The sequence below is a fragment of the Peromyscus eremicus genome, chromosome 19, assembly GCF_949786415.1.
Source record: "Peromyscus eremicus chromosome 19, PerEre_H2_v1, whole genome shotgun sequence".
NCBI lineage: Eukaryota > Metazoa > Chordata > Mammalia > Rodentia > Cricetidae > Peromyscus > Peromyscus eremicus.
The window spans coordinates 21,035,651-21,171,730 of NC_081435.1; the positions used below are offsets into that span (position 1 = coordinate 21,035,651).

Genomic DNA, 136,080 nt, shown 5'->3' on the forward strand with positions numbered 1-136,080 from the left:
ACCTTGCCCTCTCGATAGGGGACTGCACAGATTGGAGTCCCTTAGTGCCCCAGGAGGCAGTTGGTGCCTAGAAGTGTCTCAGAGACCTAAGTCTGACTGTTTTTCCTGCCTGGGGCAGCAGTGGGAACTCCAAGGAAGTGCGCGCTCGCGCGCACGGACTCTCTCGGTTTTACTTTCCTACCACATCCCTTAAAAGTGTCTCGGGATGTGGGTGGCGGAAGGCATGGGTGGGGGAGGGCAGATGAGGTGGGAGGGAGGGTGAATGGGGGTGGGGTGGGGTGCGAACTCGTGCATGTTTATTATAACTTCATTCCCTTTAAAAGGAAAAGTATGCCCGGAATCCGGGAGGTGGCAACGGAGTCCGGGTTGGCGAGGACGTGACCGACCCACTCAAGTTGGGTGTCTCTAGTGTCAGTCTCTAGTGGTTCCAGGGTTGACGCTAGCACCGGCATCCCCCTGTGCCCCTTGAGACTGTCCCCTGCACCCTTCATCCCGGCTGCCGGCGGGGCGGAGCCGCCCTGGCGGATTGGGTGTGTTCCTCCCTCAGCCCGACCGTGAGTCCTCTGTCGGGGACACAGCCAGTGGACTGCGGAGCGGTGCTAGGCTGCTGGGCGCGTGGCCACCATGACGGGAAGGTAAACAGATGCTTAGGTTATGGGTGGAGAGTGACATGGGCCGGGACGGATGCGGGACTGCGGGGTCGTGGCAGGAAGTCCGCCACTGCTCCCAGGCTGCAACCCCTCTGGGACTGAGAGTCGGGCAGGGGGTCCTACTCTCTTCCTCGAGGGTGTGTGTGGGCAAGGGCAGGTGTAGTTCTACCGCCATTGATCCCCTTGGGGTGACCCAGACCGGGGACTTGTCCAAGGTCAAGATCGAAACCTTAAAATGTGGCTGAGAGCCATGGACTTTCCTGGCAACCCTCTGTGTGATCCTGGGTGATAGTCACTGGGTGATAGCCTGCCATTGCCTCCTCTGTGAAACAGGGCGGTAAACGGTGTGTAGGACCTGTGGGGGAACTGCCTCTAAACCCTAAGTGTAGAGGCTCCGGGAGGGGCAGGGAGTATCCCTCCAGTTGGCCCCTGGGCAAGGTTCTGAGGTCCCTTCCTACCATTTCACAGATGAGGTAATTCAGGTTCCAGAGGTTCGGGAGGTGGGTCACATGTCCACAGGAGTCCAGCCAGTGTTGGCTTCTGCAGTTACTTCTGGAATATGGCTGGGTACAAGTGTGTGGTTCAAAGCTGGGCTGGAAAGGCACAGCCAAGAGCTGGCAGGGGTGCTTTTCCTGCACGATGCCTCTGCTACACTGGGGCTCCTGGGGAGCCTTTCCCTTTTGCAACCTTTGGTAAAGGGTCCTGGGAGTCAGGGCAACAGCCAGCAGTGTGAGCTCGTGGCCTGAAGATCCCTTGAGGCACAGGACAGTCTTCTGCCTCAGGGACACACTGCTGCTGACGGCTGAAGCTGTGGCTGGGAGTCCTCGGGTAGCCCTGGATTCAGAAACACTGTGTATCCTGTCATGGAGTAAGACCAGTTCTGCCCTCCTGCTTCCCAATGCTTCCTCCCCAGCCTCAGCTCTGGGTACTCCCCCAGCGTGAAGACTGCTGCTTTATGTGGTGCAGCACAAGGACCTGTCCCACCCCAGGAAGGTGGTAAAGGTCTTCCCACAGACTGCTGTGGTCACTTCTGTGTGCCCCTCAGCTTGTCCCCTACTCCCGGTTTCCTGGCAGAAATCCTTACCATTTTCTTTCCTCTCCATGCTCAGCCCTCAGTTTTGAAAGAAAAGCAGGGAGAGAGTCAGGCACCCAACTATATCTTAAGCTGGAAGTGGGATCCCGAATAGAGACATGAGGCACCTGTTAAGCCTGGATTCCTCAGCCCTCTCTGGATTGGTCGGTCATGGGCAGCCAGCAAGAAGAAAACCTTCAGGAAGGTTTTTGGTGGTGGGAACAGAGATCAGGAGATCTGCTGGCCATGGGGTCACAGGGAACAGGGAGCTCCTTTCTGCTCTGGGTGCTATTGCTCATCCTAGAGAACAGAGAAACCCCTAGATGCGGGGATCTCAACAGCACAGGAAATGTTCACAGTGCCCCTCCTCAGTGATGCCCTCTTTGAACATTTCGGTGCCTCTCTTCAGTTCTTGCCTTCAAGCATTTCCCTGTTGGTGTGTTTTAAGTCGCTGTGAGATGACACTGTGTCCACCACAGTTCCAGGCTTGGCTTCCTTCCCTTGTACACACAGAGATCCTAGCCAGGCTTGTCTGGGAGGAACACACATCTGACTCAGACTTTGGAGTGGGTGAGTCTCTTCTTATCCTAAGAACTATGGGGGTTCTTTAGCTCCATGTCACGTGCTCTGTGTCCATTGCCTCAGTGAGGCGGGGCAGGTCTTCATGCTTGGATCCTGGAACCCCCGCCAGTCTTTGGAGCCAGACTGCAAGGATACCCCCTCTGCTCACACCCCTCAGGACCCTCCTTGCCACCTCTCCCCTGGGCAGTGGCAGGCAAGAGCAGAAGGAGGGCTGTGGGGAGCCACCAAAGGAGACCTGGAGTAGCATCCTTTGTAAATGCACCTGTTGGTGCTGTGCAGAGAGGGCTATAAGGAGACTGGGAAGCCAGCCTGGAGGCCATCAGCCAGGGAGGCTGAGGGGATGGAATTGGGAGGCAGGGTCAGGGCTTCCTGGAGGTGGAGTGGACAGGATGTTATCGGAGCTGTTTGAGCCAGGGCCTCGGCTCTGTCAGCCACCTCCTCACTGGGCCAATTACATAGACAAGTTATAATGAAAGGCAGAGGAAGGACAGTTATTCAGTGTGGTCACACTGGGAAGAGAAGCAGGGGTCCTGCCAACGCCTACGTTGTCTCCCACCCCAATCCATCTTCAGAGTCCTGACATGAAGTTCAGGTTTAAAAGAAGGCAAGAGGAATGCATGGATGAGAGGTCCTGGTCAGGGTGTGGTGCTGCCCACCGCTGCCCTGTCACAGTCTCAGCTCCAGTCTCTGCAGCAAGGTAGCCTGACAGCTGTCAGAATCATGTGACATCTCTTCCTGGGAACAAGCCCCTCTTCTGGCTCACCCCAGGCTTCAGCATCTTTCCTCCCCATGATGACAGTCCTGGAGCAACTCTGATTTCTTGGGGATCATTGTCTCCATAGTCAGATAGCCAAGCCAGGTGTGGTGTCACACACCTTTAATCCCAGAACTTGGGAGGCAGAGCCTGGGGCATCTCTGTGGGTTCGAGGCCAGCCTGGTCTACAGAGCTAGCTCTAAGATAGACACAAATGTCTCTTGAGCACATCTTCATCTCAGTGACGAGAACAGGTCACTAATGGCCTGCTCTGAGATGCACAGTAGGAAGCATTGGTGAAGGCCTATTTTTCAGCAGATCTGAGAGGAAGAAAGCGTGCTCTAGGTGGGGGCCAGTCTGAGGGGAGAACTGGAGAGGCCCAGGAAAGGGCTGGGCTAGGGAAAGAGGGCCGGAGCCCTGTGTATTGCTGAGGAAGAGAAGGCGCCATGGTGTGAGAATGACCCAACCAGCGGGTGGTGTCATGGCCTGGGGACTTCAACACCAGGTTCTGTGGTAGTCACAGCTGTGCTTCCCTGTTAGAATCTCTAAGCAAGCTCTCAAGAAAAGCCCAAGACCAAGCAAGTGATTTCTCTGGCTAAAATGATCATTTCTGAAGTGTGACGTATTGCTCTTCAAAGAACTGAAAGTAGTATTAATGAAGGATGTGTTCCTGTAAAGTCCTAAACTTCTGTCTAAACCATTCTTTCAGATGCTTTTAGAGATCTCCAAGACATGCCAGGGTTAGCATTACATAAACAAACCTTTTACAGAGGGTAGGCAGAATCTCTCAAGGCCCACCACCATCCACTCCAAGCAAGTACCAGTTGATCTTGGACAGCTAAAGGAATGCTTAAAAAGAAACATTAGTGAGCCCTCCCCCACAAGTCCCCCAAATTCTATTACATATCAATTATTTCTTCAAAAGAATGATGAGAACAAAGTTGATGTAACCAAATACTCAACAAGAAGCAACTTGAGGAAGGAGACATTTACTGTGGCTCACAGTTTGAGAAGATACAGTCCATCGTGGCCAGGAAGACATGGCAGCAGGAATGTGAGGCAGCTGGTTCAGCTGTGTGTGCATTCAGGAAACACAGTAGGGTGACTGCTGGTGCTCAGCTTAACCTTCTCTTTATGCAGCTCAGGACCCCAGAGGCCATTTGGTGGCTCTAGATGTTATTAATGCAACCGTCAATATCAACGATTACAGTTGTGTGTAGTGTAGTGTGTGTGTGGGAGACCCTACTCCATGAAACCCTCATAATCCACAGCCATTCTCCGTGAACTATCTATCTCACTGCTTCATCTCAATGTGCTGCTGCTTCCATGGGGTCACTGTGTGACTCCTCATCCCACCAGGTCTCACCCCTTTGCACTGTCTTGCTCAGCTCAGGTCCAAACTTTCATTGAGTGTATAGAATTCCCCAGTTCATGCAGTTCAAACACAGTATTCCCTCATTACCACAGTTTCCCGTACCGGGCCTTTATTAATGTCCCCATGTGCATGCTGAATCATGGATTCACCATTCTCTCTTAAAGCTCAAACAAGAATAGTTTCTATAGTTCCTATCATATTCTCCCCCTCCTCACTCTCTGATTCTCCCCAAGGGTTTTGTGTTTTTGGATCCTTGGAAGAGCTCTTTAGCATAGATATAATTTACACCCTTTGTCTTTAGTTCTGCAAGCTGTAAGAAGGATTAGCCAGCTACTTAATCTCATCCCCACAACTTCCCACTTTTCCAACAGAGGCTACTGAAGAGGACAGTGGCTGCATGTCTCTTCATCACTGAGATTCCTCCCTTACATGGGGCAAGCTTCCCCCCCCAAAGATCACATGACTCAGTCACATGCTTTATCACACACACACACACACACACACACACACACACACACACACACACAGAGGCCATGTAGCAACTACCACAGTCCGTTATGATTCTGTCCCTCACTTAGTACTTCCAGGGATCAAAGTCCATTTTCTGATTCATCAGCTGTTGGGGGGGGGCATCCCCATGTTTGCATGGCAGACTCCGTTTATCAAGGAGGCATACCACCCCATATCACGCAGAGGAAGATGGTTACCTTGGGATTTCCCCCCAGGGATGTTCAGCTTTCAGATGGTTTGGCTTGGGTTGCATGTTTTATTGCCCATTACAGGAAAGAGGTAGACTATCCTAAGGTAGGCAGAGAGAGAGGGGTTGCTTCTGCAGATGTGCCATTGGTCGTCTTCAGTTGCATTTATTTATACTTTCTGATCTTACCAGGACCACACACACACACACACACACACACACACACACACACACACACACGTGTACACACACAAATATTAAAGACAGGCTGGCCTCCTATTCAATATGTAGTTGAAAAATAACAACCTTGAATTTCTGATCCTCCTGCTTCTACCTCTGGAGTGCTGGGGTTACAGGTGTGCACCGTGACACTCATCTGTCTTTAAAATGGTACATTGTGGAGAGTCCTGGGTTCTAGCATTTTCTGTATGGGAGAGGCTGAGATACTTTGGAGGCATGAATTTAATGCTGACTACCAGGACTCTGTCCCTAAGCTTCTGCATATTTGCAGCCATCTACATCAGGAAGTGGGCATGTGGGCATTTGCAGCTTTTTGTCTCCTCTGGACTCAGCCTCTCAATGTCCTTTAAAAATATTTGCTGAATCAATCATTGTTGGGCAACTTTGGAGTTGGCCGCCCTTACAGTGATATTCTGGGCAGGGCTTGTTAATGAGTACCCCTCTGTCTCTGGGTTTGCTGATGTCTGTTCTTGGCACCTGAGAGCAGAAGGCTGGCCCTGGACTCAGTTGCCTGTTGACCCTTGGTTGTCAGGCGCAATGGCGAATGTTTCTTTAGGATGGCCTGGGAAGACGCTGCTTATGCTTTCTCCAGAAGGCTCACAGCGACATCCCAGAGTTCCCTGCTCTGCCTCTGCATTAGTGACTAGAGTGATAGCTGAGGCACCGGTGGCCATGGTTCCCATACTCCCCGGGGGTAGTCGTCTTTGGGTGACAAGTCACTGTGTCACCCTCTACAAGTAAAAATCACGAGGGTGTCTCTAAATGTTGACAGCATGGGCTTCTTTTTGGAATGCTTGGCTCTTTTGTGTGTGCACTCATGGGCAACTGAATATATGGGGTGAGTGTGCATGGAACATGGAATATGTATGCAGTCAGAGGACAACCTTTGATGTTATTCCTCAGGTACTTTTTTTTTTTTTTTTTTTTTTTTGAAGCAGGGTCTCTTATTTGCCTAGAAGTTCACCACATTATCCAGGATAGCTGGCCAGGGAGCTTCCAGAGCTCTACCTTGCTTTGCCTTGGGCATCTCCCATCCCATGTCACTCACCACTGTGGGATTCTAAGTGGTGAACCACTGTGCTCGACTTTTAAAGTTGGTTTTGGGGGTCTGAACTGAGGTCCTCACACTAGCAAAGCAAGTGCTCTACCCGCTGAGCCATTCTCAAGCATGGGCACTCAGCTTGTGGTTGGCCAAGATCCTAGGGGACGGGAGCCCAGGGTTTGGGTTCTGAAGTTGGCTTTCATGCTGCAAGCGCTCAGAGAAAGAAGCAAGGTGGCATGTGCACATGGTGGGGCCTGCAGCTGGTTTCTATTATTATTATTATTAATTATTTCTTCTTATTCATATTCTTCAACTTTTAGACAGGGTTTCATTCTGTGGCCCTGGCTGACCTGGGACAGTAGATGAAGCTGGCCTTGAACTCACAGAAAACCCGCCGTCTCAGCCTCCCGGGTGCTGGGATTAAAGGCGTGTGCTATCAGGTCATGCTTTGCAGTTTCTTAACCGTTCCAAGGGTTGGCTTGTACTCCGCGCTCCCCACCGCAATGCGCCCAGGAGCTCAGGCTCCCCCACTGTACAGGGACAGATAGAACCCAGCCCTGTTTGGGGACCTGCCCAGGCCCAGTGCCCTCCTCAGGCCCTGCTTTCTGGAAGCTGACCGCGCAGCGCAGCAGGAACAATACCCTTTCTATTCAGGTCGGACGGCTGCCCTTTAGCATCCAGCCAGTAACTCAGCTCCTGTCCCGCGGAGGAGGCTAGCATCACTATGCCTTACCAGGGGGAGGCAGCTAACGCCTCGCTAGGGCTAATGGTCAGGTGAGCTAGCTGGGTGGGGAAAATGTACCCTCAGCGCCCCACTCCGGCCAAGCAAGGCTTGCAAAGAGTTCGGGTAAATAGTGAGAGGCTGGGTGGGGTTGTAGACAACAATGGCCGGAAAAGCTTGTACTTGCCTGCAGTACTTGCTTCGGAAACCCCTCCTGGTCCTTCAGAGAGGCTGGCTAGCCAAGGCACAGGAACAGGGCTGGGCTGGAGACAGGGTGGGGGAGCAGGCGCCACTTGTTGGAGTTGATTTTGATGTAGTCTGAGATTCCGACGCTTGGGTAGGTTAAGGCACTGAAGCTAGGCACCAGAGACCCGTGCGTGGTCTCGTGGCATCCCTTCGGTGACTTTCAGATTGAGGTTATTTTATTTTGTGAGACCGAGTCTCATGTGTCCCAGGCTGGCCTTGGCTCACAATGTAGCCAAGGGTGATTTTGGACTTCTGATCTAGCTTCCATCTCCCAAGTAGTAGGATCACAGACTTGGTTTTTATGCCATGCTGAGGACTGAACCCAGGGCTTCAGGAACGTTAGAGGCACACTCCACCAACTGAACCACATCCTTGGCTACAGAATGGGTGATTTTAATGTCACCTTATAGATGCACAAACCTGGGCTCTAGCGGTCAAGGGCATCACTAACCCAAATATGGCCCATTCCAGCACACGTTAGATTCTAAAGCAGCAACTGCTTGATTCCCTAGAAACTTGACAAGGTAGGAGAAGGGAGATGGGGTTTAGGGTGTCCCCACAGTAGCTCAGAGGGTTAACCTGGGCTTAGGAGGGAAACTGGGAGTCCCTAAGGAGAGAGACCAGAGGACATGGCTCCTATACATGTTGCCCCAGGGCCACCTGGCTGGAACAGAACTGTAAAAAGCTAGAGAGAGAGAGAGAGAGAGCGCAATGGGGCAGTGGACATAGGGTCATTGGCATTAAGGACCAAGTGGCCCCAGAGGAGGTGGAGGAAGAAGTGTGGGGGAGGAGAGAGCCGGGGAGCCACAGTCACAGGTGGGCAGGGTGAGGACCTGGTAGCATGGGGAGGGAAAGATCTTCGGAGGCTGACGTCACTCAGGTTCTTCGGAACTTCCTGCCAGTGCCAGGGAAGTTTGACAGGGATTCTAAAGGACTGAGTCCCGAAAAAGGTGTTTGTGGGGCTGAAGAAATGACTCAGTTGATACAGTGCTTACTGTGCAAGCAGGAGCACCAAAGTTCAGATCCCCAGCACCCATCTTAAAAAAAAAAAAAAAAGCCGGCCTCTTGTCTGGGACCCCAGCACCAGGGAGGCAGAGACAAGCAGATCTCTGGAGCTCACTGGCCAGCCTAGCTGAACTGGTGAGGCCCAGGTCCAGTGAGGAGCCTGTCTAAAAAACAAGGTGGAGAAGGAAACATCTGACCTCACCCTCTGACCTCCACACCCACAGGAACACAAGCGTGCATGCTCGTGCGCACACACATCATCTTTGGCCGAGAACAGAGGCAGCGCTGGGGAGGCAGCGCTGACTCAGATGTTATCTGTGATCAGTGGTTATCTGCAAAGGGACTGCCGTATGCTGGTTCTTCTTCAGGGGCCCAGCACAGGCCGGCACAGGCCTAGGCAATCCCACTGCTCAGGGAGGGACCTGTGGTTCACCTGCACGTGGCCAGCTGGAATGGAGTCCTCCCAGGTCAGCTTTGGTTGTGTCTGGTATGAACTGTGGGGCCGGGGTACAGGTGACCAGGGAGCTGAGAGTGACCTCAGGGTGGAGATAACGAACAACATGACCAAGGCACAAGGAGGGATGTGGGCTCTGTAAAGAAACTTAGGCTCCAGCAAGATCCCAGGAATGTGCATACACATGTTTATGCAACGCCTGCTTTTGGCTTTCCTTGAACTTCTGGTTCGTACTTCATGCCAGTTCTCTGTTGTGACAGGTGTGGCATGCTTGAACTGTTCTTGATAAAAGGAAACCGAGCCGCTGGACCAAAGGGGCATGACTAAGGCTTCTAAAAAGGTGTTACCTCTGACAGGTTTTGGATGGATTTGGCGATTCGGATAGGAACACGCCCCCTTGGCCTTTCCCACTTCAATGCTCTCTTCTCCCTTCTGCTTTTCTTCTTTTTCCTTTTCAGACAGGGTCTCACGTAGTTCAGGTAGGTCCCCAATTTGCTATGTTACCGATGATGACCTTGATCCTCCTGCCTCCACTTCCTCGGTTCTGGGATTACAAGGGTGAGCCACCGTACCCAGTATTACGCAGACCTAAGGATCCAGTTCACGACTTTCTTGCACACAAGGCAAGCACTCTGCCAACTGAGCCACATCCTCAGCTCCTGGAATATGTTTGTGATGGTGAAAATGCATCCTGTGTACAGCTGTCCAAGGCAGCGTGTTAATTTTCCAGTGTCCACATGATGAGGAATAGGGCCGTCTTTGTGTCAAACCCTGTTTTTTGTGTGCAGCCCGGTGACCTCTGATGCTGATGTGGCCAGGGAGACAGGCCAAATCGTTCCAGAGCTGGCCGCGGCTGGTGGGAGGAAGCTTCCACTGGAGCTTAGACTGTGCCTGCTGCACAGGGAGCCTCTCTTTACCCCGAACCTGGCTTGTGCCTGAAATAGTGCAGACACTCAGCAAAGACCCAGCGGCAGAGGCAGGAAGTTGCTTGTGCGAAACACAGATTCTCCAGGTATTGTCTTTTATAGACAGTCGATGTTGGACTCATTGTACAGACGAGGGTACTAAAGTTCGCAGGACTTTGATGCATGGGCTAGGGATGTAGTGGGTAGAGTACTTTCCTAGCATACATGAAGCCCTGGGTTGATTGCCAGCACTCAGAAGGTAGAGACAGGAAGATCAGGTTTAAGATCTGGCTAAGACATTTGCCAAACCAGATGACCAGAGTTCAGTCCCTGGGTCCCACATGGTGGAAGGAGAGAACCAACTCCTGCCGGATGTCCTCTGAGCCTCATACATGGTGACAAGGTACAGGAACACACATGTGCACACACACACACATGTACACACACATACATATGTACACACACACACACACACACACACACACACACACACACCATAAATAAACAAATGGAAAAAAAGAAAAGAAAAGAAACCCTTTGCTTTAGACAGGGTCTCACTACATAACCCTGGATAGCCTGGAACTCGTTGTATAGACCAATTTGACCTAAACTCAGAGATCCACATGCCTCTGCTCCCCTCAAGTGCTGGGATTAAAAGGGGTGTGCCACTATGCCAAGTTCAAGAAGGACTTTTTAAAGAAGTCCCATCATCCTTCTTCCCAGGCCCCCTCACTCATGTGCAGGGATTGGAGAGGAGGAAGAAACTGTTTCGGATGGCCAGGCCTGTGTGACGCCCTGGGAAATAAGGGGACAGGAAGAGGTACGAGTCTAGTCCCAGGTGATCCTCAGCAGGCCTCCGCCGCTGTGCTTTAGTGTCTTTGGAGCAGAGGGAATCCCCCGTCTCATCCCAGACTGCCCTATAAGCTTAGGAATGTCTTGTGATAATTTAGTGTGTGTCATCTGTCCAGAGTATGAACGTTTGGAGCGCTGGGGGTGAAGGTTGAGGAAAGGGAGCAGGGTGGTACGCATGCTCAGTTCTGGGTTTGGTTCTCAGAAACGTGAAGTTCTGTGCTCTGAGGGTGGGGCCTGGCTGTCTCCTCAGAGGACAGAGGACAGGCTGCTCTCTGCCCTAGGGCTGACTGTGTGAAGGAAGGCATGGAATGTCCATCCATCTCTGACCCTCTGCCCTCTGGCAGGGAGTACAGGAGGCCACAGGCCTTCCCCAAACACCAGTTGGGGAGCTCTGAAAAGCACCCAGAGCTACAGTACAATGACAGTTCTCTTTATGCTGTCTGAGATCTGCTTAGCCCTGGACTGCGTGCAGATGTGCTATTACACCCTTAACCTTGGGTATTGGTCCTCACCTTCCACGTTGGGCACACCAGCCTAGCCGGCCTGCAAGCTCCTGGGAATTCTCCTGTCCCTGTCTCCCACCTCCCGACAGGAACTCGAGGACTGCGGACACTTGACATACTGTCTTGTCTTTTGCATGGATTCCGGGGATTCCAACTCGGGTCCTCAGAGTTGCGTAGCCATGTGGCAAGTGGCTTTACCCACTGCGCCGTCTCCCCAGATCTTCACCTTGTGTGTGTGTGTGTGTGTGTGTGTGTGTGTGTGTGTGTGTGTGTGAGAGAGAGAGAGAGAGAGAGAGAGAGAGAGAGAGAGAGAGAGAGAGAGAATGTCTGACATTTCCCTGGCTCTCACCCAGGTAGGCTAGCTTGGCAGGCCAGTGAGCTGCAGAGACATGCTTGTCTCTGCTTCCCTGGCACTGGGACTCTAAGTGGGTGTCAGTATGCTTGGCTTTGTGTGTGTGTGTGTGTGTGTGTGTGTGTGTGTGTGTGTGTGTGTGCATGTGTGTGTGTGTGTGGGGGGGGGACTCTGGATCTGGAACTCAGGTCTTCAGGCTTGTGTGGCAAACACTTCACTGACTGAACAGAGAAAGGCCTCTGCTTTCTTCCAGATTCAGCTTTAGATATGTCAGGCATCACGGTGGGGAGGTTATGGTGGAAAAGTCAGGTGTGAAGACATGGGCTTCTATCCCAGGACAGTGGGGAGGCACAGAGAGAGCCAGGTGTATCCTTGGTGCCTGCTAATCAGCCAGCCTAGCCTACCTGGTGAGTCCCATGTCAGTGAGTGATACCGCCACAAAAAAAAAAAAAAAAAAAAAGCGTGGATGGTGCCTGAGGAACAACAGCTGAGATCGCCCTCTGGCCTGCAGCCCTGCAGGTCTCCTCCCCCATACACATGTACGTACAAAATTTCATGTTTTAAGGACGTTTACAACTTTGTGCTGTGTTTGTCGCCGTTAAAGGTTGGATCCACCTGAATGCTTGAAGCAGGGACATGTCCCTGGGCAAACCCTGCAAGTCTGCTGCCCAGTGCTGACCTTCTTCTCCTTCTGTCCCCTCTAGCAACATGTCTGAATGCTTGGCCGATGCCATGTGCCAGCGCTGCCAGGCCCGGTTTGCCCCCACAGAGCGCATTGTCAACAGCAATGGGGAGCTGTACCATGAGCACTGCTTCGTGTGTGCGCAGTGCTTCCGGCCGTTCCCTGAGGGGCTCTTCTACGAGGTGAGGAGCCTCCGGGTAGAAGCCTGTTCTTGAGGAGTCCATGGCTGCTCTGTGACCTGGCCAAGCTCTGAGGTAGCAGAGCTGAGTGTCATGCATGGTGTTGGCCCATCCCTCACCCGGGAACTTCTGGAGTCAGACTCCCCTGGACAGGTTCCGGGCGGGTCCCTGAGTAGGAAGAACCCCACCATGGTGCTTGTTCCCCATTGGGTCAGATAGTAAATGCAATGGCTGGGTGATTCCAATATCTGGAGGGTGCTTTAGAAATAAGGATTCTCGTGGTTGGAGTTGGGTAACCAGGTGATGTTTGATGAGGCCGGAAGAGAAGGGACACACAGACACAGACACACAGACACAGACACAGACACACACACACACACACACACTCCTCGGCAGCAGAAGATCTTGGCAGAAGGCACAGCATAGGTACTGAAGTGGAAGCATGTGGGAAATTTGGGGAGAGGCTGGTGTGGTAGAAGTAGGAGTCTGGGGATGAGCCGGAGAGTGGCAGGCAGTAGACAGAGACTCGATCTTTCTATCTTAGTGGCTCTCCTTTGGGGTCTTGAGCTTCTTTTCTGTAAGAGATTGGAGTCACCTGGGTTTGGAACAGAGGAGTCACACCATTGCCCAACATGTGAAGAAGACCCCTCTGATTCGAGGCATGTGACATGCGCCTGTAACACCAGATCGTGGGGAGCTATGTAATGGGACTGTCTCAAAAACCAAGTGGAAGGCAGAGAGAGGCTCCGGGCATTGTGCCATACAGAGGCTGGGAGCCAGCTGGGAGAGAGGCTGGGGTACCAGGTGAGACCAGGAGCGGGGTCATTGAGGATGGAGATAGTTCAGATAAACGTTAAGGGCTCTGAAATGCCCACGCCAGCTCACAAGAGCAAGTAGTTAAGTCCTTTCTAAACACGGCTGTTGTTAAAAGTAACTCATGCACGGGGTGGCTGAGGAAATGCCTTCCTTGGTCATCAGAGTGCTCGACTCACATCGTGAGCTCTTGAGTTGAATCCTCTGAACCAATGTAAAAAACGGGGCACGCTAGCTTGTGCTGGAGTCCCACACTGGGAAAGTAGAGAGACAGGTGGATGCCTGAGGCTCACAGGCCAGTCAGTCAGTCTAGCCTGTTTGCTGAGCCTATCATAGGCTGGTGAGAGACCCTGTTCCCAAAAGCATGGGTGGGGTGCACCTACATATACATAAACACACACATAGTAAACCATATCAGTGTACAAGGGTATAGTACTTTATTAAAAAATGAAGATAACAAATACTTAAAATGTCCTACTTCCCTTTATTTCGTTAGACTTCCATGGCATTTACGTGTCTGAGATTATTTCTGCCTGTGTGGTAATAAAAAACGGCATGGTACCAGCTTGGCAGTGAGATTCACACCACAGCATCTGGCAGACCCAGAGTCAGGGCCTCTGTTGCCTCCCCCGCAGAGTTGGTTAGACACTGATGGCACTCCACTGGGCTGGAGTGGAGGGGGGACCAGAGCTCAGAGGGGGCTGTGCTCTCTTGGATTGACTGATGTGGGTATGTGGCCTGCATGTCAGATGAGGATCTCCTTTTGCTTTCCAGGCTCCTGAGAGATGCTGGCCGGCTGTAGAGGCAGCAGAGCATTGGGAAGAGCTCTGTGAGGGGCTTTAGACCAGAACCAAGCAATGCACACAGTGGGTGTTTGGGAGATATTGCTGCTGAGGGACTTCAAGCCTCTGCAGTTTCTCTGGCTCACTGGGAGAGCTGCATGTATAGTTTTAGGAGAAGGGAGTTATCCAGGATGACTTTGAACTTCTGGTCCCTCCGACTTGCATCTTTCAAGTGCTGGGATTACAGCCAGGCACCCCCATACCCTGTTCATGTAGTCCTGTAAACAGAAGCAAGGGCTTCCTGCATGGTATGCAAGCCCTCTACAAACTGAACTACATCATCAGTCCTTTTTTTTTTTAAAGAAAGTAAATTGTTAAGGGAGAGGAAGGCTGAGGCAAGCTTTGGTCACACTTGGAGACAATACATGACAGCCTCTGACCGCAACACTCGGGCGCTTTTCTTTGTCACCCCAATTCCTCAGGCCCTTCCTGTGTTCTCTTTCTTCCCTCTTCCCGCTATGGGCCTTCTATAGCCTCCGGGGACACTGACCTGGTCAGACACGGAGGACAAAGTGGCACATGTGACTCAGATTTGACCTGGTCTGCCCCAGCCCCAACTCCCACCTCAACTTGGCCTGTAGTCAGGATCCTCGGGTCCTCAACAGACAGCAGAATCTCGGACCCGCAGCATCTCTGTGAAACACTCACTTTGTACTCTGCTAAACTGCCTGGGCCAGTCCCTGCTCCAGCTAGCTTGAGAAGGCTCGCTTCTCTGGACCCCATTCCCTCACTGTGTATTAGGAGCAAAGGACTGTGGAGATGATGAATGACTTGCTTGTCTTTTGTCTGTGGCCCCATTTGTAGTTCGAGGGCCGGAAGTACTGCGAACATGACTTCCAAATGCTGTTTGCTCCATGCTGCGGATTCTGTGGTAAGAGCTGGTGACGCCACCTGGGAAGTGGGGACGGGGGCAAGTAGGAGACAGGCAGTACTGGCGCGCTGCTTAACCTGGGGACTTTTACTCACCACCTCATTCTATCTCTCTGAGTGAGCATTGCTCTTCAGGTCCCTAAAGGAGGGGTGCTCGGACAAGGCTAAACTGGGAGGAGCCCCAGGCTACACAGGACTTGGGAGGTGCCGAAGGGTGGGGCGTCCCCTGACTGACAACTGAGGTCTCTCCTCTTCTAGGTGAGTTTGTTATTGGACGCGTGATCAAGGCCATGAACACCAACTGGCATCCAGGCTGCTTCCGCTGTGAGCTGTGTGACGTGGAGCTGGCTGACCTGGGCTTTGTGAAGAACGCAGGCAGGTGAGGCAGCGGCAGTTGTGGGCAGAGAGGAGGGTCTCTTGCCCCCACTCCAAGAGCCATGGTCCAGCGAAGTACCAGGCACCTTCCAGGCTCTGCAGCGTCCTGTGCGGACCTGGCCGTGGACCTTGTTCTACCCCTACTAGATGGAGAACACAGTCCCCCAGGCATGGATAAAGATGGGGTAGAAGAGTGAGGACAGATGGGGCTTCCTCTGAGCAGGGGGCTCCTTTGGGGACAGCAGGCATGAGGGTCTTAAGTGGCTATGGATGGATGAGGAGTTTTAAGTTAACAAATCACTATTACCCCTGACACCCCACCTGCTGCTCCCACACCATGCTGACCCCAGCTGTCTGCCTTCCTCCCTGTATGCACATGGCTGGAGGATGTCGGACAGACAGAAGGTTCTTAACCAGGTTGCCCAGTTTACTCTAAATTCAGAACTGTAAACGTCATTGGTACTCTGGCAATTCCCCTTCCAAGAAGCCTTGTTCTTTCTCTTACCCCTGCCTCCCTCGCTGTGGGTTCTACACCTCCCCTGCAGCCATGACCTCATCTCCCACCTGCGTGGGGAAGCTTTGGGGGAGCTCCCAGCAACACCTTTGTGCCCCGAAGTCCTTCAGAGCATAGCGGTTGACCTTCTCTATACCTCAGGTCAAGCCTGGGTATCACCAGGTCCTCTCCTTGACCTCCAGTGGCCTCACAGCAGGGCCCTCCTGCCTAAACCGCCTCCCCTCCCAGTGAGACCTCTGTTCTGTGCTAGCTTCCTCCAGCCTCTCTCTGCACAGAGGTGTTCTTTGGGCCTGGGTCCATACCTACCCTTGAAGATGAAGTCTTGGGTCTCTCAACAGCACATCTGGACAATCCAGGGGACTCCTCCAGATCTCTCCTTTGCTCAATTCCCCTGCCTGTGTGGCATCTCCATTTGAGATTTCAACACAACAGATCCCAAACAGAGCTGCAAGTTTCTCCTCTTCTGACTCAAGTCTGCTTCCGCAACCCCTGTGCCAGAAAAGGCATTGCCGCCTTCCAGAGACCCTCCAGCTTCCCACAAGACTGTGCTTCCTGTCTGGGTACTTGGTTCTCTGTCAAAGCCCCTCTGTCTCAGCCTACAGTGATCTTGTCCCTTTGCTATGCCGCTGGAGGGGCACATGACCTCATACTGGTCCTGGCATCTGTAAGGGTGCCATGGTCTTGTGTTCAGCAGGCTGTCTTGGTGAGGGACCACGAGGGTGGACAGACCTGTACTGGTGAGAAGCAACACGGAGCATCAGGGGCATCAGTCCGGGCTGTGCTCTTTCTGAGATGAGCCCTGCACAGGCCGCTACCCCATGCTTTGGAAGACAAAATGTAATAGAAGAATAGAGGGTTTCTCTGTTGATGGGCAGGGTGTGGTTGGAGGGTTAAGTCTGAGAGCCCTTCGGACCTAGAATGGCACTTGAAACTCCATGATGCATGGCTTCAGGTCTGCCTGGGGCAGACATACCCCTGGGCCACCAAAACCACAATAAGGGAGACATTGCCCTACTTGGTCATTCTTGGGTGGAAGGGAAGAGAATTTCAGGGGAAGACATCATGTGTCATGTTGAATTAGCATAATAATTTCCTTTACCTTAAGGCTTGATTATGTTTAAGAGTAGTACAAACAGTTACAAAAAGGATACATTAGCATGGTCAACACATGCTGACAAGTTCAACAGTTCAAAGCCAGGCAGCCCAGGCTGGCAGAAGCCTCTTGGGAGGGAGTGGAAATGCCCCCCCTCTGGGTTTGAGTGAGCTGGAGACAGGTTCACACACCTGGCTCCCTGCCTGCAGCAGGCCTTAATGGCTGTCCATCTATGCCGTATGCCTGACCAGGCCACCTTCTACTGAGAAACTCCAGACGTTGTCAGGCTGGAGGCAGATGTGGGAACAGGGTTACAGCAGGGGAGCCCAGAGCTGTGTTTGCTGGACTCACTTGCAATCAGTCTGAAATGTACTCGTGTGTGGCTATCCTAGAGTCTGTGTCCCCCAAGCTCGGAACAAGATCATCTCCCAAGGCAGGCAAGGACTCTGTAGGATACGCGATATACCATGCACTTCAAAGGAAATATTAGACGCCCCTCTAGTCCCATTGAGATTTGTGCTGCTTCCTTTTCGGGGTCCTGGGCAGCTTGCTTTCTGGGTTATTCTGTCGGGCTTTGTTGCTGTGGGCATCTGCAGTATGAAGGAAGCTGGAAGTTTTGTGGGGAAGAAAGATCTCCATTGTTCCAGAAATGTCCCTGTGGCTCCCTTCCCTATTTAGTACCAGTGAAGTCACTGAGTGTCTGGGAGCTGTAAATAAGGCAGGCCAACCCAGTGCCTGTGGAAGGGTGGGCAGGGCATCCTGTAGTCAGCCCCCCGCTCTTGGTGGAGTTGCTCAGACTGGATGGTCTTGTAGTTAAGACCTTGGAGCAGGGCAAGAGCTGCTGACACGTTAGTTTATTTGCTCAGGAAGTGGTGAGGGAACATAGACTTCTTTAGCTGGCTCTGGTAGCGAGCGTGTGCCCCAGTGGAGAGCTGGTCCTCCTACAACAGTCTACAGCTGGCCTGGTGACAGGACCTCCTTGCTCAAGGCTCACAGCTCAAGGCTCACAGTTCAAGGCTCACAGCTCGGATCGGGCACTCAGGGAGCTCTCGTTGGTTTTTCCTTCAAAGCTGGGAGGTGGGCCTGCCAGCCGTTTGCTGCAGAGCAAGTTGCACAGGGCGTGGCGGAACTTCTCAGCCACGAAGAAGTACATGACAGGGTCCAGGGCCCCGTTGAGGCTGGTGAGACACGAGGTGATGCGGTTCCCTAGGGCCAGGGCACGCTGAGCAGAGCAGGACATCCCGCCACCACCGCCGCCGCCGCGGTAGTGAAGCACGTAGACTGAGCGGTGGATGTGGTAGGGCACAAAGCAGATGAGGAAGATGGCCAGAACCATAGCGATCATGCGGACGGCTTTGTTCTTGAGGTGCTTCTCTATGCGGGGGCCCTGGCGCAGGCTGCGAATGATCAGCAGGTAGCAGGTCACGGTGGTGATGAAAGGGAAGGTAAAAGCCACAGCCAGGGAGGCCAGGGCATGGTGGGAGGCCTTCTCCCGGTACAGCTGCAGGCAGACCACTGTGTGGTTGGTCTGCACGGTCTGTGGGCTCACTAGAAGCGGGGCCATAGCCACAGCCACCACCACCCACAGGAAGGCACAGGCCAGGTGGGCATAGAGAGGTCTTCGGAGCTTGAGGGACTTGACTGGGTGCACAATGGCCAGGAACCGGTCGGCGCTGATGCAGGTGAGGAAGTAGATGCTGGCATACATATTGAGGTAGAAGAGGAAGCCGGTGAGCCGGCATGGGATTTCCCCAAATGGCCAGTGATTCCCGGAGAAGTGATAAACCAGCCGGGTGGGCAGGACCAGGACACAGGACAAGTCGGCCACAGCCAGGTGCATCAGGAACACGTTGGCCGGGGTGCCTGACTTGTGGTCCCATATGAAAAGCCACAGGGCCAGAGAATTGCCCACAAAGGCTAGGATGAAATCCAGAAGGTAGAAGCAAGCGAAGAGCATGTTCTCTAGTGGGGTCTCCTGTCCACATTGCTCCGAGTAAGCCAGGGAGGCGTTGTCAGTCAGACTGGGTAGGGCTGTCTCCAGGCCATTCATGGTGTGGCTAAAAGCAGAACAGGGGAACAGAGCTGGAGGGCATACAGAACCAGTTGTGGGATTCCCAGGATGCACCCCAGGGTCAGAGGCAGGACCTCTGATGCCTTCATTGTCTCCTGTCACCAGCTTGAGAGGAACGGAGCTATTCTAAGCTTGTCATAGCTGCTGAGCTGCCGAGGGGGACTCCTGTGTCTGGGGGATTTTCTGCCTCCTTTGGAACTGGCTGAGCCTCAGGCATTTTGAACCTCAATCTCAGTCCAAATCCAACCGAGGCTTGGTTTTCCCTGTGAGTAGGAGGGCCTGGGGCAATTTCTGGAAGACCCAGAACCGGGAAGTTCCTTTCTGCACTGTGCCTATCCCTCAGCTTAGAGGGTGGATGAGTTAGTACTGGAGGGAGAGGGAATCCAGCTTGATTGTCTGGGCTTCTGAGGACAGGGAGAGCCCTTATTTTCTTTTCTAACCCCACCCCAAGGCAGGGGTAGCATTGTGGAAGGGGTCCCTTAAGCCTCACTCCCCATGGGTGAGTAAGTAGGGTCTGTTGCTAAGAGCCAGGTACTTGGTACCCATCACTCTGAGTCCCAGGACCTCCCTGACCTGCTGGCCTGGTCTGCAAGGAGCAATATGTCACAACTTTTTGTCCCACCGCCTGGCTCCTCCCGCACTTGCTAGCAGGGCTCCATCGGGGCTGCACTGGACATGCTTTCTGTCACGGGACCTGAGAAGCCCCGGATCTCTGGAGTTTTCCACACTTAGCGGGTCAACTCCATTTTGACCAGCTTTTCTGGGTGAGAGCTGGGTTTAGGAAACCTTTGCAGGACCTCAAACCAGCAGGGAGTCCCTTCCAAGCCGAAGTGTTCCACAGCCCAGGCTGGGGTATGAGGGAGTCCTGCATCTTCCAGGATCCAGTTTCACCTCTGGGAGCCTAGGTGACCCCGTGGCCAGAGCTGGGAGTGTGGCTCATCACATTACAAACACTGGAGTTGCCCATTGGCTTTTGTGGGGGCTTTGCCAGGACTGGCTACCTAACTTTAGGGGCTCAGAGTCAAATGAAAATGCATAACTCCTTGCTCAAAAAGTAAGCATTTGGGTTGGGGATGTAGCTTAGCTGGTAGAGTGCTTGCCCGGTGTGAAGGAGGCCCTGGGTTTGACTCCTAGCACATAAACTGGGTGTGGTAGCGAGTGTAATCCCAACACTTGGAAGCTGGGCAAGAGGTCAGGGTCATCCTCCGTTATATAGAGAGTTCAAGACCAGCCTAAGCCATGACTTTAAAACATAATAATAATTCTAAAATGTAAGAATTTCAGGATCATGGAAATGGTTGAACAGCTCAGGGCCCTGTGTGACTGCAGGGTGTCTCCACTGTCACCTCCGCCCAGTCTCCCTTCCTGCTCACTCCTGCCCCTTCCTGCCCACCCCTGCCCCTTACCTCTTGCAGATGACCCAGGAGGGCAAGGACGGGAGGCAGGCGAACGGTGATCCAGCCGTGGGTGGTGCTCCAGGTGGACTCCCTGTAGCCGTAGGAGGGAGACCTGACTATTTAAGGAGAGCAGGAGAACCCACAGCGCCTCCGAACCTGAAAAGCGGCTTCATTCCTGAGGGGTCCTTTGTGGGGTAGGCTGCTTTCCCAGCTGGATCTGCTTCCACGGAGCACGTACTGAATATTCCAGTGTGTCCTCAGATTGTGCACACCCCCATCCCCCAGCCAGGCCACAGAGCACCACAGAGGCCAAGTGTGTGACTGTCCTGGGAGCCTGGGAGTGGGCAAGGGCTGGGCCGAGTGGGGGTCTTGGGCTGGAATTGACAGACACAACAGGACATTTCAGAAGGGTATGGTTTTCTACTAGTAGGGGGGTAGGGAGGGGTCAGCTACCATGGCAACGGGCCAGGATCCCAAGCTTACTGGTGGGGGTGGGGGTGGGGGGGTGTTGTTATGCATGCCAGGGTTGGAGCTGAGGAGTCTTGGGCCAGATGAGAGGGGATTCTTTCAGACACTTGCTGTAGGGTCCTTGTGTCCTGTCCTGTATAATTAGGTCCCGTTTGGATGTGTGGAATAAATCATGGCCTTTATGTGGAGCCCTGCACAGCTGCAGATGCCTTATAAAGGGGGTGCTGTTTATGCTGCGGGGATGCAGCTCAGCCCAGCAGGCCTGGATTTTGCCTGGGAGGGCTTCTCGGCAGAGCACGGTCAGCAGGAGGGCCTCAGTGTCTCCCTGACCAAGGCTTGCTCCTTCTGGGGTGGCGCAAAGCTGGGATGCATTGGGCGTTGCCTGTGACTCATTGAAGTTCATCAAGGCTGATATCACTAATGGGGTAGCCATACAACACAGCTAAATCCGAATTCTTAGTTTCAAAAGACACTTCAGTTGAAGTGTTTGAAATTACGGTTGGGCATATAGCTCGGCCAGCACTCAGTGCTTGTCAAGTGTGAAGGCAAAGCCCTGGGTTCCATCCTCAATGCTGCAGAGACTGTGTGGTGGCTCACACCTGTGTTCCCTGCACTCGAGAAGCCGAGGCAGGAAGATGAGAGGTTCATGGTCATCTTCAGCTACATACTGAGTTTGAAGCCAGCCTGAGTTACATGAGATCCTGTCTCAAAAACAAACAAGCGAAACATTTACAATTATGTGTGCCTAACATCTGGAGAGGACCTTCTGCCCAATGGTATCTTTCGTCAGTCTGTCTTTTCACACAGCCCTGTGCAGCTGGGAATTTTGCCCCGTTTGACAGTTGAGGAAGCCAGAGTTCAGAGAAGTGAGGTCATTCACCCTGTGGTAAACTCTAGCAAGTGGCAGAGCCTGGCTCTCCACCCTAGCACATGTCACTGCAGAAGTAAGACTTTACGTGTATTTGGTCCTTTCTGTTGGCTTGAGGCATTTTGACATGAGAATTCTTTTGGTGGGGTTTTTCAAGACAAGGTTTTCCTGTGTAGCCCTGGCTGTCCTGGAACTTACTCTGTAGACCAGGCTGGCCTCAAACTCACAGAGATCGCTTGCCTCTGCTTCCCGAGTGCTGGGATTAAAGGACATGAGAATCCTTAGGGGTGTGTGTGTGTGTGTGTGTGTGTGTGTGTGCGCGCGCGCGCGCGCATTCATACATGTGTGTACATAAAGCAGGAAACCCAGCTGAGTGTCTAGGTGGTAACTTCATGAATCTCTAAAGCATCTTAGAGAGAACTGAAGTGGCACCTGAGGAGTTGGGGGAATAGCTCATCAAGTGTTTTCCACGGAAACAAGAAAACCTGAATTTGATTCCCAAAACCCATGTGAAAAAACCTTGGTGTGGTAGCACTTGCCTATAATCTCAGCACTGGGGAGGTGGAGACAGGGAGGTTGTCAGGGCTCTTTCGCCAGCTATGGTAGCCAGATTGGCAAGTTCTAAGCCGGGGGAGCCCATGTCACTGAAAACAAGGTGAAGGGCTGGAGAGATGGCTCAGTGGTTAAGAGCACTTGCTGCTCTTCCAGAGGATCTGGGTTTGTTCCTAGCACCTACGTTTGGGGTTTACAGCTGCTTATAACTCTGGTTCCAAGGTCTCCAACACCTTCTCCTGTCTTCCCTGGGCATGTGTACACATGACATACACTCACAAACATACATGAGTAAAAAATCAAAATAATTTTGAAACTAGTAAGAAAAATATATAGGCTGGGAAGACGGCTCAGTAGTTAAAAGCGCTTGCTGCCCTTGCAGAGGACCTGGGTGCTCACTCACACTGGCTAGACATGGAATTGGCTGCCCTGAGCAGAGCATTCTTGGACTCACATACTTTTTTCATTTTTCTGAGGCGAATCCTTAGATGCTATCCACGTTTTTGTTGTTGTTTTGTTTTTCTTTTCTCAACAGGGTGTCTCTGGGTAGCGTTGGCCCGCCTGGAACTCACTTTGTAGATCAGACTGACCTTGAACTTACGGAGATCTGCCTGCCTCTGTCTCCCTAGTGCTGGGATTAAAGGCATGCGCTACCACCGCTTGGCAATGCCCAGCTTTTAAAAATAACTTATTAGCCGGGCGGTGGTGGCGCGCGCCTTTAATCCCAGCACTCGGGAGGCAGAGGCAAGTGGATCTTTGTGAGTTCGAGGCTAGCCTGGTCTACAAAGTGAGTTCCAAGAAAGGCGCAAAGCTACACAGACAAACCCTGTCTCGAAAAACAAAACAAAACAAAAAAAATAACTTACTACGGTTATTTAGCTATGTGTGTGTGTGTGTGTGTGTGTGTGTGTGCCGTGGCATGTGGTAGAAGTCAGAGGACAACTCATAAGAGTTGGGTCTCTCCTTCTACATGTGGATCCTACAAATGTGGAACTCAGGTCATCAGGCTTGGTGGCAAGCACCTTTATCTGCTGAGCCATCTCAATGGCCCGTGTCCAATTTTTTAAAGTGTGGATTCTGGAATTTGAACTCAGGACTTTATGCTTGCAAAACCAAGCCCTTCATCAACTGAACTATCTCTTGCGCCCTTGGGTTTGGTGATTTTGACACAGTGTCTCATGGTGTAGACAAGGCTAGCTCAAACTCACTGTCCTCCCGCCTTTGATCTCTGGTGTGAGAGCCACCATATCTTGCTACAGCTTTGAAGCATAGTTCTTCTGTGTTGGATGAATGCTGTATTGATTCTAAGGAGGGACCGCCAAATTTAGAAGGGCGCCATGGGGAATCAGGCCATGATTGTGGCAGAGACACAGGCAGAGAGGAGGAGCTGGCTAGAGTGGGTGCCTGGGCCAGGCGCCTGTGTCCGTGGCTGTTGTGTAAATGTCTTGGGTGAGGTCAGATCACAGACGCCGGGGTGAAGATGGGCTCCAGGGATCACAGAAGTGAAGGCTTTAGCCACAGGCCACAGCCGCTGCCTGGGGTGGGGTAGGAGGAGCCCGGGTCACCTGTGCTTGGACACTGGCCCGGGTCAGCGTCAGCTTGCCTGTTGTCACAGAATTTTGTCCACGGCTACTTCTCAATGATGGGCATCCACGGTCCAGTAGAGGTACAGCCGGTAGCTTAGCAAGTAGCAACAGACACCTTGTTTGGGCCTCTAGCACCGGGCCAAGCTACAAAGACAAGACCTAACTAAGGGCAAGTAGAGAGTAACGCTCTGTGGCATAACTCCAGACAACACAGAGGTAGCAGAGGATCCCCCTGACTAGGGGCTTCTTGAGTCAATCTCTGTGGCAAGTCAGTGAAACAGGGTAACGGTGAGAGCTGGGGAAATGGTTCAGTTATGTTAGGCAAGCGTGAGAACTTGAGGTCTGATGCCTGGCGCCCATCTAAAAGCCTGGCATGGGAGCATGTGTCTATTGCCGTAGCACTGGGGAGATGGAGACAGGCAGATCCCTAGAGTACACTGGCTAATTTAGGCTAATTGGTGAGCTCCAGGTTCAGTGAGAAACCTGGTGTCAAAAAAATAAGGAGAATAATTGAAGATTGGCCTGAGATTGACCTCTGACCTGCACACATGTGCACATGCCTGCACATACATCTGCATGCACAGGTACACAATACACACAAATATGTATACACCACACACACACACACACACACACACACACACACACACACACACACACTGAAAGAGCTAATGGTCAGTTGGCTGAGGAGGCTAGTGACAGGTGGAGGATTGCCCCTGTGGATTTAGGAGCCTGGGAAGGAGGGCCAGGTCTTAGCAGGATTATGCTATTGGAGTGACCAGTGGAGAATGGGGATCAAGGAGCATTGGATGGGGGTTTTTGTGCATCTTTGCCTAGGGACCCTGAATCTAAATTCTTTGTCCCGTCAATGATGAGGAAACAGAACCTGGGTTGATTTCCTTCTCTGTTAAGACCACAGCTGTTGCTCAGGGCGAGGAGCAGAATCAGAAATGACTGAAGTCCTCACAAAAAGGACACTGTGATGACAGTGGCTGGGTTCAGGGGCTGCCATGTGACACAGTTTTACTTGTGTCTCTGGGGACAGAAAGCGCTTGTGAGCACTGGGGCCCTTCTTCATCCGGCAGACTCCAAAGGAGGGGATGAAGGAACCCTGTATGGATTCGGCCACCCTGCCATGCACTGTGGTATTCTAAGGCTCACAGTCACTGTAGCTTGCACTAAAAGACATGTGAAAAAGTAAAACATTTCGGTAAATGGCAGCTAAGTGTCTCTTCTGTATTATACAATGTGCTGGGCCCAGGAAACCTTGGAGAAGAAACATACTTCCCAAAGACAGGAAACACAGGCATTCTAGTGTGTGTGGTTTCCAGCATGTGGGTGCTGGGGTTCAAACTCAGGTCATTAGGTTTGGTGGCAAGTGCCTTTACCTACTGAGCCATCTTAACTGCCCCTGTCTTTTGCAGAGTGTGGGAGGGCATCCCTTTCAGAGTCCTCACCTGTGGCTTCCCGTGTCTTGTGACAGGAAAACTTTCTCAAACGTGGGCTCATTCACTTTTAATTACCCAGATGTCACTGAGGCCGCAAGCAGGGCTCTAGAATCCCTTTTCCAGGACATGGCTGTTCTGGGAGGAGGCAGAGGGAGGATTGTTCTCCCTGACACGGCTCTCATCTCCTACAGGCACCTCTGCCGGCCTTGCCACAGCCGGGAGAAGGCCAAGAGCCTGGGCAAATTCATCTGCCAACGGTGTCACCTAGCCATCGATGAACAGGCCCTCATGTTCAAGAACGATCCCTACCACCCGGACCATTTCAGCTGTTCCCACTGTGGGTAGGTGCCCAGTCCTGGCCCCGCGTGTGGCTGAGACAATCACGGCTGTCACAGAGCAGGGCTGCTGGGATTCCCACCCAGGACAGAGGCAAACAAGGTTGGCACAGAGGGCGCTTAGTGAGTGAGGTACAGAGCTTTCAGGGTAAAGGTGGGATCAGGTGGGAAATCCCTCTCTCTAGGGCTCTCTGTTCCCCTGGACTGCAGGACTCTGGTTGAGATGTAATAGAGGAAAGAGTGGCGTGTGTAAAGTTGGTACTGGTGTTGAAAGAGGGGAGGAAGAGGAGAGAGAGAAGCTGACAATCTCCTACAGTCCTCTAGTATCCCTTCTGTGCTTGCCCCAGACACCCAGTCTGATTTGCGGGGGTTGGGATGAGAAGAAACAGACCTTTCTCTCAAGAAGCTAGCTGGACAGTACACAGGCATTTTCTGCAGGCCTGGGCAGGGATTCTGTGCCCTGGGGCCTGTCTGGGGTGCACACAGGAAGTTTCCAGAGATCAGAGCAAGCTGGCTCAGCCAGAGCAGGGGCCTCAGGCACAGGACCCGGGACCAGGGGTCGCAGTGTTCCTGCAGAAGGTCAGGGCCTGCCCCTGAGGATACCCTGTGCTGTCTTCTAGGAAGGAGCTGACCTCCGAGGCCCGAGAGCTGAAGGGGGAGCTCTACTGCTTGCCTTGCCATGACAAGATGGGTGTCCCCATCTGTGGGGCCTGTCGCCGGCCAATTGAGGGCCGGGTGGTCAACGCACTGGGCAAGCAGTGGCATGTGGAGGTAAGCCTGTGAGCGGAACACAGATTCCTGTGAAGAAGTGGCCCGGTTAACGGTCTGTCTGAACCTCATCCCAGACCATGCCCTGGCTGGTCCCCTGTGAACACGTTTCTCTGAGGGCAACCTGTCCCTTGTTCTGGACAGGACCTCTATGGGAGCTAGGAGACTAGAGCCCACAGGCCATGGTCAGACATCCACACTCATCTGATCTCTTACCTCCCTTTGCAATCTGGAAGATCCTAGAGTCAGGCGTTAGGCACAGTCTGCCCAGAGCCACTTGTGGGGTGTGGATGAAAAGACCTGTTGGATGCACACCCCACACAGACAGGGAGCTGGTGGGCTCATGGGTCAGCTCTTGCCCCCTCCCTGAGCACTGTCACACTCTTATGAACAAACTTGGAAAGAAGGCTTGCTCCTCCTGTGGCCTGGCCATCTCTATGTCCATAAGCAGTGCTCGGGGGGCCTACTGAAAAAGGCTATGTATGGGATGTGCTGGCCTGTCTTTGGGTATGGTGTGTCCTCACACACTCAAAAGGACAGTAGGTGGTTCTTAGACTCTTTGGGCTTGTGTGTTTGTGTGTGTGTGTGTGTGTGTGTGTGTGTGTGTGTGTGTTTGTGTGTATCAGGGAGGGTGTGTGTGTATGGCACAGGAGGCACCTACCAATACCAGGGCAGCTCCACCTATGAGGGCACGTGGTCTGTTTGCCAAGCAGGATCCCAGTGACCCAGGATATCATTGTGATATGTTCAAGGACGACGAGGAGGCTGGCAGTGTAGCTCAGGTGGTAGAGTACTTGCATTATGTACACAAAGACCCGAGTTCAGTCCCCAGTCCTGTGTCAAGGCAGGCATGGTGGAGCATCGGAAGTTCAATGTCACCCTTGACTACACAATGGGTTTGAAAACATCCCGGGCTGCCTGAGACCTCGCCTTGAGAAAAGTAAAAACAGAAGGGTCAGTGGGTTCCTACAGCATCCATTACGGGTGCCGGTTCTTCTGCTGGGCTGTGAGAATCACCCCCTTCCCCTGTCCTCTGGGGTCCCTGGGGGCAGCTCTGGTGTTGCTCAGCCGCTCCTTCTTTCCTTCAGCACTTTGTCTGTGCCAAGTGCGAGAAGCCATTCCTGGGGCACAGGCACTATGAGAAGAAGGGCCTAGCCTACTGTGAGACCCACTATAACCAGGTACGGCCTGGGATGGATCCTGAAAAGACCCAGGGCTGGAGGGTGGTCGGGGGCCTCAGGACCCAGGGCTGGAGGGTGGTCGGGGGCCTCAGGACCCAGGGCTGGAGGGTGGTCGGGGGCCTCAGGACCCAGGGGCTGGAGGGTGGTCGGGGGCCTCAGGACCCAGGGCTGGAGGGTGGTCGGGGGCCTCAGGACCCAGGGCTGGAGGGTGGTCGGGGGCCTCAGGACCCAGGGCTGGAGGGTGGTCGGGGGCCTCAGGACCCAGGGCTGGAGGGTGGTCGGGGGCCTCAGGACCCAGGGCTGGAGGGTGGTCAGGGGCCTTAGAATACAGGGCTGGAGGGTTGTCGGGGGCCTCAGGACCTTGAGAGAGCAGGGGTAGGGCTGTGATCAGACATCTCCATGTCCCTGTTGGAGAAGGTCCTGGGAAAGGCTCTGGGCTCTGGGGGACAGTGTGTCCTCGCGTGCTGAAAAGCACAGCAAGATGCTTCCTAGGGTCTCTGGGCTTCTGGGTTTTCCTCTTACGTGAGTGGAGGTGCTGTAGGCACCCCAGAGTCCACTGTGTGCCCAGAAGTCAGGCTTGGGTCCTGGCTTAGAGTCTCGAAGCCCGTGTGTAAGACATGTGAACAACTGTCTGAATAGTGTCTTCATTTGATCGAATGCCGTTGTGGCCCCAGAGGCTGATGGGATGAGGTCCCACCCTGGCCCTCAGGCTTGCAGGAGGACTTCAGTAGGATGTATCGATGGGGAGCAATGTCTCAACCTGTGGCCCTTTCCGGGGAGTGCTTCTAGCGGGCTGGGCATCCTCAGAAAGGACTCAGGGGGTTGTTATGCTTGTGGGCAGCACTGATGGCCTGCTTTGTCCACAGCTCTTTGGGGATGTCTGCTACAACTGCAGTCACGTGATTGAGGGTGATGGTGAGGCCTCTGTTCCCAAACCCCTCCCTCCCTTGCTTTTCTCCAACCAGCCTGTTCTCCTGGTGGTGGGAGGGGCTGGTGGGGTGGTGGTGGGTGGGAGGGGTCGTGGGTTGGGGGATGGTGGTGGTGGCGGCGGTGGTGGTGGGTGGAGGGGAGGTTGTCCCACAGCTGCAGGTCCATCTGGCTCTGGTTTTGCACAGCTGGGCCTGCAGCTGGCTTGGGTGGGGCTTGCTAATCCCACATCTGGCCCCACAGTGGTGTCAGCCCTCGGCAAAGCCTGGTGCGTGAACTGCTTCTCCTGTTCCACCTGCAGCATGAAGCTCACTCTGAAGTGAGTAGTGGTGGGTGGGCACTTTGCAGCCCAGACTTTCCAGCCTGTTTTCCCTGAGCTTCCGGCGTCAGGCAAGCCCTGGGCCTGTGCGAGGCAGGGACAGGCCAGGCAGATGAGGGAGACCAGGGATCCCAGAGAGCGATGAAGGACACAGTTACACACTTACAAGAACCCTGGGCTTTGGAGGAGGACATTCTGGCTCAGGGAACAGTATATGTAAAGGCAAGCTGTCCGGTGTCTGGCTCTCTCCTGAAGACTAGAAGGGTATGGGGTGACTGGAACTGTGAGGTGAGGTGGGGCTCAAGCTTCCAAGAGCAGCAGAGAGCCATAGAGGGTTCTGGAGAGAAGCTTCTATGAGGGAAGGGAGTCTAGAGGTTCATCTCCTCTTCCCCAGTGCCCTTTGGCTAACATCTTACCCCGGGGCCTGGTTTCCTGGCTATGACAGGCTGGGCTGAGAGGGCAGAGGACTGGCAGCTGAGGGAATCTTGCTCTGCCTCTGGCTACTGTCTGGGGTCAGGGTGGGTAGGGCACAGATTGCTGGGGTTTTCTGTCTGCAGGAACAAGTTTGTGGAGTTCGATATGAAGCCTGTGTGTAAAAGGTGCTATGAAAAGTTCCCCCTGGAGCTGAAGAAGAGGCTGAAGAAGCTGTCTGATCTGACCTCACGCAAGGCCCAGCCCAAGTCTGTGGACATCAACTCCGTCTGAAGGTCCTCGGCCTCCACTCGCCTCCCTGTAGAACCTTTGCCCCCCCCCCCATTCCTGCTGGCCGCCTCCCCCTTCCGTTCCATCCCAGGCCCCTCCCTCTGGGATGTCACTCTTTCTGTCCCCAGTCTACCTTGGGTTACATAGTACTTTCTTCTATTGCTGAGACCTGGCCCAGCCTCATAGGCATTTCCTCCTGTACCCACAACCTCCAGGGACAGGAACCAACTGGGCTCAGGATTATCTGCCATTTGCTCGGCCCAAAGATCCCAGCCTGACACCGGTCCTTACCATTCTCCAGGGAGAGTTTCAGTCTCAGAGAGACCCTTGGGCTTGGCTGGGAAGCTGTCCCAGCCCTAGGGCCAGCACCATGCACATGGAGGCTTCTGGAGTGGGGGTGGGGCAGCCCTTCAGTTATTCAACCACATTATGTCCGTGTGTGCTCACACTGCATCAGCGAATCCAGCCACCTCTGGGATGAACCAGCTGGAGGGCTGAGATTCCCATTTCCTTCACTACTCAGGAGGAGACCCTGCAGAAAGCCTCTGGGTTGCCCACCAAAGCTGGGGTCCCACTTCCAGGGGGCACATTGCCAGCTCAGCCAGCTCAGACCTGCAAGGGATCATCACATACTTGCACAATGAAGGCTGATTTACACACTGGGAGTGCCTGTGTGATTTGTGGGAGGGATGGAGGAGGTGGTGTAGAACTGCCCCTGCTGGGGATGATCAACACTCAGAGACGACCCCCTCCCTCCTAGACAGGCAGACCAGAGAGTTTCAGGTTTCCCAGGTTGGCTGACACCAGGATTTATAAACGAAACCAGCCAGGACTCCTCAGGCACGGTGGCAGTGGCCGGCCATGTCAGCCAACTTGGTCAGTGTATGGTGGTGGTGGTGTGTCTTAGAGCCTGTCAGTTGGACAGGTCTCCAAAGCCCTGTGTACTGACATTGACATGTGTTTTCCACCTGACCTTCCTGGGAGCACAGCAGGCATCCTTGGTGACCCACAAGGAAGGAAAAAAACAAAACTGTGCAGAGGGCCCGGGAAGCAAGGTCTCCAAGGGACACCCTTTCCCCAGGCTGAGAACAAGAAAGAAGAGAGAGAGGTGGAGGGAGTGTGTGTGTGTGTGTGTGTGGAAGAAGGAGGAAACGAAGATGAAGTCATGCCTGGAGAGTATGGTTGTCATCTCGGGCGGGGGACCAGATCCCACATTTATTTACCCCAGGGACTCTTGAGGAGTGAGGGATGAGAGACTCAGGTAGAAATAAAGAGGGGAGAGAAACAGAGAGAAACACAGGATCCAGCCTCGAGTGGGCCTGGATCCTTATCAGCCGGCCCAGAACTTTATTCCAAAGGGCTTTTTATAACAATGCCAAAGAACCTCCCCCTAGCTAGGTACAGCCAAGTGTAGACCCTTCCAAACAGCTGGTACTCAGGCCTGTGATCAAATCATCCTCTCATGCAGTCCTGCTGGGTAAAGGCACTAGGAAGCCTAGATGGGCTCCAGAGCAGTGGTTTGGGAAGCCTTCTTGCCCAAGCTGGGACCTTTGCTTTATCTGGATTAGACCCTCTGGTGGGTAATCCACCCCCAGATTGGAGGCTGCCCGCCTGGCACCCACCCTTCCCCTCAGAGACACACACTCCCTCCTGTTAGGTGAATTTTTATTGTGAATTCAGGGGGGGCTGCCAATCACCTGCCGGGAGGCTTGAGACCTTCCTTGGCCTCTGCAGTGAACACCCGGGGAGGGGGTGGGGGTGGTGATCTGGTGTGCTGAGAAGGGGATGGAAGCCCGGCCTGGAGGGCTGTGTGCAGATGGGACCTGTTAGGGGTTGGCCAGGGCGGGGGCCCTGGAGCCTCGCTGCTTGTTCACCGCACTCATGAGCTGCTGGACGTACGAGGTCAGCAGGTCATCCATCTTGTAGCCCTAGACAGGACAGGGTGGGGTCAGAGGCTGTGGGTGCAGAGAGACGATTGGGGCAACGTGGTGGAACAGAAGGAAAGGGGGAATGCAAGCTCCCCCGTGCTGGGCTTTGCTTGCTCTGGTGGAGCTGAGTCCCACCCTCTCCCCAGAGGGAGCTGGGATGGTCCAGAGTCAGCTTAGTCTTTGGACGTGACTGCTGGCTGCCAGCCTTGGGGATGCATCTAACCTCCCCGCAGGCCTTGGCTGGCTTTGCCTGGTCCTGGGCAAGCACTCTCTCTTGGTGAGTAACTTCCACGTGGAGATGGGTCATGAGAACACACCAGCATCTCCGGGCGCTGTGTAGGGGTGGGGGTGGGGGTGGGGCCTGTGCTCACCAGAGAGGTCTCGCACAGCAGTCGGCTGCCCTGGCCCAGGCTGCCCAGGGCCATGTGGAAGTACGTGCTGCCGCTACTCCAGCTGGAGATCTTGGTGAAAGGGTAGGTGTTCAGCAGTTCCTGGGGACAGACAGACCATTGGCAGGAGGCCAGGCTTCAGGGGAGGGGCAGGCAGGAAGGCAGGCATCCCACCCCAGACTGGGTGACGGTGGTGTTGCCGGCACAGCCCCTGGTGCTCTACCTTGGTCTTGGGGTGGATGAGTAGCAACCCATGTCTATTGATGGCGATGAGGAGGATGTCTGGGTAGGAAGGCTCAGAGGTTTGCTGCGGAGGGAGAAGGCACAATGGTCGCAGACAAGCCTAGGGGGTCAGGGGACCACTTTCTATTCGTATGTGTGTTCATGTGTACACAGGGTGGGTATACGTGCGCATGTGCGTGGTCTGTGCACACGTGCGCCTGTGTGTGGAGGTCAGAGGTCAATCGTGGGTGTCATTCCTCAGGGTGCCATTGTTTTTTAAACAGGTATTTATTTGCGTGTGTCTGCATTGGCACATGCGTGAGTGGAGGTCAGTTGACAGTTGTGGGAGTCAGTTTCCTCTTTCCACCATGTGGGGTCCTAGGGATTGAACTCAGGTCATCAGACTTGGGTGTGACAATTGCCTTAACCCACAGAGCCATCTCACTGGCTGTTTGTATGTAAGTATGTATGTATATATGTATTGTGTGTGTGTGTGTTTGTATGTATATATTTTTGGGACAAGGTCTCTCACAGTCCTGGAGCTCATTGAGAAGGCTAGGCCGGCTGGCCAGCGAATCCTGGGGGTCCCCTTCTCCGTCCCCCCAGCACTAGGGTTACTAGCAGGCAGCAGCATGGCCAGCTTTGTTATTGTGTTTCGACACGAGTTCTGAGGATCAAACTCAGGTCCTTATGTTGGCAAGGCCAACACTTTGTCAACGGAGACATCTCCTCAGCTCCCGGGTAGCCACTTTTTAAATGCTCACTAGGGCTACAGTTAGAACACACACGCTCTGTCGTAAGCACTGAGGACTCCGCTGAATGGGGCCTGGACGGCAGCAGGGGCTGGGTGTGGATCGAGGCCTACCTTCACCTCAAAGAAGGAAGACCCAAAGGTCGGCCAGCGGTAGATCCACTTCAGGAAGTCCACCTTGGCCTCTGCCACTGTCTTGTGTTTGTGTTTGTCACATTCCAGAAGGAGGCTCTGATGGAAAAGAGGGTCACTGAGGACCTGGGCCGGCTGCCCTGACCAGGTGGGGCCCTCCATACAAGGGCATGGACACCCAGGGGCTCTGAGACTCAGGCCAAAGCAATGCCCACCTATCTGGAAATCCTGACAGGGCAGGGAAAGCCCAGGTGCAGGCAGCCCACGTCCCAAGCCAACCAGCCTGCCCAACCCAGTCAGACCCTGTCAAGGACCTTTTTCCACTCCTCTGAGGACATCAGTCGCGTGAGGGTCTGAGGCACCAGTTCCTTCAGGATCTTTGAGATACTAGCCAGTTGAGACCGGTCACTGCCAAACTGGACTCTATAGATGAGGCCTGCCAGGTGGATAACGTCTTCCCGGGAGCACTTGTGAAACCCTCGAAGGTACTTGGGTAGCTCCTGAGTGGCAGACACACTGGGTCTTAGGTGACAGGACCCTGGAGCGGGCAAAGGCTGAGGACCTCGGGGGAGAGTTTCTGGCCAGCAGAGAGACCTAAGTGAGGGCTCCCTGGCATTGTGCTGTGGTGGACATGGGCTTTGTCCACGTGATGTTGTCCTTCCAAGCTGCAAGCTGCAAGCTGGTGCGTCAAGTTCAGCCTTCTGCATGCTCTCCCTTCCCAGCTCACACTGTAGACCTTGTCCCCAGAGCTGCCGTGCTCCGTTGTCCCCAGAACAACTCAGGGTCTTGGCCTGGGCACCTCATTGCAAGTGCCTAGGGCAAGAGAGTTCCTCCCTGCCCCCTTCCTCTCCCATGTCTCAGGACAGATTTGGGATAGGATGGCAATGGCCCTTGTGACTTCAAGAGGGCCGCCTGATGGGTACCTGGTGGTAGTGGAGTATGGTGTCTGCGTTCACATCCTTCCCAGGGGTCACGTTGAGCCACAGTTTCCGCATGAACAACACCTGGTAGGGAAGTGTCATGGCGGCCCCTGGAAGAGGGGTGGCGGTGGGCACTGAGCCTATCCCAGCAGGCTCCAGAGACTCAGTCCTGAAGAGAACACTCCTAGCCTTCATGACTCTTGGCCTGGAAAGTCTGTGTCCTTCCTCTCCCTGGCTCCTGACTCATCTTCGTCAAGCAGTGTAGGGTTGCCTCCAGAAATGTCCCTGGGCCCCCACCCCCACCGCCATGAGGCGGGGCTCTGGGCTACCTCTCTCACCCTGCCGGGAGCTAGCCATTTGCATGTCTAGGGAACATGGGGGTGAGGGAGAGTAGATGGATGGGTCCGGAACCATGCCAGTGATTCAGCAAGCAGCCACCCCCTCCACAGAGAGATGCCCCTCACCTTCTTTCTGAGGCCTGTTCTTCTTCACCCAGTCAGATACCTGCCTCAGGCTGTCAAAAAAGAAGTCTCCCTCCTTCAGGCTGATGACCTGAGGGAAGAGGCAGAGGCAGGTATGGTGGCTTCTGGAGAGTATCCTCCGAGGAGACCCAGCGGAGCTGGGTCTAGAAACTCTGTGTTTTGGCTGGGTGGGCTAGGGGCTTCACTGGGGTTGGCCAGCAGGGGGTGGGACCGCAAGACTCCGCCCCCTTCATCCCCATAGCCCCAGCTGTGCTATGCTGTGCATGCACTGAAGAGCATGGCTAGCAGTGTTCTGGGCAGGCTGAGGTCTGCTGGTCACGGGAGGCCTCCTCAGGCAAGAGGATCCTGCTCTACTCCTTGGCCTACCAAGCTGCTCACCTTGTCTGTGATCTTGATGAAGAGACTGCAGCCATCCAAGGAGGCCAGCTGCAGCCGAGTGGCAATGCTCTCACACAGGTCTCGCACCCGGCTGTTGCTGCCCACCTCCATTGTCTGCACAGAGAAATAGCAGCTGAGGGCCAGGTCCCAGCCTGGGCAAGAAGGCTTCCCAAGCCACTGCTCTGGGGTATGTCCTCCTGTACGTGTGTGCGTGTGCGTGTGCGTGTGCGTGTGTGTTTGTGTGTGTGAGTGTGTTCGTGCGTGCATGTGCGTGTGTGTGCGTGTGCGCATATCCATGTTCATATGGGTATGTGCACATGTGGGTGTATGTGCATTTGTGTACACATGATTGTGAAGGCCAGGGGTGAACCTCAGGTGTCTTTTTTTTCTTCCTTCCTTCCTTCCTTCCTTCCTTCCTTCCTTCCTTCCTTCCTTCCTTCCTTCCTTCCTTTCTTCCTCCCTCCCTCCCTCCCTTCCTTCCTTTCTTTTGAGATGGGGTTTCTCTGTGTAGCCCTGGCTGTCCTGGAACCCACTCTGTAGACCAGGCTGGCCTTGAACTCAGATTCACCTGCCTCTGCCTCCAAGTGCTGGGATTAAAGGCGTGTGCCACCATACCTTTAAAGACACTCAAGTCACTCAGTGTCTTTCTTAATTGTTTTCCACATTTTTTTTTTTAAAGACAGGGTCTCTCACTGAATGTGGAACTCATCCATTTGGCTAAGGTGACTGGCCAGTAAGCTCCAGGGAGTCTCTACCTCCTGGTGCTATGGAGCCCAGCTTTTACTCAAGGTCAGGGATCTGAACCAGAGTCTCCCTGTTTGTGTGGCAAGCACTTCAATGACTGAACTGTCACCCTGGTCCTGCTTTTTGTTATCTATAAGCCTTGGGCTGGCCGTTGTCTGTCTGGAGAAGGACAGGCCCCAGAAAGCCACCCACATATCATACTGCTTGGTAACAACTCTTACTGTCTTGGGCCCAGGCTAGACCCGGGAGGTGGCCCTTTGGACCTGTACTGTGATCCTGTAGCCAGACTATGGGAACTTTCACTGTAGAGACTTAACTATACCCAAGTCACAGGTGCTCATGTGGCATGGGGGAGAGTGTGAGGGTGACCTTGGTCACATTCTACTTTGATACTTCTTTATCACAGCTGGGGCCCAGTGGTCACCTACCTCCTGCCTCTCCCTTCTGCCTCCTCAAGCCTCCAGGGCAAGCTCTGGGCCAAAGGCCCACGGCTATTGCTCACCATAGATGCCTCCAGGGGCCCACAAGCTCCAGGATTCAGCCTTGCTGCTCAGCCCTCTGGCTTTCCTTCCCTTTCCTCCTTGGCCTAGAATCTTAACTCATACCTTTGGAATAGTTCCCTCTTCTGATCTCACTGGTAGCCCCCGCCCACCTCCCATGGCACCTTAACTCAGTCCGCTGCTCCCCATGCTGGCTTGGAGTATGGAGGCAGGCATGCTGGCACATGTGTGGGTAGTGAGTGGGGGTGGGGTGAGGGGGTAGGGTGGGGGGAATGGGGGGTGGGGGGTGAGAAAGTCCCTTTGGAACCTAGAAATGGATCTATTTAAATGAACAAAGAGCATACTGGCATGGTGAGAATGTTTCCTGCAGCCTTCTGAGGCCTGAGGCTCACTGTATGCCAGCCTGGGCACTCACCTCACTGGTGTCATTGGGGAGGTAGACCTCATGGCATAGTTTGGACACATTCTGTTCAGCAGCCTTCACCTCTATGTGATGTGGGGGCTGCTTCCGAGGTCCCATCCTGAGGAGGACAGGCACAGTGACACTCCTTTCATTCCTGTATCCACCCCAACCACCAACCTACATCAAGGCATTCAGTCTGGTGCTGGATACAAGGACCCTCACTGACCAGTGCAGGGGGCCAGGTGGGTTCCTGCTCCTCAGACTTCCTAGGGTTTGTCTCTGCCCGGTGAGCTCTGCATGTGACCCTGGGATAAAGATGAGCCTAGTCCCACCTACCTTCAAGAAGGCTGGGGACACATGGGCTCCCTAGCAATACCAGGGACTGTTGGCTATGGTGTTATGGACAGGAGTGTTCTTGTGTTCACAGGTCAGGGGACTGAGCAGGGGGTGGGGACTCCAGCATGGCCCTTCAAAGGATGCTACTTCCTCCATGACTGCAGTTATGTGTGGCCACTCACACTCACTGTCAGCCCACATTCATCATGGTCAAGGCCAAGGCAGAGAAGGCAGGAGACTCCAAGGGACAGGGGAAAGTGTGGACACCCTGGCCTCATGTTTGAAATGAAGCACGGGCCAAGAAAGGTTGAGTTTGTCGCCAGGACATATCCACGGCGAGAGGAAGAGAGTCATCTTTATTGAGCAGCTACTAAGTGCCTGCATGAATATGCCAAATTCACTGTCACTCTAGGGATAATGGGGATTGGCAGAGCCCCATAGGAAGACCCTCTTGATGATAGTAGGGAGGAAGGAGATGGTACAGGGGTTAAGAGAGACAGGCCTTTGACCTCAGCCACCCTGAGCTAGACCAAGATGCCTCGGTCATGCTGGGACATCAGTTGACTCTTCTATGTTCTGAGTGGGCAGACGTGGGGAGCCGTGGGTAAGATGCCCATTGATCCTGATAGAAGCATCTCTGAGCACCCAGGCCTCCCCGGGACCCTCCTGAGCCTCCTGCCCCTTCCTCTACCTGGTCCCATCTTCCTGGCAGGGCACCTGAGGTCACACAGAGCCTGTGTTCTCCGGGTTGCAAGGCAGCAGGCCTACCTCAGAACCCTGTGGAGCCTGCGGCTGCAGTCGGGACCCAGAGGCTTCTTCCTCCGGGAGTCTATGAACTTCTGAGCGTGGGGCAGCAGCGTTTTGCCTGGCGGGAAGAGGCCCGTGAAGAGCCACAGCAGCTGCCAGGCTCGCTCTTCGCTGTACCTGTGGGGTAGCTCCCGTCAGGGGTAGGGCTCTGTGCTGTGCCCAGGCCAACCAGATACCTCAGAAGCAGAGATGGAACACTGGGCCTGTGGGTTTGGGCGCTTCCATGGGGAGGGGAGGGGGACACAGTACACACCAAGGCTACGTTACGCCAGCCTGCAGTCCAGCCGCCCAATGCAACAGGGCACTTTCATGCCCTGAGGACAAGACGGACACTACTGTCCACTTTACGGAAATGGGTTCAGAAAGGCCACAGCCTGCCCGGGTCACACAGAAAAAGGATGGCGGTGGGCAGGGTGCAGGGCAGGGCTATCCCTTCTTCGTCAACCATTATTAGATACTAACAGAGCCCACAGGGCCCTGGACCGCTCATGGCTGCTTTGGCGGCTGGGCATGGATCCAGACCTACGTGTGACTGTGTGCCCCTGGCAGAGGCCCAGTCCGGAGCCTAGGGCAGGAGGCTACACCTTGGCAGACCTGATGGAGTTGTGTGTCAACTGCTTCAGGATCTGGCAGTAGAGTTCATCCTGAAGGGCCGGGTCCTGCTGGGCTAACGAGAACATCTGATCTGTGAGCTCCAGGCTGTGCCATGACTGCCGGGAAGGGTAGTCGCCTGTGTACTTGAGAATGGGTGTGACTGTGAAGGAGAACAGTACCCTGGCCCACTGCTGCCCCGGGGCCCAGGCTCGACCCTGAACCAACCTGCTCACTGATCCCCTCAAGCACGTTCACACTGACCTCTGAAACAAGTCCCAAATTGACCTCTGGACCAGTGCACACTCTAAACTCTGATCCAGGCTCACATTGACCCCTGAATCACGCCCCTCACTGGCCCTTGACCCAGGCTCACACTGGCGCCCAAGCTGGGACCACTCCATACGGACGCTTTTCTCCAGGCCCTTTACGGAGCCTCAGAAATCCTTGCAGGGAGCCGAGTATTGGCTCTGCAAGGTGCTTTCTCACATGAGGCCTGACCCCTCACAGGTAGCTGTGGGTCTGGAAGGGACCCAGGCGGGTATGCCTGTAGGCTTGCCTGCAGCTAGGGTAGGCCGACGGGAAGGATATCAAGGAAGATCTGGCAGGCTGCATCCCGAAGTTTAGCTTTGTCGTGGACACATTTGAGCAGTGGCTGGCGCAGTGGCTCTGGGGAGTAGGCCCACAGGTGGCCTCGGCTGCGGGCCATAGGCATCGTGGCCCTGCTGATGGTCTCCTTGTCTGGGGTCCTGCCAGAGACAGAGCCGTCGTAAGGGCCTGTGCTGAGGCGTTCTCTGGCCCCTGTTTGGCCTCTCCTGGTGGCTGCTGCTGCCTTCCTTTCCTTGTACGTGTACCACGGCTGTGCACCCGCCACCCCAGCCTTTCGGCAGCCACTGGAGTGGGAAGAACGCACCTGAAGAACTGATAGGCGAACTCCTCCAGGGTGTATGGTGACTCTGTGGGCTGCTCCTCAGGCGGTGGCTCTGCAGCCCGCACCTCCTGGACTGCCAGCTTCCGTTTCTCTGGTGACATGGCCAGCAAGCTCTGCAGGGGGCAGGCCCGTGGTTACCCAGGAGCCACTGCCCACAAGGCTCTTCCCTCAGTGAGTTGCGTGCGGTCAGAACCCAGGGGCGATAGGCCTTCGCCGACTATGTGGCCAAGTGGATTGGACCCCTCTAAGACGTTCCTTTTCTTTAGCTAGATTAGCGTCAATAGCCGTGGAGTCTGGTTCACCCAGCTCTCAGGGTGTGGCCACTCTGGGCCTCACAACCCATGGCTCTCTTTCCCTAGGACATTTCTGCTCAGGGATTTAGGAGCTGCTGTGGATGGCAACCTTGAGTTGCAGGCCTATCTCTGCTTCCCAAAGGACAGCTCTTGGGGTTGGCACAGGGGTATCCTTGGGGCAGGGGATGATGTGGACACCCTGAGATGTGTCCCCAGGACATTTCCCTGGCAAGAGGAAGAGAACAACCTTCACTGAGCACCTACTAAGTGCCTGCATAAATATGTCAACTTGGCCATTACTCGGGGTTAAAGGGGATTGTTGGAACTGCGCTAATGCCCATGTGACCCTTCTGGATTTCTAAAAGGAAGATGGTGAGTGAGGTCCCAGGTTAAGCATCCCAGGAGCCTGCTCACAGTGCCCCAGCTGATCAGAGATGTACGTGTGACATACCAGCAGCTGGGCTGAGGGCTTGGTGACCGAGGGGATGATGTACAGGCAGGCCACGGGCACCAGCCCCGTCTTGCCTGTTCTGTCATTCTGGCCTGGGATCCAGTTCTCTGAGGCCAACAGTCCTTGTTTCTTGGTCAGGATCAGTAAGTCCCCTTTCTTGAAGGGCAGGAGGGTGGCATCATCTGCTGGTCCCGGTCACAGAGAGAGACAAGAATGCCACATTTGCTGAGAGATCTCCAAAGTCCCCAGACTACACTGGCATTTCAGAGATGGTATCCTTTGGCATATGGAGAAACTGAGGCACAGAACCATGGGTCCAAGGCCACTCTGAGGGGATGGTGTAGAAATGTCACCTGATTGCCTTGAGCAGGCAGGGCATGGGAATTCTCACTGCGGCCCCAGCCTAATAGACTTCTGGAGCCTGACTAGGAGGAGCTGGGTAGGGACTGGGCAGGAGGCAGAGCTCACAGCCGGTGGTTTACATGCCTGGACAGAGTGCTATGTGGCCTGAACTCTGAGCCCATGTGCAACTCTGTAAGCCTCTGATGCTATTTCCTAGATGACCATGAGGACTAATGGGGTAACAGGGCCACCCTCTCTGGCCCGATGTTCCTTACAGAGTTTAAGGGTTCCTACGGAGAGCCCTTTCATCTGATCTCCAGCCAGTTTGCCTACAGTGGAATCAGTTTCTATGGCTGAGGTCTTGGAGCCTAATGCTGGCCTATAGGTTCCAGCCTAGATTTCACTGGAGTAAGAGCTTTCGGGAAAGCTGTGTGGTGCTGGGTGAACGATCCCCTCTCTGAGCCTCTGGTCTGGTGTCTGTAAAATGGGATAATGGGATGGTTGTGGAGATGGTGTGTAAGTCCCTCCAGGCATGAGTTAACCTTGCTAATGATTGAAAGCATTGGCGGCCTTGGTGGGGTGTATGTGTAAGACCTCCTCCTTTATCCCCTTCAGATGGGGACCTTGCTGGCCCCATAATATGGATACTTATGTCTCTAAGCCTCGCTTTGGGTCTCGTGGATATGAGAAAGCCATCCTTCTCCACTAGCCCCATAAGCTGCCACCCCTTCCCTTTCCCAGTGGGCACCTGTGGCCTTCCTGTCCTGCAGGGCCATGGCGAACACAGACCTCTCCTTCAAGCCTCCCAGGAACAAGGCCACCAGCTCCGCAATGGCCACGCTGCTGGGGGAGACGAACTCATACTCTTCATGCAGTGTGGACAGGAGCAGTCTCTGCCCACCGGGGGCCTCCCTGAGGGCACAAAGCGTGCAGTGTGACCAGAAGCCTGCCCTGTTCTCTCTCATTTCACCCCCGGGCAGCCTTTGAGAAGGTGACAATTCCATTGCTACATATGGGGAAGCAAGGGACTCCTCAGGGTCCTTGAAAGAGCTTGGTCTGAGTCCAGGTTGGCCAGAGTCCCAGGCAGCACCTTAGGTGATGGACAAGTGACCAGCCGATCTCTGGGTCTCAGAGGCAGTGAGGTGTGCCACTCCCCTGCATGTATGGCTGCTCTGAGCAGGTGATGAGGAACATCACACAGATTGCTTGCTCTGGAACCTGGGACAGTTACCTTAGCCGGTATGCCTCAGTTTACTTCTCTATAGAATGGGTGAAATAGTTAATACCGATGGTCACCTCGTTAGCATCTAGACCACCTATGAGACAAATCTCTGGGTCTATCCAACAGGGTTTCTAGACTGGATTAACTGACGTGGGGAGACACTAAATGTGGGTGCAGCATTCCACAGGCTCAGATCCCAGACTGGTGGAAAGGAGACCGTGAGCTGAGCAGCAGTCATGTCTCTCTCTGCTTCCTGACTGTGGACACGACAGGACCAGCTGCCTGCCTTGCCTGCCACGATGGACTGTACCCTCAAACCATGAGTCAGAACAAAACTTTCTTTCCCTAAGTTGCCTATGCCAGGTAGTTTTGCATGGCAACAAGACAGTTCAGGAACACAACAAAGATGTTGTCCAGGAAGGTGCTGCGCAGTTGACCCCCCCCCCCCGGGGGGGGGAGCGGCGCTGTGTACCTGCTGTAGGCCATCTCTGCAGACTATGACTGAGGAGCTGTAGTGGAGCCTGGGGAGGCTTCCTAGATTGCTTGGAAGAACCCCTAGGAGTTGAGAACCCTACGAGAGGGGGGTCCCTAAGTTCTGTGGTTGCTATACTTGTCCCGCTACCGCAGCCCGGCTCCTGAGGACAACAAGATACCCCCTCTCCGTGTCTGTCCTCGAGTTCTATATACATCTAAACGAAGGACTCACATCATGAAGTAGCGGGCTTGAGGTTTACCTGTTGGCAACCAGACCCATGACCTCTGCGAAGGACAACTCCAGCAGCGTCCTCTCCTTCTGGTCCAGGAAGCACATCCCCTTCCAGTTAATGGCCAAAATCAGCTGTGTCTTGGGAAGGCGGGGGCCTGGCCAGAAGGTGACCCAGAGTGAAGGCCATGCCGGCCACCGGGAGCGGCTCCTTATCCTCCCCCATCCCGGCACACCAGAGGCTCTTACCAGAGAGCGTGGTGACTTCAAACAGCCGGGAGAAGAGCAGGGGCCACAGTAAACGGGCAACCTCCACTGTCTGCTCCCTCACCGCCAACGGCGTGGCTCTTGACTGGGTATACGGGGCCTGTATGGAGTGGAAAACCCCAGACCTCATCTCCATCACCCCGCCACACGGAAGGGCAGAGGACACCCTCCAGTGTTGGTCCTCGCCTTCCACCAAGTGGACACAAGGTCTCTTGTGGCTCGCCGTTGCGTGTGCCGGGCTGGCTGGCTCTCTCCCGGGTTCTGGAGACTCTCGGGTCCCTGCCTCCCATCTTCCTGCTGGTGTGTACTGGGATTGCACATGCTTGTGCTGCCTCATCCGGCTTTTCGTGGGTTTGGGGATCTGAACTCAGGTTGTCAGCCTTGTACAGCAAGCTCTTTATCCACGGAGCCATCCCCACCACCCCCTTCTTTTAAGCTGGCTATCTCAGCTGGTTCGTCAACGGCAACAGCAAACGGACAAACAGGCTTACTGTTGCTGAGGAGTGCCTGTGAAGACCGTCTTGCTGTGTGTCCCTGGGTCCTGGGCACCTCACTCTGGCTTCCTTCATATTTGGGAGCCTCTCACAGAGGCGTCTTTTCCTATCCTCCTTCTAGCTCCCTTCTTTATCTGGCTGGCCTTTTCCCTCCCTAACATGGCCCACCGTGCTGTGTTGGTAATGTCTCCAAGCTTTCTTTCCCTGTTGGACCAAATATCATTTCTTGTTTCTACTTTGAAACACTTATGTGCTGACTTTAGGCATGTTAATGGCCACACCATATATAAAGGGTGCTTTGGCCATTTACCCACATATACCAAATGCTTAAGATGTCTACACCAAAGATTTCCCATGTGCCCGATGAGGGGACATTGAAGGGCTTGGAGGTGAGCATGAAGGGAAGTAATGATGAGCCTTTGCCAGGGCCACAGAATTGTCACTATTCAGCAGCTGTGGAATCTCTAGCCCTGGAAGACAGGGCCAGCTAGGTGCTGTTGGGCAGAGAAACTTGAGGCTAAGAGGGAGGAGAGGTGACAGGAACCTGTGGTGCGATGTTAAGCTAAAGGAGACATTTGTCCCTTGAGTCAGGGTTGAGCCTGTTGAAGCTTCCTGAACCCTGGCGTGTGGGGAGACTCATGGTGGGAGGGATCCATCCATCTCCTCTCCTCTCAAAGAAAAGCTCAGGGCCAGAGTGCCCCGCCTGCCCCAGGCTGACCTTAGCGTGGGCAGCAGTGACCATGCTAGCCCACTTCTCCGGAGACTTGGTCCGGTACAGCTTGGAGGGAACACAGCTGGGCAGCAGCTCCCGAACGGCATCGCTCTTCACTGTGGCCCCAAGCTGCACGTAGCAGTGACGGGCCAGCAGCTCCACCAGCTCTTCTTCCTGTGTGCCAGGGACAACGGGAGCATCACGGGGGTGAGCAAGGGCCCAGAGGCCTCCACGTGAGGCTGCTCCTGCCTCAGCGCCGTGGGCTTAACCAGCCACTCAGACAAGGAAGGAAGCAGGACCGGCCACCTGTCCTAAGCCCTCCCCAACATTGCTGCTCTAAGTGGGCGTAGTCATCCCATGCCAAGAGAGCACAGTGGCTGCCCTTTGCAGGCAGATCTCTGGGATGGCTGTGGCCGCTGGGTCTCAAGACCAGCCTCCTGATGTGGTACAGTGTCTGCACCTGCTGCCTCCTCGCCACAGTGCACCCCATTGATGGAGCTCTTGGCATTTTATACCTTCCAGATGTGAACCCAAGGCTCCTCTTCTCCCTTCCCTTCCCCTCTCCTCCCCTCCCTTTTGTCCTCCTCCTCCTCTACACTTTCTTCTTCCTCTTCCCCCTCTTCTCCAGTTCCCCTCCCAGTTTAGAATAGATCTCGTATATCTCAGGCTGGCCTCGAACTCCCTATAACCTTGGATAACCTTGGACTTCTAATCCTCCTGCCTCCACCCCCCAGTTGCTGGGATTGCAGGTGTTCACAACCATGTTCCGTTTATGCACTGCGGGGGACCAAGCCCATGGCCTCGTTCAATCTACCAACGGAGTTATAGCTCCAGGTCTGAGGCCATGTTCCTGATCCCCAGGATCGAGCAGCTGCCGTGAGAGGCCAGGCAGCCTGGGGGCAGCCTGGGGCAGAGAGGGAGGCCTTCCCTGCCTGATGCTGTGGGTGCCAAGGATCCCAGATGTCCAAACAAACCTGCAGCCCACAGGAAGAGGACACAGGCCAGCCCTGGGGGGAGATGGCTGTACCCAGTACAGGTCCCACATCTGCACCCTTGTAACTACCTCCCCAACCCTCATCCCTCTGCCTCCGACCTGTCATAGTCTTTATTATTTCCATTGCCTCTGGGTCCCTCTGCTATGGAGCATCCTATGGCCACAGGCTAGGAATGGAGCTACTCCTCAGGGCTCCTCACCTTCTCAAAATTGTACTCGCCAGACCATACTCCACGGACAACTTGGCAGTAAATGAGCTCGGTGCTCACGGGGTCCTCCTGGGAGTCATGCCAGGGGGTGAAGAACTCCTTCCGGAAGTAGATGCGCCAGGGGGACTGGCGCTGGCTCTCTCCCCTCTCCTGGGCCAGTTGTTCACACTGGGCCACAGCGTCCATCACATGGTCACAGCCGCTTCCCAAGGACCAGAACTGAGGCCAGAATCGGGTTAAAGAGGGGTTAGCCGCTGGTATGTGCCCTGACCCACGGAGACATCTACCCTAACACCGTATGTGGAAGACAAGGACTGTGACACCTGTGTGGGCCAAGAAGCCACTTCTGAGTCCACTTGGACGCCAAAACTCCTTTCTTCCTCTTTTTGTACACACATGGATATATGTGTGTATCTGCATGCTTGTGGGGGTCATGGGTGGGTGGCAAGTCTTCCTTAATGCTCCCAGCTTAGTTTTTGAGATAGGCTCTCTCAATGAATCTAGAGCTCACTAATTCGGTTAGACTGGCTGACCATTGAGGCCCCAGGATCCTCTGGTCACCATTCCTGAAGTACTGCAGCAAAGTCCACCATGTTCAGATTATTTATGTTGTTCTGAGGGATTGAACTCAGATCCTCATGTTTACAGTCCATGCTTGCCCAACTGAACTGTCTCCCCAGCCCTCAAATGGTATCTTTATAAGGATCATGGTCTGGCCATTACTCCCCAAAATGACTCCTGAAGGAGGTAGAGTTGGACTCTCACAGGGAAGTGTTAGTGTTTCCTGAGTTTTGGGGGTGAAGGTTCATGTCTGACCCTGTCTGGGTAAAGGCGCAACTGCTGGCCTGTGAATATGCAGGCAGGAGGACTGGACATCTGGTGTGAGGCATTTCTGATGTGTGTATGCATGTGCATGTGTACAAATGAATGTCTGTGCACACGTATATGTATGTGCATGCTCATGAGTGTGTGTATGGTGGCTGAGGATGCAGCTTGGGCAGGTTAATAAGGTACAGACTCTAGCTTCAGGGTGCTCTGGCTCAGGTGTGTATGGGGAGGCATGTGTAGGCTAAGACTTCTAGTTGATACCTTGTCATATACAGCGACCTGGAGGGAGAAGCCCAGATGGTCCCTGAGGCCCTGTTTCTGAGCGATGTGCTGGCAGATTTCTCGGGAGGTGGAGGCAGAATCCACAGAGATAGTCAGGCTCCCTCCAGTTGCCAGGATGACCTGGATCGGGATGTGCTTCTTGGACTTGACAGCCTGAGGACAGACAGATGGCGCCTTGTAGTCCTGGGTCCCAGAACCACCAGGCTCTAGAGGCTCCCCATCCTTGAGCTTGCTTGTCCCTGTGGAGTCCCTCGGAATACCCAGAGGGACTGACTGAGACTTGGCATGGTGTCCAGGGATCTGTGTTGCCCACACATAGCAGGTGAGTCGTGGACTTTTGAAAGGCAGTCTCTGTCTAATTTGCCACACTCAGATGAAAACCCCCGGTGCTAAGGTTGACTCGGACAACAGTTGGAGTCATTGAGTCCTAAGCACAACACTGCGGATGTGAGTGGCTTCATGTTCACCAACAGTTCAGGGTTTATGGGAAGGAAGCCCTGTGGACTTAGGAATTGAAGAGAGAACATGAAAGAAATGTGGCCAGAGGAGACCTGTTGTCTCGATGTAGGCCAGTACAGGGCACTGGCGTGAGCCAGAGTGCTCCCTCTGTCCTGGTTGTCTGGAGTGACCCTTTCTGAGGACTCGCAGGTGTCTGAGAGGTGGTGCCAGCTCCCAACAAATAACAAGCTACAAAGGCAACGGACTCGCGGGACCATCGCCTTCTAGGAGCTAGAAGCAATCTGTGCTCTCTATACAGAGCATGGTAGCTGTATCTTCCCATCCAGGAAGGCAGGAGACAGGAACAAAACGGGAATGTGGACTGAGAGGTAGGGAGGGTGGCTTTGAAGCTCATGCCGTGCTAAGGACCAGGGATGGCCCAGAAGGTGCAGCAGAGGGGCCAATGGGATGGCTCAGCAAGTAAGGCACTTTTCAAAAGAGTGATGACCTGAGTTTAATTCCTGGTACCCACATGGTAGGGGAGAGATGACTCCAGCAAGTTGTTCTCTGACCTCTGTATGCAGCTATGTGCATGCATGCACGCACACACATGCACACACACACACAAATGAATAAATTTTTTTTTAAGAAGATGCCACAGAGAAGGTAGGAGCCAAAGGGCTGCACAGGGTGTCTTACCCTATACTGCCCATCTCCCATCCCTGCCAGCACCTACCTGCAGCTCCAGCCAGGTAGGAGGTTCTGCACGCACCCCATTGGCAAAGGTGCGTTGTAGACGCTCAGCACAGAAGGGACCATAACTGGCTGGCCCTTGACCAATGAAATTCAGCAGATACTGGTGGCGAGAAAATGGTGGGAAGAGGAAGACACTCAGAATAGAGGCGCCTTCTAATTTCTGCCCAAGTCAATTTGAAACTCTTCATTGCTAGAGGTGTAGCTTGGTTGATAGTGCTTGCCCAGCACAGATGAAGCCCTGGGTTCTAGTCACATCGAGATAGTCCCTAACTGTCCATCAGTAAGCTCAACACCTTGTGGGACAGGTAGGTCTGCCTCTACCTCCTGAGAGCTGGTACAGATGTACATCAGCATTTCTATTTTTAGGTGGTGCTAGGAATTGAACCCAGGGCTTCATGCATGCTTTGCAAGCATGCTACCAATTGAGTTACATCTCCAACTTAGTTTTCAAGAGTATTCCTGTGCCTGGGACCAGAGGCGCTGACCCTGCACTCCTGGATAGGAGCTTGAAGGAGCCAAGTAAAGCATCCTTTCAGATGTAGGCCTAGAATAGCATAGATATTGCTGCTCATTAGCTATGGCTTCTGGACTCGGTCCAGGGTTCAGGACTCAGGGTCTGTCCCTGCTGTAAACTGCCTCCCTCCCAATCCAGTCCCACCCCAGCCCAGCCTTCATCACCTTCATGAACCTCTCCGAGGGTGGGAAGCAGCCCAGACAGAGGCTGAGCAGAATCCAGCCCCGGGCCAGGCTGCTTGTTTTGTAGTTCTCAGAAAGCTGCTTGCAGATCTGGCAGTAGATTTCATCCCTGAAAGACACAGACCACAGGCTCCCAGAGGAGCACAAGGCGGTGCTCAGGCGCACCAGTGGAGGATCTCACCTTACCGGGTCTTAGCATAGCCTAGGACTGCGCCCATCACCTGGTGTCTTCCAGATGCCCCTCTTTCTGCTCCCCCTTCCTAGTCCATCAAGGCCTCGCCTTCAGTCTTCCTTCTAAGATATCCCCTCCCTTGGTTCTTTGCTCCCCCAACCCCCTCTGCCCAAGACCTACAAAGCAGCTCCTCCTTTGAATCTTGGCTCCCCATCCCCCTCTGCCCATGGCCTCCTTCTCTGCTGCTGTCCTTGGTCCCCTCTCCCTGGTTCATGTATAAGCCAGCCTGCTCCTTCCCCCAACCTCACAGTCACTGCAAATTACTTTTCTTCTCTGCCTTAAGATGCTGTCCCGTACCCTGGAGACTGCCACCTCCTCCAGCAGTGAGCAAAGAGGGGATATGGTGTCTACTTTTGCTTGTCAACTTGTTAGATTAAGAAATACCTAGGATAAAATCTCTCAATTTTTTTTTTAATGTAGGCACTTAGTGCTATGAGCTTGCCTCTTCTTTATGTCCCATAAGTATGGGTATGTTATATATTCGTTTAAATTTAACTCTAGCAAAGTTTTAGTTCCCTTCTTCATTTTTGTCTAGACTCAATTTTCATTTAGCAGTGAGTTGTTTAACTTTGATGAGTTTGTGTACTTTCTTTCATTTCTATTGTTGATTTTCAACATCTACACAGCTGGTAGTGGGCTTATATATAAAATGTATAAGGAACTAAAAAAATGGACATCAAGAAAAAAAACCCAATTAAAAATGGCATACAGATTTAAATAGAGAATTCTCATAAGAGGAAATACAAATGATCTAGAATAACTTAAAGAAATGTTCAACATCCTTATTTATCAGGAAAATGCAAATCAAAACTGCTTTGAGATTCCATCTCACACCAGTCGGAATGGCTAAGACCAATAAAACAAATGACAGCAGATGCTGGCGAGGATGTGAGGTAAGGGGGACACTCCTCCATCGCTGGTGGAAGTGCAAACTTGTACAGGCACAAGGGACATCAGTGTGGCATTTCCTCAGAAAGCTCAGAATAGATCTATTTCAAGACACAACTGTACCACTCTTGGGCATACACCCAAAGGATGCTCCATCCTACTACAGAGACACTTGCTCAACTATGTTCATCGCTGCTCTTTTCATAAAAGCCAGAAATCAGAAACAACCTAGATGTCCACCAACAGAAGAACAGATAAAGAAAATGAGGTACATTTAAATTGAGTATCACTTAGCTGTTAAAAAGAATTATCATGAAATTTGAAGGTAAATGGATAAAAGTAGAAAAAAATCATCCTGAGTAAGACAACCCAGACTCCTAATTCTTATAAAGCAAATTGCACACGCAGTATATATAATATAAACAAATATATTTAACATATATGTAGTGAAGAACTTTCCCATTTACAGGGTCCTGTACTAAAGCCTGTTCTAGGATGAATGCCCAGAGCCAGAATAATCCCAGCACCTGGGAGGCTGAGGCAGGAAAATCTTGAGTTCCAGGACAGCCTAGGCTGTGAGACACTGTCTCAAACAATAAAAGAAAACAACAAAAGAAAGTGAATGACTCTCCAGCCCATGACAAACCTGTCTTAAACTGTGTTTGATTATAGTTAATAAAAATAATTATGCTGTGGAAAAAAACTTTAAAAAACAGCTGCTACATTCTACAGGCATCCTAATTATAGAAACCAAGGTTTACAGGAGGAATCATACCAAAATTCAATCATGCTAAAAAATCTTTCAATAAACAAATTAGGCCAGACAGTGGTGGTGCACGCCTTTAATCCCAGCACTTGGGAGGCAGAGTCAGGCAGATCTCTGTGAGTTTGAGGCCAGCCTGGTCTACAGAGCGAGAACCAGGACAGGCACCCAAACTACACAGAGAAACCCTGTCTTGAAAAAACAAAACAAACAAACAAAGCCCTCTATACTAAACATCTCTCCAGCAAAAACAAAAACAAAAACAAAACTGACCAGTGGTTTTTTCCCCTTTCCCCTCTCATGCACGTGGATGTGTACATCTATGTGTGTGAGCTTGTAGACGTTTTCCTTGGTCGTTCCTCACATTACTTATTTATGTTTTGAGACAGGGTCTCTCAGCCTGGGACTCACTGACTTGGCTGGACTATTTGGCCAGCAAGTCAGAGATCCTCCTGTCCTCGCCTCCCCAGTACACAGATTACAAGCACACACTGCTTTCCCTGGCTTGCTTCCTCCCTCCCTCCCTCCCTCCCTCCCTCCCTCCCTCCCTCCCTCCCTCCCTCTCTCCCTCCCTCTCTCCCTCCCTCCCTCTCTCCCTCTCTCCCTTTCCCTGTCTCTGTTTCTCTGTCTCTCTCTCTTTCTTCCTTTTCCTTTTTTGACATGGGTTCTGAGGGATCAAACTCAGGTCATCATGCAGGTATGGCAAGCGCTTTACCAACTGAACCATCTCCGCAGCCCCTCATGGCTTTCTTTACAGGGCAAGCTAAGAGCCCTGGGTGTCTCTAACATCTGCTGTGCTGAGACCTAGCCTACAGGCCCAGGCCAGAGAGTAGGAGAGGAGCTGGTACCTCAAGGCAGATGATGAGGATGATGCCACCCGGGGCTAAGTGCCAGTGAAGTGGCCTGATAGCCTGAACAGAAGCGGGAGGAGAGACTGACCTGAGTCTGGGACGCATGATGGCATAACCCACAATGAAGTGCACCTTCTCCAGGTTAGACATGGGTCTGTCTGAGACAGGGACATCAGACTTGAATGCCTCTTCACCAGTGTTCAGTTTTCTGGCCACCTAGAAGCCCACAGACAGCTGTTAGCACAGCTGTGACCATCTCTATTTACCAAGGAGGAAACAGATGCATGGGATGGAAACAATGGCCTGGATCCCTGCACCAAGCTGACACTGAGCCAGGACAGACAGATCTAGCTGGGCTCATCCGGCCAGTGATCCATGAGGGCCACTTCAGCTTTATGAAGAGATATCATTGAGCCCTTGGTCCCAGCTGCTTATTCTCTGTGGGAGCAGACAAGGGACCAAGGGAGTGTTAGTGCTCATGTGGTTGACCCTGCAGCCACCAGGGCTAGAGCGTTTGCCTTTGACACTCAGCCACTTTCCGGGTCCATTTACAAAGCCAGTAGCACAGGTTGGGACAGAGGATGCACTTTACCACGATGGCATCACTATGGGAATTTGCTGCCCAAATTCGAGCTTGGTGTGAGATCGAGCTTGGGTTGAGGTCAACTCAGGGCCGGATACCAGTTCTGTCTGGAAAGCTGGTTTTGGATACATGAACTAAGAGTGAAACATTGAATTGGAGTATAGAGTATGGAAGAAAACTGAGATCTGACCCTGGGAAGCAAGTCCACTGTCTCTATGTCCATCTGTTAGAGCACAGAGTTGACAGCTAGACTGTCATCTGGATCCCTGCCTGGGAAGGCCATCTGCCTCCAATGGGATCTTCTGACATGCCTGTTCTGGCTATGCCCCTGCCTCACAAAGTGTGCGATTTCCAAGACTAGATACTACATCTCCCTTCTTGGCTCACTCGGCGTGAAGAAAAACCATGTTGTGAGGATGCTTAGATAGCTCAGGACAAGGACCATGTAGCCGGGACCAATGCACCATTCCATGATCTGGGGAGTGGACTCAGGTCAAGCCTACAGATTATTCCCGTGAAAGTTGACAGTTTGGCAGCATCTTTGAGAGAGACCCTGAGTCAGAACCAATTGTTCAAACCACTCCCGATTCTCAGAATAAACCAGTCTGCTCTGTCTTAAGCTCCTGTGCTTCAAGGTGACCGGTTACACAGCAGTCACTACCTAACACACTCTAGTGGAGCTCACACCTCCAGAGATCAGGAAGCCTCAGTGGCTCTGGGTTGTCCATGCAACCCGGGCTGCAGAGGCTTTTAGGCGCCTCTGTAGTTAGTCAGAACCCGGGACCTCATAGGTACCCATGCTGAGTCTCAGTGACCTGGTGTACAGAGCACTCTTGGACTTCCACAGTGGGCTCCTGCTGCTGCCACTGCTACTTAAGTAATTTCTTTTGGTTTTCGTTAGTTCATTGCATGAAACTGGAGGAGGCCTTGGCCAAAAGATGTTGTGAGTTATTTTTAAACTGTGTATGTAAATATGTGTATAGGCATTCCTGTGTGTGTTTGTGTGTGGGTGGGTGAGGGCATAGCTATACATGCACATGTGTATGAGTTTATACGGGGGTCAGAGGTCAATATCAGGGATATTTTTAATCACTTCTCCATATTATTTTTTATGTTTTTTATATGTATGTGCCCAAAGAGGCCAGAAGAAGGTATTGAATTCCATGGAGCTGGAATTAGTAGTTATAAGTAGTGGGTGCTGGGGGCCAAACTCAGGAAGAGCAATAAGTGCTCAAAACTGCTGAGTCATCTCTCTAGCCCCCCTCCACTTATCTTTTTAAGATGGGGTCTGCAGGGTGGTGGTATTGCATACCTTTAGTCCCAGCACTTGGGAGGCAGAGTCAGGCAGATCTCTGTGAGTTTAAGGCCAGCCTGGTCTACAGAGGGAGATCCAGGACAGGCACCAAAACTACACAGAGAAACCCTGTCTCGAAAAACAAAAAACAAAACAAAACAAAACAAAAGAAGCAATGAAAGACAGGGTCTTTCACCTAACCTGAAGCTCACTGACTTGGTTGGGCTGCCTGGCCAGTTAGATCCAGGAATCTTCTTGTCTTCTACCTTACCTTGCTAGTGCTAGGGCTACTGGCACATGTTGCCACACACAGCTTTTTTTAAAAAGCTTTTATTTTAATTATTTTTAATTACGTGTGTCTGTGGGTGGGTATGTACAGATGAATGAAGAGGCCCACAGAGGACAGAGGCATTGGGTCCCCTTGGAGCTGGAGTTACAGGGGCTTGTGTGCTCCTTGATATGGGTAACGGGAATGTGTGCTCTGGAAGAGCAGTATGTGCTCTTAACAGCTCAGCTGTCTATCCAGCTCCAGTCACAACCAGCTTCTTAGGAGATTGCTAGGGATCTTGAACTCAGGTTGTCACCTTGTTCAACAGCATGTTACCAGCCTAGCCATCTCCCCATCCCCCTGGGTTCCATCAGAGGGTGTGGTGGAGCGTGGATCAAGAGCTTATTCTTTGGGCTGGGGTGCAGATCAGCATGCACCAGGGGTGGGATTTAATTTTAGGCACAGAAAGGAATAAGAAAGGAACTTGCTCTCTGAATTAACAGAGTGGGTTTAAAGCCAGCTCCCACGTACCTGTTCACTGTGATTGATAAACATTATAACTGATACTTTCTGAGACTGGCATACCTGGGGATTAAATGAAGAAAAGTCACTGGCATCTAGTGGGCTATCATTCAATAGTGGCATCTGGTTTGTTTTGGTGTGTGTGTGTGTGTGTGTGTGTGTGTGTGTGTGTGTGTACAGCCAGTCCATGTGTGGAAGTCAGGGGCAGTCTCAGGCATCAGTCCTCTCCTTCCACCTTCTTTGAGACAAGGCCTCATCACCACTGTACACACCAGGCGGCATCAGGCTTCAGGAATTCGGACTGTTCCCCTTTCCTTAAAGAAGCGCTAAGCTCAGATGCTCAAGCTACTGCAGCTGGCTTGGCTGGGGGATTTGACACCGGTTTTCATGGCTAATGCTCTTAGCCACTGAGTCTTCACCACAGCCCTGCTCCCTTTCCTTCTCATCGTTCTCTGGCCTCCGATAGCCAAGGATGACCTTGAAATCCTAATCCTCCTGCCTCTGGGACTTGAGTGCTGGAATAACAAGTATGCCCTACCTTGTCTAGGGATCACGTTCAGGGCTTTGTTCATGCTAGGTAAACACTCTACCAACCGAGCCATATCCCCAGCCTCAAAAATCTGTTGTTCTTTTTAAGCGTTAATTTGAATTTGGTGGGAGTCAAAGCCAGTATTTGGAGTTCAGGAGACCCTCTCCACTCATGACTGAAAACTCCCAACAGTCGTGGTGCCATTTTTTTTTTTTTTATTTTTCGAGACAGGGTTTCTCTGTGCAGTTTTGCGCCTTTCCTGGAACTCGCTCTGTAGACCAGGCTGGCCTCGAACTCACAGAGATCTACCTGCCTCTGCCTCCAGAGTGCTGGGATTAAAGGCGTGCGCCACCACTGCCCGGCATCTTGGTGCCATTCTTGACTCGTGACTTCCTGGATGCAGTTTAAGTCTCAGGTACTGGGTCTATTAGATGATGCTTCCACCCAGCTTCCTCGGTCCTTCTCTGATGGACACCTACCTGCTGCTGCCCTCACCACGTACCTGTGCATATTCGGTGTGCTGTGGACCCTGAGTGCCCCTGTCCTTGCCCGGCCTGTCGCGGACCTGCTTCGTCACTGAGCTGCCACTCAGGCTGTTCCTGGCATAGAGCACTGGCTCCGGAAGGTCACCCATGAACCTCAGGATGATGGGCCATACAGCTAGAGCTGCCTGGAGAAGGAGACAGAAAGGCCTGGCTGATTCCAGCACTGGAAACCATGGTGACCTGGCTGGACTCTTCGCTTATTTCCTCTGAACCATAGCTCGGACTTTGGGCTCTGGGGTTGGGGAGCGGGGCTGGGCTACATAGAAACTACTGAACAGCTGGTACCAATTGGTCAGTGTCATTCTCATGGTAGAGCAGCGGGTATCGGAGGGGCTTCTGAATGTGGGTATGGCTGGCTGATTTCTGGAAGTAAGTCGCAGCGAACTTGGGGAAGGTGTATTCAGCCAGACCATCCACATCCTCCTCTGGCGTCTCCGTCATGGGTACTGTATCCAGATCAATCTCATGCAGTTTCTGGGTCTTTACTTCCAGATCCTGGGAGGGCCAAACAGGGAGGAAGGACATGGGCTAAGCTTTCAGTCAATGGAGTGCACACCCCAAGTCCCAGTTATCCCGAGAAGGGTCCTCCCATCCCTGCTTGGGCTCTCTTACCTCGAAGCGCGTTGGGGCTGGGCCCTCCTGACCTCCAATCATGGCTGGGAGGAAGCCGAACACTTTCTCCACCATCTCTGTGTCGGTGACAGTGTCGTAGATGGACTTACGCTTCCTGTCAGGGACGGCACCCTGACCCTTGGGCTCGTTAGCCAGAATGACCGGAGGTCCCTGTACATACCCCATAGAAAGAAGGTCACTGACAGGCAGGGCTGGCCTCTAGGGTGCAACTCTGCCTACCCTCACAGGGCAAAGCAACACAGAAGCCTAGTACCCCTCAACTTGCCATTATTTGCCTGAATCAAGATGTTTTCTCCTAGAAGAATAATTTTGTCTGTGTGCACGTGTGTGCATGAGTGTGGGGACCAAAGCTTGACATCAAGTGTCTTCCTCAGTTGCTCTCCATTATTATTATTTTTTTTTTTTTGAGACAGAATCTCCTATTGAGCCAAGAACTCACCAGTTTGGTGAGACCGACTGGCTCTCCAGTCCAGAGAGGCCCTTGTCTCTGCCTCTTCAGGACTGGAGTTGCAGGTGAATGTCACTGTGACTGGATTTTTTTCATGCATGTTGGGGATTCAAACTCAGGTTCTTACATCGGACACTTTACTGACGGAGCCATATACTCTGCCCAATAATAAAGTTTAACGTCTAGAATGAGTGGAGATCATTCCTCAGGGCTCTTCCTTTCTCAGTAATAATCGGGGAGGAGAGCTGTGGTCACTGGCTTGACCACTGAGGCACTCCACAAACTTCAGGGACCCAGACACCAGCTGCTAAGCCACCGCTCAGGCCTCCTCAGTCGCTTCTGTCAAGGGACCACAGGGGAGACCTTGGGACCTATACTAACGAGGAGGCCCAAGTGCTTTGCCACCACGGATGGTCTGAGGGTCTGTCCTCTCACGTGGCCTGCTTCTTGTCCTAGTAGTTTGTACAGTAGAACCCATGTGTGTCTGTGGAGACAAAGCCAGTGTTACCCGGTCCCTTTGCCTCATCTTATTTGACAAATGAACCAGGAAGTAAAGAATGAGGTCGATGAGATTGGTTCTCAGATACATCAGGGAAGTGGTACAATCCTGGAAGAGAGATTTTTTTAAATCCAGTGGTCTCTCTGTCTCTGTCTCTGTCTCTGTCTCTCTCTCTGTGGTATTTATGTTTGTGTATATGTGTGTGGAGGCCAGAGAACAACCATTGTGTTGTTCCTCAGGAGCTGTCAACATTGTAAGCTTTTTGTTTCGTTTTTGAGACAGGTTTTTTCATTGACCACTCACCTAGTCCGCTAGGCTGGAGGCCAGTGACTTCCAGGGATCTGCCTGTCTCCATATCCCCAGTGTTGGGATTAGAGGTGCATGCCACCATGTCTTGCTTTTCATGTGGATTCTGGGGATCCATATCAGGTCCTCAAGTTGGTGAGACAAGAACTGTACCAACTGAGCTCTCTCCCTATCTCCCCTTCTCACCCCCGAATACAGGAGAATAGTGATGTTAATCTGCTGTTTTCCCATCCTCTCAGTCTCCTACATGCTGGATGAATCCTGGAGCTTTCCTGCCTCCTGACAGTTTTCTCTTCTTTGTGGGACAGCGCCTCTCACAGCACATCTGGCCCAGATTTCCTGCACCTTTAAGGGGACTGATCATCCCTGATGAGAAATCGCCCCCAAGCCCATGAGAAGGGAATCTATTCTGCTGTCGTGTGTGTGTGTGTGTGTGTGTGTGTGTGTGTGTGTGTGTGTGTGTGTGTGTGCATGTTCATTTGTGTGGGTAGGGTGCAATTATATGAAGGTCAGAGGTCAATCCCAGATTATTCTTTAGGCACCATCCACCTTATTTTTTGACACACAGTCTTTTACTGGCCTGGAGTTTGCTGACTATGCTCGGCTGGCTGACTGTCAAGCCCCAGGAATGCAACTGTATCTCCACTGGAATTACAAACACATACCACCACACCTGCCCTTTCCACATGGGTTCTGAGGATCAATATGAGGGCCTCATACATGTGAGGGGTGAGGGTTAGTTTTAATTGTTTACTTGATACAATCTAGAATCCCCTTGGAAGGGCGTCTCAGTGAGAGACTGTCTACATTAGGTTGGTCTGTAGGCATGTCTAGGGGGGATTGTCTTGTTTACATTAATTGAAGTGGAAAGATCATCCATCATGGGTGGCACCACTCTGTGGGCAACTAATCCTGGATTACATGAGTAGAGCTAGGAGCTGAGCCTTAGCACCCACACACATTGACTTTCATTGCTCTCTGCCCTTGGCTGGTTGTATGATGGCTAGCTGCTTCAACTTCCTGCGACCTTGACTTCCCCAAATAAACCCTTTCTCCTTTAAATTGCTTTTGTGAGCGTATTTTATCATAGCAACAGGAAACATGGCAAGTAGTTTACTGTGGTGGTTCGAATGAAAAAGCCCCCATAGGCCCATAGGAAGTGGCACTGTTAGGAGGTGTGGTCTTGTTGGAGTAGGTGTGGCTTGTTGGAGGAAGTGTGTCACTGGGGGGCGGGCTTTGAGGTTTCAGAAGCTCAAGCCAGGCCTAGTGGCTCGCTGTCTCTTCCTGCTGCCTGCTAATGCAGATGTAGAACTTTCAGCTACCTCTCCAAAACCATCTCTGCCTGTGTGCCGCCATGCTTCCTGCTGTGAAGATAACAGACCAAACCTCTGAATTGTAAGCCATCCCCAATTAAATGTTTCCCTTTAGAAGAGTTGCCATGACCACGGTGTCTCTTCACAGCAATAGAAACCCCAGCTAAGACATTTACCAGCCGATCTCTCTTCCCAGACATTTTGCCCTATCTAAATTACAGCCGCAGCAGCATCTCCTACTTTGCTTCCTGGATTCTTGCTGTGTTTCTAGTAACTCGTGTAGATTTAAACATCTTTGCCTGAGAATGTTGGATATTCTAAAGTACTTCTCATAAGTACTCTTAATTGCTGCTCATCAGTTTCCCTATTGGCCGCGGCCAGCCCTCCCTCCCTCCCATTCATACCAAGTGACCACCTACAATGGATTTCTGTTGCCGGAAGTTCCGCCGGGCAGCCATGCCTCTGGCGTGTGCCTGAATGATCACCACGGCCCTCCTCTTGGCCTGGACCTGCTGTCGCACCAGGTAGCCCCTGCAACGGGCCTGCAGGTGCACCAGCTTCTGTCGCATGGTCTGGAACTGTCTCATCAGCAGGTGGCTCCGGGCAATGGCCTGTAGGCGCTTAAAGCCTACTAGGATCTGTGGGAGCAGGAGGTAGTTAGATTTACTGCAAGTGGCTTTCCTGAGAGATCTTCAATATAGTTTAGTCACCCGTTGTGGGTTTTTTTTTGTTTGTTTGTGTTTTTTTTGTTTGTTTTTGCACAGTGCTGGTGTTACCAGTATCCATACATGGCAATGTGCATGAGCCTAGTAATTACTTGTAAGTTGGAGCAGAGCCTATCAGTCAAATAAGCACTAAATAAGCACCTGGTGAATAGCGTATGTGATGGCTTATATTGACTGTGAACTTGGCAGGGTCTAGAATCACCTTGGAGACAAATCTCTGGGCTTGTCTGTGAAGAGTTTTCACGATAAGGTTAATTGAGGTACGCGGATCTACCCCTAAACATAGACAGCACCATCTCATGGGTCGGGTTTCTGCACTGGATAAAAAGGAGAAGCCTAGCTGAGCATAGGAACTCATTGCTCTCTCCTTCCTGACTGTGGAGGCAATGTAACTAGCAGTCTCAGATTTCTGCTGCCGTGATTGCCTTACCGTAATGGACCGTATCCTCTCGAACTGTGAGCCCAAATAAGCCCTTCCTTCTTTTGATAAAAGTTGCGTTTTAGCAGGCATGTTGTTGCTGCAGCAAGGAAAATGTCTAATGCTACGTAACTGGTAGACTGCCGTGGGCTTCACAGCAGCCAGCTGCGTTCACCGCATTGCTGGACAATGAACTCCTGTGTGGAGCCCACTCAGGTGGGGTGGGTATCGTTAAAATAGGAGAGTAAGAAATGGATGAACACCCAATCTATACCAGGTCACAGAGGTTCCTGGGTCTCCAGGATGAGCCTGTTGGCTGATTGAAAACAGACTCAGTGGTCCAGCATAAGGGTTTGAAAGTCACATAGACTTATAGAAGCCATATGTCGCCACTCCTGAGCAAATCTATCAAGCCCTCTGTGCTTTGGTTCCTTTACTTACAGAGGGATTAATATTAAATAAAACCATGCACTCAGTAGGTCCCCAAGTGACTCCTCCGTTCTTGTCAGCTGCCACTGTGTACTTTCTGAGCACGGAGTGCTGAAAGTCGGGGCCAGTTGCTAGTGTGACCCTCTTATGCTGCAATTACACCCACTGCCATGACAAGCACAAGGGGTCAAGTGAGGCCCAAGAGAGTGCAGTGATGGCCACTCTGATTCACGGAGAGCAGAGTCACTATCTGGGGTCTGTGGTGGGAAGAAAAAAGAGAAAGAAATGCTTGCAATGTGAGGTCCATCCTGCTGGTTATTCTATTAACTCCACGTTGGGAGAAGAAAAGCCATCAACCCAGTCCAGCACTGGGGGATGCCCAAAATTCTGGAGGAGAACATTTTGACCTCCTCCCAACACAGGGTTAGAGATCATGCAAAGAAAAAAATAGGTGAAGGGTTGGTGTCTGTCATTTAAAAATCTGTATTCTCAGCTGGGCGGTGGTGGCGCACGCCTTTAATCCCATGGGTCTTGGGAGGCAGAGGCAGGCGGATCTCTGTGAGTTTGAGAAATCCTGTCTCAAAAAACCAAAAAAAAAAAAAATCTGTATTCTCTATCAATTTCGCAATGGAACGCTTCCTGCCTGGGAGTTCTAATTCAGAGAAACAATAGTGAATGATTTGTCTTTCATGGGTCAGTTTTCTGCTGCCCCTGAAGGCCCATCTTCCCAAGCGCTCTCTCTCACCAGCTCGAAGTTCTTTCTTTGGCAGTGACCTCGCCACACCGCCTGGAGAGTCACAGCTGCCTGTCTCTGCCTCAGGAACTCCTTCCTAGAGGGAAAATGCAAATTAGCGGCATTAAATAACTCTTCTAGATCCTGCAAAGTGTTTAGGAGCCGAGGGATTGATCTGGAAACAAAAGTGGATAATAAAATATTAGGGAGGAAGGAATCTATACGACTCACGCTGGGAAGCCTTTGCAAGACCATGAGATGTAGATGTACATGCAGGTTAGAGTCATGAGGTTTAGTATTAACAACCCACATCTCCAGGCTGAGGACGTAGCTCCGTGGTCGAGCATTTGTCTAGTACAAGGCCTTAGGTTCAGTCCTCAGCATCACAAACAAAAAAACCTCAGATAAAACAAGCAAGAGCTAAAGCAAAACAAAAACTCCCCACACTTTTGAATGATGATAACCCAGTTTTTTTTTAAATAATCAAGAAATCTCTTCTCACCCCTTCGTATTCTACCAAGATCTATAAAGGAACAGAATCAATTGCCATGTTTTCCTTTTTTTCTTCTGTTTTCATGTGTATGTGTGCCTGTGTTTTTGCATGTGTGTAGGCACATGTGCTTGTGTGCACATGTATGTGTAGGAATGAGGATAGTATAAAAATTATCCTCAGTCAGTCTTCTGCCTTTCCATTCTTTGAGTCTCTCAACCAAACCCAGAGCTTGCTGATATGACTAATTTCACAGCCAGTTTGCACTGAAGATCCCATCTCACCTTCTAAAGCTGAAATTATAGGCAGGATGACACACTCATCTATCTGACGTTTACATTGTATCCTAGTTGGCTTCAACTGTCAGCTTGACACAGCCTAGAGTCATCTGAGAAGGGAGTTTCAATTTCTTTTTTTTCTTTTATAATTTAATTTAATTTTACATTATCAGCCATGGATTCCCTTGTTCTTCCCCCTCTTGCCCCCCCCATCTGCCCCCCCCCCCAATCCCATCTCCTCCAGGGCAAAGACTCCCCTGGGGATTGAGTTCAACCTGGTAGACTCAGTCCAGGCAGGTTCAGTCCCCTCCTCCCAGGCTGAGCCAAGTGTCCCTGTATAATCCCCAGGTTCCAAACAGCCAGCACATGCACTGAGGACAGGTCCCGGTCCCACTGCCTGGATGCCTCCCAAACAGATCAAGCTAATCAACTGTCTCACTTATTCAGAGGGCCTGATCCAGTTGGGGGCCCCTCAGTCATTGGTTCATAGTTCATGTGTTTCCATTCGTTTGGCTATTTGTCCCTGTGCTTTATCCAACCTTGGTCTCAACAATTCTCGCTCATACAAACCCTCCTCTTTCTTGCCAATTGGACTCCTGGAGCTCCACCTGGAGCCTGGCCGTGGATCTCTGCATCTGGTTCCCTCAGTCATTGGATGGGGTTTCTAGCATGACATGGACGTGAGTGGGGGTAATGAAGGGCAAGGGTCGAGAGAAAGAGAGCTTAGGGGAGCAGGAGATCCCAGCTGGATCAAGAACAGAGAGGGAGAACAAGGAATAAAAGACCATGATAAATGAAGACCACATGAGAATAGGAAGAAGCAAAGTGCTAGAGAGGCCCACAGAAATCCACAAAGATACCCCCACAACAGACTGCTGGCAATGGTCGAGAGAAAGCCCGAACTGACCTACTCTGGTGATAGGATGGCCAAACACCCTAATTGTTGTGCTAGGGAGTTTCAATTTCTTGGCAACTCCTCAGCCCAGGGCTGGGACAGAATCTGAATGTAGGGCTCTAGAGATCAGGGACCCCTCAAGGGAACTTGGCCCACATAGATCTTTTATTTCACACTCACTGTGTTTTCTTACTACTTTTAATACTTTCCCAGATGAACTTCTTAGGTTTAGAGTAGTATGCCTCAGTCATTTAAAAACCATACAGAGAACTTCAATATTGATTATTCCTGGGTCCCATATAGAACAACTGTATCAGAATGTTTGCTCTTTGTCTAATGTACACACACATGTGCGCGCGCACACACACACACACACACACACACACACACACACAGAGACAGACAGACAGACAGGCAGACAGACAGACAGACACAAAGAGAAACAGAGAGAGACAGGCACAGACACAGAGAGAGACAGACAGACAGAGACAGAAACAGACAGACAGACAGACAGATCACACACACACACACACACACACACACACACACACACACACACACTGGGTGAGTCTGTCAGTCCTCTAATTGTATACATCTGTGTACACATAGCTCTGTAGCTACAGTCTCAGCTACCAGAGACTGAAATTCTTTGGAAAAGACTGCATCCGCACTGAGCCTGCACAGACTTTCATTTTTATCATTGCTCCTCAAATGACACACTTTAATAGCTACTTGTATGACATTGGTATTGCATTGCATTACCTGGAGATGGGTTAATTTATACAGGAGGATAGGTTTAGGTTGCATGTGCCAATATCGTGCCATTTTAAAAAGGGGGGGGGGCTAGTGAGATGGTTCAGCAGCTAAGAGCACTCGCTGCACTTTCAGAGGACTTGAGTTCAGTTCCCAGCACCCACATGGTGGCTCACAGCCATTTGTAACCCTAGTTCCAGGGAACCTGATGCTCTCCCCTGGCCTCCACATGTACTAGGTATGCACATGGTGCACGTACATGTATGCAGGCGAAACACCTACATACATAAAAAATATAAAATAAAATAGAAAAAACCTGTTTTGCTCCGACTGGCCTTGAACTCATGATCCTCCTGCCTCTGCCTTCTGGGTGCTGGTATTATAGTCATGTACAACCATGCCTGGCAATGCCATTTTATATAAAGGACTATTATTCTTAGGTTTTGATATACCTGAGAGCCTGGAACTAACCTCCCCAGTGATCTAATAGGCTGCCAAGGTATCAACCAAAGCACCACGAAGCAGAACTAACCTGCCTCCTTCAGGTGTTCACAGCAGCAGCTCCGGGCCTGGGGTAGCTGCCCCCCAGGGCACATTCAGCAAAGTCTAGGAGATTCTGGTTGTTGTATTGGGGGTAGGTAATAATGCTACTGATGTCTAGTGTGTGAAGATCAGGGGTTCTGATCACAGTACTGTCTCCATGGCAAAAAAGAGTTACCCAAGGGACTGGAAGTGTAGTTTAGTGGTGGAGTCCATGTTTAGTACGTGTGAGGACTTGTGATCAGTCTCAAGCATCAAAACTAGCTGGGACAGAAAGATGATTCAGCAGGTAAAGGTGCTTTCCTGTGGGGCTTGGTGGCTTGAGTTTGATCCCTAAGACCCACATAGTAGAAGGAGAGACTTCTGGACTCAAGGATGCCCTCTGACTTCCATACACATGCTGTGTCCACACAAATACACCTTCAATAATCTATGTTCATAAGGTAAAAAAGTTGGCCATAGTAGTAGGTGCTTATAATCCCGGTGCTTTGGGTGGGGGAAAGGAGGATCCCTGGCGTCACTGGCCAGCCAACCTAATCTACTTGGCAAACTCCAGACAGGTGAGAGACTGTCTCACAAAAACAAGGTGACTGGCTGGTAGCTAAAATCATCAATGTGACTCAGTGCGCGTACACACACACACACACATACACACACTACTGCAACTGAAAACAACCCTCAGTTGCTGGAGAGAGCAGAGGACGAGTCGGTAAGATTGAAGACAGAACAGTGGGATTTTTCAACCTGCAGGACGGAGAGGAAATGGACTGAAGAGAGTGAGCAGGGCCCCAGGGACCAAAGGGACCACGACAAAAGAGCTAAGACTGGTATCTTCCAAGACCCAGAGCCAAGAAAGAAGAGATCACTTTACTGACAGAGATAGCAACATCTGAAAAGGACTTGCCTTGCAAACATGAGGACCTGTACACCCGTGTGTGTGTGTGTGTGTGTGTGTGTGTGTGTGTGTAAAATGTATATTGACACACGTAAAGATGAGATTGAGGCAGATACCTTTCACTTATGGAGTGCTTTTCCAATTATGCATTAGAATTATCAACATAGCTGAGTGTCCCCATTGAGGAGATCTTGTGCCTCAGTCTCCCAGGCCTGCCTGAGGGACATGGTGTGCTGGATGACTGCATCTTGGCACTTGCCTGCACTCCAGGTTAAGTGGGTGAGGTGCCCATAGGGTATGAGGTGGGTCTGGGGCCTCCAAATAGCCATAGAACACTTAGAATCAAACCAATCCAAACTTGAGGATGGTTTATGGGGCAGGTACCTGTATTTGTGTCCCCGGAGGACTCTCTGGATGCTGATCGCTGCTCCGTCCAGGACCTGACTCCTCTGGATCTCCAGCATTGTGTCCTGGTGATCCTGGGGATGGGTGACATCATCGTGTTGCTACCCCTCCTACCCCCACGGCCCCTGCTTGATACCAGGTCTTGGTCTCCAGAAGTCAGTTATGTCCCAGACTCTCCTATGAGGACTAGCTAGAAAGGACCCTGATGTGGATCAGAATGAAGCTGCAACTGTATCTCACCCTAGCACCAAACTTATTCTAGCATCTTCTTTCGCTCTTCCGGTCTGTCAGTCTTTGTTCCCAAAGCCACACACCTGCAGTGGACTGTATAGCACACCTGAGCTTATTTCTGTGCAAAAATCGTTCCCAAAGCCCATGAGCAGAGCTCATGGGAGCCAGCGTGAGATGATGGATTATCCCCACCCATGGGTGTCTCTCCTGCCTCTTACTCGTCCTAGTTCCCTGAGGCCTGAGATGGGAAGCACAGGCCTGTCATCGTAGCCCCAGGAAGGCAGAACTTGTCTTTATAGAACAGAGAGCAATGGTCTTGTGGCCAGTGGAAAGAGGTTGGTGGCTCAGCCGTCCTCCCTCCCTCCCTTCCTCCCTCCGTCCCCCTCATCCTCCCTCCCTCCCTCTCATTCTCACTCCCTCGTTCCGGCCCTCCCTCCTTCTATCAAGCATCAGGAGGACTGAGTCTCCCATGTACCCTGGTGAGCTTGGGAACATAGAACTGGACCAGACCTTGGGCACGGACTCAAGGAACCAGGAGTGTAGGGGTGAACCTTCTCTTCTCATCCTTTCCTTATGGCCAACTTCACCCTGTGCTGCTCTGTGTGACCTTTCGTGGCTATTCTATCTTCCTGAGGAGTTCCCCGATAGTCCCTCTGTTACCCTGTCTCTCTACTTCTCCTTCCTGTCTGGATTCCAAATCCCCATTACGGGACAAACAGTGCATGAACCGATGGCTGGGGACAGGGCAGGCAGGGTGGACCCCCCACCCCACCCCCCACCCCCCGCCCCATCGTTCTCAGGAGGCCAGGGGATCGCACCTTCAGGAAGATTTTGGTCCTTCCCACTTTCCAGTCTTTGTCTGTTCCCAGGCACAGGTCAGCAATGCGCAAGGCCATCTGGCGGTGCTTGTCTTGAAACTGTTGAGAAAACCAGGGGTGTCCAGGGACTCTGGAGAGGGGTGAGAGCCTCCTCCAGGGCTGCCCAAGCAGAGGTCTCTTTGTCCTAACAGGCTTCCCAACCAGGGCTGTCTGAGTACACTCAGGCACTTGGCTACACTCCAGGGGCACATAGGGTACTTAGTAGGCCTGAGGCCTCCGTGTAGCTTGGGAGCACTTTGCCTCAGCCCAATCCAAACTTTAGGATGGCTGCAGGCTGCAGGCTGCAGAAGGATGGCAGAGCATCCTATCCCACAGAGCTCCCTAGCCACCCCTCAGATCCTGGACCTGGTGGCCTTGGGAGAGCAGAGTAAACCCCCAGACGTCTAAAAGGAACCCACACAAGCCACCGGCATCAACTAGCAGCCAGTGTGAGGCAGCCACCTTGTCTATACGGCGGCGGCGCAAAGATGGAGGAGGAAGACAAAAGGAAGGACAGACAGAGAGCGTGTTGAGGCCGGGATCCAGGGAGGGCCCTCGAGATCAGGAAGGTGCAGAAGGGTTAGTGGGAGAGGCACAAGGTCCTATCAGCTGCCGGACACAGACCTGCTTCTGCTCAGGGCTGGGCAGCAGCACGCGGAACCTCTGTGAGAACTCATCGAAGGTGTAGCGGATGGGAAAGCCTGACTTGCGGATTTGCACTGTCTCCATCATGCCGGAGTAACGCAGCTGCTGGATGCACAGCTCTCGGTCAAACAGCTGTGGGGAGAGAAGACCGGGCTGGGGAGCCAAACCACTCACTGTTGCTACTGCTGGGGGGTGGGGGGAGCTCAACTTGCCTAGGGACCCACCCAGCCATCCCCCAAAGACCAGAAGAACTCATCAAATGCATGATTGAACTAAAATGATTTGTTTTTATTGGGGGAGGGGGGCAGGTGCTGCCCAGAAGTTGATATATAGTTGAGCATGAATGACATTCTATTTAAGCATGTGATACTGTACACAGATTTCAAATGACTTTCTGAAGATAGCAGTGACAGTGGCTGAAATGTCTCCAAAGACATAAAAGACAATGACATAGAAACTGGAACCCAGGTCAGTCGTAGTGGCCCACACATATGACACCTGGAGGCAGAAGCAGGAGGATCACGAGGCCAGCCTTGGCTATATAGTGAGACAAAAGAGGTGGAGGGTGGGGATACTGGTTTAGTTTTGAGTCAGCTTGACACAAGCTAGAGTCATTTGGGAAGAGGGAACCTGAGTTGAGAAAATGCCTTCACCAGGCTGGCCTGTGGGCAAGCCTGTGGTACATTTTCATAATTAGTGATTAATGTGGGAAGGCCCAGCCCAGTTGGACAGTGTCACCCCTAGGCTGGTGGTCCTTGGGTGTATAAGAAAGCAGGCTGAGGAAGCCATGAGGAGCAAGCCAATAAGACATAATCCTCCATGGCCTCAGCTTCAGTCCCTGACTCCATCCTGCCCTGTTTTGAATTCTTTCCCTGAGTGATGGATTGCGAGGTGGAACTGTACCCTGAAATAAACCCTTTTCTCCTCAAGTTGCTTTTGGTCATGGTGTTTTATCAGAGCAATAGAAACTCTATCTAAGACAGTGCCTGATGAACAACAGCAAAAGTTGTCCTCTGGCCTCCATACTCACTCACCCCCCCCCCCACACACACACACAGATAGAGACAGAGAGACAGAGACAGAGAGACAGAGACAGAGAGAGAGAAGAAGAAGAAGAAGAAGAAGAAGAAGAAGAAGAAGAAGAAGAAGAAGAAGAAGAAGTCACTTGCATATGTCCCCCGTTAGGAATGCAGTGTTTTAAGTGGGCCTTGCTTGCATCAGCATGGGCACTGCCCTGATAAAGGCATCATCGCCATACCTCTCCTCCTCAGTGGAAGGAGGAGGTGACTCTACTAAAGGCAGGGACTCTGTAGGTCCAAGCTTGTCCTCTCTTCCTCTGGACGGACATACACTACTGGAGGGAGGGAGAGAGAGCTGAGGTCAGAGGCTAGTGTGGCTGACAGGAATCTGGGTACAGTGTTCAGCTTCCCTTCTGTCTCTGAGACTCTGGAGGGGACTCTCGACCTGAGGTATTAGGGGAGATGACACCCATTAAATAGACAAGCCATGGGCAGGTTGGTGAGGATCACCATGGGCAGGTTGGTGAGGATCACCATGGGCAGGTTGGTGAGGGTCACCATGGGCAGGTTGGTGAGGGTCACCAATGGCAGGTTGGTGAGGGTCACCATGGGCAGGTTGGTGAGGGTCACCATGGGCAGGTTGGTGAGGGTCACCATGGGCAGCCCTGGGTGAATGGCCAGCTGTTATTGACTGAGTATGTCCTGAAAACCTGTAGTTTCTTATTTAATTTCCACAACAACGTACATGATGGGCATGCTTGGCTCTGATTTAAAGATGAGATACTTGAAGGACAGGGCCATACTCTTCAGTGGCTGAGCCTGACTGGTCCTCAGTCTAGGCCTCTCCTCCACAATTCACAGCAGGTAACTGTTGCCACTGAGATGAATTCTGGTCAGGGACACCACAGAATGTGAGCCTCAGCCTAGGGCAGGCAGTGTGGTTACCTGCAGGACCTCTAAGAGCAAGGTGGGTTTTCCCAGCATGAGGAATAAGAGTTGTCTAAGCTGGCAGTGGTGGGGCTCACCTTTAATCCCAGCCTTTGGGAGGCAGAGGCAGGTGGATATCTGTGAATTCAAGGCCAGCCTGGTCTACAGAGTGAGTTCCAGGAAAGCAAAGGTTACACAGAGAAACCCTGTCTCAAAAAACAACAAAACAGGGCTGGAGAGATGGCTCAGTGGTTAAGAGCACCGACTGCTCTTCCAGAGGCCCTGAGTTCAATTCCCAGCAACCACATGGTGGCTCACAACCACTTGTAATGAGATCTGGTGCCCTCTTCTGGCCTGCAAGGACACATGCAGGCAGAATACTGTATACATAATAAATAAATAAATATTAAAAAAAACAAATCAAAGAGTTGTCTAGTAGACAGCTGTCTGTACTAGTGTGATTGGCTCCCATAAACTCATAGGGAGTGGCACTATTGGGAGGTGTGGTATTGTTGAAGTAGGTGTGGCCTTGTTGGAGGACATATATCACTGTGAGGGTGGGCTTTGAGGTCTCATATGTTCAAATACTGCCCAATGTCTCAGACCACTTCCTGTTCCCCCACAAAGATGTAGAACTCTCAGCTCCTTCTCCAGCACCATGTCTGCCTGCACACTGCCATGTCCCACCATGATGACAATGAACTGAACCTCTGAACTGTAAGCCACAATGAAATGTTTTCCTTTATGAGCGTTGCCATGGTTATGGTGTCTCTTCACAGCAATAGAAACCCTAAACGAAGACAACTAGCTTTTATAAAACAGCCTCAATATATACAATTGCATTCTACTTAAAAGGTGCTTCACTTAATGTAATATTTATTTATTAGATTTTTTTATATTACATTTATTTATTGTGTGTGTGTGTGCACGCCCACACGCATCATGGCATGTATATGGAGGCGAGAGGACAACTTGTGGCATCTGGTTCTCTACTTCCATCACATGAGTCCTAAGGATCAAACTCAGAACATCAGGCTTGGCAGCAAGTACCTGCACCCACTGAGCCATTTGTCAGCATTTGTCAGCCCAAATGCAATTTCCTTTCTAGGAAAGTATGACAACCTGCCTTTTGAACCACTGGAACCCACAGTAAATGCCACCACCACCACCACCACCACCAACAACAACAACAACAACAAACCTAGGCGTGTCCCGACAATATCAGTGATAGTAGGAGGAGGTAAGCAGATCTCAGGGGCCTGCTGGCTAGCTGGTCTAATTAAATCTGCAAGATGCAGATTCTTGGAGACACCCTGTCTCAACAAATGAGGTGCAGGGGCTGGAACGGTGGCTCAGCAGTTCAGAGCGCATGTGCTTCTACTGAAGACCCAAGTTCCCAGCATCCGGGTCCAGGTGGTTCACAAGGCCCGCAATTCCCACTACAGGGGATCTGACGCTCTCTTTTGGCCTCCACAAGCAATTGCACACTCATGTGCACATGTGCCCACACAGACACGCATGCACACACGTACTGTTTTTTTTTTTTTCTTTTTTAAGGGGGTAGTTGCTGGAGAGATGGCTCAGTAGTTCAGACCACTGGCTGCTCTTCCAGAGGTCCTGGGTTTGCATTCCAGCACCCACATTATGGCTCACAACTGTCCATAACTCCAGTTCTAGGGGAGTTCCAGCTCTAGTTCCACCTCTGGCCTCGATGGGCACCAGGCACACACATGGTGCACGCATACATGCAGGCCAAACATCCATACATATAAAACAAAATAATTTAAAAACTATATGACTTGGAGATCAATAAAAGAAGATACCAAATACCAAACTCTCTCCTCCATGTACACATATGTGCACCCCTATAATACACACATTCATCATACACTAACATGTACACATAAATATCTTTATTCCCCTATGGCGCGGTTTTTAGTTATCTTGTCTTTGCAAGTCATATTCCTTACTTTGGGGAGACCCTGTGCTTACAGCCTTTTAGGGAGTGGGTTCTATAGATCAGGCCATCACAGGCGTCCACCTTGTCCCCACCACCTGAGGATAAAGCTCCTGCAGGTCTTACCACAGGAGTGGACCTGACTCTTAGGTGCCAGCATTTGAAATAGCTGTTGCCTCCTGCTAAGCGTGGCTTCTACATGGGAGACATGCCATAGCATCACCTTCTACCTGTGTTTACCCCTTCCAAGTGACATAGTGTCCTTTGTATCAAAAGGTTAGCTGAGACAAGACCACTCCGTTTTTGGGAAAATGCCATGTTATAAACGTCTGCGTAAGTTTATAGCTTCTAGTTCCCAGATGTAAGTTTTGATTCTCCTGAGTTTTGCCTTCCCAAATGTCAACTTTGGCCCGAAGGGTCAAACTGCACAGCTCTGCAGAGATGAGCCAATCATGCAAGAATGCGAGGCCAGACTCTGACTAACAAGAGCATGCATGGCATCCTGGAGTCCTAGAAGCCCAGCAGACTTCCCACTACGTGTGCTTGCTTGCTGGAGCTGGCCACTGCTGGTCACCCATCTACAGAGGTGAAGCTTGCCTTTCAAAGATACTTTGGGTCACGTGGGCATTCTTGTCACCATAGCTTCATTTCTGACATCCTATAAACAAGACTAAGTCTGACTTTAGGGAAGTTGAGAAAAATGAGGCTCAGAGCCTGGCCAAGCACACACAGCAGATGATGGGGGGCGGGGGGCGGGGGCGGGGCTAAAAAGCTAGGCTGTGAGTGAACCACTGCGCTGCCACCGACTCACACCAGTTTTCTGTGATGTGGGGGCAGCTGACAGCTATAGTGCTGGCCACGCCCTGGATGTTATCTCTAGGTGTCAAACTCAGCCCCTCAGGACCACCCCCGTCCTGGCACGCCCCCAGCCTCCCCTAGTTACCAGCGGCTTCTTGTACTCATTGGGTTTGATGCAGCGGATGAAGTAGGGCTGGCAGTGGGTCAGGATTCTCATCAGCTGCTCCAGGGACTGTTTGAACTGGCCCGCGAGGGTCAGGGGCCGCTTGGTGGAGTCTGATGGCTGCCAAGAGAAAGCAGGAGGCATAAGGGCAGGGGGGCTACGCCTGGGGAACTGGGGACCCGTGCCACAGTGGGAGCTGCCACCCAGGACAAATGTACACACTTCCCCTTTCACCCCTCCCCCATGCCTTCTTTCCTTTCCCTTTTCACTTCCTTCTCTCCTTTCCCTCCGTCCTTCCTTCTTTCCTTCCTTCCCCCCTCATTCATTTCTTCTCTCCCTTTTTCCTCTTCTCTACTTCCCTTTTTTTTAAAGATGATTTTTTAAAATTTCATATGCAATGGTGTTTTCCTGCCTATATGTCTGTGTGAGGGTGTCAGATGCCCTGGAACTGGAGCCACGGACAGTTGTGAGCTGCCATGTGGGTGCTGGGAATTGAACCCGGGTCCTCTGGAAGAGCAGCCAGCGCTCTTGCCTGCTGAGCCACATCTCCAACCCATTTCCCTTCTTTTGTACTTCCCTCTCTTCCCCTTCCTTCTGTATTACTCTCCTTTCTCTCTCTCCTTTCTCCTCCTCTCCTTTCTCCTCCTTCCTTCTCTCTCTTTCCTCTATTTACTCTTTCTCTCCTCTTCTCTCCTTCACCCCAGCATAAGCCTCCTTGGGTGCCAGCTGCATGCTGGGGATGCTGCATGCTGGGGACTCCTAGTAAATAAAGGCTCTCCTGGTTGCATCTGTCTGGGCCAGTGCCTTGGAGCGAGGGTGGCAGGTGAGTAGCTCACCTTGAAGGCCGACTGGCTTCCTGCCTTCATCTGGCGGATGGTGCCATGGCCCAGCTTTGTCTGTGATGACTCCAGGTTGAATATCTCCTTCAGGAACTTGTTTTTGGAGGAGTGAATCAGGATGAGGATGTCTGTGCTCAGCACGTCTCGGTTCTTCTCCAGGAAGCCTGTGGGGGCAGCAGGGACAGCCTTCAGGCCAATAGAGCCATCTCCCCCATCCCTTGAGTTAGACGAGAATGCCTGGAGGGACTCCAGAGTGTCCACTGAAGCAAACTGTCTATGTTCCACTCAGACAGAACTTCTGTCTCCACTAAGTCACATGTTACCTCTGTCTAAACTCTCAGCCCCCTGCATCCTGTTCCCACTCACCACTGTTGTCTAAAGGAATACAGTTATTCTGCTTCTGAGGTCTTGGGCATTCTGGTAGGGTTGGAGTTTTCCTAACTGGAACACCTGGCCTTCAGAAACGGGGCATAGATAGTGTTCTGGGCTGAATGCATCCACCCAAATTTATTTATTGGGGTCCTTGCTTCCAGTACTTATGGATCCAGTATGGATCTCCTGTTTGAAGAGGCGGCTTTGTGTGCATGTAAATGTGCATGTTTGTGTAAGTGTGGTACTTATATGTGCCTGTGTATGTGGAGGTCAGAGAACGTGTATGTGGAGGTCAGGTGCTGTCGATTTTTTTTTTTTTTTTTTTTGAGCCAGAGTCCCTCATTAGCCTGGAATTCACCAAATAGGCTAGGCTACTATCCAGAGAGCCCCAGCAGTCTGCCTCCCAGTGCTGAGGTTCCAGGGGGCAGGCTGTGTCCAGCCTTTTTCCTTTTTTTTTTTTTTAAACGTGACTTCTGAGGATTGACTGCAGTCATCACGCTTGCAGAGAGAGCACTTTACTGACTGAGCTCTCGCCCCAACCTGAGAGGGGCCTTTACATGATCAAGGTAAAGTGAGGTTGTGAGGGTAGGCCTTGACCCAGCATGGCCAGTGTCATTAAATTCTGAGAGAGGACTGCGTGAGGTCACAAGGAGAGATGGTTACCTCTGAGCCATGATCATGTGAGGTCATGGGTACAACAGGGTAGTCCAAAGGAAAACCACACACTTTAGCGTTTTCGCTTATTGCTTTATGTTTTTTTGAGACTGAGTCTCATAGAGGCCCAGGCTGACTTCAAACTTGCTTTGTAGCTGAGGATGACCTTGAACATCTGACCCTCCTGTTTTCACCTCTGGACTGCTGGGATTACAGGTGTGTACCACAATGCCTAATTTACAAAGTGCTGGGACTCAAATGCCAGGGCATCATGCATGCTAGGCAAGACTTTAAGCTAAGGTTTTGTTTTTTAAAACTCGTGTGTGTGTGTGTGTGTGTGTGTGTGTGTGTGTGTGTGTGTGTGTGTGTATGAGTGTGTGTGCATGCACATGAGTGTGTGCGCATGTGCGTGTGCATTTGTGTGTGAGATTATGGGCGTGAGCATGCCATGGTGCCTGTGTGGCGGTCAGAGGACTTCCCTTCTGCCTCCTTTGACAGTGGATCTCTTGTTATTCAACACTATGTACACCAGGCTATTGGTCCTTGACTTCCAGGGATCCCCCTGTCTCCGCATGCCATTTCACCACAGCAGTGATGAGACTGTGGATGATGTGAGCTGTGTCTGATTCGAGAAGTGTCTGGCTTTCGTGGGTTCTGGGTATTCTAAACTAGGTCTTTGTGCTTGGAGAAAGAAGTTTCCCGAATCTGCGCATCCTCTCTGAAGGGCTCTAGCAGGCTGGAGCAGGACAAACATAGAGCTGACAGTTTTTTGCCCTCTACCCTTCTCTCCCATTCTCTTTAATTTGCCAAACTGTTAGATTACATTCCCAGCCACCAAGGTCTATTCCCTTATATGGCCAGTCCCTCCTCCTGAGGCTGACCACCAAGGTTCAGCTATGAAAGTACTAAAGTCCAGCAATCAAAAGGCCCCTTTTTGGCTACCCTAATTAACCTGGCCAATCAAAATTAAACACCTCATCCTAACACTGGGTTTCCCCTTTCCCTTTATAAACTGTCATTTGCCTATAGGCCACATCTGTCTCTTCGCTATCCAGAGGCAGATCTTTGTCCCTCTGGGGCAAATATCCTTCCCCCTGTCCCTTGTCCCTTTCCTCCCTTCTTTCTTGTCTCCTATTCCCAGCCCTTTGTCCCTCTAGAGCCAATAAATCTCCTTTGGCTGAGAGCTTGGTCTTGTGTCCTGTGCTAAGTCTGGTCTTTCACTCTTAAGTATCATGTCACTTCAAAATAAAACAGAACAAAACAAAAACCCTCACTCTTGAATACTTAGGGTGCTAGGGGATGGGCTCAATGTCCTCTTTGGATTCTGGGACTATGATTACTAATACTGGTTGTCAATTTGACTACATCTGGAATCAACTAAAACCCAAGCAGCTGGGCACGCCTGTGAGGGATTTTGCTTAACTGGATCATTTGAAACGGTAAGACCCACCCTAAATCTGGATCATTTGAGGTCAGAAGAGCCATCTTGGCCACACCTTCTGTTGGCAGCCTGTGTAAAAGGACACAGAAGAAGCAAGCTTTTGCTTTTTGCCTGCTTGCCCTCACTCTCTGTGGCAAGTTCATCCATCCAATTGCTGAGGCATTCCTTTGCTGGTGTTAGAACCTACGTTTTTCAGGATCCCAATGTAGACCAAAGACAAACTGAGGCATCCAGCCTCATGGGCTGAACCAGATTCTTGGCCTTCCCATCGGGAGACAGCCATTGCCGGGCCAGAGCCTGGAAACTCCTCTAATAAATGCCCTTTTAATATAGATTGATTCCACTAGTTCTGTTCTTCTAGAGAACACTGACTAATACAGGGACTCTCCCTTTCTCAAGAGCTTAAAGTCAGGGTGTGGCAGGGACTGTGAAGGAGCCTTGCCATCTTCCGAGTTTTCCAACAGAATTCCCCCACCTCCAGCACCCTGCTTCCTCTTGGTAAGTTACCAGCCTTTCCGCTCCTCTGTCTCTCTAAAGGAAAAGTATGCAAGGATTGTCCCTAGATTCGCAACTCTACTTAAAGACGTCTACGGATGATGCCCACCTACCCTGTTTTCCTGACTACAAGGGCACACTGGCCACCTTCCCATTCTTCTAGGCACAACAGACGACACATTAGACCTTTGCTTCTCTACTCAATATTATGAGTAACCTGACTACAACATGAAGTCAACTCATGGAATCAAGGTCTAAAAGTAAAATCTAAACCTCTTGTAAGAATACGCATGAGAAGAGCTGGGGCTATGGCTCAGCTGGTAGAGTGCTTGCCTAGCATGCATGATTCCCTGGGTTCGATTCCCAGCACCATACAAACTGGACACGGTGGTGCAAATATCAGCACTTGGGAGGTGGAGGCAGGAGGATCAAGAGTGGAAGGTGGTTTTCAGCAACATGGTGAGTTGAAGGCAGCCTGGACTATAGGAGATTCTGCTTTATAGCACTCAGAAGGCAGGAGTATTAGAGGCCAGCCTGGCTACACAGCAAGTTGCTGGGCAGGCAAGGTTACCTAGGGAGACCCTGTCTCAATACAAAAACAACAAGAAAGAAAACTTTCATAACACTAGACCTCACAGTGAACTCTAAGCTATGACACAGGTAACAAAGGAAAAGCGATAAACCAGACTTCTTTAGAATAAAACCTTCGGCACCATTAAGAAAGTGATACGGAGCCAGGTGTGGGGTCCACACATGTAATGTCAGGGATTTTGGGGGTGGAGGATGAGCTTTGCATCATGCCTCTATCTAAAAAGCAAACAAGCAAACAATCAAAAACAAAAAGCAAGGATTGGAATATAGTTCGGTGGGAGAGAGCACTTGCCTACTATGTGTTAGGCCCTGAGCTCCATCCACAGCCACCAAAACAACAGTGAAACACAAGCCCCCCAGAATGAGAAAAAATTTAAAACTATGTATCTGATGAGGTGCTTGTAGCCAGAGTATAGAAAGCACTATTATAGGCCAGTGAGATGGCTCAGCAGGTAAAGGTACCCACTGCCAAGTCTGATGACTCAAGTTCAATCCCTGGGACCCACATTGTGGGAGGAGAGAACTGACTCCTGTAAGTCATGCTCTGATAACACAAGTTCAAACGCACGTGGAAACGCTGGAACTCTCTTACATGTCTATTAAAACTGTAAAATAGCACAGCTGCTTTGGAAAGAGTGTTATGGCTCCTCAAAAACTACACGTGACCTAGCAATCCGCTGCTGGGTATATGCGGAGAAAACTGAAATCTATGTCCACACAAAAGCCTGCACTGGATATCCACTGTGTTATATAAAATAGCTGTACAGTGGAGACAACTGAACTATCCATCAGTTGAAGAGAGAAACAGAATATGGGTCGATAACACTGCAGAATATTCTTCTGCAATAAGAAGAAACAAAGGAGGCTGGGGAGAGGACTCAGTTGGTAAAGCACTTAGTGTGCAAGCATCAGGGCTTTGGGTCGGTCCCTCTCACGTCCATCAACACAGACAATCTTCAAAGAAACCAGACACAGAGCATACGTGATATGTGCAATGGTTAGTGTTTTGTCAATCTGCCAGAATCTAGAGTCAACCTGGTAGACAGGCCCCTGGGGGATTATCTTTATTGCATTAGTTGAGGCAGAGAAATCTACCCCCAGTGGGTGGAACTGTTCCCTGGCTGGAATTCTGGACTGTGTAAGTGGAGAAGGGGAGCTGAACATCAGTCTGCATTCATCCTTCACTGTCCCCTGACTACCTCCTTCCTATGGTATCCTGAGTTGGCCCCGAGTGGGCTATACATAGAGTTGTGCTCACCTTCCGCCTGGTAGTACACTTCACCCGCAAAGTGTGTGATCCCAAATCGGGTGTCATGGATGTTCCTGGGTCTCAGGAAGAACTTGTTGTTGGCATGGACGCTGTTCAGTTTCTGCAGCATAGTGACGTCTGTCCCCTGGAAGAACCCAGAGGCTTTATGGGCTGAGGCCCCAGAGTCATAAGGAGGTCAGCAGGCGAACCCACAGAGGCAAAGCAAGCTAGGCTCAGGATGACTTACGGCTCACTATTGATGGACAATTAGTTCACATTGATTGGTGACCTATAGTGAAGACTCAGGAACAGAGATTAGGGGCTATTCCCTGGCCAGCTCTCCTACTCTACCCACTGGACAATCATCCAGGTCCTTAGTCTGGGAAGCCTTCCTGCAGGAGGTGTGCTGAGCTGGGGCTTGTTAGGCAAAGGTGGTGACAACCGTGTGCACAAGTATACCCTCCACACTCGATACCATGGAGTTGCTTGACCTCAGAGGAGAGACTCGGGCTCCAGGCTCCACTCTGAGGACGATGCAGACACATGCCTGTGGGAAGCGGCTCTCCTCATCTAGGAGGGAGATGATGCTCATGGGCTTGACAGCCAGCAGGTCTAGGATGGGCTGGTTGTCGGTGTAGTGGATGTAGTCCCAGGTGATGTTCTCGGAGAGGTACTCCTCCTGCTCCATGGTGAACACGTGTTTCACAAAGAATTGCTGCAGATGCTCGTTGGCGAAGTTGATGCAGAGCTGTTCAAAGCTGTGGAATCAGCACCATCATCTCAGTGTGGAGCAGGGTCAACTGGGTACCACTGCAGCCTGGGGAGCCCTGGAGTCATGAGGCATCTTTGCCCCAGACATATGCTGTGTGCACACAGAGTCTCATGCGTATACACCTCTAAGTACATGTTTCCTTTTTCTCTGACTCCAGGGGACTCTCAGGGCCCAGGCTCCGACCCTAAAAGCTCTGGAAGAACACCTCTGCCTTTACTTCCCCACTGGCTACCTGTTGCCTTGGACTCTGCCCTGGATATCACCTGCCCAGATTAGGCCCCCCTGCCCACCTGGTTTCCTTCCCCAGCCTTCATCACAGTGGTGACTGATGGCAATGCTCACACCAGCTTCCAGTTGTTCTGGGACACTGGATCAGAGATGTTCTGCCTGAGTTTACTCATTTCTAAACTCAAAGGCCAGGAATGGTCCACAAAAGCTCTGTGCCAAGTCAGTGCTATTGATTTCTGCTACCACCCTGACCCCGTGTGGTAAGTCACTGTAGATCAGAAAGGGAGTCAGAGGTTCGCGGGGTGTGTGTGTGTGTGTGTGTGTGTGTGTGTGTGTGTGTGTGTGTGATGCTAGGAAGTAAGCTGACTCTTGGGGATGGCTTTTACTTACACAGACTTCTTTGGGCACTGGGATGTTAAGATGTACACAGGCTGTATTTGCAGAAAGGCCCAGACTTGCTTTCAGACACCCCAGCCTTATGAATTGGGAGTGTGAAGTCCTTTCTCCCAGCCTAATGGCTAGGGTAGGGTGGGGAAGGGGACAGGTACCCTCAAGCTTGGTCAGAATCACTGCTCATCTTCGTGTGTGTGTGTGTGTGTGTGTGTGTGTGTGTGTGTGTGTGTGTGTATGGTGCATTATGCATGTGTGCATTAGTATGTGGTGTGCATGGGTGCATTGTGCATGTGGGTTTGTGTGTGTGTGTGTAATCAGCCTCAGATATTGGTCCTTGATGCCATGCAGCTTAGCTTTTTGAGACTGAGTCTCTTCAGTTCAGCTAGCCTGGCTAGCCACTGGACCACATGAGTCCTTCCTGTCTTTACCTGTCCAGCACTGGCATAAAGAGTATGTGCCACTGCCCTCATGCCCAGCTTTCCCCACGAGCTCTGATGGAGAAAAACTCAAGCTTGCCTGACAAGCACTGTACTGACTGAGTGGTTCTCCTAGCCCTTCGTATACAGTTTTCAGAAATGATGTAGGTTAAGATCTTTATACCTATTGTTCTGGAAATTTTCAAAGCCAAATATGTCCAGGAGACCAATGGCCCTCCGCACACTTTGGGGATCCTGGGCTGGCGGTGTGAAGATCGCAGCATTGATCTTCTTGACAATCCACAGGAAGAGGTGCCCATAGATGCCCTGGGGAAACACAGGGTGACGCTTTGGTCTCTGAGCCAAAGGAAGACGCCATTACCCAGGAAGGCTGCATGCAGACTGGTGACCCTGGCCTCCCAAGGGATGTTACCCCAAGAGCTGGGACCTGCCCATCCATCTCTGTTCTGCCCCGCCCTGTGGCTTTGTACCTTGACAAAAGCATCCCTCCGGTCTGCAGCCTGTGCGATGTTCAAGGGCCTGGAGACGTACTCTCCACGGATGGGGATGGTGTGTTTGATCAAACAGTCTCGGAGAGCCTGGTGCTGCACCTGGGAAGGGAGTGGGACCGTATCACACCTGTGCAGCAGAGCCGGGCTTGGGACTTGCACTTGTTCCTCTTGTGACCAAAGACCCCTTGACGGCGGGAAATGCTTTGGACCTAAACCAGGGCCGTGAGGATCACAGCCTTGGTCTCATGAGTGCCTTTACAATGTTTATGGAAGACTGCCTGCTGGTGAACCTGAACATGCTGGTCTCCTGGGGAAAGGAGCAAGAGAAGTTTGGAGAGGAGTGAGCCCTCCCCACCATGCAGAGAAGACAAGCTGTTATGAGCTAAAGTTTTGGAGCATGTTTGAATGTGTGTCCCTGAGTTTCTATGTCGACACACGGTCCACAAATTTGTGTATCAGTGATGTTTAGAAGTGGGACTTTGGGAGGTGACTGGTTTGTGAGGATTTATTTTGCTTTCTGGGACCATCTTTGCTGAGCCACAGACTAATTTGGACCAGAAAAATGCACAGCTGATGTGGGATAATACAAAATGGACATTCTGGTGGGTATGGGGCTTGGACCCCAAGAGGAACCCATAGGGCGTGAGTGGGTGGGTTTAGAACCACTGAAAGGCAAGAGAAGGTACAGAAAAGAGGGAGAAGACACGTTCACTGAAGTACACTGGCCACTTCAATTGTTAATAATCAGCTCACCCTGACCCCGCCCTGGTGTTTATTCCCAGGAGTCCACAGTGCAGATGGGCTCAGAGCCTGGGAGAGGGTGGGACACACAAGCAGGGAACTGGACAGGGCTACGAGAATCAGATTTGGGGCTCTGTCAGCCGAAGCCCCCAAGGTCTCTCACAGGAATCTGAACTAGCAGATACAATGATCCAGTACCTCGAGCAACTTCATCGCAAAGGAGAAGGCTGCGGTTTCCATCACGTCAGAGGAATCCAGGTTCTCGAAGACAGCAGCTGGGGAGAGAAGCAGTGGTCTTGAGAGAGAAATCTGACGTGATGCACAGAGCGCCCAGGCAGGCTGTGTCTACACCTTGGCAAACACTGTGCTCAGGTGAGTATATCACCTCTCCCGGAACCTGCTCCCGGGAGACTGAATATCCCCACTGACCACCAGTCATTATCAACTTAGCTGAACCAGGGGAACACACCATGGTCCCCTTTACCTGGCTAGGTCAGGACCCTGGGACATTGGGGCCTAGCTGGCGGGTGGGAGACTGGGTTGGGATACTGAGTAGACGCTGGTGCTTGTGAGCCTGACTGGGGTTTGTTATGAGAGAAGACAGGCTGCCGGCTTCCTTTGCTCCACTGTGCTGTCTTCAGTAGCCCAGATAGTTGGGTATTTATGACGTCAGATGACGGAGCACCAGCTGGGAGCAGTGGTCTTAACTACATCTCTACTTCAAGTTCCTCCTCTTTGCACGACTGTCCACCTCAGGAGTCCCCTGCCTAACAGGGACTGAGGGGGGGGGTTGTCTTAACTTTAAAAGCTTGAGAACTGAGGATGTAGCATAGTGATAGAGTGGTTGCCTACTCTGTGTAAGAATCTGGGTTCAATCCCAAGCATCTCTCTCTCTCTCTCTCTCTCTCTCTCTCTCTCTCTCTCTCTCTCACACACACACACACACACACACACACACACACACACACACACCCCACTCTCTAAGTTTTATGAAAACTATTCTTTGTTTTTCATTATCTTTTTATTGCCTACATTATGTTCCTATATGGCACTTAGGAGGGGTGTGTGTGTGTGTGTATGTCCATGTCCATGTGTGTGCACATGTGTATGACCAGTGGCCAACAGGTGGCTTCCTTGATCACTCTCCACCTTATATTTTGTGTTTATGTGCATGCATATGTGTGTAGGGTACATACAGGTGTACATTATTAGTACATGCAGTGTACATGCATTAATGTGTGGATGTGGATGCACTTACACATGCATGCATGTAACTATGAAGGCCAGACGTCAATGTTGGGTATCTTTCCCTATTCCCGGCCACCTTATCTTTTTTGAGACAGTGTCTGTCACTGAGCCCGGGGCTCATCATTTGATTTGACCGGCTGGTCAGCAAGCTCTAGAGACCTGCCTGTCCTAGCCACCACCCTCTCACCGTCACTGGAGTTACACACACACAAACTCCACCTTACTTTTTTGAGCCAGGGTCTGCCTGAACCAAGAGCTCACTCAATTTAGCTAGACTGAGTGGCTAGTGAGCCTCGGGGATCCTCCTGTCTCAGCCTCGCCTGCATTGGATTGAGTGTGCACCTGGCCTTTTCTGTGGGTCCCAGAGATCCAGACTCAAACCCTCAAGCTTGTGTGACAAACATCTTACCGACTGAGCCATCTGTCCAGCCCCCAGGCCCTGAGGTTTACTGTGTCTAAGTTTCATGTTGGCATGATCTCTCTCTCTGGTGCTCTGAGCTGGGCATGTCTCAGGATGCCACCGGCCAGGACCCTTCAATCCTCCTGGCACTTTGATTTCTCACAAACTGATTTTGTAAGTTCACACCTGGGTTTGTGTACTTTGGTTCAGCCTGACCATGAGTGGGTAGCTCTCTGGGGTCCCCACTAACCATGGAGTGGCTGACCTGATTCTTTTAAACAATCTTTTGGGTGGGTGTGTATGCACATGTGGAGGCTGGAGGTTGTTGGTGAAGGGTTTCCTTAACCATCTGCGTTTTATTTTTTGAGACAGAATCTCTCACTGTACTAGAGCTCATGGTTTCAGCTAGACAGGCCTGTCAGTGAGGTCCAGGACCTTCCTGCCTCTGCCTCCTACCACATGCCACCATGCCTGGCTTTTTGCACGGATCTTGGGGATCCAAACTCAGGTCCTTATGCTTGCCTGTCAACAGCCTGACTGATAGCTGTCTCCTCAGCCCACGACCTGATTCTTTACCTGTAGAGGCCCAGTGTCTTCTCCTCAGACCTGTGAGGACTGCAAAATCATAGCCACATTTTTAGGATGTATTTCTCCAAGACTAGGCTGGATCACATGATCCTTCTGGCACAAGGAGCCAGACACTTCTTTCTCCTGCTGTTCCTATTCCTCTACTATTCCTCCCCAGGGGTGTTATCAAGACAAGAACAACGTTACCCATAAACCCCACATTCCCCAGGTGGAGGATGGCTGCCAGCAGCTTGCTGATGTCCCAGTTCTCAGAGTCTGAGAAGTGGAGGATCTTCATGGCTGAGCGAACATGGGCGTAGTCCTTGGCGTCACTGAGTCCCTCGTAGGATGTGCAGTTCCCCTACCGGGAGAGGACAACACTTCAGCTGACCCAGTCACCCCAGATCTCACCTCCTCCAGCCAGGAGCCAGCAAGGCCAAGATGGCTTAGGAACGTAGTTAAAGTTCCCTGAAAAGTCCACTTAGAAGCTCTGGGTGGACTCTGAGGGGCAACATCCATGTAACTAAACTTAGCAAAAACAAAACCAAGAGATTTTCAGAGGCAAGACCACACGAAGGTATTCTAAGGAGACACACCTGCCCCTTCATTTGGCTTCCAGACTGTTGAAACAACGGACCCTAAGAAACTGGAATTTCCCTAGGAATTTCATGTGGGAGAAGAGAAAGGTCTAGTGTCAGCCAGAGGGAGAGACTTCACAGTTCTGACAGCTTGTCAGACCACTTCTTAGGAGGACTGGAACTGAGACAAGGATGCTTAGTTATGCGTAGCTCTTGGCCTTCCATTTAAACCTAAATTTCATGTCAGGACCCCATGTCCAGACCAGCCTGGAGGATGCTTGACTGTGTCCGATCACTTGTCTACTTAATTAACTTATTGAGGACAGGTGGCCGAGCCTGGCTTGTTGAGCTGCCAGGGCCCAGGCTCTGACCGAGACAGGTCTGTGGGCACCATAGCAAAAGCACACCTGGGCTTTGCTGGCAGCACTGGTGACCCTGAGTGAGTCCCTTCACCGGCTTCTATTTACCACCCATCCATCTTGAGCCTGTCTGGCCTGTCTCTTGGGGATATAGTGGCCTCATTCCCTTAGGAAGCACTTCTTGAGTACGAATACAATCAGGACCTGTGCTCCTTTCAAGGAGTTAGGAAAGAATGACCCGTAGCTCTTCACAGCTGCTGTATATCTAAGAGGAGCAGGCAAGAGGCCAATGACCTGCCTCGGGCTCTTACCCATACTAAGACCAAAGAGGCCAAGCCTAGCTAGGCGGTGGTGGCACATGCCTTTAATCCCAGCACTTGGGAGGCAGAGGCAGACAGATCTCAGTAAGTTCAAGGCCATCCTGGTCTTCAAAGTGAGTTCCAGGACAATCAAGACTGTCACACTGAGAAACTGTCTCGAAAAACAAAACAAAGAGGCCAAGCCTAGCCCTGCTGGGAGGTACAGAGAGGTTCCCTGCAGAAGGTGTCTGAGCTGGGCCTCTCACAGGGCAGGGGCTGGTGGGACAGAGTTGGGAGGTGGGATCCAAGGGCTGCTGCAAGGAGGGTCAGATCCTGGAGAAGAATGGAGCTATGCCAGAGGTTTGAACTTGTAGTAACTAATTGTTATCAGAGAGGATCGCACTGTGAGATCTCCTTAGCCGCAAGTAGATGGTAGATCAGGGATCAAAGCTGGTCACAGGGACACCCCAAAAGACAACTACTGCCATGTTCTAGGTGAGGACTGACGAGGACTTTGAAGAAGTGACCACTACTTCAAAGTCAAAGGGTAGGAGAGGAAAGTGATCCCAGAAGTAGACCATGTCACCATGGCTGAGAATCTCACTGTCCTGGAAAGCAGGGGCCAGGGAGGGCACAGCTCATGTTCTGAGAGCTTGTAGTCTAGGGGAACCTACAGGGAAGGGACCAAGAGTCGGTGGATAACCATCTATTGTTCTGGGAGCCTCTTGTAGGCCTGGGGGGCTTCAGAAGAAGATGGGGTATACGGAAAGGACCAGAGCTCTAGCTTGGAGTTCCAGGAGTACACGGAGCAGAAAGAAAGAGGAGGCAGGCCACTAAGGTGGTCACACGATTGATTCCAGACAGGAAGGAAAGGGGACCCGGCACTCACCTCAAGCCCAGCTAGAGGAGAAGCACCTCAGCAGTCAAGATTGGGGTTTGAGCATGTGCTAGACCGCCCTCCCTCTGCTTCTGAGGAGCAAGTTGGGAAGAGGAGTTGGGGGCTCACCATGGTCAGGTAATGGTAGTCAGAGGCCATGCCCAGACCCAGCATTTTCTTCTCTTCCGGGCTCATCCCCATCAGCATGCAGTAGAAAATGTGGTAGTTCCGTTCCTCTGCAGCCTAGGAGGAAGGGCATCGAAAGAGACGCGTGAGCAAGTCCCCCAGGACCTCCCCTGTTTCAGCCACATGTGGCTCTGGCATTTACACAAGGACCAGCCTGCACCCTGTGTTCCAAGAAGCAGAAGAGTCTGGGTACCACCTAAGGAGCCAAGAGGTTAGCCTGACATCACTTCCTAGCCCAGAAAGCCATACAGGGCTCTGCAACTCACTGTTTTGTGGGATTTGTAGTCACTCAGTGACCCTCTGGAAAGTCAATGGCCATGGGCTTGTGTAGATGTGGGGTTTGTTTGTTTGTTTTTGATACAGGGTTTCTCTATATAGCAGCTCTGCTCAGACTGTCTGGAACTCACTCTGTAGACCAGGCTGGTCTTGAACTCACAGAGATCCGCCTGCCTCTGTCTTCCAAGTGCTGGGATTAAAGGCGTGCGCCACCACTGCCGGACTGGATGTGGGGTTTGTAAATACTGTGAAAATTCAGACTGTCATCAGTGTTCTTTCTACCTTGCTTCTCCTCCTCCTCCTCAAATCTCCACTTCCCCTCCTTAGAAACCCTTCAGGGTTTGTGTTTCTTCTAGACCTTAAATTCATTTCTATAACTTACCTATATAATGTATCTCTATATAGTTTTGTTTGTGTAGGAGTGTGTTCTTGTGTGTGCAGGTCTGCGTCTACAAACATGAATGTGGTGGCCATAGGACACTCTTGGATATACATACTTGGGAGTCTATCTTGTTTTTTGAGACAGGGTCTCTCACTGGCCTAGAACCAAGAAAGTAGGCCAGGCTGGCTGGCCAGCAAACCCCCTGGAGCCTCTTGTCTCTACCCCCAGTCCTGGTCACATGGCCTTCTATTCTGTTATCCGGGTCCCTCTGCCACAACTTTCAAATCACCTTGTCTCAGATTTGTCCCAGCCAGGCCTCAGAGTTAATTCCAGGGGAAGTGAGGCATGGTCAGCACCAAAGAATGAAGAAAAGAACATGGATGAAAATGGGATTAGAAGTTCAAAGTCGTACCTGCACCTACATAGTAATTAAGAAAGAAAGGTAGATACTTTGGCGTTAGGGAGATGGCTCAGTCAGTAAAGTACTTGCCAAGCAAGGACATAAGTTCAAATCCCCCCCTACTCATGTGAAAAGCTGAATATGGTGGTGTACACCTGTAATGCTAGTTAGTGCTGGGAAGACAAACGATCCCTGGGGTGTGCTGACCAGCTAGTCTTGTTGAATCAGTGAGTGACCTGCATCCAAAAATAAGGTGGAGAGTGACAGAGGAAGATGTCCAACATCAATCACCTGGCCACCACACAAATGTGCACACATGCTTATCTGCACACACACAAACGTGTATATATGCATACACCACTTATGCATATGGACAAGTTGTCTGGACAAGAAATTTAAAGCTGAGAAAATTCAGTTGTCCCTTTGCAGCAATATTGAGAAGCACATGGGACCTGGGAGGTGACAGAGGCCGAGGAGCATGACAGGGAGGAAGCCCCAGGCAGTGGTGGAGTCTCACCTGCCGGCAGACTCTCGACTTCTCCAGAAGGAAGTGCTCAATGCTGGCGCCCTCGATCACCCCGCTGGAGTTGAAGTGGATGTCAATGTACTTCCCGAAGCGGCTGGAGTTGTCATTCCGGACGGTCTTGGCATTGCCAAAGGCTGAGGGTGAAAAGGAGGTGCTCACCAAAGGAGCAGAAAGGAGAAAGTTTCCATTTAGGAGTCATCTGGATAGGTTCTCCGGGGAGGTGGATGAAAGGTCTGGAGTCTAGGGTTCAAGGATCAACAGTGAGGTGGTTGTCCTTTGGGGGCAGAAGTTCATTATTTGAGTCACCAATGCTTTGAACAGACAGACAGACAGCACAACCCTAATACTGCAGAGAGACAGCATGTCTGAAGCCTTGAGGAGAGTTCAGGTCCACATGGCAGAGTGGGGGTCCCTTCTTGTAGGTCTCAGAGGAAGGGGGAGGTTTCCTGCCACATAGTTGAGGAGTAGCCTGCTTTGGGGAAGGAGGGGGATAAGAGAAGAGGAACCTGTCCAGTTAAGGTTTACCCATTATTCCAGTAGACACCCTGGAGTCCATGGTCCTGAACCGTAAACTCCCTTGGGGAAGTGAGAACGGTACCTGTCTGTCATGCTGGACTCCAGGCACCTGGGAAGTCGGTTAGGAAGTTAGAAGTCAGACTTTCGGTAGGGGAGTTGAGATTTCTTTCCAGCAGTGTGAGAAAGAGGCTGTGTCAGGTGAACATGGCTTGAAAAGCCTGTATCTAAAATCTGGCAGTGGAGAGCCTGCAACTGAAGGCCGGGAAGGTTTTCCAGGTGGGCTTGGAGGCCAAGGGCAGTACAGGAAAGCTAGCTGGTCAGAAGACAGGGGCTCCTGAAGAGTAGGAATCTGGCCTAAGTGTAGACCCAAGAGAAGAGGAAAGAAGGCTGGCCAAAACAGCGGATGGGCAAGGTGGCTTACAGCTGTGAATGCGAGGCTCAGAATTTGAGAACTGCCTCCTGCAGGGGCCACATGTAGGAGGCAGGGAGGCTTCCGAGGGCCAATAGAGCAGATATGCTGCCTAAGTGGGCAGCCTGAAATACATATGCATATGAGCATCACTAAATAGACTCACACACACACACACACACACACCACACACAACACACACACACACCACACACACACACACACACACACACACACACACACCACATTAAAGAAGATGAGGCTGGAAAGATGAATCAGCAGTTAAGAGCACTGATTCTTCTTCCACAGGGTTTGACTTCCAACACCTACATGGTAGCCCACAACCATCTGCACTCCAGCTCCAGGGGATCTGACATCCTCTTCTGGTCTCTGCAGGCACTGCATGAGTGTGATGCATAGGCATACATGCAGACAAATCACTCATACACATAAAATAAACATAAGTAAATAAAATATAAAAAATAATTATAAAAGAAGAGGTCATGAATTTAAACAGAAAGAGATAAACTGTGCCCCGCAGCTACCAGACCTGGGGTCAACATAACAGGTGTCTGGGCTGCCTCTACCAGGGACGACACCTGAGGGTGGGGCACTGGCACCTAATGCAACTCTTCCAAGGGGAAGTTTGTTAAAATTCATTTAAAGAGGGCTGGAGGTTAAAAGCACTGGCGGCTCTTCCAGAGGTCTTGAGTTCAACTCCCAGAGTTCAATTCCCAGCATCCACAGCCATCTACAGTAGGATCTGGTGCCCTCTTCTGGCATGTAGGCATATATGCAGACAGAACACTGTATAATCAATCAATCAATCAATCAATCAATCAATCAATCTTTAAAAATATTCATTTAAAGAGGTCATGAATAAAGTTGGAGGATACAGGAGGAGTTGGAGGAGGGAGGGGTAAGGGTGGAAATGTAAATACAGTACTCATGAAGAAATTCTCAAAAAGGGGGGGGGGGAGAGAGAGAGAGAGAGAGAGAGAGAGAGAGAGAGAGAGAGCAGGTGAAAAGGTAGAGGTGGGATGGAAATCATGAGCTCCTATGGGAGTGGCATAGGCTGACTCCACCCTGGAGAAATTGGCTGTAGAAGGAGGTATGTGAGTTGCAGCAGAGACCCAAAGAAACTTGGGTAGAGCTGTTTGTGGGCTCCCACACTTCTGTTAGCTGCCGTTACTGCAGGCTTCTCGTGTGACACACAGCACTGTGAAAACTGTCAGAAGCAAAATGAAATCAGTTGTGCCAAACCTTCAATAACGACAGTAACAATAAAGCAGGACTACAGGGAGGGCTCTCACACGTGTGCCTGTGATGGGTAAGCAGAAACAGGAGGACCCCTGGGGCCTGCTGGCCAGGCAGTATAGCCAATCAGTGAGCTCCAGGTTCAGTGAGAGATCCTGCATCAGAAATGGAGGTGGGGACTGTAGGGATGGTTCGGCAGTTCAGGGCACTTGCTTGCTCCCGCTCAGGCAAAGAACTGGAGCTTGGCTTCCAGCACCCACATTTGGTGGCTCACAAATGCCTATAACTCCAGCTACCAGGTATTTGACACCCTTTTCTGGCCTCCTTGGGCATCCACATACATGTTTAGCAACACCACACACACACACACACACACACACACACACACACACACCCCACACAACTACACTAAATTTGTTTTTAAAGACAGCCTGGCCTCAAAGTCACAGTCCTTCTAACTCTAAACTCCTTGTTGGCTGGCAAGATGGCTCAGCAGGTGGAGGTGCTTGCATCCAAGCCTGAGTTTGATCCAAGGGACTCACTTAGAGAACAGAAAAAGCATGACACCGTAAGTTGCTCTTTGACTTCCACAAGTGCATTGTGGCATCTGCATGTACACACATGCATGCAAATGGACATACATGCATGCGTTGTGAGCATAAGGGCCTGAGTTTGGGTCCCCAGAACTCATGTGAAAACTGGGCATGATGGCACATGCCTACAAGCTCACAAATGAAAGGGGTGAAATGGGAGGCAGTCTCTGGAGGTGACTGGTCAGTCAGCTGAGCCTACTTGGTGAAGTTCCAAGTCAGTGTCTCAAACGAAAGGTGGAATGCACCTGAGGTTGACTTCTGACCTTCTTATGCTTAGATACACACATGCACATCTGCACACACATGTTCACCCCTCCGTAAGATTAAAAAAGTAAAAACACAGAGATGGGGAAGAGAAAGAGATAAACTGTGCCCAGCAGCTACTAGACCTGGGGCCAACATAACAGGTGTCTGGGCCACCTCTACCAGGGACGACACCCAAGGGTGGGGCACTGGCACCTAATGCAACTCTTCCAAGGGGAAGTTTGGTCCAGACTCTGTCATTAGGTTGCTCTTGTGAGCTCTCTCCAAAATATGACTGCAGGGCCTCTCGCGGTAACCAGCGAGATGGTGGCTGTAGGCATTAACTCTGACACAAGGTGTCCAGCTTGACCTCCTCCTTGCCCAATCCTGATTCCTCTCATCCTTGCTAAACTATCCAATCAGCATCTGAGCCTGAATCCTTGCTCTGTCTATTCCTGCTTTCTCCTCTGTGTCTTGTCTAGGGTTCTGCATCGCAGCCTTAATGGAATGTAACCCGAAGCAACTTCTTAGGGACCCAGAAACACACAGACACTGGCTTGAACTTGGGACCTCATTTGAAAAGGAATACTAATTGTTTTCCTTTTTGGTGTGTGTGTGTGTGTGTGTGTGTGTGTGTGTGTGTGTGTGTGTGTATGCAAGATGCCAGAGATCAACCTCAGGATACCCTGAGTTTTTGAGAGAGGGTCTCTCACTGGGATCTGGGATCTGAGGCTCACCAGTTAGGCTGGGCTGGCTGTCATTTGAGCCCCAGGGATCTACATGTCTCTGCTTCTCCTCTGCCAGGATTACCAGTGCCACCGTGTCTGGTTTTGATGTGGATACTGCGGATTGAATTTAGGTTCTTATGCTTATATGGCAAGCATTTTCCCAGCTAAGCCATCTCTACAGCCTCTCTCTTCAATTTTTACTGAGGTAGGGTTTTGTTATGTAGTCCAGGCCTTAAATTCGAGGTATCCATGCCTTGGCTTCCCTAGAGCAGGGATTACAGGTATGCTACCACATCTGGCTGAAATGCTCTGTATATCTGGTGGCAAACACTCATCATGGACACTTATAGTAATCACCTGTTCCCTTTATGCTTCCACACCACTGTTCACCCATCTCTTTGAAGATCACGACTTGAGTAATGGCTATCACATGTGGCAAGGGCCATTCCTGTCCAAGTCCTCAGGATCATGGCTTACCTTCTAGGATGGGGTTGGCCTCCAGGACCTGCTGCTCAATCCACGAGTGCTGACCGCTGACTGTGGCCAGGAACTGAAGGATGAGTTTGGTCGACTCAGTCTTTCCGGCTCCAGACTCGCCACTGCCAGAGAGTGCAGGAAGATGAGGCCTCAGACAGAGACTTACCACCGTGTAGTGCCTCTTTACTCTCTAACACTGACCTCCCTAAACCCGCCCCCCCCCGCCCCGCCCCTCCCCCCCCCCCCCCCCGGGCCTTCAGGCCCACATCTGAGCCATGCTGACAGGCACACACTTTCCCAAGAAGAAATCCCACATTGCATTTGCCCTGAAGTCCCCTGGGGCATCTCAGACTGTCTATGATGCAGGCATGTCCAACCTGTGGCTTGTGGGCCACATATGTTCCAGGATAACTATAGCATCACTCAATACAGTTGGAGAAGACAGTGTCAACAAGTTGAACACCCTGGGTAGAAGTTAGTACATTGTCTTTCCTTTCCTAATAGGCTGAAAGACTGTTGGCACATTATGACCTGGGTTGTTCCACGGCAGAACAAGTAAAGTGACTCGGTGTCTTTCTGATGAAAGTGTGGCTCCCAGGCAGTGGCATTTGTCACCCGGACAGAAGTCCAGAATCCCGGGTCCCATCAGCCAGACCCAATCAGAATCTGCGTTTTTATATAAGGAACTCTGTGTGATGGTTAGTATTGGTTGCCAACTTGACAGGCTTTGGAGTTACCATGGAGACAAGCCTCTGGGTATGTCTGGGAGAGCTTATCTAGATTGGCGACTTGAAGTGGGAAAACCCACCCTCAACATGGTTGGCAGCTTCCCATGGACTGGGGTCCTGGGCTGAATAAAAAGGAGCAATCAAGCTGAGCACCAGCTTCCTCCCTCCCTGCTTCCTGACTGAGGATGTGAGCAGCCACCTCACACCCTTGCCTTGGTGCCCTCCCCGCCATGATGGAATGGGAGTGCTTCCTCCCTTTGGTGCTTTGTTAGATGTCTTGGGCAGCTGGCGCTGGCTACTGTGGCAGGACTGGAGGGACTGGCTCACTGTCCTGGAGAGCCAGCTCTGACTTCAATATCCAGCATTGCTTAAACAAAACCTGGTGCTGCGTGCGCACAATCCCAGCACTTAAGGAGCAGGGGAGGGGGTAAGAGGATCAGAAATTCAAAGCCCTTCTCAGCTACACGGCAAACCTGAGGTCAGCCTACATAAGACCCTGCCTCTCAGCCGGGCGGCGGCGGCGCACGCCTTTAATCCCAGCACTCGGGAGGCAGAGGCAGGCGGATCTCTGTGAGTTTGAGGCCAGCCTGGTCTACAAAGCAAGTTCCAGGAAAGGCGCAAAGCTACACAGAGAAACCCTGTCTCGAGAAAAAAAAAAAAAAAAGACCCTGTCTCTGGAAAACAAATATGAAAAGAAAAGTGATTAGGTAAAAGATGGGCTGGTCCTTACCCTCCAGAGCCACCCACTTTCCTGTCTGTAAAGTACCAAGTCTGGTTTTCTCTTACAGCAGCCAAGAAACAGCTAAGTTGCCAGGGCACAAGGAGAACCCAGGCTCACTCAAGATGCCACAGAAGATCACCACGGGGAGCCAGGCACCAGGGAGCCTGCCCTTTGGCCTGGCTCTGTTTGGGAGGCCTCTTGCATCAAGCCAGAACACCTCCCTGTCTTCTCTGGAGCCCTGGATTTGAAGTTTCTACCTGTGGGCCTATAGCAGAAAATAGGGGCTGGAGGAAGCCACCCCAAGCTTAACATATGAGAGGAGCCAGTCGACAGAGAAAGCCTAGAAGTCCTTCCTACATGGGCTGCACACAGCGGAGCACATATGAGAAAAGCTGATGATACCACAGTGAGGGGGGCGGGTGCTATGTAAACACCTACAACAGGTTCTGTGGCTGGTGGCCCAGACACTTTTAGAGTAGATGCTTTTCCCCAGCGTATTAGCCCACCCCCGCTCTCGGGAGTATATTTCCTTTCTTTAAAACAGTATCTATTTCTATTTCTAACCACATGGCCTGGGACCCAAGAGCCTAAGGAACTTCAGCAGGTATGCCTGGGCCTGTAACATCATTGGGAAAGAACGTCAACCTCTCCAGGTAGAGGTTTGAAAGACTGAAGGCATGAAGCGGCGTCTAGGCTGGGTGGCCATTCTGGTGTCCCTGCTCAGAGAGGCAGCCTCCCCTGCTTCCCTTTAATGCTCTGAACATTTGCATCCAAACGTGCTGCTGCTGCCTGCCACTCTACTGTTCTGTGATCTGAGCATTTGCATCCAAACATGCTACTGCTGCCTGCCACTCTACTGTTCTGTGACACGAGCCCTCCAAGAAGATGGCGTCTCTTTACCTGCTGCTGTTTCCTATGCTAGGAACTTATTATTTATTTGTATTTATTACTTATGTTTATTTTTAAAACTGGGTTACATGAAAATGTAACCCAGGCTGGCCTAAATTGTGCTGTGTATTCAAGAATGAACTTGGATTTCTGATCTTTCCGCCCCTGCCTTCTGAGTGCTGGGATTACAGATGTGCAGATGCCAGGTTCCTGCGGTGGTGTGGACAGAAGCCAGTGCTTCAGCATGCTAAGCAAACATGCTAACAGATAAGCTACACGTCTAGCCTGGAGTGTAACAAGATCTCCAGTGAACTGAATAAACAAACTCATGAAGAAGCGAGTGATGATTACAATACCAAGTTAGGGACTCCAGAACCAAATTCTTACTCCTTCTCTTTTTCTGTTCACAGTCCCTTCCTTCAGTAGGAGGAGTAAGGTCTGTGCACAGGGAGGCCAGGCTGGGACAGGCAGGGAAGCAGAACCAGGCTTGAGATTTGAGGGGCCCATGTCCCTCCAGCCCTCAGAGACCTCAGAGTCAGGAGGATATGTCTTCAAGGAACATATCCTCAGGGTGTGGGAAACCTGTCCTTAGGATGGGGAGGAATATGTCCTTGGGCTGTGGAGGACATGTTCTTGAGGTGTGAGGGACATGTCATTGGGAACAGGGCAAACAGGAGCAGTTCTGGGCAAACACCTCTGCTAAGAGCAGTGGTTAAGAAGAGGCCCTGTCGCCAGGGGTGGTGGCACACACCTTTAATCCCAGCACTCGGAGGCAGAGCCAGGCGGATCTCTGTGAGTTCGAGACCAACCTGGTCTACAGAGTGAGATCCAGGACAGGCGCAAAGCTACAGAGAAACCCTGTCTCGAAAAGCCAGGAAGCAGAAGAAGAAGAAGAAGAAGAAGAAGAAGAAGAAGAAGAAGAAGAAGAAGAAGAAGAAGAAGAAGAAGAAGAAGGAAGGAAAGAAAGAAAGAAAGAAAGAAAGAAAGAAAGAAAGAAAGAAAGAAAGAAAGAAAGAAAGAAAGAAGAGGCCCTGTGAGAGCCTCAGGGAGAGGGGTGTTCCTTTCTTTCGGGGATCCTCTGGGGCCTGGAGGCAGTCGCTGACCCTCCGCCCCAGGAGTGGGGTCTGAGCCTCACCTGATAACGCAACACTGGTCCCTCTTGTTCTTCCTCATGTTGAAGTAGCAGCCGTTGGCGATGGCGAAGACGTGTGGCGGCAGCTCGCCCATGTGGCGGCTGTAGTAGATCTGTACCTGCTCCGGGGTGTACAGGGGCAGCATCTGGAACGGGTTCACGGCCACCAGGATGGAGCCTGTGTAGGTCTGCGGAAGGGAGCAGGTGGTTAGCACCCGCCGATCCCGGAAGGGAGCCGCGGGCTGGACCCCAACCTTGGCTGCAGCACCTCTAGGGCTGCCCTCAGCGGCTCAGCTCCTTCCTCTGGGAAGATGGGGGTTCCACTAGGACGGTGAGATTCTGGGGGGGCTTGTTCCCAGTAATTAGATGTGTAGCACCCCGTTTCGTTTTAGAAAAGGCTCAAATAAAAATGGGCTGAATGTACAAATGACTTTTTTTTTTACCTGCCTCTTTTAGAGGTCTCTGTGGAGGCTGGGTGACATCTGCTGTCCCCACCGACCCCAATCACATGTTCTATGTACTTTCAGGCTAGGATATAGCCTGCTCTTGAATACCCTGGCCCCACTCAGCACAGCTGCTCCTGTGGAGGTGAGATCAGAGAGTCCCCACAATAGACCACTGGATTATTCTTCTGAGGACCCTGGGAAGGACTCCTGCAGGAATGCAGGAGAGGAGGAGCTCCAAACATACATTCACTCCCTTTGCTTGTGTTCCCCAGTTTACTCCCAGACTAGCCGGACTGCCTGCCTGCCCAGACCACGCAGGAGTCCCAGGCAGTAACTCTCCAAATCTTATCCACTTGGACAGAGCCCTGAGCACCCCAAGAGATATTGACACCAGGTCTGAAACTCCATTTCAGACTTCTGGAGAACTGGGATGAGAGACGAGTCCAGCCACCACCCACTGCCAGGTTTGAAAGAGGACCTTCATCTGTCCATAAGCTCCCCTCAATCTGGGGAAGGGACCCTGGATCTGGACTGTCACAAGACTATTTCAAGTGGGTAAGGGTCTTCTGTTGATGACACTGTTTCTGCAACATGTCTGAGGGGGACTGGAGGCTGTGCCCACCCCACCATCCTCCAGTATCCACCCAGCCTGGCCAGTCAGGGCTGCTCAGCACAGAGAGGGAAGAGCAGACTTGGCGGGCATTTATGGGAGGGGCAGCACTTATTAGGCATCTACTGTATGCCTGGCACTGTGCTGTCCTCTCATCCCCCAGGGTATGATGTTCCCAGCTTTGCTTTTTTTCTCTTTTTTTAATAGTCTCATGGAGCCCAGTCTACATGAGTCTCAAACTCAAGTAGCTGAAGATGACCTTGAACTTCTAACCCTCCTGCCACCACCTCCCTAGTGCAGAGATTACAGGTGTACGTGACTATGCCCAGTTTGTGTGTTGGGAATCAAACCCAGGGCTTCATGTATTCTAGGTGAGCATGGACTGAGCTACCTCTCTAGCCTTCCTCCTGTTTCTTTGGATTGTAGCAGAGGCTGGGGACACTCAAGCACCTAGCCCACCTCACTGAGTAAGGATAAGGGGAGCTGTGCCAAGCTCCAGACCGCCCCCCCCCCCATCTTCCCCGAAGACACCGCACCAGTGAACTCACGTAGATCTTGTGCTGCTGGTACCGGACCAGGAGGTTGTGTACCACACCTGCCTCGTTCAGGTCCCCTAGGCGGATCATGTCATCCACTCCTTGGGCTGAGTTGGGATGCATGGGGCTGAGGGCGCTGAGGTCTTCTGCATAGATCCAGTGTTCCTGTAAGGACAGGCACAAACTCTCCACAAAGGCCAGCCCTCTAGCCCCGCCCCCCGCTCTCTTCCATAGTCTCGGGTCTCTGGCCGGGCTTGATCTGGGTTTGAGTCAAGGGATACCTATGACAAAGCCAGACCCATCTATGGCTTTGGTCAGCACCTGTCTAGGGCCTGGGGTCCGTGTGGGGCTGGGGCTAGGGCTGAGCTCCAGATAGGGATGTAGGATCCAGCAGCTGGGAGTTTGCCTTAGCATCAGGGTGCAGCTGGAAGCCTTGAGAGTTCTTGGAGCAGAACGGTGCAAGTAATCGTAGCTTTAACCCTCCACAGCACTACTCGAGCAGATGGAACACTGTTATTATTTTATTGGCTTCCAGTCTTTGGAGTTCCTAGGCAGTCAGAACCTTCCTTTGTAGGCCATTGTCTGCATGCGTCTCTCCTGATAGCCCCTGGGGACAGGGAGGTTGGCCCAAGGAGGAGTGAAGTGACCAGCTGATGCTTGCCTGCTCACTGTCCTTGGCTGTCCCTGTGTTACTCAGATGAGCTTCTAGCTTGGCCACTCTGAGCTGTCCACTTCTAACCTGGGCACTTTGGTCCCTTCCTCCTCCTCTGCACACCTTGCTCACCAAGATGTCACTCTTGCCTCCTTCTGTCCGCACAACAGTCTTTAGACCTCCATCCTCCCTGCTTCAGCCCATCTGCTCACTCCTTCCTACTCCCTTAATAGCTCTCAACTGTTACCCTCAAAACATTTTCAAGACAAATATGTCCTTCCACCAGTGCGGGACTCCATTGTGGTCTATATTGCCCCAGGGATAAATGGATTTCCTTGATGGTATTAGCAAGCAAGTGCCTGAGCCCCATGGGGAGGGGTTTGGAGAGGAACCCAATACCAACCTTGCCCTCATCATCCTCAATCAAGACCTTTCCCAGCTTTGTTTCTTTGACAATGCCCCCGATGGCCACACCGGTCTTGCTGGTGGAGGGAGGGTCCAGCCACACATGGTCGCCCTAGAGAGCAGAGAAGGGTCAGTGGTCTGAGTCTTGTTCCTCTTCCCTTTCCCACTAGAGACTTACATGTCTTGGGGCTGTCACCTACAATCCCAAGCTCCCAGGTGGCAAGAGTTCTGTCTCTCTGTCCTCTCCCTCATCTGTTCTCATAGGGCTCCTCACTGCTAATCAAGCTTGCCTGTGCCTGTCCTGTCTAGACCAATGAACACAGCAGGGCCTGGGCTCAGCCTTGCCCAAAGCACCTCTTACTAAGAGGGGAAAAAAATCAAAGGAAACAAATAACATCCAAGCATAATCATGGAAGGCAGTGAGGTAAGGTAGTTAAGGATAGACTGTCTCAAACTTGAAAATGAAGTGCTGGGGAGATGAGTTCAATCCCTGGTCCCCATCTTTTTAAAGAAGCTGGGCATGCTGGTGTATGCTGGTGATCTGAGTGCTAGGGAAGTGGAAACAGGAGGATCTATAGGGTTCACTGGTCAGCCAACCTAGTTGAATGGGTGAGACTCAGGCCAGTAAGAGACCCTGTCTCCAAAACCAAGGTAAAGGTGCTTTCCGTCAAGCCTGATGACCTAAGTTCCATCCCCAGGACTCACAAGTCAAAGAAGAAAACCAAAGTTGTTCTTTGACCTCCACATGCACAGAGCACATGTGAATGAACACTCGCACATACACACACCCAAACAGACATAAAAATCAAAGCAAAGCAAAAGAGATGTATGACACTTGAGGAATGATGCTCAAGATAATGCTCTGGCCCATACATCCACACTTACGCAAGCGCTCAAGCACATATGTGTATCCCCTCAACACACAGATATATACATGCTCACAAATTTTGAAAGTAAAAGCAAAAGTAAATGATCTTGAAAACAGCAGCAAGAGTGAAGTCATCTTGCCCACTTGCATCCTCTCAGGAGTCACCATAAGCAACTGGGAGATTGACAAAGGAGACGAACCATCCCCATGATACTGGGAGATGGGCTGAGCTGCATAGACAGAACCACCCCCGTGTTACTGGGGGATGGCTGAGCTGCATAGCAGACAGGAGGAGGCTGGCACCTCAGCCCGTCCCCTACCGTCCGTAGAGTCCAGAAAGAGCCAGAGTGTTCATCGGGCCCAGGCCCTGACAAACAGGCAAAGGAGAACGCTGCTGGAGTTCTGGACGTCGTGGGCCAGCGTTTCAAAGTAATTGATAAAGTGTACTGAAGTGCAGGCCAGAGACAAAAGAGCTCAGGAGTGAGGAGACAACCGAGAAGAAGACATGAGCTGCCAGAGCTCAGGAAGGAATGCAGGAAACAAAATAATGGGACAGAGAGATGGCTCAGCAGTTAGAGCACTGGCTGCTCTTGCAGAGGTCCAGGGTTTGGTTCCCAGAACCCACATGGAAATTCACTACTATCTGTACCTCCGGTTCCAGGGAATCTAATGCCTTCTTCTCTCCTTAGGCACCAGGCACACATGTGATGCACGTACATACAGGCAGGCACTCACACACAAAATAAGTAAATCTTTTTTTTAAAAGCCAATCATAAAAATACCAAATGACTCTGTTCAAGAAATGTGCAACCAAGTCAAAAGAATAGAAACAGAAACTAGAAAGATGGTCTTCAAGGGCTGGAAGAGAAGTAATTAATGTTCAATGGGATTAGTCTCGGTTTTTCTAGAGATCTGTTACACAACAGTGTGAAGATATTTAACACTGCTATGTATGATAAAATGGTTACACTAATAAATTCAATGTTATACATTTTAGTACAAGATATTTCAGGAAAAGAACAAATATAGGTGTGTATATAAAATTTGTTTGATCAGTGCAAACATTTTTGAAGAGTCACTGTTCTTCCCATAAGCTTTCTAAAGCTGACAACTCATCTCAAAAAGAACTTCAGTAAACAGCACAAAAGTGGAAACAGACTCAACCGTGACACATCACAGTGATGTTTCGAAGTTCTTGGGGACAATGTGAAGATCATAAGTGCAGCAAGGCCAGAAGTCAGAAGAAGCAGTAACTGGCTTCCCGATCTTCAGGGAAAGTTGTGTTCCAGTGACCTCACATGCCTATATTATGTTAGAACACAGGAGTTGTTCAGAATGCGCATCCTTTCCCAGAAAGCTACTACAGGGCATACTAGGTCAAAACAAGGTAGTAAACAAGAAGAGGAAAGAGTGTAGTCTGGGAGCAGAGAAGATGGATACTGATGTTCAGCTCGTCTTCCCTTTTTTGTTTATTCTTGGACTCTAGCCCAAGGAAAGGTGCCACCAACATTCAGTTAACCCAGTTTAGAAACTTTCTCAAAAACACAGGCCTGTCTCTAGATTCTAACTTATACCAGTTATTTTTGTCCACTTGATGTAAACTGGTCACCTGGGAAAAGAGAACCTCACTTGAGGAATTGCTTCCATCAGATTGGCCCGTGGGCACATCCCTGGGGTATTTTCTTGGTTAATGATTGGTGTGGGAGGGCTCAGCCCACTGTGGCAGGTAGTCCTAGGTTGGATTGTATAAGAAAGCAAGCTAAGCAGGTGTGGGGAGCAAGTCAGTAAGTAGCATTTTCCCATGGCCTCCGGTTCAGTGTCTGCCTTAGGTTCCTGCCTTGAGCTCTCTTTCATGTTTTCTCTTGATGATGAACTGTAACCTGTAAGTCACAGAACCCTTTCTTCCCCAGCATGCTTTTGGTCATGGTGTTTATCTCAGCAACAGAAAAGCAAACAGGGCATACATCCTGTCAAGTTGACCATCAATATTGACCATCACACAGACAAAAGACAATTAAAAAATACAGCAAAGGAAATCTCACATTTGATCTTTGGTAACGTAAGAACAATTAGATCAACAATGGCCACATGCACAATGGTGGTCCCATTAGGCCACCCAGTTATAGTAGCTACCTTCATTTGTTCAGGTACACTCCATTATGTTCACACAATAAAACTGTCTGGTGATAATTTCTCAGAAAACTTTGATAAGAATGGGTTGAGGTCAGGGGCAATGGCTCAAAGGCTAAAGAGCTTGTTATTCAAGGACTATATGAGGACTATAGTTCTGATCCTTAGCGCCTACATAAAAAACCAGGAGACCATGGCAGCCTGCTGTAATCCCAGTGCTCAGCAGACAGAGACATGAGTTCCCCAGAGCAAGCTGGCTAGCTAGACTAGCTGAATGAATTAGTTTTCATTTCAAGGTGGAGAGTAGTTGAGAAAAACATCCAACATCAACCTTGGGCCTCCATGTGCGTCTACATATGCACACCCATACTTGCACATATGCACATACATATGAACATGCTTTACACAGGCAAGTACACCACATACACATATACACACAGGGGGGAAAATAAGAGGTTTGAAGTCATCTTTGGCTACATAGAAAGTTTGAGGCCAGCCTGGGTGTCTGCTGGAAACTAGGATTTAACCCTTGGTGGAAGATGGATAGACAACGTAAGCACGCAGGTGGTGGGGCTGGCCCTGGGAAGGGAGCTGAGGCCTTTCCTGTGCTTAAGGAAGTCAATAACAGAGAACACTTAAAGCCCAACTATCAAGCAGAACCATAAGTTCTTTAGGGAGGTAGAGAGGAAGTCAAAGGGAGTCACTAAACGCTTAAGCAGTCTGCAGGAAAACAAAGGGCCGATCCTCTAAACTTCCTGTCTATATAACTGGGTGTGCACATGTTCGTGCATGTGTGCATGCACACACAGGTACATCCATGCATGAGCATGGGGAAGCAAGAGGACAACCTCAGATGTCATTCCTCAGGTGTCATCTACCTTGGGGATGTTTGTTTGTTTTTGTTTCTTCCTTGACTGAAACTCACCAGGTAGGCTTGCTTGGCTGGCAAGAGAGCCCCGGGATCCATTTCCTGCAAGGCAAGCACTTTACCAACTGAACTCTCTGTCTCCCAAGTCCTTGCATATACAGCTTTATCAAGTAAGGGGAAGCTATTGCTGCCTGCTGCATCAGACAATGTGAACAGCACACTGCAAGGCTGAGAGTCAGTGTGAGCGACTGCACCCGGGCAGCCAGCAGAAACAGCGTGATCAATCCAAAGGAAGGAGAATAAAGGTCAAAGACAGATAATAAAGACCCTGCAGAGAAGCCCACGTTAACCAGGGATGGAAGAGAAGTAGAGTATTCCCAGTCTGTACCAAGTGATGAGGTGTCAGCCAATGGGGATGGAAAGAACAAACAGCCAGAGCGGGTAGACTGCAAGGAGAGACATGATTGGTTGGCTACTTGGACAACCCTCTCTCAGAAATGAATGAGTAGTCAAGCAGCCAATAGCAGCTTGTTCAAGAATCTATAGACGAGCAGACAGTAGCCACTGGACCATAGTTACACCACTCCTGGTGTCAAGGCCAAAGGAAACACCAATTCTGCAAACTCCCAAAGGCAGGCCAGATATCCAGAATGAGCTCAATCTGGACTTTAGAAAAATTTCTGGGTTAGATAAAAGCCAGCGTTCCTCAGGAACTTGTGAAACCAGTTCCCATCTCCCAAACGGAGTCATTTTACTTAAGTCTGGCAGAAGGAGCATGGCTCCCTGGACATATACCTGTACTTGCACATCAAAGCAGAAGGACCTCCAGGCTCCCTTAGTATCTATCACAAGCTCCTGTTACACATTTCAAAGTCCACGCTAGCATCCTAGCCCTGCTCACCTCTCCAAGCTTCCCTCCTTCCAGATACCTGTTGGTTCTCTTTACAAAGGTTCCCCGCTGCTGCTGAATTCTCACTCGTCTCTCTAGTCTTTCTCTCTCTCTCTCTCTCTCTCTCTCTCTCTCTCTCTCTCTCTCTCTCTCTCTCTCTCTCTCTCTCTCTCTCTCTCTCTCTCGCTATTCTCCTCTTTCTCACAGATAGCCCTGGCCGTGTCCAGACTGCTGGCCATGTTTAGTCTACTTCTGAACCGAGAGATCTGCTCTGGACTCCTCCAGATGCCTCTGGCTGTTCTCTCTCTCATATCTACAGTCAAAATCTTAATATCACATCAGCAGTTTCTTTACTGTGTCCCCTCACATACTCTGGGCACACCCAAAGGACTTTATATCCTGCCATAGAGATATTGCATATTTATGTTCACTGTTGCTCTAGTCACAACAGGTAGGAAATGGAATCAGCCTCTGTGAGAAATGTTTGTGGGTTTTTAGGTTTTTCATTGTTGTTTTTCTTTTCTTTTCTTTCTTTCTTTTTTTGAGATAGTGTTTCTCTGTGTAGCCCTTGCTGCCCTCAAACTCTGTAGACCATGCTGGCCTCGAACTCACAGAGACTCACCTGCCTCTGCCTCCCCAGTGCTGAGATTAAAGGCATGTGCCACCACCACCCGACTTGTTTGGTGTTTTTCTATCAGCCAGACAGGGCTCTTATTTCCTGAACTGCTCCCTTTCCCTCTGCACCGGTTAGCCAACTGAGTCAGACTGTGAAGTTGAATTCCCACCAATGGGATGAGCTGCGGTCACCACTTAGGTTAGGGATAAACATAGACTGAGTATGTTCACTAGGCTGGGTTGGGTTCTGGCACATCCTTTTTGCAAAAAGAGAAATTGCCTTGCTAAGTTATGAAAGTATGTTCCTTTGTGAATTATTATTCTTTCTCAACAGTTTAGGGGCTCTCTGGGACTTCAAATTCATACCAGAGAGTGTCTGAATTCCCTTGTTTGAGGGAAGTATACCCCATTGACATTGGAGTATCCTCCATGCCCAGGATCTAGGGTAAACAACACTCTTTTGGGTCAATAAAGATACCAGGACAGAAAGATTCTCAGCAATGTAGGGAGGGCTGAGAAAATGCCATGGCAACCAGGTAACTCTTCTGTATAAGACCAAGATAGGTATGAAACACACACACACATACACACACACACACACACACACACACACACACACACAGCAAAGTACTTCATGGTTGGTTGGGACATCCTGGAAGTTCAATAGGAGTGAATGAGATGTGTGTGGACACAAAGCAAATACAGAGTATTGACCCAGAGTTTCACGGGTGTCCTTGCTGACTTTTTTTTTTTTTTTTTTTTTCTTTGCTGAAAAATGACTTAACATAGGACAACTTTGTCAGAGACAGACAAAGCATTCAAATTTAGAATATGGAAAAAAAAAAACCTCCATTAGTAGAGGGTGAGAATTTGATTGGTTATGGAGTTGGAGAAACTTCTGTTGCATGAGGTCGAGGTTCTAACAGTTTAAAGCCAGGATGGGAAGCAATTAGGTAAGAAGCCTAAGGAAACAGACTCCCTCAGACAGAAGGTAACCAACTCTCAACCCCTGTGGCCACTCCAGAGCTCCCCTCCCTCATTCAGTAGTCACAGATCCACCTGATCTCAGCCCACACCATACTCGGGTGGGACAAAATCACACACACACACACACACACACACACACACACACACACACATACACACACACCAAACAAAAAAGAAAAACCACTTTCTCCTTCCAAGTTTCTCCACGTGCTTCCAGAGCAACAGTGCCATGCCTGGGATTTGGGGCACACCTCCCCATTCCTTCTGCTTCTTCTGAGTTTCTTTTCCCAACAACAGCTTGTGCCTAGGATCTCAGGGGAGGTCAAAATGTGATCTAGATAATACCACTTGGAGTTTGCAGTTATATTTTATAGTGAAGTCCTGTATGTCTAGACCACATGTGCTGTCAATATCCATGCTAATCTAATCGGTGCCTTTATTTAAGAAAAGGGGTAACTGTCTGCATTTAATCTGTGATATGTGTGGTGAAGTCCACAGAGACTTGTGCTTTTATCATGGAGCTGAGCTCACCACAAGCAAAAAGCAAACATGTCTCTTTGTCACCATCTCGGCTGTGACCTCATCAAGACAGAGACAGCCACATGACTTGGCCACCATCTTGGTTAGTGATATCATTAAGATGCTGACCACCATGCCATCTTGGCTAATGTACTACATGGAATGAACCAAAATGGTGGCAACCATAAACCTTCTTGGTACCAATGGACCCTCCGGGGATCACTACACTCCTAGAATTTCCTGTGCCTCAGGCACTCAGTCACATATCCTGATCCTCTTCTCCCAATTGTTTACTTTTTGATTTTTCACCTTCCTGATGCCTGCTGGGATCAAGGAAATGGGAGTCCCAAAGGAGATCCAACACAGGCTGCATTGCGGAGTGATAAAATCCATGTATTTTCACATCAGACCAAAGAGGAAATACCACACCTTCATGGTGGTTTTTTTGTTGTTGTTGATGATGTTTGTTTAAATTATGATACATTATTTTACACCAGTATTTACCAGTTTCTGGAGGGGATTTTAAAGTTTCCCCCAGCCCACATGACTTCAACACTAGCCAGCACCTAAGGAACGTGACACTTTGAGATATCCAGGCTTGGAAAGCTCCTGTGAATGTGCAGAGCAGCTCAGGGAAAACTTGGGGAGGTACAGGCCCAGCCAGAATCTAAAGAAGAGGTTTCAGGGTGCTGGGGGGGGGGCAGCTACAAAAGCTGGGTACAAAGACAAGTCAGCCTGCTTGGGGAGGTTGGAGATCCAGGAGATGCTCACCCTTCATGCCTGCTCCATCTGCCTGGTACCTCCAAGCCTGTTTCTCTCTAAGGTAGACTAGTCTGTCCCTTCACAAGACATCTTTGCTCCATGTTTTCTGTCTGCTTGTTTCTACCCCATTGAGTCCTGGGTGCTCTGGCTTTTATTTTACCCTCCAGCTCCAGGTCCATGGACAGACTATGGGGAAGGAACAGGACAATGCCATCCCTCTCTAAGTTCTTTTAACTCCAGAGTCAGCTTTGCCAGGGCTTCTTCAGCTGCACTCTTCTGGATGCTGTAGCCATCAATCTGACGATGTTTGCTCTGTGTCTGCTGCTTCTCAATGTAAGTCAGCAACTTACACTCATCCAAAACCAGAAGCACAGTTACGGTACCACTCTGTGTTCCACATAAAGAGTGGCTTGTGTTTTCTAGAAGGCTTACCTGGCAACTTGCAAAGCCATATAGTTTAACAGTGTGTACACTGATCATATTAATGAATTACATTGTCCTAAGTATGTGGTTTGAATTAAGCTTTCTTTTATTAAGGTAGTATGGCAGAACCCGGTCCTCTGAGCCGAACAGCTGCGATCTTCCTATGTCCTGTGAGGGGCTCAGCTACACACAGTTTACTTGATCTGTACCTCACAGTGCCTGAGAACAAGAGCACACCCCTATTTTTTTTTCTTTTGAATCACTCTCAGGCTTTGGCATCTTCTCAGTGTTTCTTGATTCAAACAATTAACAAGATCTCACTCCACTTCCTACACATGGAGTCATTACCTAGCGAATGATGCATGGAGATTTACTGAGTGAACGGAATAAAGGTCACCCAGACCCAGACTCATTCCTACGCTGTTATCCCTGAGCAAGCTCTCTGCAAGTGCTGTGTAAGACAACAAATGGGAACTCCCCATTCCGGCCCCAAGTGTGTAAAGTGCGTGTGCAGAGGTGGTGGTATGTGAATGTATGTGTGCGTGCATGTGTGTGTGGAGGCCAGAGGACGATCTCAACCGTTGTTCCTCAGGGCTGCCCACCGTGTTTTTTGAGCTAAGATCTCTCACAGACTGGCACTGACGGACTCAGCTAGGCTGGCTGACAACTGAGTCTCAGAGCTAGGATTACAAGCAAATACTGAACATACCTACCCCCCCTCTCTCTTTCTCTCTCTCTCTCTCATTCGCTTTCTTCTTTTTGTTTTTTAAGTAGGCTCTTGGGTATCAAGCTGAGGTACTCATGTTTGCAAGGCAAACATTTTGCTGACTGAACTGTCCCCCCACCCCAGTAACCCCCTTTTAAGTCCCTGAATCTAAGTGAGGAATTTCTGTGCACAAGTGGCCACTTTGCCGAGACACAAATGTTAGCCACACTTGCCTTCTTTCAATATTGGATTCCTTCCTAGATCTCAGTTACCATCCCCTCTCTCTAGAATTTGCCTTCTGGTGTCTCTTTGACTCTCTTTTTTTCCTGAAGGTGATTCGACCGAGCCTTGGGAAACTTCCACAGTAAGTGCTGTCCTTACCAGCCGGAACACCGACATCCCAGGTCAGCAGCTCCCTGTAGCCTGTAGGAGGAAAAAAACAGAACATCAGTCCCATGGCCTGTCAGTGTGGAGCCCCTAAAGAACAGGTGCCCTGTGCGTTTGTCGGCCCTTCCCATCCCCAAGTGTCTTGACTGGAGCTTGGCTCCAGAAATAGCTCTGAATAGCGGGATGTGTGAGCCACATTCCCAGCCTGTGTGCAAGAAAGTGTTTCTCGTCCTCTTCATCCTACACCCCTTTCAAGGAACACTTGACCCTTGGCTCTGGGCTCCATTCAGAGAGTAGGGCAGTGCCCTGTCATCCAGAAGCCCAAGTTTTGAGGTAGGAGGAGAGGGAGTATTCCTATGTGTGCATGTGTATGTTGTGTGTGCATGCATGTGGAAGACAGAAGTCTACCCTGGGAGTTGTTTCTCAGGAGCCATCTGTGGTAGTTTGAAGTAACTGGTCCCTATAGGCTCCTAGGGAGTGGCACCATTAGGAGGTATGGCTTTCATGGAGGAAGTGTGTTTGTGTGGGGGTGGGCTTTGAGGTCTCCCGTGCTCAAGCACAGACTCCTTCTGCTGCCTGCGGATCAAGATGTGGGACTCTCAGCTCCTTTTGCAGCAGCATATCTGCCTGCACACCACCTTGTCCCACCATGGTAATAAAGCCTGAACCTCTGCACCATAAGCCATCCCAACTAAATGTTTTTCTTTATAAGAGTTGCTGTGGTCATGGTATCTCTTTACAGCAATAGAAACCCCAAGACACCATCCATCACATTTACTTATTTAATTTATCTTTTTCTTTCTTCCTTTCTTTCTTCCTTTTGTGTATGTGTGCTACGTGTGTGTGTGTGATGAGGGGTACATACACGTGCCCACATGCATGTAGAGACCAGAAGTTGATGCTGGATTTTTCCTTGGTCATCTCTGCTTTATGTATTGAGGCAGGGTCTCTCCCTGAACCCAGAGTGCACTGACTCAGATAGTGTAGTTAGACAGCTGTCCCTGGGGTCCCTGACTCCACCTCCAAAGACTGAGGTTACAGGTGGGCAGCCCCACCTTCATAGACATGGGTGCTTATACCTGAGGGGGGGGGGAGTCTTTCTAGTGGCTGGCTGCTCTGCTTCTCTGATCTTTCAGCATTTACCCCGATATCTGGCTGTGGGTTTTTACTTTTTTTTATTTTTTATTTTTTGGGGTTTTTATTTTTAAGACGAATTAGGATTTGTGCCACACACGGTGGTAGAACCTAGAGGTTCTGTAGACTGTTAAGAGATGGGGCAGTCACTTTAGGTCATGAAGGTCAGTGTACCCTTGAGTGGGAGTATATGACCTCATCCCATTCATCTAGTCTCACCTTGCTTCCTGACTTGAAATATGACCACTTGCATTGATGACACTCACCCCTGCCATGGTGTGCTGCCCTCACCAGAAGTCCAAACTAATGGAGCCTCCTAACTCTGAAGTTGAACCTCCAGAACCATGAGCCAAAACTGCCTTCTTCATATTTCATAAGTAGCCTACGTTGAGTATTTCATTATAGTGATGGAAAGCTGACTAATAAAAGCACCTTGTTTTATGAAATCCTTTCAGTGCATGGAAATTGGTCCTCTCTACTTTGAGGGTAGATCTAGAACAAATAGAATGACTGGGAGCGATGGAGTACCACTTGTGAGACTCATTCACAAAGACTGTAGCACACACTCAGAAGACTGTCTGCCTGAGCTAGTAGTAGGAAACCTGAGACTCAAGAAGGGCTGTTGGTGGGGATTAGGATCGGATAGCTCCTTCCACTGAAGTTCCCCACTTTGTAGTGGAGTTAATCCAAGTTAGTTTGAGGTGATTCATCCTCAACCCTTGCTGGCCCCTGGATCAGCAAGCAGCTGTGATGCTAGACTCCACAGACTTTAGCTTCAAAATTGTGCCTGAGGCAAGAGGCAAAGAGGAGCCTAAAAGGTCAGATTATGAGACTTTACAATGTGCCTGATGCAGGACTAGGGGGCCAGGGCCTCAGAGACTTGTTGAAGAGGATTGGACTTAACCCTACAGATGGGGTTTCTTCCCAACATCTCTGCCTCTCTGCCCAGGTCGTCTCAGATCTGCTTACGACTTGCCAGAGCAATACTGCTACCATGCAACTATTAGGCTACATTTCACTGCCCAGTTAGTTCACCTTTTCACTTCTACCAGACTCAGTGGTGGGAAGGTAAAGACGTGACTGTGGGGGGAGGGGCAGAGACAAGTTCAGCTGTAGGGACGACTTGTGTCCAGACCTCCTCTCATTGCTTAAGCAGAGCCAACAAGTCCCCAAGTCTCTTGTCCTGTGCTTGATGTGGGCTAAAGAATCCTAGCTGGCCTCACAGTATTCTCTTTCAGATTCCCTTGTGAAATCTCTCTGAAGGCCTAGGGCTACTGCCAGGCTCCTAAAACTTTTAAGTCCAAAAGCACCATTTCTGGTGGTCATATCCATCACTAACACTCGTCAAAGGAAAGCTGGAATAGCTGTACAATTTTATAGAGAACAGATTTCAGGTTTTAAAAAAAAGACAAGAAATGAAGAGAAATATTACATGATAGTGAGGGAATAAATTCTCAAAGAAAACAAAGTCCTTAACATCTGTACACCTAACAACAGAGTGCTAAAATAATAAGGCAAGGAGGGATAAATCTGTAAGAGGAAGTAACACAATCCACCATTACAGTCCACTCTATCAGAAATGGAGGGAATCAACATGCAGAAAATCAGTATAAAAAAAGTACACAACCCCAACACCACCATCAATCAAAGACGACACTGCAAGTGTGCAAACTGTGATTTTTATACATCACTTTGTCCAAAAACAGCAGAGTATACATTCTTTTCAATCTCACATGGTACATTTGCTAAGAGAGATCACATTCCATACTGGCCCGTAATGCACCCTGGGGCCCACCATCAAGCAACAAAGATCCACATAAAACCTGAAAAGCTTTAAAAAGGTTCCAAACACACAGAAAAACAAGCCAAACTTAGCTTCCTAGTCTCGTGTTTCTCAGACCAGCCACAGTACAGAGATGCATCTCCTGGCAGCTGCCAGTACACCATGAACTAAGTGGCATGGCAGTTTCCTGCAGTCTCTCACACAGGCCACCATGCAGACAGGCATCTCCCAGTGGCTGTCTGTGAGCTTGAGCCACCAATGAAAGCTCCACCAGTGCACAATGTGGCAGGTTTGGGGTTTTACTCATGCAGTCAGAAAAAATTACAGATACGTAGTAAAGACAGATTCAGATGGAAAAAAAACTCTAAATAGATTACAATGTGTTTAAAAATATATATAGGCTTGGGAGAGAAAAGAGAAGGTATAGACAGTCATAAAAATATATATATATATAGCTTTAAAATAATAAAATAAAGTCCTTAAAACGGGAGTAAATTAATATAAAAGAAATGTCACGTAAAGATGGAAAATACAGAGTCTGAATCCTGTATGTTATTGTGTTGTCTTGTATTTTTTTGGCTGCTAAGAGACACCGGACTATGAAAACTGATAGATTGAACCAACTTATACATTTTGAAAATATTTTGACTTCAAAATTTAAGTCAAAGGGTGTGTTACTTTGGGGGAGAGGTTATGGTTTTATTTCCACAGGAAATGAGAAGCTGTGGATTCATTCTGGGCTAAAGAAAATCAAGTTTGATCAAGGAAGACCCCCTGAAAATTCTGACTACAAACATAAAGAAATAAACCTAGAAAAACCACAAAACACATAATGTGTATTTTACCTGCTCAAACATAAAACAAAACAAAAAAAATCATCTTTGGCTGACTTATATGCAATGCACAGTCTATACCCATATTAATACAGATATGTATGTTACCTTTAAAAGTTTATGTATTTTCAGAGCAAGGGACCAGACACCAATGAAAATGGATGGCCCAGGTGATCCAGCATCCAGAACAGCTTTAAGGCTGTTGACTGAGATGATCCAACCTCACAGAATACTCCAGCCAAGACTTAACAATTATCCTAATTTTCTCAGAGTTCTTCTAAAGATTACCAGCATCCCCAAACAACAGGAATTATGACCACATTCCCAAAAGATGGGTTATGGATATTTATTATCATTTAAGGGGAGTTGGTTATAAGTTGTTATTGTTAATGGTCAGGAAAAAAAGCTGAATAAAGGAGATTAGATTCAAGGATCTCTTTCTGAACAGAAAAAGGGGGGATATAGAAATGATAGGATAAAAGAGTAAGTTATTTAATCTACTTTTAAACCAAAAAAGCAACTACAAATCTTAAATATTTACATTGGTATGAATTTTTTGTATATTGATACAAATTTAAGGTTAATTTTGTTATACTGTATTTATATTTCTACTCTTGTTTGAAGTATTGTGTTTATATAGCTCATTTAAAAATATAATGTATAATTAAGAAATACAGGTTACTAGTGATCTATAATAGTCAAACTTATAGTCATGTTAGGTATGTTTTCAAGGTCATACACAGATATATTTAAATAGATAGATGGTCTTCAAACACCTCAAAGACCTTCAGATAATGGCACTTAAAATGTTTTCATAGCAAAAGGCTTTTCAGGACAGTGAGACACATCTGCTCCTGACAGTACCAATTTACTTCAAAAGAAGATGATGGGCATTGAAGAACCTCCATATGGAGTTTACTTCCTTTATGGTAAAAGCTAGTTACTTGAGCAAAAAACTGCCCTTGCCTCAATTGCTGACAGTATACTGTCCAAACTGGACCAGCAGGACACCAAAGAAAACAACTGCCAAACTTTGCCAGGACAAGGTGGGACAGCCCCTCAAAATTCCCTGCTTCTCAGAAATGTCTGTCAGATATACCAGGCCTATAGGCCAAAGTTGGATGCCCCAACATTCCATAAGAACCTATTGTGACTGTCCAGGCATCTATATGTCCATGTCATTAGGTAACATTTCACCCTTCTGGAGTCTTTGGTGGAGCTGAAAACTAGATAGTCATGGTTAAAGTATTTCTTAATTATGATAAAAATATAAATTAGGTATAAAACTTTAGAGTCACAAAGATAAAATAGGTAATAAAATATTTTCTCTAATTTTGCCAAATACATATGGACTAGATATTGTAATTGTAATTCTTACTTAATAAGTACTTTTGTTGTATATAATCTTACTATGTTAAAGTTAAAACCTTCCTTTATAATTAGATGAAAAGGGGGAAATGCTGTAGAATAATTCTTTTGAACACTGTGAAGATCTGTCACTGTGATTGGTTTGATAAAGAAGCTGACTGGCCAATAGCTGAAAAGGATAAAGTTAGGCAGGAGAGCCAAACTGAGAATGATGGGAAGAAGGAGGGCAGAGTCAGAGAGCCACAGCAGAAGCAGAAAGAAGCAAAATGGGCAGGCTGTACTGAGACAAGGTACTGAGCCATGTGGCAAAGCATAGATAAGAAATATGGGTTAATTTAAATATGAGTTAGCTAGTAACAAGCCTGAGCTACTGGTTGAGCATTTACAATTAATATTAAGCCTCTGTGTCTGGTTATTTGGGAACTGGTGGGAGGGACAGAAACTTGCACCTACAGCACACCTTACCAATTAAAAAAAAAAACCCAAAAAGCTTCCAGGCAGTGGTGGCACACACCTTTAATTCCAGCACTCAAAGAGGCAGGAGGATCTCTGAGAGTTTGAGGCCAACCTGGTCTACAGAGTAAGTTCCAGGATAGCCAGGACTACACAGGGAAACCCTGTCTCGAAAAAAACTAACCAACAAACAAGTGAAAAGTCTTAATATATTTGGAGATTAATAAATATACCTCTAGATACATGAGCCAAAAAAAGTCCCAAGAAAAAAGTGGAATAATATCAACCAAATGAATATTAACTAAATACAGCTGACCAAAATTTGTGAAATCCAGAGAAGGAAGTACATACGGGAAATGTATATCACTAAGAGCATATATTACAAAAGAGGGAAGAAGATCTGAGATCTACAGCCTGAGCTTATGTGTTAGGAAGCTGTGGAAGGAAGGAGAATATAACCCTAAAGTAAGAGGAGGAAAGAAATGATTTTCTTTGAAAGTAGATCAGAAATTGGCACAACAACAACAAAACAAAACAAGAAATCAAAAAAGAAAACTCAATACAACCAGAAGCCTGACCCACCCCCGCCGCCAAAAAAAAAACTCAGTAAAATTAAGAAAAGCATAATCCCACGGGCAGAGCTCTGAAACAAGTCGATGGGGCCCAGGAAGTGGAATGTGAAGGTCTGAATAAAAATGTCCCCCATAGACTTATAGATTTGGATGTCCCAGCTGTCTTTTAAGACTCTTTGGTATCATAACCTGTCTACTTTTTCAGCTTATAGCCTATCTCTCATGCCACCCTTACACACAGGATACTCTCAACTTCATGCAGGCCTTGAAATACCTCACGCTTTCTCTTATCTTTGTGTCTATGTATTTGATCTGGGTTTGGAACACACACTCACGTACATATACATACACACCTAGTCACATTACATGCAGAAGCTTCTGTTTTCTACCTTAGCAGTTGGTCTTGTTTTTATATGGCATTGTGTATGGCTCTCCCACAATTGTGTGAGACTTGAGAACTCACCGTACAGCACTCAGTTTTCTAAATGAATGCATGGACCAGTGAATGGATGGATTGAGGTGAGTAAGAGAGTGGATTATAAATACATTAGTGGATGTGTAGAAAGATGGATGGATGGAGGGGTGGGTGAATGAATGAACAAATGGATGGATAGGTAGATATATAGACAGATAAATAGATATAGGTAGGTAGCCCAGGCCCCCTTGAAAACTCTGAAAAAAAAAAATGGAATTGAACAGCCTCACAGGCAAGTAGACTAGGTTCCAAAAAGAAAATCCAGCATTGACCCTGGCCCGTGAAATGCCAGCCCCAAGGATACCAGAGTTTTGCCTACCGAAAGGATGTGAGTATTCTCTGGGCAGAAGGACATCTGTGGCCGGGCAAGACCTAAGTAAGTCATAGAAGCTATCCTGGGTCACCAGAGATTGCCTATTCTCCGCATGGCCCCAGAGCCAGGGTCCAGGACATGGGAGTCACCACTCAATGAAAGGGAAGGCTGATGCAGGAGAGAGGAGCCGCAGCCAGGGCAGGGGCTCACAGGTCACGTCGGCACACTTGTGCGGGTGACAGGATTTAAGCCAGACAAACCTGCATTCAGGACTAACCCAGCCTGGCCAGTGGCCCAGAGGAAACCCAGAGAAGGTCACTATGAATGATCAGCCTTAAGAAAAGAGCCTGGCGGACGGGCGGGCGGTGGTGGCGCACGCCTTTAATCCCAGCACTCGGGAGGCAGAGGCAGAGGCAGGTGGATCTCTGTGAGTTCAAGGCCAGCCTGGTCTCCAAAGCGAGTTCCAGGAAAGGCTCAAAGCTACACAGAAAAACCCTGTCTCGAAAAACAAAACAAAACAAAACAAAAAAAAAAAAAAGAAAGAAAGAAAAGAGCCTGCCAGCATCAAGAAATCAAAAGCTGTTACGCTTCTCTCATACAAGAGCAAGCTTGTTTCCTGTCTTCCTACTTCCTTTCCTGTCTTTTCTCTTTCTTCTTCTCCTATCTGTCATCTATCTATCTATCTATCTATCTATCTATCTATCTATCTATCTGTCTGTCTATCATCATTGATGTACCCTGGGTTGCCCTCAAACTCACTTTGTTTCCAATGATGACTTTGAACTTCTGATCTTACTTCTTTCTCTCCAGTACTGGGATCACAGGCATGCATCACCACTTACAGTTTATGCACTGAGGGAGACTGAACCCAGGACTTAGTTCATGCTAGTGGAACAGTCTACCAACCGAGCCACACCCAGTTGTTGTTGTTACAGAATTTATTAGCTCAAGAATTGCAGGTACAATATCCCTTTTAGTTGCAAGATAATTTTATATATATATAAAATGTTTTCATAATCATTCATATATTTGGGAGAACTGGAGCTTGGCAAAGTAAAGAGATTTACCCAGATCACACACTGGTGAGAAGCCAGAACCTGTGTACCCAATAGACAGGGTTCCCAGGAGGGGCACCGGAAGTGGGGTACAGGGAGGAAAGAGGGGAGAATGAAGAAGATGTTAAGAAAGGCCCTGAGATCTCCATATTCCAGGTACGGCAGAAGCTACACACACGACCCATGAAAGATGGAGACTTGTGGCCAGGGGCCTTTGGGCCTGGGACCTTCCCCAGCTCTCTGACCCACTTTTCCCACCTTGATTTTCTCTTCATCTTGCTTTCTCGTTTATTTTTAATCCTATTCTATTATTGGTGTATATGTAAGCTACACAAAGCCACTGTTTTGCTTCCTGTGTCAATACTGAAACATTATTATTGTTTCTGCCGCACCTGGAATATGGAGATCCTAGGTGGAAGTCAAGATCAGCTGCGCTTCCAGCTGAAGCACCTGAGCCCAGTCTCTTGCCTATAAAACGGAGACAATATCACCGGAGTGTCTCACAAATATAGCGGACCTCCTCATATGGTACAACAGGGCCTCAGCATGGTACCTGTGCTGTCCTCAGCCCCTTGGATTTCGTGGGAGGCCTTCCAGCAGAGAGAGGACTGGATGGGAGGCGGCAGCAGCCACTTCCCTGGGTGGTGCCAGTTGTCCTGTAGCACAGGACTTAATAGCCCTTCTTCAACCTTCTCAGCCTTCCAGAGTAAGCCTGCTGCCCAAATCAACTGCCTTATCACCTGCTGGACTGAGTTTTGGGTGTTCCTACGTCTGGAGGTGGGTAGCATCCGCAGCCCTCTACTGCACAGGCCTGCCCCACCCTGTTCCCAGGTCTGTGTCTCCAGACCCACCTCCTGCCTGGAACCCCTCCTTCCACATATCCCAGAACTCTCTTACCTTGTCAGGATCAGAGTATGGCGGTCCTATTGACTCCCTGCCCCTCCACCCTGGGCACCTGAAAGATCCAGGTAGGGAGACAGGTTCCGAGCTCCCGGCAGTATGGGAGAGAAAGGACAGAAGAGATAGAATGGCCCCAAGAGGAAGTGGCTAAGCACTGTGGGTATACGTAATTTATTACAGGACTTTGTCCTCTGTCTCAGAAACATCCACTCCCACAGGCCTCCTGCAGCCCCGGCCAGCAGCCTGAAAAACTATCTGCTCTTCAGCAGACCCGTGGATGATCACTACCCGGAGGCCTCAGGGTCTGTCCTCTGAAGAACTCTGCTTATCACCTACCAAGCCCTGGGTGACAATCAGGTGACTGTCCAGACAGTTCAGTGACTTCAGAGGGTGGTAGATGCTCCAAGGAAGCCAGTCAGGGCCTCTGCTCTCAAGCATCCGGGTACTGACTGGAGGCTGAGATGGAGTATTGATATTGGAGTTATAAGAATCAGAACCTGGTGGGTGGCCACAGGCTGGAGAGATGGCTCAGGGATTGAGAACACTGGCTGCTCTTCCAGAGGACCCAGTTCAATTCCCAGCACCCACATGGTAGCTCATAGCTGCCTATAACTCCAGTTTCAGGGGATCTGACACCTTCATACAGACATACATACAGGCAAAACATGAATGCACATGAAATAATAAATTCTTTAAAAAAAAAATCAGAACCTGAGTGGGCCCTGGCAGCCCTAGCCAGCTTGGTTAAGCCACCCATCATCAATAGGCCAATTTAAAAAAAGTAATAATCAAAACCAGAAAGGAGATTTATTTATTGTCTTAGTCAGTGTTCTATTGCTGTGAAGAGGTACCATGAACACGACAACTCTTATAAAGGAAAACACTTAACTGGGACTGTCTTACAGTTCAGAGGTTTGGTCCATTGTCATCACAGCAGGAAGCATGGTGGCATGCAGGCAGACATGGTGCTGGAGAAGGAGCTGAGAGTTCTACATCTGGATCTTTAGGCAGCAGGAAGAGGAAGAAACTCTGGGCTTGGAATGGGCTTTGAAATTTCAAAATAACACAGGAACACACTTCCTCCAACAAAGCCACACCTCCTAATCCTTTCAAATGGTGCCACTCCCTAGTGACGAAGTATTCAACTCTGTGAGTCTATGGAGTCCATTCTTATTCAAACCATCACATTCACTATAGCCACACTGTGTAGAGGGACAAAGATATCTAGTGACCCTCCCAAGTCCACCTGCTAGCTCCTTCTGTGGGGTCTGGGTTTAAACAGAGGGCGGGAGGTGGGTGTAGATAACTGAGTGCTCCTGGTCAAGGATGTGGTACCGCCCACTACTGACGCACCGTTGTCTCAGCTCATGCTCAATATCAGAACTTGTGAGCTCTGTGTGAAGTGTCTCCTGTGGAGACAAGCTCCTCTTCTGACTGGCACCCAGCCTTCTCCCAGCATGAGGTTCCTGAGGAAGTTCTAATTCTGGGCACCTTTGTCTCAATACTCTGATCATGCAAGTGTCTCTCCAGAGTACCTTTTTTCCTAGTTTGTGTCACAGAACTCATAAAGCCCTAGTGTTCTCTAAGTGTGTGGAGTGTGTTTCATTCACAACACAACTCTCTGACAATACTTGAGATTTATGCTCCCGTTGTGACTTAGGTGGTGGACCCCAGACAGCCTCAGTATGATTCCAGTCACCAGAAGGACTACTGAAGTGGAGAATTTAAACTTTCCACACCCACTGAGTGTGGAAGGTAAAACTCTTGGACAAGACTTCCTTAGCTCTTAGGTACCGGACATGTCACAGGACATGCTTGGAGAGAGGCACCCAAAGAAGGCAAGCAGACTCTCCCTGCTTTCTCAGGCCCTGCCTCTGTATCTCTTCCCCTAGATTCATCTGGATTGTTATATCCCTTTCTAACAACGTGGTAACCATCTGTAAGCATGACTTAGTTCTGAGAGTCCATCCTTAACAGAGCTGAGGAAGGGGCCTGGGAGAGGGCTACATAAGCTTGACATCCTCAGTTTGGTTCCAGAACCTGTGCTGGAAAGAAAACACATATGTTTGCAAATTGCCTTCTGACCTTTGACTTTCAGCATATGTGCTGTGGCACACCCACACAGCCACACTCACACAGACATGCACAACAATGACAATGATAAAATAAACTAGGAGGAGATGGGAGCTCTCGACCTTCTAGATCTAACTCTAAATCCAGGTGCAATGTGACAGAATTAGACTGTGTTAGAGGAGACCCAGCTGGAGGACGCTGGAGAGTAGCTTGGACATCTGTCATTAAAGTGTTCACATGTGGCAGGCAAGCGTTCTACCAACCGAGCCACATCCACAGCCTCCAGGTACAGATACTTTGACGGGAAGTGGGTCAAGGAGTGTTTCCTGAGATGGCCAAGTTAGAGGACTGGCAGCCCCTAGAAGTGGCCGTCCACACCTACAAAGTCAGGCAGGCAACATAAAGGCATAGCTGTTCTGAATAACAAGAAAGCGCAATAGTCATTGTAGTTGAACTAGAGCCAATCAGGTATCTCTCTGTCTCTGTCTCTCTGTCTCTGTCTCTCTGTCTCTGTCTCTCTCTGTCTCTCTCTCTCAGGATTTGGGAGGCACTTGGCCCTGCAGGCATAGACTTGGAAATGAACTGTCACAGTTGAGAGAAAGTTGAGGTCAAGGCAGGGTAGTAGCCAGAACCATCAGCCCAGTAGTTCTCAACCGTCCTAATGCTGTGGCCCTTTAATACAGTTCTTCAGGTTATGGTAACCACCAACCATAATATTTTCATTGCTACTTCATAACTATAATTTTGCTACTGCTATGAATCATAATGCAAATATCTAATATGCAGGGTATCTGATATATGACCCCTATGAAAGGTTCTTTCGACTCCCAAAAGGTTGCGACCCACAGGTTGAGAACCTCTGCCTTGACCTTTGCTGGGAGCATAAACTAAGCCCTAGTAGAAAAGAAAAGGGTGAAGTGATGGGCTTTGAGTTAGAGACACTTAGATGTAAAAGTGTATCCGGGATCTGAAGTCTGATGCCCCTCACTTTACCAAAACCCTAGAAGTCGGGAATCAATAGAAGGAATGGGGTTTAGTCACAGTTTGGGCCAGAAGTAGTGAGAGAAAGAAATCTGTTTCTCTCTGCTTTGCCAGCAGCTGTGCTACAATTTATAGAGAAGATGAAAGAGAAACCCAGAAAATACACATAAAAGATTTATTTCCCAAAATATACTCCTGGGCGACAGTTCCCCCTCCGCAGACCCACCTCCAGCCATTTCCAACCGCATTCAGTGAAATTTTCATTCTTGGGGTCCTGAATAAAGTGCTGCAGAAGCAAGGTGAGCTGAGTTGAGAGAGGTAGTTGGTAGAGAGAGAAAATGAAGCATCCAGGTGTCCAGGAGTGTGCCCACCTAATGAGCACCGTGGCTCTCCATGGTGCCCGTGTCCAGAAGGTGGCAGGGCTAGTGTGCTCAGAAAGTGCCTGTTTGGGCCCTCTGATGTCAAAAAATCCACCTAGCAGATATTGGCAAAGGTCCAAGTGAAGAGCAGTCATTTTGGCTGAGATGGACAGAAGTGACTTCCAAGTCCTGAAAAGTCATCTAGTAACCGTTCCCACCATGAGGCCATGTAGAGGTGTTTTCTGTTACGGGATATTTTATCACACTGTGTGAAGATGTGTTGCTGTTTCACCTTGCCTGCCTACGGTACCCGATTGGTTTAATAAAAAGCTGAATGGCCAATAGGTAGGCAGTAGAGGTTAGGTGGGACTTCCAGGCAGAAAGAGGAACTTGGGGGGATGAAAATAGGTACAGGAGAGATGCCAGCGAGTCACAGAACAAGTTGGATATACAGAACAGAGAGGTTTAAAAAAAAAAACCAGCCATGTGGCAGAATGTAGATTAATAGAAACAGGTTAATTTAAGTTATAAGAGCTAGTTGGGGACAAGCCTAAGCTAAAGGTCAAGCTTTCATAATTAATAATAAGTCTCTGTGTCATTATTTAGGAGCTGGCGGTCCCAAAAGAAAATCTGAGTACAATTTTCTTCAGCAATGTTATCAGGAGTCCAATAGTACCAGGCTTCACTTCCCAATCTCTAGACTTGGTGACAGAAGCAGCTGCATGAACGAGGACTGGAAATGGCGAAGTTGATAGAATGCTTGCCGAGCATGCATGAGCCCCAGGTTCCACCCCCAACGCCACATAACCTGGGCATGGGAACACCTGCCTGTGACCCCAGCACTCAGCAGAGAGGAGGCAGTAGGACCAGAGGTTCAAGGTGTCCTTGGCTGCATGGCTGCCTCAAAAGTAAAAGTAAAATAAGAGTGAGTGAGCAAAGGCAAGAGGATTTGTTCAAGTGTCCTTCAGTTTCACCTTTGGGGGAGTCTCTGGTATGCAGAGAGATCACTTTGTTCCTCTGGTATAATGATTACTTTTGTCACGGCTCCCAAAGATGATGAACCCCTTACTTTCCTGCTCTAGATTAGACTTCTGTGGCCATCCTCCACTGCACCCAGGTAAGCAAGAAGCCACAGATCCCTGTGTGGCACAAAGGCACGTATATGACATTTCTGTTCACAGCTTGTCTTATGCAATGTTTAGCAGAAATTCACTTTAAAGGGATTGAAGAGACAGTTCAGCCCATTCAACACTCGCCTTGCAAGCACCAGGACCAGAATTTGATCCTAAGGAACCACGTAAAAATTGCTGAGTGTGATGCTGTGTATTCGTAATCTCAGCAATGGGGAGATGGGGACAGGCAGATCCCTGGGGGTAGCTTAGCTAGTCAATCTTAACTACTTGGCAAGTTTCAGGCCAGTGAGAGACAACGTCTCAAAAAAAAAAAAATGAGGTGGACAGTACCTGAGGAATGACACCTAAGGTTGCCCTGTGTCTTCCACACATGTGCAGGCACACACACATACACACACACACACACACACACACACACACACACACACACACACTTCACTTTACAGATGCGCAAACTTGTCTCCTCCTCATTCTTTCATAGAGCCACAGTCCTCCCTGGAGGCCCAAAAGTGAACATATTGCAGCAAGGGCACTTCTGTCTAAATGTTTTGTTGCCAACCGTTCTCAAATATCATGCAACCTCTGCCTCATCCCAAGGAGGGCACGTGACTGCAGAGGCGTGGCCTCCCTGCTATGTGAGTCAGAGGGTGAGTGGGGCTGGGGCATCCTGGCAGACAGGTCCCCTGGAGCTGTCTGAAGGACCCCAACTTTTTGTTTTGTTTTGTTGGTTTGGTTTGGTTTTTCGAGACAGGGTTCCTCTGTGTAGCTTTGCGCCTTTCCTGGAACTCACTCGGTAGCCCAGGCTGGCCTCGAACTCACAGAGATCCGCCTGGCTCTGCCTTCCGAGTGCTGGGATTAAAGGCGTGAGTCACCACCACCTGGCCCCAAGTTTTATAAACCAAAAAGAGAGAAGGGACATGTAGGGCAGGTCTTTCTGGGTCAGTCCGGTAACCGAATTGGCTCTCTTCCAATCTAATGCTATTTCAAAAATTCTACCCACGAGGCAAATGTTATGCTAACCTTTAGTTTTATTATTTTTGTGTTATGTATTCACATGTCCATGTGTGTAGGTGCACTTATGTGTTTGCATGGAGGCCAGAGGTCAGGCTGGAGCGTCTTCCTCAATCACTTCTTCGCCTTACTTTTCGTTACTTTGAAAAATCTTCGTTCATATGATGTGTTTTGGATGGGGGGGAGGCACATTTATGTGTGTAAATGTGGCTCTTGCTGTAAGAGCGCTGACAGGATTCCAATGAGTGCTACTGTGACCAGCTTTTATACGTGTTCTAGAGATTCGAACTCAGGTCCCCACAATGGCATGACAAGCACTTTATTCATGGAGCAGTCACCTCAGCCACATCTCTGCTTTATATTTAGAGAGACTCTCTCACGGAAAGTCCCAGGCATTCTTTCATCTCTGCCTTCCCAGTGCTGGGAGTACAAGTGCATCCCGCAGCCAACTCTGTACGTGGGTGCTACGGATCCTCATGTTTGCACAACAGACACGTTCCTGAAGGAACCATCTCCCCAGCCCCACCTTCTGCCAGCCTTTAAACAGACATTTCTGAGAGGAGTCAGAAAATGGCCAGGGGACAAACAATCCAATGATGATCCACTGCAGCAGCGTCATAGCAGCTAAAACCACACAGTGCACACTCCATCTCAGCTCTATCATCGCAGAGTGGAACCTCCTTCTGTCTTCCCATCTGACTTATAACAGCCGTGCTATCCATTAACTCTGTACAATAACGTAGCTACTCTTCATAAGGTTTTACAGAGCGAGGGTAACAAGTGTGTTCTTCATGCTAGCCTCTTTGCAATGGGGTCGCTTTCAATCCTCTTCAAAACTCTACTCGTGAAGGTTGTTTATCCCCATGTCATAGTAAGAAAGCTACAGTCAAGGGTACCGAAAGCCTTGCTCAAGTCATATGGCCAAAGGTACAGAGACTCAAATTAGGACTCAAAGTCTGATGCCATACCCAGTGCTTATTGTATTAGATTACAATGTGCCACGCCCACTGAATCCTGACTCCATCCTCTGCCACCTACCATGACTGGTAAGACATTCCCCTCCATCCTCCCCATCCTGCTCCCCCTGCTCCTCCTTCTCCTGCTCCTCCTCCTCTTCCTCTTTCTTGCTGTTTTAGTAAATGAATCCAGACAAACTTAAACTTCTGGTTTTGAAACAGGGTCTCACTAAGTTGCCCAGAATCTGCCTTCAACTCACTCTGTAGTCCCTGGCTGGCTTTGAATCTACAATTCCATTGTCTTAGCCTCCCACAAACTGGGGTTACAGACCTGTACCACCAGGTCCAGCCTGAGACATCCTATTTCAGAGACTTTCAGAAAAAAAAAAAACAACTGTGATAGTTAACATTGATTATCAACTTGACTGGATCTAGAGTTACTTAGGAGACAAACCTCTGGGCATGTCTGTGAGGGAGTTCTAGATAAGATTAATTGAGGAGGGAAATCACATCCTCACTGCAGGCAGAACAGTTCTATGGGGTGGGGTCTCAGTCTTCCTAACAGGGAAAAGGCAAGCTGAGATCAGCTTCCTGACTGAGGATGCAGTGTGACTAGCTGTCTTGTCTCCTGCTCGGCTGCCAATGGCATCTTCTGCAGTGAGGGACTGCATCCTCCAACTGGGAGTTAACAATAAATCCCACACCCCTGAGTTCAAGGCCAGCCTGGTTTACAGAGGGAGTTCCAGGACAGCCAGGGCTACACAGAGAAAGCCTGTCTGTGTAAACAAACAAACAAAAAGCAAACAACAAACTCCCTCATAGACATGCCCAGAAGTTTGTCTAAGTGATTGGACATACCCAGTCAGGTTGACAATCAATATTAACCATCACATTCTTCTCTGAAAGTCTCAAAAGTATGATGTCAAGTATTTTATTGGATTGCTTTGTCTCAGCAATAAGAGAAGTAACTAATACACCCACTAATGGGCCTTACCCAGTGGTGATAAGTTACAATGTTTCCAAACAGGATTGCCAAGTGTCTCTGGAGTAACAGAGGCACACCTAGTTGGGAACCATGTATGGGTCATAGGTGCCATAAAGGCTGGGATAAAGAGGAGGCCAACAGGGTCAGGAATGTCTTCCTGGAATGTGAACCTTGCCCATGACTGCTTTAGGAGGTAGGGAGGTTCATCGAGGAGGGAAGACACAGGGAATGGTGGGGGTCACCCATGCTTCCTAGAGGACTTTGAAGTACCCATGCACAGTACTTATCTTATAGACCAGCAGCTCTGATATAGCCCTTCTAGAATGGATGGGCATGAGAACCAAAGTCCTGATCCATCAGATAGCATCCACATTTCTCAGCCCAGGGTGAAAGGGCCCTTTGCTAATGGTGGTTTATTATCACAAAGCCTATGAGGTATTTGTTCACTCAGAGGGTCATCCAGGGCAACCAGGGGTGGAGAAGAGGTACTCAGTGTGAAAGAATCACTTTTTTCTCTACACAGACCTCCCAGACCCCTCCATCTCCATCTTCCCAGCACCGGGACTCAATGTCCGTGCCACCGTGTCTGGCTCTTATACGGGAGCTGGGGATCTGAACTCAGGCTCTCGTACTTATGCAGAAAGCCCTCAGCAAAGCCACGACTCTGGCTTCTGATCGTATTGCCCTGAAGAGACTGGAAGACTTGGGAGAGAGGAGCAAAGCTTGGCTCTGTGAAAACTCAACACATGAGGCAAATGTTGCTGCTGTGTTCGTGGTTAGCTTGTTGATGAGAGATATTGGATTACACATAACTAATTAATTAATTTGTCAACCTGGTCATCTGCGGTGCTGGGGGTGGAACCCAAGACTTTGTACGTGTTAGGTAAGCACTGCCATTGAGTTGCCACCAAGCCCTGGGATAGATTTCCTACCCCTCCCTGGAGTACTTGCTGGATACAAAGATCAGTTTCCACTTCCTCCTGGTCTGCAGCCGTAATTCTCTTCCCAGCCTCACGCATGTCGAGGAGCAGGCATAGAACACATATAGGCAACACACTTCTGCCTGCTCTGGTTTCCGTGACTGAACTAACTCATAAAGGAGAGAATTGGGTCTTGACTGCCAGTTCTGGAGTCTGGGAAAGAATTGGGTCTTGACTGCCAGTTCTGGAGTCTGGGAAAGAATTGGGTCTTGACTGCCAGTTCTGGAGTCTGGGAAAGAATTGGGTCTTGGCTGCCAGTTCTGGAGTCTGGGAATTTCAAGGGCATGTCTACGACATTTGGTAGGAGCTTCACAACACTGCAAAAATCGAAAGGGAAAGCAAGCATCGGAAGAGATGAACCACAATTCATGAGGGTCGCTCTGTGAGTGTGTGTGTGTGTGTGTGTGTGTGTGTGTGTGTGTGTGTGTGGTGTGATGTTTGCACACGCTCATGCGAAGGCAGGTGTGGAGGCTAGAGGAGAACATCACGTGTCCTGATCTATCACTCTCCACCTTATTCCCTTGAGACCTGGAGCTAGGCTGACTGACAGCCAGCAAACTCCAACAATCCTTCTGTCTCTCCCAGCTCCCAGTACCGGTTACCGGTTGGTGCCACCACACCCAGCTTTTTATGTGGGGCTCTGTGATCCAAACTCTGGTCCTCATGCTGGCACAGTGCTCTTACCCACAGAGCGGTTTATCTAGCACCTGAACATGCCCCTCCCCCCCCTTTTTTTTAAAAGAAATCACGAACAATTTACGTTTATCTGCTGATAACTTTAGTCAAGCACAGCAAAAGCTGAGAGTCCATCAGGCGGAGCCCTAGCTTGCCAATTGCTACAGGCCATCCATGAGGAGTGACTTGAGACGTAGCCTCAGGCTGGAGCCCCCAGCTCCAGCCCAACAGCTAGGAGGTGGACCTACCTGTCCCCCTGTCCCCTAAGAGGTGAGGAATTGTCTCTTGTTCTCATACTCGTGCTTTATACTTTTTGAAGCATCCTCGGCTGATGGGCTCCTCAACGCTGTGGTCTGCGTTCTGATGGAAGGCGTGCTGGAGGAGAGGGGCACCCGCTGCCATGGTGAGGGCAAAGGTGGAAGTCCTTCGGATCAGCAGGGAGTACAGACTGAGGGACGTCTCCTCACGCGGCCTTGCATTTTTAACAACTGTTTTATAGACCTAATTGTGTCTAGAGGCGCCATCTCCCAACTCTGTCACAGTGGCGGCCAAAAGTCAACGTTACTTTCAGAGGGGACGAACCAGCAGGAAACCGCACAACTTCGTTTAAAACCCGCGCCAGCCTGCGCTCGCCCTTCCTCGATCTGCTAGCATACAGGAGTAGAGCCAAATTCCGCTTTGCAAACAAGCAAAGCCATTGGAAAGAAATGGAACCCGCTGACGGATCACAGCGGCGGTTCTCAACCTGTGGGTTGTGACCCCTCTGGGAGTCAGACAACTAGTGAAGCCAATGTTATTGACAAGAGCAGGAAGTAAACTTTGAATGCCAAGCCACTGAAACCCATGGTTTTGGTCTACACCAACAATGTAACTAACTAAGGACAGGTAGCTCGCCGCCCACGCACAGTTGGCAGAGGGTTTGCCTGGCATACATGAAGGCCTGGGTTCATTACCCAGAACTGAATAAACGTGATGGTGCACACCTTTAATTCTAGCACTTGGGAGGTTATCAAAAATTCAAGGTCGTCTTTAGCTGCATAACAAGACTGAGGCTATCCTAGGATAAAAAAAAAAAAAAAAAAAAAAAATTCCTTAGCAGAATATCCAGTCTCGGCATTTCAGTATAGCAAAGAGAAACAGGCTAATACAGGAATCATGAATTAGATTCTTTTGTATCTTCATTGCTCCTAATTAAATAACGTTGACAATGTATGCTATGTCCTAGGAATCACTATTAATATGCTCTTAATCATCATAGCAACTGTCAGATAAATATTGCTATTCCTAATTTATGGTTGAAGAAGTTAATACACAGAGAACTAAACTTAATAATTTTATTTTTAATTGAATTTATTTGTTTATTTCTTTGTTCAGAAAGGGGGCACAGTATGAATGTGGGGGTCAGAGAATAACTTACAGGAGTCACCTCTCTTCTACCATATGGGTCCCTTGGATTAAACTCAGGTTGTCAGCTTTGGAGGCAAGGACCTTCACCTGCTGAGTGAACCACCTCTCTTGCCCCTCCATCTTAGTTCTGTAACAATCTCTTTTACTGAACCTATAGCTCAGTGTTTTGGCTACACTTTCTGGTCAGTGATTTCGGTACTTCCGACTATGATTTTCATTTTTGTGTGCTAAGCCTTCCCTGCATGCCTGGAATAAAGTCAACTTGGTCACGGTGTGTGATTTTGGCTTTTTTTTAATGTGATTTTTCAGTTTGGTTTGCAAACATTTCATTGAGAATTGTTGCATTGGTATTCATCAAGGAATTGTTCTACATTTGCTTCCTTTTATTGTGTTTCCCTGATCCAGTTCTGGAATAAGGGTAACACTGTCTTTGTAAAATGAGTTTGTAATGATCTTTTCCCTTCAATTCGAGGAAAACTAGTGTTGGTTCTTTTTTATGGGGTTTGTTTGTTTGTTTGTTTGTTTGGTTTGGTTTTTTTTTTTTTTTTTTTTTTTTTTTTTAGACAGAGTCTCTCTACATAGCCCTGGCTGTCCTCCAACTTGTTCTGTAGCCTAGGCTGGCCTCAAACTCGGGGATCCACCTGCCACTGCCTCCTGAGTGCTGGGATTAAAGGCACACACCAGGCTGTTCATCTTTACATATTGGTAAAGTTAAGCATTAAGTGCATCCTGCCTTGGGTTTTATTGTTTTAAGTGGAGGACTCTTTAGTTCTGCCCTAATTTCATTGCTTGTTATAGCTCTGTTTACATAATTATGACCTCCTGCTTTAATTTTGGTAGGTCATATGTGTCTAGAAATTTGTTCATTTTTGTAGATTTCAAATATATTGGATATGCACTTTTAAAAATATTCTTTAATGACCCTCTGAATTTAAGTAGCATCTATTACAATGTCCTCTTCCATCTCAGATTTCATTACTTTGGGTCTGCTCTTCCTTTGGTTAGTTTGGCTAAGAGTTCATCAATTTTGCTACAATATAGAATTTACCAGGAGAATTGGATCACGTGATTACAGAAGCTGATGAGGGGTGGAGCAAAGACTCATCAGTTAAGAATGCTGGCTGTGGTCGTGGACGTGGGCAGCCACCCCAGTGAACTTGAAGATTGTAATGTTTTGATTAAACTTTAAAGAAAAAAAAAAAAAAAAAAAAGAATGCTGGCTGCTCTTGCAGAAGACCCAGGTTCACTTCCCAGCACCCACATGGCAGCTAACAACCTCCTGTAACTTCGGGATCTGATGCCCTCTTTTGACCTCTGCAGGCACCAGTCACACGTGTAGCAAACAGACATGCATGCAGGTAGGACATCCATACACAAAATTAAAAATAAGTAGCACTATTTTTTTAGGAAGATGATGAAAGTTGAGATACATCTCAACCTGTCTGCCAATTAGAGACCATGGGATGTTTATAAGACAGTTCATTCCACATGCAGAGGCCTCAAAACCCTGGGAAACTTGAGGATTCTTGATGCAAATCTTCGAGTCCAAGGCTGGACAGCCTGGATGTCTGATGATGTTCAAGGCAGCAGAAAATTTCTATCCCAGATTTCACAGAACAGATCCGTTCACCTTCACTTATTCTTTCTGGGTCTCCAGCCACTTTGATGGCGCTCACCCACATCAATGACAGATACTCCCCTCTTAGACCACTCCAGCTCACATAGTAATGTTCTCCAAAAGGCACACTCAAATAATGCCTTATCAGAGTACTAGGGGTTCCTAAATCAAGTTGACATGTAAAATTTTCTGAAATTGAGTATACACGGGTTAGGGCAGAGGTCTATAGTATTCTGAACCTGTTTTTACACTGATCAATATTTCTGAGACATCCTCCCTTGTAAGCAGCTACAAAAGAGCCTCCTCACTGGCGCCTGAGAAAAAGCACACAGACCAACAGTCTTAGGAAGTAGGGGCTTCGTCTGTTTCTGCTCATATAGGGCCACCTAGTGGTTCAGCACAAGAATTAAAGATCTGATTTCTCTGGACTTAGAATAATTCAGCAAAGAGGACTTGAACTTTCTGCTTGAACACATAGCCCTTATTTGCCATGTAGGGAAACTGAGGCTGACAGAAGGCTAGTGGATCACTCCATCTCACTAAGCAATGCATTCCCAGAGTGAGGTCATCTAAGGCCATCAGAAAACACATCACAATTCATAGCAGTCGCGATATGGCAGTTATGAAGTAGCAATGGAAATAATTTTATAGTTGGGGTCGCCACACCATGAGGAACTGTATTAAAGGGTCTCAGCATTAGGAAGGTTGAGAACCACTGCTCCATCTCCTTGTCTTGAGACAGGGTCTCTCACTGAACCTAGAAGTAGGCTGACAACAAGCAAGCCCTAGGGATCCTCTGGTCTTCATCCCCCACCCCAAGTGCTGGGGTTACGGGCATGCATGCAGGCACTTATAGCTATTTCATGGGTGCTAGGGATCTGAAACCGGTCTTCATGCTAGTGTAGCAAGCAATCTCACCTGCTGAGCCACATTTCCAGCCCCCAAGTCTACATTTTCAATGGCTGTTTCCCACTGGCCATTTTTTTAGAAGAAGGGAGTGTATCTGCTGAGCCCATATATGGAGGCTCTTGTGAGCCCACAAAGAGATTCTAATGAACTTTGATTTTAAATGAACATTTTAAAATCCTTTCCAGACACCGATCCAGAACTTCCTTTCCTCCCTATATCTGACATTTGAGTCCTTTTAGCGAGGCACTCTGGAGGGATGCCCTGATACTGCCACATCTGACGCTCAAGTTCAACTGTAAGAAGCCAAATCATTCATTGTCCCAATCCCATAATGGCAGTTAGGGTTTCCTCTTCAGAGAGCGAAGGGACAATAAAAAAAAAAGGGAGTAGAAATTGACCCTGCAGTTTAAAGTAGAAATGTAGCTAGTTTCTTTTTTTTACTAAAAGCCAGAAATGTCCTTGGGTCTCTCAGCAGTTTCATCCTTACCAGAGGCCAATGATGTCATGCTGCAAGCCGCAAAAAATATATGAAGTAGGGTTTTAGCTGATTAGGACAAAGCTAATACCTGGAAGAAGCCATGGGCCTTCCAGAGGTCAAGCTGAGGCTCAAGGAGTCTTGGTGACATTGGCTTTTGATTATCAGCCGTTTCCTGCTATGAATTTCTCGTGTGCTACTGTAGCTTTTCCATCATTCATTGGGCACAATCTCTCCTCTACTACAGGAATATTTGGATAACCTTCTGTGCAGTAACGCAGCCAGGATCCCGAATTTCAGGCCTCTCTGTCATTATCGTCATTAGCAGCATCCGGCCAGGACCGTCCCCGGACAGACGAAAGTATCTTATCAGAGACACCTCTGTACTCTCTAAGAGCAGACTTAAGCATCCAGACTACCTGTTTGAGAGGGCCTGGTGGATGTGCTAATTAAGCTTAACTTTCTCCCTTTCCAAAGTCTTATCTCTAGTTTTAGATCTACCTTTAACAATTAACTCAGAACCGAAGGGTTTCTACTTACAGGTACACCAAACTCACTCAGGCTGCCCAGTCACCGAGTATACTCCCCGGCCCTGCCAGAAAACCTCAGTAGCCAAGATAGCTTGGACAGATAAGGGGCCAAAGAAAAATAAGGCAGTTTTATTTCCACTCATCACTGATAAACTCCTAACACTTTAACTAACCACTTCTAAGAATATAGTTGAACACATCCCCCTTGCTCAGATATTAACCGAATTTAGCCCTCAGTTGATTCTGTTCCTCATTAGTCACTTCCCTTTTGGGTTGCAGAACATGGCTGGCAATTACTGCTCTTTTGTGTGGATCTTACTGCCCCTCCTTTTGACCCTAAGGGAATTCAAGCCTGGTGACCTTGCTTTAACCAGAGCATTGCTATTGCATGGACATATAACTGTAAACCTCAGAGACTTGGGAGGACCAGACGGAGAAGAGAAAAGAGAATGGAAGAACTAGATGGGTAAGAACTAGAGAGGAATGAACTGAGATGGGGAAGAACTAGATTGAAGGGCTAGGAAAAGAGCACTAGAGGGACAAGATGGAAGATGAGGAAGAGCCAGATGGGGAAAAACAAGATGAGAAAAAAGGAGATGGGAGAGGAGCTAAGATGGGAAAGAACTGGTTGGATGAGAACCTAGATGGGGCAGAACTAAGATGAGAGAATTAAGATAGAACTTCGAGGGGACAGCAGATAAATGTAGAGAAATCAGGCAAGAAAGGAGCTAGGCATGAGAGCAGAACTGAAGCTGTGTAGACAGAATTTTATCCCAGAGGAACAAAATAGACGGGGACAAAAGAGCTTGGAGTACTTAAATTCTTTTCCTGAAAATAATTCACGCCATTTGTAGCTTCTCTTCTGCGCCCCTGGGAAGAAGATTATTAAGGCTGGTCCTTAATAATTTTCAAGAATGTCAAAAGTGTTCTGAGAGCTCTGATACCTGATTTGGTTCCTCACTGAGTCTAGAGCAGAGGTTCTCGACCTGTGTATCTGAACCTCAAAAGACCATTGGAAAACACAAATATTTACATTATGATTAAAGTTATGAAATAGCAACAAAAATAATTTTATGCTGGGGGGGGTCACCACAACATGAGGAACTGTATTAAAGGGTCGAACCATTAAGAAGGTTGAGAACCACTGCTCTAGGGTCTTTGCGGGGGTAGACTGTTAAAGTAGCAAGGAAGGCTGGTTAAGACAAAATAGGGAGAGACTTGCAACTATGACGTTCTTCCCTTCAGCTTTCAGCTATTTAAACAGGAACACTAAAACAATGAGCTCCAAAAGTATTTTGTTCTGAGAGAAGGCAGAAACTAAAAAGTTCTAGTGACAGAGCCCCAGAGAGAAAGATATGTGTGCGTGTGTGTTTTTAATGTTACTTGTGTGCAGTTGCCCTCAGAGGCCAGAAGAGGGCATTGCATCCCCTGGATCTGGAGTTACAGGCAGGTGTAAGTGGCCCATGAGTAGTGGGAACCAAACTCAGGTCCTCTGAAAGAGCAGGGAGAGCTCTGAATAGCTGAATCATCTGTCCAGTCCCTCCCTCCCTTCTGTTTTCAAAAAGGATCTCGCATAGCCCAAGCTTGCTTCAAACATACTATGTAGCCAAGGAAGACACTGAGCTTCTGATCCTCCACCTCTATTATTTAGTGGAGTGCAAGTATTTAAAATATTCCCTTTCAAATATTCTAAATTTTATTTGTATCTGTTGTAATGTTCCCATGTTCATTTCTAGTTCTGTTAATTTGAGTCTTCTCTTTCTTTCTTTCTTTAGATTAATTGGGCCAACAGTCTGTTGACTTTATCTTCTCAAAGAACGGTCTCTTAGAGCCTCTGATTCCTAGAATTTTTTTTATGTCATTAATTTCTACTCTAGTTTTTATTATTTCTTGACATCTAGTGGGTTTATGTTTTATTCTTGTTTTTCCACAACTTTAAGATGCATCATTTGTGTTCTTTCTGATTTTTTTAATGTGGCATTTAGAGTAATAAATTCCCCTCATAGGAGTGCTTTTAATATGTCCCAGAAGTTTTGTTGTATTGTGTTTTTATTTTTATTTAGTTCCAGAAAATTTTCTATTTTTTCCTGATTTCTTCTTTGACCTACTCACTAGCCGAGAATGACTTATTTAATCCCCATGAATCTGTGTATTTACTAGAGATAATTTGCTGTCTGTTTTACATTTTATTGAATTGTGGTCAGACAAAGGTAGACAGAATTATTTCAATCTTCTTGTAAATTTGTAAAGATTTATTTTGTGTTCCAGGATGTGATCTGTTTTAGAGACATTTCTGTCCTGCTGAGTAGAATGTGTATTCTTTGGTGTTTTGATGAAATTTATCAGAAGAAATAAAGAAGGACGATTCTTTATCAGAAGAAATAAAGAAGGGAACATTAACCAAGAAGACATTTCTGTCCTAAACATGTATGCACCAAACTCTGGTGCACCTTATTTCATAAAAAGTGTACTTCTGAAATGAAAGATGCATATTAATATCAACCCATTAAAAGTAGATTATTTCACTATCAGCTTTCTCCAATACATAAATAATATGGACAAAAAATAAGTATCAGAATTAAAAGACAAAATACAACAAATGAACAGATATTTACAGAATATTCATTCTTCTCTTCAGCTCAAAATATTGCTTCCTGTATTTTCTTGAGGTTTGGCCTGCTGAATATACATTTTGTTTTTTGGCCTTTGTTTGTTTTTCAAGACAGAATTTCTCTGTGTAGCCCTGGCTGTCCTGGAATTCACTCTGTAGACCAGGCTGGCCTTGAACACAGAGATCTGCCAGTCTCTGCCTCTTGAGTGTTGGGATTAAAGGCATGTGCCACCCCAACCTCCCCACCCCCGCTGAATATAGATTTTTAAGACTTTTTTTTTTTAATCATGGAAAGTTTTTCTTTCTCCTTTAACTATGGCAGATAGTTTTGCTGAGTTCATTAGTCTAGGTTGGCAGGTGTGGTCTTTTACAACTTGGAGTGCATTGTCCCAGCCTCTTCTGGCTTTCAAAGTTCCCACTGAGGAGTCAGCCATTATTCTGATGCGCTTTCCTTTGTGTGTGATTAGTATTTTTTTTCTCTCCTACAGTTTTTAATACTTTTTCTTTGTTCTATATATATAGTATTTTAACTATGATATGCCATGGGATTTTCTTTTCTGTCTTGTCTATTTGGTGTTCTGTGTGTTTCTTGTAATGGTATAGATGTGTCCTTCCTTAGTTTGGGGAAGTTTTCATCTATGATCTCATTGAAGCTGTTATATGCCAGTGACTTGGGATTTTTCTCCCTCATCTATTTCTGTAGTTGGAAGGTTTGGTCTTTTCACGATGTCTCACACTTCCTGTATGTTCCTTTCCTGTATTTAAATTTTTTTTTCGTATTCTTTACTTATTTGGTCTAGGCCCTTGTTCTGGGTGGTTTTGTGTGTCAACTTGACACAAGCTAGTGTCATCAGAGAGGACGGAACCTCAGCTGAGGAAATGCCTCTTGGAGATCCAGATGTAAGGCATTTTCTCATTTAGTAATCAACGGGGGAGGGCCCAGCCCATGGTGGGTAGTGCCATCCCTGGGCTGCTGGTCCTGGATTCTATAAGAAGGTGGGCTGAGCAAGCCATGGGAAGTAAGCCAGTAAGCAGCTCCCCTCCATGGTCTCTGCATCAGTTCCTGCCTCCAGGATCCTGCCCTGTTTCAGTTCCTGTCCTGACTTCCTTCAGTGATGAACAGCAATGCTGAAGTGTAAGCCAAATAAACTTTCCTCCCCAACTTGCCTTTTGGTCATGGTGTTTTGTTGTAGCAATAGAAACCCAAACTAAGACAGCCCTCTACTTTACCTTTAAGTCCTGATGTTCTGTCTTCTGCTTGATTCATTATACCTCTAAGGCTTCCCCTGAGTTTTTAGTTGGGTTGTTAGGTTCATAAATTCCATCTTCATTTCAGCTTGAGTCATGTTCAGTGTTTCTGTTTGTTGAACTCCATTGTCAAATTCTGGATTGTCTTCATCATTCCCATCAGCCTCGCGTCTGCGTTTTCTTGGGATTCACTCAGGCATTAACTTCTCTTCAAGTTCATTGACCTGTTTCTTTGTGTCTTTAAACTCCATGAATTCTTTGAAGTTTATGATTGTTATTTTAAATTCTGTGCCCTGGAACTCAGCACGTCTAGTTAATTCTCACTGGAGAACATTCCATAAGATTGGTGAATTGGGGCAGGGGGTACTGCTTTATCTTTCACATTTTTAAAATTTATTTTTATTTCATGTGCATTGGTTTTTTACCTGCATGTACATCAGAGGGAGAGTGTCAGAGGCCCTGGAACTGGAATTATAGGTAGTTGTGAGCTGCCATGTGGGTGTTAGGATTTGAACCAGGGTCCTCTGGAAGAGAGCTCTTAACTGCTGAGCCATTTCTCCAGCCCCAATCTTTCTTATTTTTGTAATGAGATCTGGGTGTGGGGACTTCTTTAATTCTGTGTTTGATATGGGGGCCCCAATCCCTGGCCCCTGAGATGGGCGTGCCCCACATGCAGACAATGGGGACACTGGAAGGTGTATTGTCTAGCGGGACTCCCTGTGCTCCCCCCATCCCACCTTGACACCATTTCCCTACCATCTACTCATGGAATTAATAAAATGAGGAGGTCCGAGTTCAACTTCCCTAGCCAGGGCAACTATGGCTCATCTGATGTCAGTGTTACAGGGAGGGTGGCCGGGAGATGAGTCTCGTTTGTCCTGAACACAGAGCTTCCTTCCTTTTCTGGGTTAGCCCAATGGCAGGGAGACAAGTTCTCCTTCCCTTCTACAATTACCAGAGTGGCTGGGGTCCCATTATGACCCAGAAGTACCCCTCCACTCCCCTGTCAATTTGGGTCTTTATCTCTAACACATACATGTATAGTGATGGCAAATTATCCCTTACTCTTCCTAGGATGGCACCTCCTCACCTAATTAAAAGCCTCTTAGAAATAACCTCCATCTTTTTCTTAACCACAGAACTGAACTTAGACATTGAACCATCTTCACCTAAAACCCCTTCTCATCCTATGCTGCCCTCGGCTCACCCTAGGGTATGGGACACTGCTAATCCTTCCATAGCCTGCCATCACTCTTCATTCCTTGTCTCTCGGAAAGACCCTTCCTCCTACATAACACAAGAACCACACTCCATATTGCCAAATCCATGGATAGGCCAAACACCTCTCATTCATCGCCTCCTCCAGGCAGGACTCCTAATTCCCACTCACCATATCACACTCCTATGGTATGGGTAAATAAAGCCTAAAGAGTTCTTCTGCCTGGTTCAAGACCAGAAAGATCAATGAGGCCACAGTCCCCAACGCCTCAATTCTCCTTTCACCCATCCCCCCACACTGCCTGTTTTTCAGTTTTCAACTTAAGTCGCCTTTTTTTACTATACCCCCCCGCACCCCACTCTCCACTCCTCTGTCCACTCCTCGGTTTACCATCAAGGAAGGAGCCTGATACTCTAAAATCTCAAAAACCTACTTGGACAGTAGCCTGTTCCAGGGCTTCTGGGGACAAGCCCTGCAAAAGGACTTAGCTTCCCTTGACATTTCTCCTGGTTTCCTTGTGCAATTTGTGGACGACCTTCTCCCCTGCAGCCCGAGGCTCCAGGACAAACTCTGCCAATCCACAGTCTCAATGCTCTGGGTTCCTAGGGCTATCAGGTGTCCAAAAAGAAGGCACGGGTTGTGGTGATATTGTGTCCCCCAATATATTGTGCACCTTAATAAACTTATCTGGGGTCAGAGAACAGAACAGCCACTAGATAAATATAGAGGCCAGAAAATGGTGGCACACACACCTTTAATCCTGGCATTCTGGAGGCAGAGATCCATCCAGATCTCTGTGAGTTCAAAGCCACACTGGAAACAGCCAAGCATGGTGACTCACGCCTTTAATCCCAGGAAGTGATGGCAGGAAGCAGAAAGGTATATAAGGTGTGAGGACCAGGAACTAGGCTGGTTAAGCTTTTAGGCTTTTAGCAGCAGTTCAGTGGAGATCGATTTAGATGAGGACACAGAGGCTTCCAGTTGGAGGAAACGAGATCAGCTGAGAAGTTGGCGAGGTGAGGTCAGCTGTGCTTTGTGTTCTGTCTCTCTGATCTTTCATCGTTCACCCCAATACCTGGCTCCCGGGTTTGTTTTTATTAATAAGACCCTTTAAGATTCACGTTACAACGGGTCTGTACCCCGACTGTTTGCTAACTAGATCTGTTTCTTTCTCTCTGATAAGAGCTGTTCACATGTACCTTACCAAGACAAAGAGAGACTCCACGGCTTTGCTGGACCTTTAAATATGGAACCTCTCCTCTCCCCACAGTCTCGCCAGAGCCTCTACCCTCAGACTCCTGGATGCCTTTGGACCTTCTTTCTTTTCCTTTCCTCCAATCAAGGACAAGTGCTAGCAGTTCCTCAAAGGCAGGAGATACTTATTCTCCTGCAGGTTATTTGTTGAAGCAAATGGATACGGTCCCAAGAAGATGGACCTCATGCTTACAAGACCTGGCTGTCGCTGTGCTTCTAAGTCCAGAAGCTAACAAAATTCTGTCCCACAATCTGCTTTATACACTAAGTTTACACTCACTCAGGGATCTCTGGGCCGTCCTCTCTTGACCCTCATTTTAGGAGTAGATCCTCCATACCTTTCTTCTGGACCCCAACCTCTCACCTTTGAACCTTTCCCTACACCCCCCCCCCCATTTCTTCCTCAGCCACTGACTCATATCTCCCCTCTCATTTCTGCTCTGAGATCCTGGATCTTATCGTGAATCCTTTTGCACATATCCTTAATTACCCCTCCCCACAGACCATGACTGGTTCATAGATGGCAGTTCCAACACTGCCCTCCCACACAGCTGTAGCATGAGTCTTAAAAGTTCTTATTAATAAAATCAAACCCGAGGCCAGTTATTGGGGTCAATGCTGGTAGATCAGAGAGACAGAACAAGCCACAGCTACCTCACCTGGCCAGTTCCTCAGCTGGTCCTGTTTCCTCAGACTGGAAGCCTCTGAGTCCTCATCCAGAAAGAATCTCAGCTGAACTGTGTTGCTCCAAAGCCTGAAAGCTTAACCAGCCAAATGCCTAACCAGCCAAATGCTTCCAGTTTCTGGTCCTCACGCCTTATAAACCTTTCTGCTTTCTACCACCACTCCCTGGGATTAAAAGCTGCTTTCTGGGATTAAAGGCGTGAGTCACCATGCCTGGCTGTTTCCAATGCGGCCTTGAACTCACAGAGATCCAGAGGGATTTCTGTCTCTGGAATGCTAGGATTAAAGGTGTGTGCTAACATTTTCTAGCCTAAGTATCTTGTGGCTTTTCTGTTCTCTGACCCCAGATAAGTTTATTAAGGTACACAATATTTTGGGGAACACAGTACCACCACACACAGCCAAATATGCCATTATCCAAGGACACCCCACTCCCCCACCTCACACACTCTCGTCGAGGTCAAGTCCCTTCCTCCCCATACCACCTTGCCACAGGCAGAACTGACAGCAGCCCTTACAAGGGCCTCACCCTGGCCAAAGACAAACAGGTTAACATCTATACTGACTCCAAGTATGCCTATAACACTATCCACTCCAACATCCTAACCTGGAGACAGAGGGAATTCCTAACACAAAAAGGGATACCCACTGCCAATGCTACCCATATACAGAAATCTCTAATCTGTTGTGGCAAAGAGAAGCCATTACTTCCTCAACTATCATTCAACTCTTCCTGACTGAGGACTACCAACAGAGAAGTCCTGGAACCAGATGAGCATGAAGATCCTTGGGTAGCTACTTGCTTCTTCAACAAGGTTCTATCAGGTTTTGGGTTTTTTGTTGTGTGCTTGGGGGGGGGGCAGGTTTGAGACAGGGATCCTCTGTGTAACCCTGGCTGTCATGGAACTCACTCTGTAGGCCAGGATGGCCTCGAACTCAGAGATCCGTCTGCCTCTGCCATGCTGGAATTAAAGGTGTGTGCCACCACTGCCCAGCCAAAGATCTATACTTGTTGACTAAATAGTTTTTCAGTTGCAATTTAGTTATTTTGTAAAGAAAGGGAATGAAATGTTTTATGAGTACCAGTCATCTTATGTTATGACTTTCTTTTATCTATTTTTTTTTTAAACTTTCTTGGCGAAGGGAATTCAACCCGAGATCCTGACGCTTTTGAGAGCTCCTATAGTAATTCATCAGCGCTCCCTAACCTGTAAACTACAAGTCCCAGAGAACAATGCGCTACTTTCCTTCTAAACTAAGGGCGGGAATTGGAACTGGCCGAATGTTAAAATGTAATTTTAGCGGGTTTTCATTTTT

At 49.6% G+C, this 136,080-nt stretch overlaps 3 protein-coding genes across 3 annotated transcripts; 1 reads left to right on the top strand and 2 right to left on the bottom strand.

Annotated features, from left to right (window-relative positions):
* The first annotated feature begins 349 nt into the window (after positions 1-349).
* On the top strand, positions 350-30,100 carry Lims2 (LIM zinc finger domain containing 2). Its single transcript, XM_059246068.1, has 10 exons — positions 350-635; positions 12,155-12,314; positions 14,771-14,837; positions 15,095-15,215; positions 25,400-25,549; positions 26,164-26,314; positions 27,400-27,492; positions 28,359-28,407; positions 28,663-28,738; positions 29,296-30,100. Exons 1-10 carry the CDS (start codon positions 625-627, stop codon positions 29,441-29,443), a joined length of 1,026 nt encoding a protein of 341 aa, XP_059102051.1. The 5' UTR covers positions 350-624; the 3' UTR covers positions 29,444-30,100.
* Gpr17 (G protein-coupled receptor 17) lies at positions 17,826-18,868 on the bottom strand. Its single transcript, XM_059246067.1, has one exon. The coding sequence runs from the start codon at positions 18,866-18,868 to the stop codon at positions 17,837-17,839; it is 1,032 nt and encodes a 343-aa protein (XP_059102050.1). The 3' UTR covers positions 17,826-17,836.
* Positions 30,101-31,174: 1,074 nt separating the features above from the next.
* Myo7b (myosin VIIB) lies at positions 31,175-104,781 on the bottom strand. Its single transcript, XM_059246066.1, is given in 48 exon segments — positions 31,175-31,368; positions 31,740-31,859; positions 31,981-32,064; positions 32,845-32,961; positions 33,177-33,362; positions 33,786-33,892; positions 34,247-34,334; positions 34,643-34,756; positions 36,302-36,407; positions 37,394-37,549; positions 38,027-38,180; positions 38,615-38,772; positions 38,937-39,067; positions 39,699-39,880; positions 40,789-40,952; positions 41,997-42,123; positions 42,215-42,332; positions 43,445-43,612; positions 44,633-44,860; positions 45,731-45,904; positions 46,926-47,045; positions 47,624-47,750; positions 50,464-50,593; positions 50,739-50,771; positions 50,774-50,813; positions 54,074-54,241; positions 54,402-54,611; positions 54,729-54,899; positions 57,735-57,953; positions 59,633-59,717; positions 63,856-63,950; positions 64,926-65,024; positions 65,589-65,741; positions 70,456-70,593; positions 71,310-71,476; positions 76,124-76,259; positions 76,662-76,872; positions 78,108-78,250; positions 78,415-78,534; positions 79,375-79,451; positions 81,599-81,752; positions 83,634-83,747; positions 85,266-85,408; positions 89,498-89,619; positions 92,970-93,154; positions 94,571-94,723; positions 95,614-95,727; positions 104,764-104,781. Coding segments are annotated over 48 exon segments (6,429 nt in total). The 3' UTR covers positions 31,175-31,266.
* Positions 104,782-136,080: the final 31,299 nt, after the last annotated feature.

Bases quoted from the DNA above. Each gene is read 5' to 3' on its own strand.
- Gpr17 (XM_059246067.1), bottom strand. From the start codon at position 18,868: ATGAATGGCCTGGAGACAGCCCTACCCAGTCTGACTGACAACGCCTCC.
- Lims2 (XM_059246068.1), top strand. The intron at 27,493-28,358 runs GTACGGCCTGGG...CTTTGTCCACAG, and splicing joins GTGAGACCCACTATAACCAG to CTCTTTGGGGATGTCTGCTA. The intron at 28,408-28,662 runs GTGAGGCCTCTG...CTGGCCCCACAG, and splicing joins TCACGTGATTGAGGGTGATG to TGGTGTCAGCCCTCGGCAAA.